The 144,179-nt window shown below is 42.3% G+C and overlaps 4 protein-coding genes, 2 long non-coding RNA genes and 2 other non-coding genes across 8 annotated transcripts; 5 read left to right on the top strand and 3 right to left on the bottom strand.

The window, feature by feature from the left end:
- Window positions 1–19,460: 19,460 nt before the first annotated feature.
- LOC106570122 (uncharacterized) lies at window positions 19,461–74,753 on the top strand. Its single transcript, XR_001320617.3, has 3 exons — window positions 19,461–19,937; window positions 31,085–31,142; window positions 73,128–74,753. It is a non-coding gene; the product is annotated as an uncharacterized LOC106570122 (long non-coding RNA).
- A 22,132-nt stretch (window positions 74,754–96,885) lies between these two features.
- Window positions 96,886–99,550, top strand: LOC123726736 (uncharacterized). The gene is made up of 2 exons (XM_045694601.2): window positions 96,886–97,069; window positions 97,914–99,550. The coding sequence occupies exon 2, from the start codon at window positions 97,997–97,999 to the stop codon at window positions 98,951–98,953; it is 957 nt and encodes a 318-aa protein (XP_045550557.1). The 5' UTR covers window positions 96,886–97,069; window positions 97,914–97,996; the 3' UTR covers window positions 98,954–99,550.
- A 319-nt stretch (window positions 99,551–99,869) lies between these two features.
- trnaa-cgc (transfer RNA alanine (anticodon CGC)) lies at window positions 99,870–99,945 on the bottom strand. The gene has a single exon. It is a non-coding gene; the product is annotated as a tRNA-Ala (tRNA).
- Window positions 99,946–106,901: 6,956 nt separating this feature from the next.
- LOC106570124 (uncharacterized) lies at window positions 106,902–109,628 on the top strand. Its single transcript, XM_014142155.3, has 2 exons — window positions 106,902–107,191; window positions 108,004–109,628. Exon 2 carries the CDS (start codon window positions 108,087–108,089, stop codon window positions 109,062–109,064), a length of 978 nt encoding a protein of 325 aa, XP_013997630.1. The 5' UTR covers window positions 106,902–107,191; window positions 108,004–108,086; the 3' UTR covers window positions 109,065–109,628.
- Window positions 109,629–109,954: 326 nt separating this feature from the next.
- trnaa-cgc (transfer RNA alanine (anticodon CGC)) lies at window positions 109,955–110,030 on the bottom strand. Its single transcript has one exon. It is a non-coding gene; the product is annotated as a tRNA-Ala (tRNA).
- Window positions 110,031–110,256: 226 nt separating this feature from the next.
- Window positions 110,257–113,127, top strand: LOC106570123 (uncharacterized). Its single transcript, XM_014142154.3, has 2 exons — window positions 110,257–110,463; window positions 111,306–113,127. Exon 2 carries the CDS (start codon window positions 111,389–111,391, stop codon window positions 112,469–112,471), a length of 1,083 nt encoding a protein of 360 aa, XP_013997629.2. The 5' UTR covers window positions 110,257–110,463; window positions 111,306–111,388; the 3' UTR covers window positions 112,472–113,127.
- A 1,430-nt stretch (window positions 113,128–114,557) lies between these two features.
- On the top strand, window positions 114,558–117,033 carry LOC106570127 (uncharacterized). The gene is made up of 4 exons (XR_014380400.1): window positions 114,558–114,707; window positions 116,180–116,244; window positions 116,440–116,589; window positions 116,703–117,033. It is a non-coding gene; the product is annotated as an uncharacterized LOC106570127 (long non-coding RNA).
- Window positions 117,034–131,778: 14,745 nt separating this feature from the next.
- Window positions 131,779–141,127, bottom strand: LOC106570128 (uncharacterized). Its single transcript, XM_014142162.3, has 6 exons — window positions 140,901–141,127; window positions 140,485–140,548; window positions 140,078–140,231; window positions 136,271–136,558; window positions 135,806–135,962; window positions 131,779–132,411 (listed from the first exon to the last, which is right to left on the bottom strand). Exons 2-6 carry the CDS (start codon window positions 140,525–140,527, stop codon window positions 132,241–132,243), a joined length of 813 nt encoding a protein of 270 aa, XP_013997637.1. The 5' UTR covers window positions 140,528–140,548; window positions 140,901–141,127; the 3' UTR covers window positions 131,779–132,240.
- Between the last annotated feature and the right edge of the window lie 3,052 nt (window positions 141,128–144,179).

Raw genomic sequence — 144,179 nt, 5'->3', positions numbered from 1 at the left:
ACACTGGAAAACCACTGTCCAGCTGATGCTCAGAGAAAGGGAACAACTGGTCTTGAAGAATGAAGGTCTCTACAGGAAGAATGGCATCATGAGAGAACCCTCCTACCAGCTGGTTCTACCAAGCAGTTACAGGAGAGCAGCACTTGAAGGTCTCCACGATGCTGTTGGACACATGGGTGTCGACCGAACCATGGACTTTGTTCACACACAGTTCTATTAGCCGCCTATGGCCATGGATGTAAATGAGAAGATCCGGACCTTTGAGAGGTGTACCCAAAGGAGAGTGTGAGCAGAACGGAATGCTCCTCTGGTAAGCATCAAAACAAGCCTGCCTTTGGAACTAGTCTGTATAGACTACCTTTCATTGGAGCCTGATAGAAGAGGGACTAAAACCATCCTAGTCATCATGGTCCACTTTACCAAATATGCAGTAGCAATTCCCACCACAGACCAGAAGGCAAAGATGGTAGCAAAAGTCATGTAGAACCACTTCATCCATTATGGATTTCCAGAACGTTTGCATAGCGGCCAAGGTCATGACCTTGAGTCCACCCAATCAAAGAAATGTGCTCACTGCTTGGTATCAAAAAGACAAGGACAACTCCATATCATCCATGCAGGAATCCCGTGGAGAGATTCAATCGGACCCTTCTTGAGATGTTTGGAACCCTTGAAGAGGAAGACAAGGTGAGGTGGAGGGATTTTGTGCAGCCCTTGGTTAATGCATATAATTGCACAAGAAATGACACGAAATGACACGACTCTCCATATCAATTTATGTTTGGGAAACAACCATGCCTGCAATTGATCTGACTTTTGGGTTGAACCCTGAAGGATGCAGCAAAGTGTCTCACTCAGAGTATGTCAAGAAGCTCAGAGAAAGCATTCAAGAGAGCTATAAGCTTGCTATTGAGCGTAGTGCAAAGATTGATCAACATAACAAACAATGTTAGAGAATCTGTTTTGCAGACCGGAGACGGCGTTCCGGTAAGGAACATTGGGATCCCGGGGAAGTATAAAATTGCAGACTGTTAGAGTGAGACTATTCACACTGTTGTGAAACAGATCAAGGACTCCCCTGTCTACGTTGTGGTACTAGAGCACTCAGAAGGGCCTGAACGGGTGTTTCATCTAGACCTACTCCTACCTTGTTGCTTCTTGTCATCAAGTGACGAGGAGCAACATTAGCGCAGGCCACCAAGGAAGCCTATTACGTTCTCCCCTCGGGTGTAGCTCGTCTGAGGAGGAGACGTAAATGCTTGGGCCTAAACACACCAGGTAATACAGATGAAAAGGGAAGAAATGTGGGGTGCAATGAGCGATAAATAAATCAGACCACAACCAGAACTCAATTTTAACCCTCAGGGGATGTTTAGTGAATTAGTTAAATAAACAATATAACACACCCATAAATAATTAATAAGAAACAAAACAACCACAACAAGGGAAGGTAAGAGAAGGGAATTGTTTGGGTTCGGGGTCCAAGTAATGAAAATAAACAAAAGGTCCCTCCTCTTCTACACACCTAATCCTTCCTAACACATTCTAAACCCTAACCCACTGTCCTACCTGGTTCCAAGAAAAATACAAGGGTGACACCCGCCCGGCTAACCTAGTGTATAAAACAATGGGTTATCTACGTGAGAATGTACACCCATGGGCAGATCTACCTTTTCCCTTCTCCAGGACCTAGGTAGGGTGGAGCGCCTCAGGAGGACAGGCTGAAACACAAGGAAATTAACACAAATAATCAAACAAAAAACAAGTGTCCTCTCTCTCTCTCCCCCCTCCTCTCTTCTCTTCTCACACGGCAAAACAGATATCCTCTCTGTAATCAGCTACAGCCACGCCCACCATCGTTAGCCGCAGCTCGGTACACCTGTAATGCCCAAGACAAACACACTAGCAGGGGAAAAATGGGGAACAAGAAAAACGTAACACGTAACACGCCCCCCCCCAAAAAGAGTAAACCCCTGGGTTTATGATAAAACCCTTACATACATATATATATTTTTTTACAACAGCGAAGTTATCAATGCCTGGGGCTATTAGTATTTTTTTTTTTTTTACTAGGCACGGGACAAAGCATCCGCAACGATGTTTTCCGAACCCTTTATGTGCTGAATTTGTAAATTATAACCCTGTATAACCAACGCCCAACGCATAAGACGTTGGTTGTGGTTATACATGCGGCTCAAGAAAGTTAAAGGGTTGTGGTCTGTGTATACCACAACAGGCAACACACTGGAACCAACATAAACTTCAAAAAATTGTAGGGCAAATAACAGCGCCAGGGTCTCCTGTTCGATAGTGGAATACCTTGACTGACAGCTGTTGAATTTTCGAGAGAAGTAGCAAACTGGGTGATCTAGACCATCGTGTTCCTGTAATAGTACAGCACCTGCACCCACTGAACTGGCATCCACCTCCAACTTAAATGGTTTCTGGAAATCAGGGGCAGAAAGAACAGGAGAAGTACACAATAGTGCTTTTACAGAGTCAAAAGCAGATTGACACTCAGCGGTCCACTCAAAGGATACTGAAGGACTGAGTAACCTAGTCAGTGGGGCTACAACTGTTGAGAAATTCCTACAAAATGTACGATAATAACCCGTCATGCCTAAAAATCTGCGTAATTCTCGGCGAGTGGCAGGGGCAGGAAACCGGGTGATAGCATCCACCTTAGCTGCTACGGTACGCACCTGACCCCGACCTACCTCTTTACCCAAATATGTAACAGTTGCCTTTCCAAACTCACATTTGGCTAAGTTAAGGGTCAAAGAAGCGTTGGCCAAGCGTGCAAACACAGCCCTCAATGTGCTCAGGTGATCAAGCCAGGTAGTCGAATGAACAACCAGGTCATCCAGATATGCAGTACAATCAGGAACATCAGCCAACACAATATTTACCAAACGTTGAAACGTGGCTGGAGCATTCCTCATTCCAAAAGCCATCACTGTGTACTGACAGAAACTGTCAGGAGTTACAAAAGCAGACACCTCAGAGGCACGAAGGGTTAAAGGCACCTGCCAATAACCTTTTAACAAGTCAAGCTTAGTAACATACGCAGCCGATCCAATGGTGTCTATACAGTCATCCATGCGAGGTAAAGGGAATGAGTCAGGTATAGTAACATTATTCACTTTCCTGTAGTCAGTGCAAAATCTTTGAGTCCCGTCAGGCTTTGGAATCAGCAGACAGGGGGAACTCCAAGGACTGCCACTGGGGATTGCCATCTCATTTTCCAGTAAATAAGTTACCTCTTTCTTCATCACTCCTCTCTTGATTGAATTCACACGATAAGGGTGCTGTTTGATTGGAGCAGCATCACCTACATTTATATCATGTTTCAACACATTGGTACGACTGGGAACATCCTGAAAGAGACTTGGAAAATCAGTGATTAGTAACTCAATATCAGATCTCTGCTGATCATTCAAATGCAACAAATGGGTTGGGAGAGACGCCACCATCTCAGAATTACACAAACGAGCACACTGCTCAGGAGTATTCCGCATCACCAAACCGTCCTCATCATTTAGGCTGACTCCTGGGTGAGTAACCAGGCTCACAGAAGCAACAGAGGATACAACAGGTTTTTCACTGGTAATGGGAGACTCGGTACCACCTCTAACAAGATAGGCTTTAATCATGTTAATGTGACATACCCTAAATGGTCGTCTACGGTCTGGCGTTTTGATAACATAATCAGTATCACTGAGTTTTCGGTCCACTACATATGGGCCAGAGAAACTGGAAGAGAGACACGAGCCGGGTACCGGCAACAACACCAAGACTTGGTCACCTGGTTGAAAAGAACGAAACACAGATTTAACATCAAAATGACGTTTCATTTTCTTTTGTGTGGAAGACAGATTTTCTCTGGCTACAGCACAGGCGTCATGCAACCGCTCCCGGACTTGACTAACATAGTCTAGTACATTAGTAGAGGACCCAACTGAATCATCAGCCATAAGTTGTTCTTTCAGTACCTTGAGAGGCCCTCTCACGGTATGACCAAAGATTAGCTCAGCTGGGCTAAACCCAAGAGACTCCTGTACGGTCTCCCGAATAGCAAACAGCACGTAGGGCACCCCCTCATCCCAATCTTTTCCTGTGTCCATACAGTATTTACGCAACATAGCTTTTAGCGTCTGATGCCAACGTTCCAGCGCGCCCTGACTCTCCGGGTGATAAGCGCTAGACATCTGATGGGACACTGACAAGGACTTCAACACACTTCCAAACAATTTTGATGTAAAATTTGTGCCTTGATCTGTCTGTACAATTTTTGGAAATCCAAAGGTAGAGAAATACTTAATCAGCGCCTTCACAATTGCCTTACTTGTGATTTTACGCATAGGAATCGCCTCTGGGTACCTTGTAGCAGTGCACATTATTGTTAACAAGAATTGATTACCCGACTTAGTCCTGGGTAAGGGACCAACACAATCAATGATTACCTTCTCAAACGGCTCTCCCATGACCGGAATAGGGCAGAGAGGAGCCTGGGAAATTACCTGGTTAGGCTTCCCCACCACCTGGCAAGTACTACATGTACGGCAATAGCGAGCCACATCCCGTTTCATTCCCGGCCAGAAGAAATGACGGAGGAGTCGGTCGTAGGTTTTAGTCACCCCTAGATGACCAGACCAGGGAATATCATGAGCTAGGGACAACACCTTTGTCTGAAACGGGGCAGGAACTACAATCTGGCTAACGGAACTCCAATCATTTTCTAGGTCAGCACGGGGAGTCCATTTTCTCATCAGAAGCCCCTTCTCAAGGAAATACGTGACACCTTTCCTGTTTTTGTCACTCAAAGGTAACATGGAGGAAAAACATTTGGCCAAGCCCACATCCTCTATCTGGGCAGCTATTAGCTCCTCCCGAGTAACTGGCAACCTTAAACAGTCCACCGAGGAAGCCATTGTCTTGTCTTTATTTCCATCATCATGATCAGAACTCACTGGGAACACAGGAGTAGAACACTGAATATCTTCCCCATTCAACATAGGTGCAAGCACAGAGTCAGCTAAGTCTACCATGGTACCTAAGCAACGTGACTGCGCCCGCGTAATGGCACACGCTGGAAATGCGTCGGGAAACGTAGTTCCCAAAACATCAGCACTTAACTGAGCATCAGGCTTGTCTAGTACTTCTAACACAGGCACAACTTTGCCTCCTGCTAGATCGTTACCCATGATTAGGTCAACCCCATGTACGGGAAGCTCGGACTGTACACCGATTCTGAAATATCCACTCACTAGATCAGAAGTCAAATGGACAGTATGTAACGGAACAGGCACACAACCCATTTCGATCCCCCTCAATAATACACTAGAGCCACAATAAGACTCTTCTGACCAAGGCAGAACACTCGAGAGAATTACAGACTGAGCCGCACCAGTATCTCTCAATATCAAAACTGGCTTTTGGTCTCCAGAATCATCTGTCAGGGAAACAAAGCCTTTAAATATGAACGGGTCGTACGTTTGATCAGGACGACTTAGTACAACTTCAGGACTCTCCTTTACAGAGCTCTTATTGGTTACTTTAATCAAACCCACACTTTTATGGAGTTTAGGGGTTGAAGCTGGTGACTTGTGTTTTAGAGACATACATTCTGAAATTACATGTCCTACTTTATGACAGTAAAAACATGCGCGTTCCTCCTTTTGATTCAGCCGTGTACTTCCTGAGTAACGGGGTGAATAGTAGACAGAAGAGGATACAACCGGTCTAGTCTCACTACGGTGTGTGGGAAACACCGTTTTATGTGTTAACACAAATTCATCTGCAAGCACCGCGGCGTCAGATAACTTTAACACTTTCTGTTCCTTAATGTATACAACCAACCGCTCTGGGAGGCTGTTTTTAAATTCTTCCAATAACATTAATTCACGAAGACCTTCAAAGTCATTGATTTTACTCGCTGAGCACCATTTGTCAAAGAGAGACTCCTTCTCTCTAGCGAATTCAACAAAAGTTTTTATAGAGGATTTGGAGTGCTTTCTAAACTTTTGTCTATAAGCCTCTGGCACAAGCTCATACCCACGGAGCACAGTAGCCTTAACTATGTCATAATTAAGACTATCAGCGAGAGAAAGAGTACCCAATACCTCCTGCGCTTTACCGGACAATTTACATTGGAGTAAAAGCGGCCACACGTCCCTAGGCCAATTCAAAGCCACTGCTATGCGTTCGAATGCACAAAAGTAAGAGTCAACCTCAGACTCACGGAATTGTGGAACTAAAGCAATATGCCGGCTAATGTCAAAGGTAGAGGCAGATCCTGGGGTGGAAAACACACTATTGGAAACGGCAGGGACAGCGGCCAGCCTCGCCATCTCCACCCCTAATTCCAATTTGCGCATTTCGAAGTCCATCTGCCTTATTTTAAGGTCCTTTTCTGCTTCCAACTCCAGTCGGCGCATCTCCAACTTGAGATGTAGCTCATCCTTTCGGATTTGTGCTCGCTCTTCTGCCTCCATCTGCAAATGTACAGCCGTAGGCACAGGAGAAAGAGGGTCAAATCGAGGCAAGGTGTCCGGGGATTTATACTCGACCTCATCGTCGGGCCTAGTCGGGGTACCCAGAGCATCCACCACCTCTCCAACCGTAGGCCGAGGCAAAACCAACACCTGCTTTTCCATCAGTGCCGCTAATACCAATGCCTTTACCTCCGCCTTAACAAAACCCCTAGGCACGGAGATATCGAAATGGTCTGCCAAAGTCTCTAAATCCACTCTCCTACAATTCTCAAAACCCTCCCACGTTGGGTTATCCAGAAAAAACTTCAGGTTAAAGTTGGCCATATTCTAAATCCACCACCTAACTACTACACAGCACTAAACACTACACCAAACACAACAACCACCCAATCCACCTTTACTACCCTAGTGTGCAGGCACAAGCTGGATCAAAAATATCCCGGATGAGCCCCCATATTACGTTCTCCCCTCGGGTGTAGCTCGTCTGAGGAGGAGACGTAAATGCTTGGGCCTAAACACACCAGGTAATACAGATGAAAAGGGAAGAAATGTGGGGTGCAATGAGCGATAAATAAATCAGACCACAACCAGAACTCAATTTTAACCCTCAGGGGATGTTTAGTGAATTAGTTAAATAAACAATATAACACACCCATAAATAATTAATAAGAAACAAAACAACCACAACAAGGGAAGGTAAGAGAAGGGAATTGTTTGGGTTCGGGGTCCAAGTAATGAAAATAAACAAAAGGTCCCTCCTCTTCTACACACCTAATCCTTCCTAACACATTCTAAACCCTAACCCACTGTCCTACCTGGTTCCAAGAAAAATACAAGGGTGACACCCGCCCGGCTAACCTAGTGTATAAAACAATGGGTTATCTACGTGAGAATGTACACCCATGGGCAGATCTACCTTTTCCCTTCTCCAGGACCTAGGTAGGGTGGAGCGCCTCAGGAGGACAGGCTGAAACACAAGGAAATTAACACAAATAATCAAACAAAAAACAAGTGTCCTCTCTCTCTCTCCCCCTCCTCTCTTCTCTTCTCACACGGCAAAACAGATATCCTCTCTGTAATCAGCTACAGCCATGCCCACCATCGTTAGCCGCAGCTCGGTACACCTGTAATGCCCAAGACAAACACACTAGCAGGGGAAAAATGGGGAACAAGAAAAACGTAACACGTAACAAAGCCAGACACCTCAAAGCAAACTCCAGCTGCTGAAGTGGATAATAATACTGACCAGGCACAGATTCCAAAAGGTGATTATGAGGTTGAGTATTAATTTCCTCAGTCTGGGTTCTTGGACAACACAGTAGTCATTGAAATTGAGGATGGTAGGACTTACAAAGCTGAATAACAGGAATCCAGATCAGAGGAAAGGTCTCCAGGACTAGAGGAACAAGTGGAAGAGGAAGTCCAATCAGAAGAAGAGAGTGAGGAAACAGAATCTAGTCAGGAAGTGTCTACACTTAACCCCAAAGCCCAAACGTTCCATCCTCAAGAGGCACAAATGGATGGAAACTTGGAAGGGAATGAAGTACAATACTTACCTGTGGATCATAGTGTAGAAGTTGTAACAGAGAATAACCGAGATGAAACTATGGACATAAGCCAAAGTGAACAATCTGTGGAGGAAACCGAAAAGGATCCGGAACCTGAAGGAAAGGAAGAACAGGAGAATGAAGAGAGGCTTAGAGTTTCAGAAGGTGGTGAATCAGTCCAGGATTAGGAGATGGAATTGAGGAGATCCTCCATAATGAGAATAGCCCCTAGAAACTGACTTACGCAAAATTAGGAAATCCCCTAGTCTTAGTCATGCAGTCAATCTTAAGTGGTTTGGACCAAGCATTCTCCCAAGCCCTTGATTTTTACACTACTCCTTATATGAGTCAGCTCAGAGCTATGTCATTAGAGACCGTTTAAGGTATAGTCTTATCACGTGCAAGGACGTGCATGCTGATTCAGGAGAGGATGTATCCCTGTTAATTTTATCACTGTCAGAGAAGGGTTAATTGTTGCCTTGTATGTTTTACCTATTCCCAGTAGAGGGAGTTAATAGTGTTTTGCAATAGAGAACTGCATCAGAACTTTCTAGGGTGGAATGAAGGTGATTTTAGAAAAGCAGCTCAGGGAGAGAAAGTGAAGTTCGAAACAATCTAATTAATGAGCTAATGTTAGCTACATAGCGTTAAACAGAGTTCAGTTACTTATTGCTGTTTCTACAGTAGATGCCACAAATGATTACATTTTGGGTTGTTTATCCTGATTCTCTGGTTGTTTGAGAGTGTTCAGTGATCAGACCCACAGCGAGCCAATGAACGCTGCACTTGACGCATTTATGAAACTACTTAATCCAGTTACTAATAAGCACGCACCCATTAAGAAAACGACTGTAAAAACTGTTAAATCTGTTAAATCCCCTTGGATTGATGAGTCATTTAATAATTGTATGGTTGAGAGGGATGAGACAAAAGGTATGGCAATTAAGTCTGGCAGCCCAACTGATTGGCAAATGTACTGCAAATTAAGAAATCCTGTGACTAAATAAAAATAAAAATAAACTGTTCTATGAAACAAAGATAAATTATATAAAGAATGATAGTACCTTAAATGAAATGTTGGGGAAAAAAGCAAACTCGGCTCCTTCATTCATTGAATCAGATGCTCATTCATCACAAAGCCCACTGATACTGCAAACTACTTTAATGACTTTTCATTGGCAAGATAAGCAAACTTAGGGATGACATGCCAGCAACAAACGCTGACACTAAACATCCAAGTATATCAGACCAAATTATGAAAGACAATAATTGTACTTTTGAATTCCGTAAAGTCAGTGTGGAAGAGGTGAAAAATTATTGTTGTCTAGCAAACAATGACAAGCCACCAGGGTCTGACAATTTAGATGGAAAATTACTGAGGATAATAGCAGACGATATTGCCACTAGAGAGCGTGTGCCATCAGGTCTGGAGGGAAGCTAAAGTCATTCCGCTACCCAAGAATAGTAAAGCCCCCTTTACTGACCAATCAGCCTGTTACCAACCATAAGTAAACTTCTGGAAAAAATGGTGTTTGACCAGATACAGTGCTATTTTGCTGTAAACAAATTGACAACAGAATTTCAGCATGCTTATATGGAAGGACACTCAACAAGCACAGGACTTATACAAATGACTGATGATTAGCTGAGAGAAATTGATGAAAAAATGATTGTGTGGGCTGTCTTGTTAGACTTAAGTGCAGCTTTGACATTATTGATCATAGTCTGCTGTTGGAAAAACGTATGTGTTATGGCTTTACACCCCCTGCTATAATGTGGATAAAGATTTACTTGTTTAACCGAACACAGAGGGTGTTCTTTAATGGAAGCCTACCAAATATAATCCAGTTAGAATCAGGAATTCCCCAGGGTAGCTGTTTAGGCCCCTTGCTTTCTTCAATTTTTACTAATGACATGCCACTGACTTTGAGTAAAGCCAGAGTTTCTATGTATGCGGATAACTCAACACTATACACGTCAGCTACTACAGCGACTGAAATGACTGCAACACTCAACAAAGAGCCGCAGATAGTTTCAGAGTGGGTGGCAAGGAATAAGTTAGCCCTAAATATTTATAAAACTAAAAGCATTGTATTTGGAACAAAACACTCCCTAAACCCTAAACCTCAACTAAATCTTGTAATAAATAATGTGGAAATTGAGTAAGTTGAGATGACGAAACTGCTTGGAGTAACACTAGATTGTAAAGTGTCATGGTCAAAACATATTGATGCAGTAGTAGATACGATGGGGAGAAGTCTGTCTATAATAAAGGGATGCTCTGCCTTCTTAACAACACTGTCAACAAGGCAGGTCCTACAGGCCCTAGTTTTGTCATACCTGGACTACTGTTCAGTCGTGTGGTCAGGTGCCACAAAAAAGGACTTAGGAAAATTGCAATTGGCTCAGAACAGGGCAGCATGGCGGGCCCTTGGATATACACAGAGAGATAATATTAATAATATGCATGCCAATCTCTCCTGGCTCAAAGTGGAGGAGAGATTGACTTCCGTATGTGTTATTTCATAGTTGTGATGTCTTCACTATTATTCTACAATGTAGAAAATAGTAAAAATATAGAAACATCCTGGAATGAGTAGGTGTGTCCAGACTTTTGGCAGGTACTTGCTTAATTAATTTGATTAATATTATGGTGTTTCTATTCCATGAAAAACGCAAAACCCTCTGGGTAAATTCAGACCATTTCGCACTCGCACACACTGGACGTTCGGGCCGTGGCAGTAAAGCACCCAAGCAAACTTTGGCTAGCTTGCTAGCTACTTCCAGACACAAATGAGACCACTGAACATTTTACTCGCCCTAGTAGAGCTGGTTAGGCAGTTTTCGTGTTAACCAGAGCGTTGGTGACTGTAACTCTGCTGCGGGAAACAATTTAATTACACTTTTTTTTGTCGATGTTTACTGACACCGGCCATATTCAGCGGGTGTCGAGCGCTCGTAAATTCATTATTCTGCGCTCTGGGACACTCAGACGAGAGTATTCTGAAATCGGAGTAGATAGCCAGAGCGAATTTACGAAAGCACCCGAATGTCCATTGAGAACGCACACCGACTATACCATTTAGCAAAGCTAAGAATGACGGGAATAAGTCAATAAACGTTGGGTAGTTAGCCTATAGTTAATACACTGTCAAGTTTGATGTATAACTACTAACGTTAGGTAGATAGCTAACATACCGGCACATACTGCTGTAATGATATGCTATGTGGTTCGTAAGGACAGCGTAGCTAACAAATTGTCAGCCAACATTACGTTTAAGGTAATTTATTTGAAAAGTCATTACTTTATTACATTGACTAGCAAGCTACCGCGAGGACACGCTCTATCGACTCTGCGGCTTGAGCATGCTTTTGGTGCACTGTCGATAGCGCGCTGGACTTCGGGATAGAAGGTTGAGTGTTCGAAACCTGCTCCCTGCTTGTTTCATTTGAAGTCGTGCACAATTATCAGTTTCTTATTTGGTTTAAATTGCCCATTCATTATCAGTTAGAGACAGTAGTGCATAGGAACCCAAAAGCATAATCAGTGCTCTAACTCCCCCTTGGCCGTTAAGGTAAATCTGGTCTGTTATAGGACGTTTTTTTTCACACCTAGCTCGGCTATTAGACTATTCTTTAGTAGGTTGAATAGTCTATTTTTCAGCTATTAGCCCAACTTGCAACAAATGGATGTCTTTTTGTCGAGAGAAAAACGTTTTTATTGTCAAGTCAAAAGTAATTGTTCTGAAAGCAAAAACGAGGCTTTAAAGTAAAAGAAAAAATGTTTTGCAATCAAATATTTTGTAAGAGAGCGCAAAAGAGAACAAAAAATGTATTTGAAAACAAAACTTCAGTTTAATTTCGCTTTCAACCACCCTCCATGTTGGCCATTTTTTGAGTGTCAGTTTGGCTACAACCAATACTGTTCAGCCTTCCTTTCCGACACAAAGGAAGTCATTGCGTACACCCACGAAGAAAGACTGTGTGATGATGGGCGTTCTTCCGTCCAACTTTTACATAGCTAGTAGTTAGCTCCTACGATTCAGTGTTGGTTCATAACATTGACCTATATTACATACATACATACATACATACATACATACATACAGTAGAGTGATAAATAATGCAATTATTATTCTCAAGCTAACCAAAAGCATTTAGCTACGAACGACTGTTCTCGCCATTTTCAGTTGAATTGATCTAACTTTCTTTCATGGCAATTCGTAAGCAGGCCATGTCGTATTTGTTTCATAGTCGATATATAATCATATTTCATGACAGTGTAATGGTTAGCCTTGTTTACAGAAGGATGAAAGAACACAATATGTCTGTCAGGAAATGCTATTCTGATATGTCAGATGAAGAGTTAGACCAGAAAGTCAGCGCCATTAACCTCACTAGCGTCCCACCTGGCCAACATCCAGTGAAATTGCAGAGCGCTAAATTCAAAAACAGAAATACTCATTATAAAAATTCATGAAACATACAAGTGTAATACATGGGTTTAAAGATAAACTTCTTGTTAATCCAACCACGGTGTTAGATTTCAAAAAGGCTTTACGGTGAAAGCATACCATGCGATTATCTGAGAACAGCGCCCAGCAGACAAATCATTACAAACAGTTAGCAGCCAAGAAGAGGATCAGTCCGAAATAGCGATAAAATTGATCACTTACCTTTGATGATCTTTATATGGTTGCACTCCGAAGACTCCATGTTACACAATAAATGTTCGCTTTGTTCGATAATGTCCCTCTTTATGTCCAAAAACCTCCGTTTTGTTGGTGCGTTTTGTTCAGCAATCCATTGGAACAAAGCGCAGTCACAACAGACAGACGAAAAATCAAAAAAGTACAATAAAAATTCGTAGAAACATGTCAAATGATGTTTAAAATCCATCCTCAGGTTGTTTTTGTCATAATCAATAATATTTCAACCGGACAAAAGCTTCGTCAATAGAAAAGGAGAAACAAGAAAAGCGCCCTCCCGATCGCGCGCTGGACTCATGTCTGAAAATGTCCACTGTCCACTCATTGAAAGTGCTGTATCTCCCTCATTTTTCAGGGTAAAAGCCTGAAACAATGCCTAAAGACTGGCCACATGTAGAAGAAGCCATAGAGATCATGAACTGGGTCCTAAGTCTTTGTATGGTGGATAGGCTTTCAATGGAAAAACAGCCTTTCAAAATAATAGTACTTCCTGGATGGATTTTCCTCAGGTTTTCGCCTGCCATATCAGTTCTGTTATCCTCACAGACATTATTTTAAGAGTTTTGAAACTTTAGAGTGTTTTCTATCCAAATCTACCAATTATATGCATATCATAGCTTCTGGGCCTGAGTAGCAGGCAGTTTACTATGGGCACGCTTTTCATCCAAAGTTGCGAATGACGCCCCTTACCCTAGTGAAGTGTTAAGGCAAGGATGCCCCATGCGGGATTCAGAATGGTCAAAGGAAGTCTCAGGGCAACGGGTCATCGTGTACAATGGAGAAGAGTTAGGGAGTCTTTGCAGCGTGTAGATGGTGCAAGTATCATTGCCAGAATGATCCAGCTTCATTGCATTGCTCGGCAAAAATACTCTGTTCCTGCACCCCTGTCTCTCGTCCACATGGATACAAATCATAAATTGATAAAGTACTAAGATGTATAATGTCTCCATCAAATCTAAGAAGTTATTTTAACTTTTTTAATTGTTATTCCTAGACACATTTTCAATGATGTATGAAATTGGAGTAGTTCTTCATCAACTGGGTATACATAAATAATAAAGCAGGTTAATAGGTTAAACATTTCACTTTTATTTCCAATGCTTTTTTTCAAGATACAACAGGTAAGTATATTATTTTCTATACAAACGGCATGTTTCCCATCACCTAATGAACAACCACAATACCAGTCTGGTGTTAGGCTTTCTGTGCTGTATTGACATATCCTGAAAATGACATCTGCTTTAGATTGAACGGTCATATCTCAGTTATTGTTTTCATATCTACAAAAAATAAGCTATTGTCTTTACTTTCAGAGTGCGGGCTGATCAAGGGGTCAAAAATGTAGATATTGCCAGATGTTCACTGTCCGAGCAACAGGCTGTGGAAGCTATATTGCTGGCAAAAGTGTCCATAACCAGAGGTAATTTTTTAATTTTTAATTTCACCTTTATTTAACCTCCCTGGGCAAACCTATTCAACAGCCAGTGGAATCGCGTGGCGCGAAATACAAATACCTCATAAATGCTATAACTTCCATTTTTCAAACATATGACTATTTTACACCATTTTGAAGACAAGACTCTCGTTAATCTAACCACATTGTCCGATTTCAAAAAGGCTTTACAGCGAAAGCAAAACATTAGATTATGTCAGGAGAGTACCCTGCCAAAAATAATCACACAGCCATTTTCAAAGCAAGCATATATGTCACAAAAACCAAAACCACAGCTAAATGCAGCACTAACCTTTGATGATCTTCATCAGATGACACTCCTAGGACATTATGTTATACAATACATGCATGTTTTGTTCAATCAAGTTCATATTTATATCAAAAACCAGCTTTTTACATTAGCATGTGACGTTCAGAACTAGCATACCCACCGCAAACTTCCAGTGAATTTACTAAATGACTCACGATTAACGTTCACAGAATACATAACAATTATTTTAACAATTATAGATACAGAACTCCTTTATGCAATTGCGGTGTCAGATTTTAAAATAGCTTTACAGCGAAAACACATTTTGCAATATTCTGAGTAGATAGCCCGGCCATCACGGCTAGCTAATTTGACACCCACCATGTTTGGCCCTCACCAAACTCAGATTTACTATAAGAAAATGTCACGAACTTCTTCATCATCAGATGATATAGCGAAATCGCCGTCTGAAAAGGTGGACCAATATGCAGCAGAGTTGGTGTTCATTTTCTTAATTTATTAATGAACGTTGAACACGAAAAAACAAGAAAACAATAAGCACGACAAATGACAGTTTTGCAGGCTATACATACGCAGTGCAAAAACAATCTCCCACAAATACAAGACAAACACACCCAACTAATATAGGACTTCCAATCAAAGGCAACACTAAACAGCTGCCTTCAATTGGAAGTCCACCCCAATTAACTCAACATAGAAACACACTCACTAGACTACACATAGAAATACATAAACATAGACCATAACTCAAAACCCGGAAATAATAAATCAAACACCCTTTTCCCAAAACACCACCCTGAACCACATAAAACAAATACCCTCTGCCACGTCCTGACCAAACTACAATACCAATTAACCCTTATACTGGCCAGGACGTGACAGAAAAATTGGATTACCTTTGCTGTTCTTCGTCAGAATGCACTCCCAGGACTTATACTTCAACAACAAATGTTGTTTTGGTTCCAAATAATCCATAGTTATATTGAAATAGCTCCGTTTTGTTCGTGCGTTCAGGTCACAATCCGAAGGGTGACGCGCGAGCGCATTTCGTGACAAAAAAATGCAAAATATTCCATTACCGTACTTCGAAGCATGTCAAACGCTGTTTAAAATCAATTTTTATGCGATTTTTCTCGTAAAGTAGCGATAATATTCCAACCAGACAACGTTGTATTCATTCAAAGACTGAAAGAAAAACATGGAGTCCTCTCGTGGACGCGCATCTCCAGTGTCATTGTTCCCTGCCTGACCACTCACAAAAACTCCTGCTGTTTTTCGCCCAGAGACTGCAGAGACGTCATTCCACTTTCTGGTGCCTTCTGAGAGCCAATGGAAGCCTTAGAAAATGTCACGTTACAGCAGAGATGCTGTATTTTTTATAGAGATGCCACAGAAGGAGAGCAAATTGTCAGACAGGGCACTTCCTGTATGGAATCTTCTCAGGTTTTGGCCTGCCATATGAGGTCTGTTATACACACAGACACCATTCAAACAGTTTTAGAAACTTTAGAGTGTTTTCTATCCAAATCTACTAATTATATGCATATTCTCATTTCTGGGCAAGAGTAGTAACCACTTTAAATCGGGTACGTTTTTTATCCGGCCGTGCAAATACTGCCCCCTAGCCCCAACAGGTTTTAACCAGGTAGGCTAGTTGAGAACAAGTTCTCATTTACAACTGCGACCTGGCCAAGATAAAGCAAAGCAGTGCGACACAAACAACAACACAGAGTTACACATGGAATAAACAAACATACAGTCAATAACACAATAGAAAAAAAGTCTATATACAGTGTGTGCAAATGAGGTAAGATAAGGGAGGTAAGGCACTGTTCTGTGTTCTTTTTCCCTCTTCCTCTGCCTGTCTTGTTGTACATGGAACCTGTCTCACATGCACAGTTTGGAGGAAGAAGGATACATTGACCTGTCGAATTCTATCCACTTCTTCTGTGTGGGATATGTGTTCCTATCTCGTCTGCAGGCAGATCTGCAGCATTTCACAGAGAGTTGGAATAATCACCCTTTAGGTACAGAGGCGAACCTGACACCTCACCAGCTGTGGCATATCGGAATGCTCCAAACACCTGTGCACATTTTTGTTTTTGCCTTAGCACTACACAGTTGATTCAAATGATCAAGTCATCAACAAGCTTCAAGTGGTATTCATGTCTAATAATATTGTCATGTTTGCTTTTCAGCATAAAGTACTCTTTGGCCTCTTAGTGTGGACACTAGGTGAGACCACACACACACAATAACAGTCTCTCCTTCACTTCATCCCTCTCCATCTTTTCATTTTCTTGTTTTTATTTAATTTACGGAAAGCCAGGGGCACACTCCAACACTCAGACATAATTTACAAACAAAGCATGTGTGTTTAGTGAGTCTGCCAGATCAGAGGCAGTGGGGATGACCAGGGATGTTCTCTGTTTAGTGAGTCCTCCAGATCAGAGGCAGTAGGGATGACCAAGGATGTTCTCTGTTTAGTGAGTCCGCCAGATCAGAGGCAGTAGGGATGACCAGGGATGTTCTGTTGATAAGTGCACTAATTGGACTATTTTCCTGTCCTTGTCATGCCCTGTGGGTGTGGGGTGGGCATTCTATGTGATGTATTTCTTTGTTTTGGTCGAGTATGGTTCCTAATCAGAGGCAGCTGTCTATCGTTGTCTCTGATTGGGAATCATACTTAGCTTTTCCCACCTGTGTTTGTGGGTAGTTGTTTTCTGTTTAGTGATTCTGTACCTGACGGAACTGGCTTTTCGTTTTTTTTGTTTCTTTTGTTCGTGTGTTTCATAGTAAATAAAATATGAACACTTAGCACGCTGCGCTTTGGTCCACTCCTTCAACTACAGGCGACAGCCATTACAGTCCTGCTAAACATTCAAAATGTAACGAGAACTTTTGGGTGTCAAAGAAAATGTATGGAGTAAAATGTTCAATATTTTCTTAAGGAATGTAGTGAAGTAAAAGTAAAAGTAGTCAAAATATAAATAGTAAAGTAATATAAAGATACCCCCAAAAAACAACTTATGTAGTACCCTAAAGTATTGTTACTTAAGTACTTTACACCACTGGGGCTCGAAAAGCTGTGCAGTCCATTGAGGTATAAACAGTGCAGTCAGGTCCTGGTGAAATGTGCAGTGGTGAGCATATAGAAAAGATGCTGGAGTGGGTGTATTCTCAATAATTCGATGTAGGCCTAGCCAGCAACTGGGCTTGTAGCCTACCTGGCAACCTTGTGACCATGTGTTCCGAAGCGATATTGCAAGAAATAGCAATGAGCACAATTTAAATGCATGCATTTGCTAAATAGCAATGAGCACAATTTAAATGCATGCATTTGCTTCATCAGGGGATGAGGAATGGATGTGAGAGATAGTAGGCCAACTAGGCTATACCAGCAGAGGGCATACTTGTTCATTTTATGTCCACATGTTTCTTTCCCCAGTGACCATTCCTCTACATGAAGTGTGGTGCAGTGGCCTCAGGGAGAAGATAGCCTACACCTACAGTAGATGGAGGATCAGCTAGTTTACCAACCACCTACAAAGGTACCCTACATAAACAAACTGACCTTAGATCAATGCTTTCAGGCAACTTAGCTGGTGCAGTGACATTTTACATCACTAGATTAGAGATGGGGTTGCATCCAAAATGGCACCCTATTCCCCATATATGATATAGTGTACTACTATTGACCAAAGCTATAGTTAAAAGTAGTGCACTATAGGAATAGGGTGCCATTTGGGATGCAGATAGGGAGTGAAAGGACTTGTGGTGCCAGATACCGCTCAGACGCTATGTGCCCACAAACATAAACATGAAATGGAAAAGCCTCATGTTTTGTCAGTATGGCATAAACTGGTTTGGATTTTCTAGGTCATAGAAATGGTTTTGCAATAGGACAATGCACATTGTTAGATGGGTAGCACATCATGAAGTGCTACTAACTTAGCAATAGTATGGTAACAAGTTATTCATAATACATGATTTTTTCCCAGATACCCCTTAATTTCATTGTAATTATATTAGTGTTTCAGAGTAGTACACAATGCATGGTAAATATAACGCAGGAAAATTGCCCAAAGATAAAAGTCATTGTCACTGTCTGTGCTGTTAAGGGAACTCTTGAATGTGTGTTCATAGTGTTCAGTTATTGCAGCTTTTCATGAAAAAGTCTTGAGGTCCCTGAAGTTTGCTGCTGTGGTTTTTTATGTTTTGATGTTTTCCTCCATCATAATAGGATCATGTTTCTTCTTTATTTGCCATTGCCTCAGACTTACGAGTGTACCAAACATGAAATAGCATTTGAAGACCGAAAGCATTAAGTAACAAATATGATAAGTCACACACACACACACACACACACACACACACACACACACACACACACACACACACACACACACACACACACACACACACACACACACACACACAGCCACCCTCAGCTCTGAATCAGACCTTCTAAGCATCTTCCCTTCCCCCTCTCTACATCTCTCTCCCCTTTTTGGTCCCCTTCCCCCTCACCCTCTCCTTTTCCCTCCCTCCCTCTCACTCGCTCGCTTTTAGCCTGCAAGCACTATTTCAATCCTCTGTCTAGGAGAGAGCGAGACAGGCAGAGACAGAGAGAGCAAGCGCGAGCAAGAGAAAGAGGGAAAGGGGAGGGTATGGCAGGATTTAGGGTTCAAGTGCATGTGTAGAAAATGGCCTGAATAAAACAGAGAGAGAGCAGAAAGTAAGCAAGGAAAAAGGGAGGGAAAAAGAGGCAGGACACAAAGCTGAAAGAAAATGTATTAACCCAGGAATGAGGGTAAAAATGCAAGTCCAAAAATCGAACACTGGGAGAGTGAGAAAGAAAATATTCCAGCAGCCCTCTCCCCTTCCCTCTCTCCCCACCGACACACTCCTCTTCCTCTATCCCTCCCTCCTGGATATTTAATGAACCCCCAGTCGTGCTAGCTTTCCCTTCTCTCCTCCCACCTCTTTACACATAGGCACACACATGCACACACATACCCGGGCTGACTCCTTCCCTCACGCTATCCACTTTCGCCTGAGACCGCAGCAAACCCGGTGCTTTGTTTTTTTGGTTTCTTCTTTTTTATTTGCTTGCTTTGGGTTTTCCCCTCATGTACAGAGAGACTAGACCCACTTCACCCTTACTCTGCAGAGAGAGCTCCCCTGAAAACATAGGCCCTGGATTGTCCATGCATCAGACTGCATGCTACTAATTGATTTGTGCATTTACACCTCCCTGTTATTTTTGCTCTTTCTAAAAAATGTTTTGCTCGCTAACTTTAATTTTGTATTCAGTCCACTTCGACAAATTTTTTCACATACCCATTCTGGAAGACGGGACGAAGAAAAGAAGAGAACGCTTGCGGAATGCACAGATGAAAGGGGACAGCAGAAAAAAAGAGTGAGAAAATGGAGAGCATGTTCTGTGGGAGAGCAAGAGAGGTAGGAGAGAGAATACCGGCATTACCAAGAAACATTTTAGGGCGAGAACAGAAGGGGGAGAGAAGAAGGGAGGGATGTCTGGATAGGACTCTTCAAAATTGCAGGAAAAGGAGGAAAAAAGAGAAAAAGAAAAAGAGACAGAACTGGATTTATCTCCTAAACCTGTGCTGGTACTTTCTGTTCACTTTTATATTTATGCGCTCTCACTTTTCCAAATGTTTTATAATTCTTTCAATCTCCCTCTCGCCTCTGTGTGTCTGTTCGTATCCTTTTCCTCTTCATACACTCATCCTTTATTACTTTCTTTCTCTCAGATTCTCCTTTCTCCCGCCCTCCTCACGCCTTGCTCTATTTTTCAACTTTTTGCTTGAAAAATGTGTTACCTAGGATCCTAATCCTCCATCCTATCCCCTCTCTCACACTCCCTCTCTCCCTCTCTCTCTTACTCTCCCCCCTCTGCTGTTCTGTTACGTGGGTTCATATCTCATATGCTATCCTCGGTGCCTCTCCATGTAGGATTACCCTTGGTCACATTTAGATTAGGATTTTGGAGGGGGCTGCATTCAGAGCATCCAGTTCTGAGGGCCCAGTCACTCTTATGTGACTCCCTGTGCATGCGTGGGGTTGGGCCAATCACGTTTCATGTTATATATCAATGTGTGTATTGAAAGGATGTGTGTTATAATTCAACTTCAAGGGAGACATGAAGGGCATGGCTGGTGAGAACCAGGTAGTATTATTTTAGTATTACAATATAGGGCGATGGTATTGGAAGTTAGAAGTATAGGGTCGCCATTTCTCTCTTTTCGTTATACGCTCATCTTTTTCCCCTTTCCTGTCCCATCTTCCATCCGTTCATCCGGGTACCCCTTGATCTGTCCGTCCTCCTGTAACTAAAGACAATGTCCACAAATCAACATGTGGTCTGATGTCATCAATAGATCTGAGTAAATTAACTGCTGGTTCCGAAACACTGAAAGTGATAGAAATGTTTTTTTAAAGTTTGTTCGATTATCTTTCCTGCATTTTTGGGATGACTTGTTTGATGTGGGGATATTTACTGGTAAAGAGAGAGGCTTTGTATGTGCAGTACTTGACTTGGACTGAAATACAGTGCATTCGGAAAGTATTCAGACCCCATCCCTTTTTCCATATTTTGTTACGTTACAGCCTTATTCTAAAATTGATTTAAAAAAAAAATCGCATCAATCTACACTCAATACTCCATCAAATCCCCGAGCTGACAAGGTAAAAATCTGTCGTTCTGCCCCTGAACAAGGCAGTTAACCCACTGTTCCTAGGCCGTCATTGAAAATAAGAATTTGTCCTTAACTGACTTGCCTAGTTAAATAGAGGTAAAATAAAATATGGCGCTCTGTCAGAGTGACCTCCCTGACCAAAGGCCCTTCTCCCACTATTGCTCAGTTTGGCCTGGCGGCCAGCTCCAAACTTCTTCCATTTAAGAATGATGGGGACCATCAATGCTGCAAAAAATGTTGGTACCCTTCCCCAGATCTGTGACTCGACACAATACTGTCTCGGAGCTCTACGGACAATTCCTTCGACCTCATGGCTTGATTCTGTATCTCAATCCATGCGTTTGTGCATGGTGTGCATCTATGGCTGAGATTGTGCTACGGTATCTATAGTTGCGAAAGGTGTACATACATATTTGCAGGTGCCCCTGTGTGTGTGTGTGTGTGTGTGTGTGTGTGTGTGTGTGTGTGTGTGTGTGTGTGTGTGTGTGTGTGTGTGTGTGTGTGTGTGTGTGTGTGTGTGTGTGTGTGTGTGTGTGTGTGTGTGTGTGTGTGTGTGTGTGGTGCTATCTATCTGTTGTGTTCGATTGCGAGTATGCCTGTACGTAGGGCTGTGGCGGTCATGAAATTTTGTCAGCCGGTGATTGTCAAACAAATAACTGCTGGTCTCACGGTAATTTACCATTAATGAACATAAACACGTTTATCATCTCCTGCTTTCCACGCATAGCCTTCAAGCAGGTCTAACATGTAGGTCTAATAAATCAATTTAATATGGCCTACACCATCACAATAAACCCATTATTTATTTTAGACAGGTCTAAAGAAACATGATATGAAGAAAATGTAGTCTATTTCAGAAGAACAGAATAGCATACTGTGATGTTCAGTCCTGATCTGGCTATGTCATATGGCTGTGGGCTACACTAGTAAATTTAGCATACAAGATTTGCTTAGAATTCCGTGGCATTATTTGATATTTTATTGTACGAATAATACAATTGAACATAGCTGAATAAAATAGAAATACATTTTTTTCCAAACGATTTCCGAGGGCTATTCTGTGTTGAGCAGTTAACAATGAAACAGCTCCTCCTATTTACTTAATTTAGAGATATTTATGCAACTTTAGTTGTGATACAAACGTTGGGCTATATGTTTCGATTTTTTATACTTTCTAAGGGTGCGTGATTCACTCTAATGATGATTTGAAAACAGTTGCATGAAATGCATGAGCTCTGCTTTGTTTCTTGTGCAGGCTGCACACACTTCATCAGTCTCTCATTCACAATTTGACAAGCACTTAATAATATTCTCACCAGGCCACAAATTTCCTAGTTGCATCCCCCTTGTGTGGCCATAATTCCCCCTAAAAAATCTATTGCCTTTTGCAACCAAAGTGGCCATTGTGTCCTTGGGCTGAATATAATAATCATAATTCCCTTCTCCCAGCAACCATGCTCCGAATCACCTCTCACTCACATGGCTCTCAGAAATCTCGATGCTTATTTGCCAATGCCTTCACGTGATCGGGTCCTTCTCACAGCCATCTAAACTGGAAAACCTAACCTCTATCAAAATAAAAAGATGGCGGAGCCGCAAAAGTTATTCTGTGCAAAGGTGTTTATTTACAAAGTGATTCTGGAACAAAACAACAGTACTGCCATCAAACGTATACCTTATGGGACAACTAAAAACAATGCTGCCATATCCACAGCTCAATCCAAAATGCCCCTCAATGAACTGAAAGAGAGGCTCCTTTTGTAGGGGTAGCCCCTCCCCTCAGAACAATTAACACTAATTAATTAAGCAATTACCTATTCAAACCTTCATTTTCCATTTTACTAAACATACTAAAGTATATACATTGCAACACGTTTTTTTATGAAACAATATCACAATATAACATTTACAAAATTACATCACTACTGACAGTGTCTTTCAATATGCCCATTTACATTAATGAGCCATTCGGGACAGGCACTACAAAGTCAGCCCAATTCCCTTAGCTCGGGTCCTTATCCAGCATACCCGGAAGCTACAGAGATGGAGAGAGAGGAACAGAACAAACAAACAACGAGCTCATCTATAACGTCTAAGTATAATAAATATTGCTTATATTAAATATGATCACTTGTCTGTTTATTTCTTTATACCATAATCGGTTACTGACGTAAGTATGAAATGTATGTACTAAGATAGAGAAGTTAACTTGTGTGTCGACCCACATTGTTAACTTATCGGATAATGGAGCAGGGAGGAGTGATGAATGTGTGCGTGCGTTAAAGTACCAAATTCTGCCCACAGCCAGTGACGGACTTCTACGTCACAGCGCGCGTCCCTCTTATGGAATTCCGAGGCTCATATTGAAGATGTTAGAAATGTCCACATTTACTTTTCGTCAGCCAACAAGATGAGTAGGCCTAACAAACAGAAAACACACTAGCCTATGTCAATCTACTACACCTTATAGTACAAAAGTTGGCCTATTCTATTGGTCAACTTGTCCTTCTGTGCGAGAAATAAATATTCCAAACATACTCTGGGACAGTTGTGGGATACAATTGATCCCAAATTAATACAACCACTCGCATCAAAAACACGTTTAAAAGCAATGAGGCTGATGCAACAGATCAGAACGTTTAGCTTAAAATGTTGATAAACTATTAGGCTATTTCTTCACATTATATGCACAGCAATGCACACACGGCAGTAGGCTATAAGCCAAATGTTCCCAAATGCAATCAATTAGCGGGAAAACACTGTTCTCAAAAGTGACCACAAATGCGATTGTGCATAAAGGTGCATTTTTATGGTGAAAATGATCTGCCCCAAACTTGAAACCCACTCACCACCTATGTATGCCAGTTAGGCTCTACACCATTTGGAAAGAAGATTAATGGGCTTAATTTTAAAAGTTATTTGGCCACCTTATCAAAAAATATAGGCTAGGCTACATGAGGTGCACGACTACGATTTGAAAAAGTCGCAAAAAAAGGGGTGTGCTGTTTATGCCTTTCTGCACACACTGGACATCATTCACAAGTGATAGGCTAATATTGTCACCCATCTGACTGTTCTTAATTGAATCTTGTCTTTACATATAGCCTACTAAATAATATAATGTGTGTGAAATTAGTTTTGATTTAGAATGTACCATTAACATGCACCTGTCTCGGAACATGGGCAGGGGAAAAATTACACGTGTCATCTACGCACTTCAATTGTGAATGAAGGACGATTTCCCATGATTCATTTTCATGCAAGCCAAGTATGCTGTACTCCTGTTGTAAAGCGAAGCAATGTGCTTAATATTTGGAAAGTTGAAAAATAAATATAGGCCTAGCCTATAGAAAGCTGACGGGATCCTCTTCTTTTTAATAGAGGCCCTGTCACGTCCTGACCATAGAAGCTTTTATTTTCTGTGGTAGAGTAGGTCAGGGCGTGACGGGGTTTTGTCTAGTTTACATTTTATATGTTATGTTCTAGTTTCTGTTTTTTTTTGGGGGGGGGGATGATCTCCAATTAGAGGTCATCGTTGTCTCTAATTGGAGATCATATTTAAGTAAATGTTTTTTTCCCACTTGGATTTGTGGGAGATTATTTTGAGTTAGTGTATGTTGCACCTCTTCGTCACGGTTTGTTGTTTTGTTTATTCGTTTGTTTGTATGTCTTGCATTGTTTCACAGTTATAATAAAATGTGGAACGATACACACGCTGCGCCTTGGTCTCCTTCATCATACGACAAACGTGACAGGCCCTCAAAACTTTGTTTTCTCAAGCATAGCCTATAGAAATGTTGCGCAACATGAGCACATGGGCTCTCATGGAATGTTTGATTTGATTTTCAATTACATTTTCATTGATGTCAGAGTGATTAGAGGGACAATAGAGTGCTGAGTACCAGGCAGTTAGCAAGTTTGGTTGGTTACTAATGACCATCAGCAGCATCAGAGCTTGGAGAAGCCTAGTTACCTGACTAAACGGTCACGTGGAATTTGACTGTGGTCATGACTCCAGACCGCTGGTGTGGCGGTAATACGGTCACTGTAACAGCCCTACCTGTTTGTTAGGTCACTGGAAATAAGCTCTCAAACGCTTTTGGATTGAATTGAGCTGAATGCTGGACTATATTCCTGACACTTTACGGTAGACCCTGTTTTCAAACATTGTTGCACAGTACTGTGTCATGAGCTGTGTGTATGGATTGATCTTATTACGGCAGTTTGAGAGTTTCTTTACCAATTTGACTGGCTTTGTTATTTTTGTTAAATAGTAATCAGCCGCTATGCGTCAAGGACACCTGTGCACCCTTTGTATACTCTGCCATTACTTTATCTTTGTTATAGACTCAGTAGTGTCTAGAACTGTAAGTTCTCATTTATGTTCATTATGGATTTTGAGTGGTATTTTTATACAAACTGCTTGAGGGATATCATGTAGTAAATGAGTAAGTCCCTCACCAATTATTTTGCTGCATAGCAATAAATGTGTACTGTATAGGCCTACATAAGTACTTGAATCTGATCGACACGTGTTTCAGAATATCAGCCTTGTAGTTACGAGTTATATGTGCACAAGAGGTACCAGTATGACATCAATACGTGGCCTATTTTCTGTGCATGTTTTGTGCATAGTTATGGGATGAATTCACATGTAATGATTTTATTAATTTGCATTTGTTCAATAGTCTGTGTCCCTTTGTTTAGTGGCGTCACAGCCCTGACCCCACCATGACCTCCTATGCTTTTCAAAGAAAGAGGGGGAAAAACTCTAACAGTGGCTCAGCCGGATAGCGGTGCGGGCGCTCGTGATCAGTGGTAGTGAACTATATGGGTCTGCCCCTGGCATGGACTCAATGGCCCCAGCCTAGCACCTATAGTACAGTACATACCTGTGCTTGAAGTGGAAGAGACAGGTTGTAAATGACAGAAATAGTATATGCCTCAGAGAGAGGTTGACATCACATCTAAATACCACAGAGTACATTATTGTCATAATGTGTTTTCAAGCTAATATTTAGTTGTACCAGATGCCAAATTGAATGTACTAGATTTAGGACTCCCGAGTGGCGCAGCGGTCTAAGGCACTGCATCTCAGTGCTAGAGGCGTCACTACAGACACAAGTTCGATCATGGGCTGTACCACAACCGGCAGTGATCGGGAGTCCCGTCGGGCGGCACACAATTAGCCCAGCGTCGTCCGGGTTAGGGGACGGTTTGGCCGGGGTAGGCCGTCATTGTAAAATAAGAATTTGTTCTGAACTGACTTGCCGAGGTCATTAAAATCTACCCCATTTAAACATTTGGAAATCACACATCATCACATTATGCTGATATGGAAAATTTGAACAAATATAGTACAATGAATGAATATGCCCCAGCAGCTCATGTGATATTCCCAACATGTTGTGGGAATACATACACGCCCATAGCTCTGCTTTTTCTAGGCTTAGTCTCAAATGGAACCCTATTATAGTGCACTACTTTTGACCAGAGTTATATGGGGGCTCTGGTCAAAAGTAGTGCACTATATAGGGAATAAGTTTACCATCGATGTGTAACATTGTTTTAGCATCCAAAAGTTCCTCTCTACAGGTTCCATTCTTCTGTCTGTGAGTCTGTTGTGTTGCTCATTCATAAAACATGATATTCAACCGCATACATTAACTGGATCAATGCAGACCTCAGGACTTTGCAGGCAGGCTGTGTGTGTGGATGGGGTTGAATCATTGAGATATATAGGGGTTGAATGTTAATTTTCACCCACAGAAATCTGTTGATATATCATACACTGGTCATTGATGATATATACTGTACATACCACAAGTCATCGATTACAGACAACATCCCACCTGAGCTAAAGGGTAGAGCTGCCGCTTTCAAGGAGTGGGACTAACCCGGAAGCTTACAAGAAATCCCGCTATGCCCTCCGATGAACCATCAAACAGGCAAAGCGTCAATACAGGACTAAGATTGAATCGTACTAAGATTGAATCAGCTCCGACGCTCGTCGGATGTGGCAGGGCTTGCAAACTATTACAGACTACAAAGGGAAGCACAGCCGCAAACTGCCCAGTGACACGAGCCAACCAGACGAGCTAAATTACTTCTATGCTCGCTTCGAGGCAAGTAACACTGAAACATGCATGAGAGCATCAACTGTTCCGGAGGACTGTGTGAGCACGCTCTCCGTAGCCAATGTAAGACTTTTTAAACAGGTCAAGATTCACAAGGCCGCCAGACGGATTACCAGGACGTTTACTCCGAGCATGCACTGACCAACTGGCAAGTGTCTTCACTGACATTTTCAAGCTGTCCCTGACTGAGTCTGTAAAACCAACATAATTGAAGGAGACCACCATAGTCCCTGTGCCCAAGAACACTAAGGTACCCTGCCTAAATGACTACTGACCCGTAGCACTCACGTCTGTAGCCATGAAGTGCTTTGAAAGGCTGGTCATGGCTCACATCAACACCATCATCCCAGAAACCCTAGACCCACTCAAATTTGCATACAACCCCAACAGATCCACAGATGATGCAACCTCTATTGCACTCAACACTGCTCTTTCCCAACTGGACAAAATTTCAACACCATCTTCAAGTTTGCCGATGACACAATAGTGGTTGGCCTGATCGCCGACAACAATGAGACAGCCTATAGGGAGGAGGTCAGAGACCTGACCATGTGGTGCCAGGACAAAAACCTCTCCCTCAACGTGATCAAGACAAAGGAGATGATTGTGGACTACATGAAAAGGAGGACCGAGGTGTAGCAGGTTGAGAGCTTCAAGTTCCTTGGTGTCCACATCACCGACAAACTATCATGGTCTAAACACACTAAGACAGTCGTGAAGAGGCCACGACAAAACCTATTCCCCCTCAGGAGACTGAAAAGATTCATCATGGGTCCTCAGATCCTCAAAAGGTTCTACAGCTGCACCATCAAGAGCATCCTGACTGGTTGCATCACTGCCTGATATGGCAACTGCTTGGCCTCTGACCGCAAGGCACTACAGAGGGTAGTGCGTACGGCCCAGTACATCACTGGGGTCAATCTTCCTGCCATCCAGGACCTCTATACGAGGCGGTGTCAGAGGAAGGCCCTGAAAATTGTCAAAGACTCCAGCCACCCTAGTCATAGACTGTTCTCTCTGCTACTGCACGGCAAGCGGTACCACAGTGCGAAGTCTATGTCCAAAAGGCTTCTTAACAGCTTCTACCCCCAAGCCATAGGACTCCTGAACAGCTAATCAAATGGCTAGCCAGACCCCTCTTTTACGCTGCTGCCACTCTCTGTTTATTATCTATGCATAGTCACTTTAACCTACATGTACATATTACTTCAATTACCTCGACTAACCGGTGCCCCCGCACATTGACTCTGTACCGGTACCCCCTGTATATAGCCTCGTTATTGTTATTTTTAGTGATGCACCGATATGACATTTTTGGCCGTTACCGACGTCCGAAATTTTCCTTGCCAAAAAACTGATACCGATAACCGATATTAAAAAGTCGGTTATCGAAATGCCTTTTAAGCATTCTAGTACAGTTAAATTGTTAACACACAGACCGGTCTTAGGCACTACATCTCAGTGCAAGAGGCGTCACTACAGTCCCTGGTTCGAATCCAGGCTGTATCACATCTGGCCGTGATTGGGAGTCCCGTAGGGCGGCGCACAATTGGCCCAGCGTTGTCCGGGTTTGGCCGGGGTAGGCTGTCATTGTAAATAAGAATTTGTTCTTAGCTGACTTGCCTAGTTAAATAAAGGTTACAAGCACACACACCGCACTGACCAAAAAGTTATGTTGTTGGCATTTACATATGTCCCCATTACCAGTAAAACATAATCACAACCTATTTCTTTCACTTACTTGCTGTGCTGTTTCGTTGTTCATTTGTTCAGTCGTTTCATTCTCATCCAGGATTTCTATGGAACGCTGTTTAGGTCTTTGCGTGTCAAAAAATATACTATTTAACACTATTTGACGTGTCAAATAACACTATTTGATGTGTCAAATAAGCTTGTTGACCAATCAGGACCTGAATATGACTGCACGTCACATAATAATTTAACGGGTTTATACATTTTTTCGTAGTTATAACACATTGATTACACTATCACTCGTATTTCATACGTCACAGCGATTCATGGATACGTATGCTATGATGCTGATAAAGTTGTCTCGCGCACCTACAGTGCTGGTCATTAAAAAAAGCTAGCTAGGTCATAGATGCAAACAATTTTCTTCCCCAAAAACATAGCAAAATGACAATCTGTTTCAGTAGCTATAGTTAGCTCGCAAACTATATAGCTAGGTGTCATCATCTAAAATAACCTTAATTTATAAGACAGTTCTTATTTGATTACTGGTGGTCGGACCCATCTATGTGAAGCTAGCCACAATAAGGATTAGCCACAATAGTGGACTTTGCGGTTAGCCTTCAAAATAAAAATGGCATAATTCTACTATTTGTATTCATTTGCATTACTATCATTGACATACTGTTATTTTGAAGGCAAACTGCAAATTCCACTATTGTGCCTAATCTTTATTGTGGCTAGCTTCACAACACATAACCTGGGGCGATCGAGCCTCACTAGCCAGATGAAGCTAGCTGGCTGCTTATAACTTTAGCTTTGGGCGACAGGGTTAAGTAGCTGGCTGGCTATTTATTTTCATGAACTGAAGTTCAATTTCAATAGGCGACCAACAAGTGGCAACCAAGCTAATACTTACTCACAAGGATTCCTAAATCATTGCTAAGAATAATGAAAATGACTGCAGGTTCTACTGGTCATTGTTTTCTGGCTGGTTGTATTGGTGCTGGCTAGATACCAAGCTAAAGCTAGCTACCCCAGAAGTTGTGGTCTAACAAATGATGCTTTATTACCAACGCGATATTGTAAACACATCGTTCGTGGCCGGTGTTTGCAGAATTTTTTTGTACAGCTCTGACAGTGCTACTGTATATTTTTTGACATGCAAAGACCCAAACGGCGTTCCATAGTATGTATGTCGTGAAGCTAATAGCAGTGACACTATTATTGTATAACTCCGGTAGGGCAACATTTGAAAAATAGCGCACTTTGTAGTGTGTACCAGTGCTCGATCAGTCGGCGAAAGCCAACATCACCCACGACAGAGAACGGTTGATTGTCAAGGGTAATGAATTCCATTATCTTGGCTTTAATGGATTAAGCCTTTGAGTTGTCTCGCTGTTGTTACTCTTTCAAATGACTGCTCAAATTGTTGAGTGCTCGATCCACACAGCAGACATTGTGGGCTAGTTTAGGAATGCTGTGTTGCACGTATAGTGCCAAATTTTACGTGGCGTCATTACGTCATGTACCTACGTCATATAGGTTTTGCACATCGGGGCGTTAAATTAGACATCGGCTGACACTGATGTTGGAATTTTTAGCTAATATCGGCGGATTCCGATATGTTCACAGATATATTGTGCATCCCTAGTTATTTTACTGCTGCAGTTTAATTATTTGTTACTTTATTTTCTATTTTTTACTTAACACTTTTTTTTCTCAACTTTTTAAAGCATTAAAGCATTGTTGGTTAAGGGCTTGTAAGTAAGCATTTCACTAAGGTTGTATTTGGCACATGTGACAAATAACATTTGATTTGATTTGAAGTGGACATGCATATATAACATAGACATATTTGGAAACAGACAGGTGGATGTACTGTTAAAACAACAGGCAGCCTTACAGACAAGCAAAGACAAATATAGAGAAGACAGAGGCTACCTTTCTTCAGGTGTAGAAGCATACATCATTCGAACGGGACGTTTTCAATATAACAAAAGACATTACAAAAAATGGTGAACCTTAACTTATAGTCAGGATGTTTGTTTCTCTTTTTCAGACCTGACCTACGCATCCAACATAGCCACTCCCATTCCATATAGCCCAAGACCTGAAAGGTAAGGAGATATTTTAATTTTCACTGAAAATTAACCAACACAAATCATCCATCATACTTCACTTACCCTTCAGGGAAGTCATGTGAATGTGAATAGAAGTGCCCTATCGGTCAGGTTTTTCCTCAAACATCCAGCAGTGAGGAGGATCACTAGGTCAGCCATTTTGAGCTCTGAACTGATCGACCCATTGATTTACCATCAGAACAATTGAATTAAGGTTGTTCTCCCACAAAAGCTTAATAGCAAAATAATATGATCTACAGTGATAGGTATTTCATGTCACATTTGAGCTTTGTACAAGGGGGGTTGCATGTTTGGTCTTTGACACAATGTATCTCTTACTGAGTTACAAGTGGTGAGGTTGCCAGTTGGTCATGTCCTGGCATTGTAAGTAGTGAATTGCTAGGGAATCAGGGAGAAGCAGAGGGGTATAAAGAAGAGCTTGTGGCTTTGAGAAGCTTCACATTACATTTTTGTCTTTGTGTTGATGTAACCCCCCCATCCCCAACAGGAGAATAAGAGCTACATTCTGCCTCAGCGACACAATAGAGTCCTTCATATCCAGATGTTGTCACAATGTGTTTTTGTAGCGCCATACAGTGCCTTCGGAAAGTATTCAGACCCCTTAACTTTGTCCACATTTTAATACGTTACAGCCTTATTCTAAAATTGATTAAATAAATAAATATCCTCAGCAATCTACACACAATACCCCATAATGACAAAGTGAAAACAGGGTTTTAGAAAATCTTCCTAATTAAAAAAATAAATATAAAATAATACCTTATTTCCATAAGTATTCAGACCCTTTGCTATGAGACACGAAATTAAACTCTGGTGCATCCTGTTTCCATTGGTCATCCTTAAGATGTTTCTATAACTTGATTTGAGTCCACCTGTGATAAATTAAATTGATTTGATATTATTTGAGGCACACACCTGTTTATATAAGGTCCCGGTGTTGTCAGAGCAAAAACCAAGCCATGAGGTCGAAAGAATTGCCCGAAGAGCTCCGAGACAGGATTGTGTCGAGGCACAGATCTGGGGAGGGGTATCAAAAAATGTCTGCAGCATTGATGGTCCCCAAGAACAAAGTGGGCTCCATCATTCTTAAATGGAAGAAGTTTAGAACCACCAAGACTCTTCCTAGAGCTGGCTGCCCGGCCAAACTAAGCAATCGAGGGAGAAGGGCCTTGGTCAGTAAGTGACCAAGAACCCGATGGTTCAGAGCTCCAGAGTTCCTCTGTGGAGATAGTAGACCATTCCAGAAGGACAACCATCTCTCCAGTAGTCCACCAATCAGGCCTTTATGGTAGAGTGGCCAGACAGAAGCCAATCCTCAGTAAAAGACACATGACAGCCCGCTTGGAATTAGCCAAAAGCACCTAAAGGACTCTCTGACCATGGGAAACAAGATTCTCTGGTCTGATGAAACCAAGATTGAACTCTTTGGGCTGAATGCCAAACGTCATGTCTGGAGGAAACCTGGCAGCATGGTGGTGGCAGAATCAACTTTCATTAGATTCTACTGCACTGTACTGTTGGAGCTAGGAACACAAGCATTTCGCTACATCCACAATAACATCTGCTAAATATGTGTATGTGACCAATACAATTTGATTTGATGTTCTACAGCAGCAAGGACTGGGAGACTAGTCAGGATAAAGGGAAAGATGAACGGAGCAAAGTACAGAGAGATCCTTGATGAAAACATGCTCCAGTGTGCTCAGAAGATTCACCTTCCAACAGGACAACAACCCTAAGCACACAGCCAAGACAACACAGGAGTGGCTTTGGGACAAGTCTCTGAATGTCCTAGAGTGGCCCAGCCAGAGCTCGGACTTGAACCCGATCGAAGATCTCTGGAGAGACCTGAAAATAGCTGTGCAGCGACGCTCCTCATCCAACCTGACAGAGCTTGAGAGGATCTTCAGAGAGGAATGGGAGAAACTTCCCAAATACAGGTGTGCCAAGCTTGTAGCGTCATACCCAAGATGATTCGAGGCTGTAATCGCTGCCAAAGTGGCTTCAACAAAGTACTGAGTAAAGGGTCTGAATACTTATGTAAATGCAATACTACAAGTTTTTTTTTGTAATACGTTTGGTAAAAATTCTAAAAACCTGTTTTTGCTTTGTCATTATCGGGTATTATGTGTAGGTTGATGAGGGAAAAAATATATTTAATCCATTTTAGAATAAGGCTGTAACAAAATGTGAAAAAAGTCAAAGGGTCTGAATACTTTCCGAATGCACTGTATCAACCTCTCACTCATTCTTCCTGCTTCGCTGTCTTACTTTCTGCTGAGAGAGAGAGAGAGAGAGAGAGAGAGAGAGAGAGAGTGGCCAGCCTCTGGACAGACTGACAGATCTTTGAAGTTCTATCACTGCCTAACACCGAACCCAAACTGTCTGCGTGCGTGCACTATCGTGTATACATTTATTTTGTCCCCCCACACCAAACGCGATCACGACACGCAGGTTCAAATATCAAAACAAACTCTGAACCAATTTGGGGACAGGTCGAAAAGCATTAAACATTTAGCTAGCTAGCTTGCAAGTGCAATTTGTTCTATTTAGCTAGCTTGCTGTTGCTAGCTAATTTGTCCTGGGATATAAACATTGAGTTGTTATTTTACCTGAAATTCACAAGGTCCTCTACTCCGCCAATTAATCCACACATAAAACGGTCAACTGAATCGTTTCTAGTCATCTCTCCTCCTTCCAGGCTTTTTCTTCTCTGGACTTTATATTGCGATTGGCAACTTTCGTCTTTCAGTCACCCACATGGGTATAACTAATGAGGAGATGGCACGTGGGTACCTGCTTCTATAAACCAATGAGAAGATTGGAGAGGAAGGATTTGCAGCGCGATCTGCATCACGAATAGAACTGATTAATATTTTAGCGCCTGGCAACGCAGACGCTCGTTGACGCAATAATTGAATAATATAGATTTCTACATTTATTTTGCAGCGCACGCGATGCGAGCGGTGTAGTCATTGTATAAGGTATGTGTCTCTCTCTCTCTCTCTCTCACACACACACACACACACACACACACACACACACACACACACACACACACACACACACACACACACACACACACACAACGATACTTGTGTGGACTTTTTATCCTAAACCTAAACCTAACCCTTACCTTAAACCCTATATCTAACCCTAAACCTTAAACCTAACGTCTAAGACTAAAATAGCCCTTTTAGAAGTAAGGACCAGCAATCAAGGATATCTCATTTTTGTGGGGACTCCACACACAAACACACATACACACACACAGTCAGCCAGCCAAGTATCCCTTTCACCGGTCTAACAGAGAGAAATTGCCAAAGGTGGAAATTATAGTGTTGGCTCAAGGAGGTCGAATTAAGCAGTCCTGATGGTTACAGGACTGTTGAGCTCTTTGCTACGGACAGGTTTGTGTCAGTGGATGCGTCCCAAATGGCACCATAATCCCTATTTAATTCTTAGTGCAAATTTAGACAAATTAAAAAGACCTAGCTAGCTAAAAGACAACGTCAACCAGTTCCTTTAAAAATTGCCAAGTTCTTAGTGCATGGAAAGGGGTCTGGGAATATGGCTTAATATAAACAGTGTAGTTATTCCCTCCGCAAGGCAATCAAACAAGCGAAATGCCGGTACAGGGACAAGGTGGAGTCGTAATTCAACAGCTCAGACACGACACGTATGTGGGTCTATAGGAAATCACGGAATACAAAAACAGCCACGTCACGGATACCAACGTCACGCTTCCGGAAACTAAACACATTCTTTGCCAGCTTTGAGGATAATACAGTGCCACCGTCACGGCTCGCTAACAAAGACTGCATCCCCCCTCTCCTTCTTAGTGGCTGACGTGAGTAAAACATTTAAACTTGCTAACCATTGCAAGGCTGCTGGCCCAGATGGCATCCCCATCCTCAGAGCATGCACAGACCAGCTGGCTGGTGTGTTTACGGACATATTTAATCGCTCCCTATCCCAGTCTGTTGTCCCATATTCTTAAAGATGGCTACCATTGTTTCTGTACCCAAGAAGGCAAAGATAACTGAACTAAATGACTACTGCCCTGTAGCACTCACTTCTTTCATCATGAAGTGCTTTTAGAGGCTAGTCAAGGATCATATCACCGCCACCTTACCGGCCACCCTAGACCCACCTGTTTGCGTACTGCCCCAAGAGGTACACAGATGACGCAATCACCATCACACTGCACACTGCCCTATCCCATCTGGGCAAAAATAATACCTATGTAAGAATGCTGTTCATTGACTACTGCTCAGCATTCAACACCATAGTGCCCTCCAAGCTCATCATCAAGCTGGAGGCCCTGGGTCTCAACCCCTCCCTGTATAACTGGGTCCTGGACTTTGATGGGTCGCCCCCAGGTAGTGAAGGTAGGAAACATAATCTCCACTTCGCTGAACACTGGGGCCCCACAAGGGTGTGTGCTCAGCCCTCTCTTGTAGTCCCTGTTCACCCACTACTGTGTGGCCACGCACGCCTACAACTCAATCAAGTTTTCAGACGAAACAACAGCAGTGGGCTTGATTACCAACAGCGACGAGACAGCCTACAGGGAGGAGGTGAGGGCACTCGGAGTATGGTGTCAGGAAAACAACCTCTCACTCAATGTCAACAAAACAAAGGAGATGATTGTGCACTTCAGGAAACCGCAGAGGGAGCACCCCCTATCCACATCGAAGGGGCAGCAGTGGAGAAGGTGGAAAGGTTTAAGTTCCTAGGCGTACACATCACAGACAAACTGAAATGGTCCACCCACACAGACAGTGTGGTGAAGAATATGTACATATTCAAACCTCAGGAGGCTGAAGAAATTTGGCCTGTCACCCAAAACCCAGACAAACTTTTACAGATGCACAATTGAGAGCATCCTGTTGGGCTGTATCACAGCCTGGTACGGCAACTGCACAGCCCTCAACCGCAAGGCTGGTGCGGGGTGGTGCGGTCTGCACAACGCATCACCGGGCGGCAAACTTCCTGCCCTCCATGACACCTACAGCACCCGATGTCACAGGAAGCCCAAAAAGATAATCAAGGATAACAACCACCCGAGCCACTACCTGTTCACACCACTATCATTCAGAAGGCGAGGTCAGTACAGGTGCATCAAAGCTGGGACCGAGAGATTGTGAAACAGCTTCTATCTCAAGGCCATTAGACTGCTAAACAGCAATCACTAACTCAGAGAGGCTGCTGCCTTTATTGAGACTCAATCACTGGACACTTTAATAAATGGATCACTAGTCACTTTAAACAATGCCGCTTTAAATAATGCCACTTGAATAATGTTTACATATCTTACATTACTCATACCACATGTATATACTGTATTTTATACCATCTACTGCACCTTACATATGCTGCTCGGCCATAGCTCATCCATATACTTATATGTACATATTCTCATTCACCCCTTTAGATTTGTGTGTATTAGGTAGTTGTTGGGGAATTGTTAGATTACTTGTTAGATATTACTGCACTGTTGGAACTAGAAGCACAAGCATTTCGCTACACTCACATTAACAGCTGCTAACCATGTGTATGTGACCAATAAAATATGATTTGAATTGAGATAAATTAAAAAGACCTAGCTAGCTAAAATACAAAGTCAATCAGTTCCTTTAACAATTGCAGTTCATTTTCTGAAATCATGTTTAGACCTGGTCAAAAGTTCTATTTTTGGCTGGGGTCAGGCCAGCGCTATTGTAAAATGAATGCTCGTTGGCGATTTCGACCGCCGCTCTGTTATTTTCTAATACTTGTGCCAGGATTGGTAATTTACTTGTATTACATGAGCTCGCTTGCGCTAAGATGGGAGGGGTGGCACAATATCTGGTGTGTCCTTAAAAACGTGTGCCAAAGTTCCAATTTCAGGCAGCGCTGGTGGGGATATTTAAGACCAACCAAAAGCTGATCTTATTGGTAACGCGGTTAGTTATGGCATTGATTTTGACAGCGGAAGTGCAGCCTATCCAACCGTGATGCACAAAGTGGATTCGAAATTCAGCTGCTCAGACAGGAGACATATGTGGCAGGGACTCCAGATAATCACAGATTACAAATGGAAAACCAACCACATCGCGGACACCAACATCTTGCTCCCGGACAAGCTAAACACCTTTTTCGCCCACTTTGATGATTACATAGTACCACCAACGCCGGCTGCTCCCGAGGACTGTGGGCTCTCCTTCTCCGTCACTGAAGTGAGTAAGACATTTAAGCGTGTTAACCCTCGCAGGGCTGCCGGCACAGATGGCATCCCTAGCCTCATCTTCAGAGCATGCGCAGACCTGCTGGCTCGAGTATTTAGGGACATATTCAATCTTTCCCTTTCCCAGTCTGCTGTCCCCACTTACTTCAAGATGTCCACCATTATTCCTGTACCCAAGAAAGCAAAGGTAACTGAACTAAATGACTAAATGACTTCTGTCATCATGAAGTGCTTTGAGAGGCTAGTGACATTTACATTTACGTCATTTAGCAGTTAAGGATCATATCACCTCCACCTTGCCTGACACCCTAGACCTACTGTAATTTGCATACTGCCTCAATATATCCATAGACGATGCAATCGCCATCACACTGCACACTGCCCTATCCCATCTGGACAAGAGGAGTACCTATTTAAGAATGCTGTTCACTGACTACAGCTCAGCCTTCAACATCATAGTACCCTCCAAGCTCATCAATAAGCTTGGGGCCCTGGGTCTGAACCCCACCCTGTCCAACTTGGTCCTGGACTTCCTCACGGGCCTCCTCCAGGTAGGAAACAACAACTCCACTACTCTGATCCTCAACACAAGGGCCCCAAGGGGTTAATTGGGGACTACAGGAGACAGCAGAGGGAGCACGCCCAATCCATATCAACAGGGCCACAGTGGAAAAGGTGAAAAGCTTCAAGTTCCTTGGCGTACACATCACTGGCAATCTGAAATGGTCCACTCACACAGACAGCGTGGTGAAGAAGGCGCAACAGCGCATCTTCAACCTCAGGAGGCTGAAGAATTTTGGCTTGGCCCCTTAGACACTCACAAACTTGTACAAATGCACAATTGAGAGCATCCTGTCGGGCTGTATCACCGCCTGGTATGGAAACTGCACCGCCCGCAACTGCAGGGCTCTCCAGAGTGTGGTGCGGTCTGACCAACGCATAACTGGGTTCCCACTGCCTGCCCTCCAGGACCTACAGCACCCAAAAAGATCATCAAGGACATCAACCACCATGGCCTGTTCACCTCACTATCATCCAGAAGGCGAGGTCAGTACAGGTGCGTCAAAGCTGGGACTAAAGAGACTGGAAAACAGCTTCTATCTCAAGGCCATCAGACTGTTAAATAGCCATCACTAGCCGGCATCCACCCAGGACCCTGCCCTGAACTTAGTCACTGTCACTAGCCGGCTACATCCGGTTTCACAAACCTGCACCTTAGAGGCTGCTGCCCTATGTATATAGACATGGAATCATAATAACTTTATAAATTGAACACTTGTCATTTTAATAATGTTTACGACTGTTTTATTAATTTCATATGTTTATACTGTATTTTAGTCAATGCCATCCTATTCAACTATTGCTATATATATATATTATGCTATCCTACGTATCCTACAGATATACTAAATATTCTATCCACATACAGTACTGTCCATAATGTCTATAACGTCTATACATCCCATCACACTATTTGTATTTGTATTTATTATGGATCCCCATTTGCTGCTGCCAAAGCAGCTGCTACTCTTCCTGGGGTCCAGCAAAATTAAGGCAGTTTATACAATTTTAAAAACATTACAATACATTCACAGATTTCACAATACACTGCGTGCCCTCAGGCTCCTACTCCACCACTACCACATATCTACAGTACTAAATCTATGTGTATGTATAGTGCGTATGTAATCGTGTGTGTGTGTGCCAATGTTTGTGTTGCTTCACAGTCCCCGCTGTTCCATAAGGTGTTTTTTAATCTAATTTTACTGCTTGTGTCAGTTACTTGATGTGGAATAGAGTTCCATGTAGTCATGGGTCTATGTAGTACTGTGTGCCTCCCATAGTCTGTTCTGGACTTGGGGACTGTGAAGAGACCTCTTGTGGCATGTCTTGTGGGGTATGCATGGGTGTCCGAGCTGTGTGCCAGTAGTTTAGACAGACAGCTCGGTGCATTCAACATGTCAATGCCTCTCAATAATAAAAGTAGTGATGAAGACAATCTCTCCTCCACTTTCAGTCAGGAGAGATGGACATACATATTATTAATATTAGCTCTCTGTGTACATCCAAGGACCAGCCGTGCCACCCTGTTCTGAACCAATTGCAAGTCCTTTTTTGTGGTGCGACAAAACTAGGGCCTGTGGGACCTGCCTTGTTGATAGTGTTGTTAAGGCAGAGTATCGCTTTATTATGAACAGACTTCTCCCCATCTTAGCTACTACTGCATGAATATGTTTTGACCATGACAGTTTACAATCTAGGGTTACTCCAAGCAGTTTAGTCACCTCAACTTGCTCAATTTCCACATTATTTATTACAAGATTTAGTTGAGGTTTAGGGTTTAGTGAGTGTTTTGTTCCAAATACAATGCTTTTAGTTTTAGAAATATTTAGGGCTAACTTATTCCTTGCCACCTACTCTGAAACTAACTGCAGCTCTTTGTTGAGTGTTGCAGTCATTTCAGTCGCTGTAGTAGTTAATGTGTATAGTGTTGAGTCATCCGCATACATAGACACTCTGGCTTTATTCAAAGTCAGTGGCGTGTCATTAGTAAAAAATTGAAGAACGCAAGGGGCCTAAACAGCTACCCTGGGGAATTCCTGATTCTAACGGGATTATATTTGAGAGGCTTCCATTAAAGAACAACCTCTGTGTTCTGTTAGACAAGTAACTCTTTATCCACATAATAGCAGGGGGTGTAAAGCCATAACACATACGTTTTTCCAGCAGCAGACTATTATTGATAATGTCAAAAGCTACACTGAAGTCTAACAAGACAGCCCCCACAATAATTTTATCATCAATTTCTCTCAGCCAATCATCAGTCATTTGTGTAAGATGTGGCAAATAGGAGTGGCAATATCGTCTGCTGTTATCCTCAGTAATTTTCTATCCAGATTGTCAGACCCTGGTGGCTTATTGTTGATAGACAACAACAACAAAAAATGCACCTCTTCCACACTGACTTTACATAATTCAGAAGTACAATTCTTGTCTTTCATAATTTGGTTCGATATACTTGGATGTGTAGTGTCAGCGTTTGCTGCTGGCATGTCATACACAGTACCAGTCAAAAGTTTGGACACATCTACTCATTCAAGGGTTTTTCTTTATTTTTACTATTTTCTACATTGTAGAATAATAGTGAAGACATCAACACTATGAAATAGCACATATGTAGTAACCAAAAAGTGTTAAATCTAAAATATGTTTTGATTTGTTTAAGATTCTTCAAAGTAGCCACCTTTTGCCTTGATGACAGCTTTGCACACTCTTGGCATTCTCTCAACCAGCTTCACCTGGAATGCTTTTCCAACAGTCTTGAAGGAGTTTCCACGTATGCTGAGCACTTGTTTGCTGCTTTTCCTTCACTCTGCGGTCCAACTCATCCCAAACCATCTCAATTGGGTTGAGGTCAGGTGATTGTGGAGGTCAGGTCATCTGATGCAGCACTCCATCACTCTCCTTCTTGGTCAAATAGCCCTTACACAGCCTGGAGATGTGTTGGGTCATTGTCCTGTTGAAAAACAAATGATAGTCCCACTAAGTGCAAACCAGATGGCATGGCGTATCACTGCAGAATGCTGTGGTAGCCATGCTGGTTACGTGTGACTTGAATTCAAAATAAATCACAGACTGTGTCACCAGCAAAGCACCCCCACACCATCACACCTCCTCCTCCATGATTAGTTGTGTCCAAACTTTTGACTGGTACTGTATGTTCATACTGCGGACTCTGAATTTGCTCATCCTAATATTTATATATTTCTTAATTCTATTATTTTACTTTTAGATCTTTGTGTATTGTTGTGAATTGTTAGATATTACTGCACTGCTTGAGCTAGGAACACAAGCATTTTGCTACACACGCAATAACATCTGCTAAACATGTGTATGCAACAAATACAATTTCATTTGATTTTAAAAGCTTTGGCGCTTAAGACCGCTTTGAAATAAATCTTAAATCACCAAAGCTACCTTGCAAGATCAAGTTTGGGAGCAGCAAAAATGTAAATTTCTGTACATTATTTTAGCCAGCTCCTGTTATTATTTGGATGTGTGTAAAACACCCTCCATGTAGGCTACATGTCAATATACCCGTCATGGAACGAGAGATGAGCTGATCCTATTTAGAAATATTTGTTATTTTCCTGTAACAATTGCTTGTTCTCCGTTTCATGTGATTAAAAAACAAGCCCTCAGTAAGCTACCCTCACCCTAGGCCTGCTAAACTCAGCAAAAAAATAAAGTCCCTTTTTCAGAAACCTGTCTTTAAAATATAATTTGTTAAAATCCAAATAACTTCACAGATTTTCATTGTGAAGGGTTTAAACACTGTTTCCCATGCTTGTTTAATGAACCATTAATGAACATGCACCTGTGGAACAGTCGTTAAGACACTAACAGCTTACAAACAGTAGGCAATTAAGGTCACAGTTATGAAAACATAGGACACCAAAGAGGCCTTTCTACTGACTCTGAAAAACACCAAAGGGTCCCTGCCCAGGGTCCCTGCTCATCTGCGTGAACGTGCCTTAGGCATGCTGCAAGGAGGCATGAGGACTGCAAATGTGGCCAGGGCAATAATTTGCAATGTCCGTACTGTGAGATGCTTAAGACAGCGCTACAAGGAGACAGGACAGACAGCTGATCGTCCTCGCAGTGGCAGATCACGTGTAACAACACCTGCACAGTATCGGTACATCCTAACATCACACCTGCGGGACAGGTACAGGATGGCAACAACAACTGCCCGAGTTACACCAGGAACGCACAATCCCTCCATCAGTGCTCAGACTGTCCACAATAGGCTGAGAGAGGCTGGACTGAGGGCTTTGTAGGCCTCTTGTAAGGCAGGTCCTCACCAGACATCACCGGCAACAACCCTCCAACATGACAATGCCACCAGCCATACTGCTTGTTCTGTGCGTGATTTTCTGCAAGACAGGAATGTCAGTGTTCTGTTATGGCCAGCAAAGAGCCTGGATCTCAATTCCATTGAGCACGTCTGGGACCTGTGGATCGGAGGTTGAGGGCTAGGGCCATTCCCCCCAGAAATGTCCGGGAACTCGCAGGTGCCTTGGTGGAAGAGTGGGGTAACATCTCACAGCAAGAACTGGCAAATCTGGTGCAGTCCATGAGGAGGAGATGCACTGAAGTACTTAATGCAGCTGGTGGCCACACCAGATACTGACTGTTACCTTTGATTTTGGACCACCCCCCCCCCCCCCCCCCTCCTTTGTTCAGGGACACATTATTCAATTTCTGTTAGTCACATGTCTGTGGAACTTGTTCAGTTTATGTCTCAGTTGTCGAATCTTGTTATGTTCATACAAATATTTACACGTTAAGTTTGCTGAAAATGAACGCAGTTGACATTGAGAGGACGTTTCTTTTTTTGCTGAGTTTATAAGGAAAGCTGTTTCAACAGTAATGCATTGGTTGTGTTTCTTATCATGGCCATTCATTAGCCAAGCAGCATATCCATAAAAGGTTTCTAAATGGTCTACTCTTAAGGCATTTGCTGTCATGCTTTTGCGTTTTTTACAATTCACATATGCAAACTCCATTCAGCTTATATCCATCCCATTTCCAAATTATACCTCGTCTGGTTACCAAACATTCAAATTATTCAGTCCTAAAATGCCATATGAATGGTAGGCCTTGGCTATATCTTTCTTATTGATAATTTACATCACACATAAAATTACTAGGCTCCGGTAAATTGTATTGTATTTGAGAAGTGCGATGCGTAAAGACATGTAGACCTATACTCACTGAAGCCAATTAGATTTTTTTATTGAATATCCGAAACATACAATATACTTGCAGTGAAGCCACTCAACAGCTACACCATACCAGTCACCCAACAGACTCCCATTCAGAGCGACACACAGAAGCATCCTGGGTCAATGCCCTGCTCAAGGGCACATTGACAGATCTCCCACCAGGCCAAAAAACATGAACCCAAACCCTCCATTTGAGACCCCTCCCACAGTCCCCCTCAAGAAGAAAAATAAATATTTAAATTAATCCCATTCCACACCCCCAACCCCCCCCCCCCACCGCACCAACAATCAAGAGAATTTCAACAATGTTGACTGTCAACACTGTTGTTAAACTGTAGTATCAATCCACAATGGACTAGGATGAGAATATTGTGTCCCCAACCGAATTGGAGATGACAACGCAAAGACTGTCAATAACCTAAGGAACTTGAGACAACGGCATGCTGTACTAAGCCATGAAACGTGTTGATTGACCAGTGAGGTGCCAAGCCCTCGTCACACCTCCAATTGATTTGTTTATCAAAACGCAGGCCTTTTGCGCCACCGCCAGCTACTGTGTCCATAATTGTGGTTGTGAAAATAGAAAATAATATTTGACACATCCCCGAACCTATAGCTCTACCGCCAGCACTAAGATTTACCATTGCGTTAGGTTTGTTAAAATAGAGCCGTAATTTTACTACATGGCCAAGAGTATGTGGACACACCTTCAAATTGGTGGATTCTGCTATTTCAGCCACACCCATTGCTAACAGGTGTACAAGATCGAGCACACAGCCATGCAATCTCCATAGACAAACATTGGCAGTAGAATGGCGTGTACTGAAGAGCTCAGTGACTTTCAACGTGCCATCGACATAGGATGCCCCCTTTCCAACAAGTCAGTTCATCAAGTTTCTGCTCTGCTAGAACTGCCCAGTCAACTGTAAGTGCTGTTATTGTGAAGTGGAAACGTCTAGGAGCAACATTGGTTCGGCCGCGAAGTGGTAAACCACACAGAATGGGAGCGCGTAGTGCTTAAAAATCACCTGTCCTCGGCTGCAACACTCACTACCAAGTTCCAAACTGCCTCTGGAAGCAACGTCAGCACAATAATTGTTCGTAGGGAGCTTCATGAAATGGGTTTCCATGTCCGAACTGCCGCTCACAAGCCTAAGATCACTATGTACAATGCCATTTTGGTGGAGGAGGAACAATGGTCTGGGGCTGTTTTTTCATGGTTCGAGCTAGGCCCCTTAGTTCCAGTGAAGGGAAATCTTAACGCTACAGCATACAATGACATTCTAGATGATTCTGTGCTTCCAACTTTGTGGCAACAGTTTGGGTAAGATCCTGCACAGAGCCCTGACCTTAACCCCACTGGGGTTAATTGGAACGCCGACTGCGAGCCAGGCCTAATCGCCCAACATCAGTGCCCGACCTCACTAATGCTCTTGTGGCTGAATGTAAGCAAGTCCCCGCAGAAATGTTCCAACATCTAGTGGAAAGCCTTCCCAGAAGAGTGGAGGCTGTTATAGCAGCAAAGGGGGTTCAACTATCAGGTATGAAGGTAAGACCCAGATGCAGACCACGTTGAATAAACAATAGTTTAATGTTCCAACAGGGGCAGGCAACAGACAGGTCAAGGCAGGCAGGGGTCAGAAAACTAGAGGTGAGGCAACAGTACCAGGCGGCAGGCAGGCTCAGCGTCAGGTAGAGGTCGGTAAATCCAGAGGGGGGGGCAAAGGTACAGGTCGGTAGGCAGGCAGAGTAGTCAGGCAGGCGGGCTCGGAGTCAGGACAGGCAAGGGTCAAAACCAGGAGGGCGAGAAAAGAGCGACTGGGAAAACGCAGGAGCTGAGACACAAACCGCTGGTTGACTTGAACAAACAAGACGAACTGGCAACAGACAAACAGAGAACACAGGTCTAAATACACAGGGAATAATGGGGAAGATGGGCGACACCTGGAGGGGGGTGGAGACAATCACAAAGACAGGTGAAACAGATCAGGGTGTGACACCAACTCCATATGAATGCCCATGATTTTGGAATGAGATGTTTGACAAGCCATGTAGTGTATGTTCGTATTTGGTAGTTAGTAAAACTTGTAACATATCATATGTTGAATCTGTTTAAAAAAGATGCCAAGTTCTATGGGGGAAAAATAAGGATGGAGTTATAGGTGACAAGAATACCATTATATACAGTACCTTTCGCCAAACATACATACCACTAAATGATTACTGGTACAGTTTCAACATGATGTTCCTCTTCTCATTTGGACCCACATAATGCACATCCATAGATATTATCTAGAATGCGCCTTTTTGACACACTTTTTGAACACAAAAATTGACACTTATGTACCTGAACATTCTGCCACCTGCTGAATCTCAGCCCTTAACACCACTACACTACGCTACATTTCTACACAGATTATTCAAAATAAATGGTCAGTTTGAATTGTACGCGGAAGCTTTTCTAATTAAAACGTGTCTCAAGTGCTGAGGAACCTTGAGCGAGATGGAGAGATGGAGAGCAGGTACAATAGCACTCAGTTGCCAGGTGTTTGTTTTCACCACTTCTTTCACATCAAAGAAGTCTCATCTAGTCTAGACTCCTAAATGGCCCTCGAAGCTTTGATCTCGCCACTGAGCGATGAGGCGATGATGAAACCCAAATAATCCTGTTTTCACTTTTGTGATGTGTGAAGACATTGGCTGAAAAATAAAAATATTTGTCATGATAGAACGAAAATCCCAGTCTGAAAAGAAAAGTGATAGTATGAATAGATATATAATGTATATATGTATAGTGTATGATACTTATGATTTACTATATATGCTTATTTATTTTTTTAAGACAGAGATGTGCTTTAGGCTGTGGGGTGACAGGTTGAGGGTCAGAGTTCACTTGGCCCTCAGCTGCAGCATGTCTGCCTCTATCAGACAGCCAGATGTCAATGACTGGGGTTCTGCAGTCAAGGATAGGTGACACGCAGCCATACCCTGCTCCCCCTCCAGACCATGGCTTCACTCCAGATGGCACCATATTCCCTTTATAGTGCACTACTCATATGGCTCTGGTCAAAAGTAGTGCAATATGTAGGGAATAGAGTGCCTTTTGGGACATTGCCTGTCTCTTAATTGCTAGAATGCCACTGGTGCTTGGTCAGTTCGCAAAGTAATGCTTTCATGATGGTAGAACTATAACAACAAGAAAGAGGAGAAACAATAAGGAAGAGAAGAGAAGGAGATGCATATCCAATTCCCTCTCGTATCTCTCAGTCCTGTGATCTCAAGTCTGAGTCACTGCTTTAACAGATTATCAATAACAATGTAGGAAGGTTGAATTAGTCTCCAGTATCTCTCTACTCTCCTCTCTCTAATCTCCTTGACCCTCTTTCTTCACTGTCATTGACTTCTAGTCTAAGCACTCATGTTGTGCTGTAGAGATGACTGGTTTCTACCTAGTGTACAGTTAGCCAGTGCACTAGTACTAACAGGCAATCCCCTGTCCAACCCGCCAACCCACCACCTCCCACTTCTTCATCCCCCTCCTCCCTTTTCTCTCTCTCACCTTCTCCTTCCTTCACTCTCTCTCACTTGGCTTCATATTGATCTGAATTCATTTGTTTCTTATTGATCCGACACTCTACCCTCTGCCGCATTAAACAAACACACACACACACCCACTCACATAGGACATACGTGAACTTCATAAAAGCATACATGTTGTGAAGACAGGTCTGTATTGGAATTGTATTGAAAGGCAATACCACTTTGCGTGCATAAACAGGCACTCTGCGCTATTCCAGTAAATATGTGTATATCTCTCTCTCTGTCACACATGCACACACGTAGGGATGCACACACACACAACCTCGTTTTCTGCAGTCACACTCACAGGTTTTAGAGGTTGAAGACATTGAGGCTTAGAGAGGTCTCTCCTCAACAATCAGACAAGCTAATGACACCGAATGGAGCCTAGATTCCTTATTGATCCAACACTTAAGAGCTGAATTGAAAACAGAGTCAGACCTTGCAAGTAACAGAATTTTTCAGTGTTGCTGTTTTTGAAGGGTCTTTTTAATGGGGCTTTACGTTGTTTAGTGTTGCATTGTCATTGGTGTTTTTAGTTTTTTTCAACATTGGCACCACACACACCATTAATTCATAGAAGGATGTCTAGTATGCATGGAAATGTATGAAGAACACAAGTGAAAACTCACTGAGTATCCAGACAGAATTCACTTTTTAAATTACACTGAACAAAAATATAAACACAACATGCAACTATTTCTAAGATTTTACTGAGTTACAGTTCACCCAGTATAAGGGAATCAATATTCACATGACTGGGAATACAGCTATGCATCTGTTAGTCACAGATATCTTTACAAAAAAGGAGCGTGGATCAGAAAACCAGTCAGTATCTGGTGTGACCACCATTTGCCTCATGTAGTGCGAGTTGATCAGGCTGTTGATTGTGGCCTGTGGAATGTTGTCCCACTCCTCTTCAATGGCTGTTCGAAGTTTCTGGATATTGGCGGGAACTGGAACATGCTGTCGTACACGTCGATCCAGAGCATCCCTAACAGTCTCAATAAAATCAAAATCAAATGGGGGGGGGCAATGCAAATTGTCTGGGTAGCCATTTCATTAGCTGTTTAGGAGTCTTATGGCTTGGGGGTAGAAGCTATTTAGGAGCCTCTTGGACCTAGACTTGGCGCTCCGGCTCGCTTGCTGTGCAGTAGCAGAGAGAACAGTCTATGACTAGGGTGGCTGAAGTCTTCAACAATTTTTAGGGCCTTCCTCTGACACCGCCTGGTATAGAGGTCCTGGATGGCAGGAAGCTTGGCCCCAGTGATGTACTGGGCCGTTCACACTACCCTCTGTAGTGCCTTGTGGTCGGAGGCTGAGCAGTTGCCATACCAGGCAGTGATGCAACCAGTCAGGATGTTCTCGATGGTGCAGCTGTAGAACCTTTTGCCAAATCGTTTCAGTCTCCTGAGAGGGAATAGGTTTTGTCGTGCCCACTTCACGACTGTCTTAGTGTGCTTGGACCATGTTAGTTTGTTGGTGATGTGAATACCAAGAACTTGAAGCTCTCAACCTGCTCCACTGCAGCCCCGTCGATGAGAATGGGAGCATGCTCTGTCCTCTTTTTCCTGTAGTCCACAATCATCTCCTTTGTCTTGATCATGTTGAGGGAGAGGTTGTTGTCCTGTCACCACACGGCCAGGTCTCTGATCTCCTCCCTATAGGCTGTCTCGTTGTTGTCGGTGATCAGGCCTACCACTGTTGTGTCATCAGAAAATCTAATGATGGTGTTGGAGTTGTGCCTGGCCGTGTAGTCATGAGTGAACAGCTGAGCACGCACGCCTGGCCCTTGTGATCAGCGTGGCGGATGTGTTGTTACCTACCCTTACCACCTGGGGGCGGCCCATCAGGAAGTCCAGGATCCAGTTGCAGAGGGAGGTGTTTAGTCCCAGGGTCCTTAGCTTAGTGATGAGCTTTGAGGGCACTATGGTGTTGAACGCTGAGCTGTAGTCAATGAACAGCATTCTCACATAGGTGTTCCTTTTGTCCAGGTGGGAAGGGCAGTGTGGAGTGCAATAGAGATTGCATCATCTGTGGATCTGTTTGGGCGGTATGCAAATTGGAGTGGGTCTAGGGTTTCTGGGATGATGGTGTTGATGTGAGCCATGACCAGCCTTTCAAAGCACTTCATGGCTACAGACATGAGTGCTACGGGTCGGTGGTCATTTAGGCAGTTTACCTTAGTGTTCTTGGGCACAGGGACTATGGTGGTCTGCTTGAAACGTTGGTATTACAGACTCGGACAGGGAGAGGTTGAAAATGTCATTGAAGACACTTGCTAGTTGGTCAGCGCATGCTCACAGCACACGTCCTGGTAATCCGTCTGGCCCTGCGACCTTGTGAATGTTGACCTGTCTAAAGGTCTTACTCACATCGGCTACGGAGAGCGTGATCACACTGTCTTCCGGTACAGCTGACGCTCTCATGCATGTTTCAGTGTTATTTGCCTCAACGCGAGCATTGAAGTAGTTTAGCTCATCTGGGAGGCTCGTGTCACTGGGCAGCTCTCGGCTGTGCTTCCCTTTGTAGTCTGTCATGGTTTGCAAGCCCTGCCACATCCGATGAGCGTCAGAGTCGTAGTACGACTCGATCTTAGTCTTGTATTGATGCTTTGCCTGTTTGATGGTTCATCGGAGGGCATAGGAGGATTTCTTATAAGCTTCCGGGTCCCGCTCCTTGAAAGCAGAAGCTCTGGCCTTTAGCTCAGTGCGGATACTGCCTGTAATCCATGGTTTCTGGTTGGGGTATGTACGTACGGTCACTATGGGGACAACTTAATCGATGCACTTATTGATGAAGCCAATGACAGATGTGGTGTACTCCTCAATGCCATTGGAGGAATCCCGGAACATATTCCAGTCTGTGCTAGCAAAACAGTCCTGTAGCTTAGCATCTGCTTCATCTGACCACTTTTTTATTGATCTGGTCCTTCCTGCTTAAATTTTTGCTTGTAAGCAGGAATCAGTAGGATGGAATTATGGTCAGATTTGCCAAATGGAGGGCGAGGGAGAGCTTTGTATGCGTCTCTGTGTGTGGAGTATAGGTGGTCCAGAGTTCTTTTCCCTTTGGTTGCACATTTAGTAAAACTGATTTATGTTTCCCTGCAATGAAGTCTCCGGCTACTGGGAGCGCCACCTCTGGGTGAGCGTTTTCTTGTTTGCTTATGGCTTTATACAGCTCATTCAATTCTATCTTAGTGCCAGCCTCTGACTGTGGTGGTATCTAAACAGCTACAAAGAAAACCTAAGATGTTACATTTTTTAATGTCCCATTGGTAGTTTAATCTTAAGCATAACTTGTTGATTTTATTGTCCAAAGATTGCACATTTGCTACATAATTGAGGGAAGTGGGGGTTTACTCGATCGCCTTTGACTTATCAGCAGGCAGCCCGCTCCCGAGGGAGCCGTATATCCTCCGCCTCGTGCTCGTCAGAGTCGTGAAAGAAGAAAAAGGATTCTGCTAGACCGTGGTGAGTAATCACAGTCCTGATGTCTAGAAGTTTTTTTTCGGTCATAAGAGATGGTAGCGTCAACATTATGAACAAAATGAGTTTTAAAAAATAAGTTATAAACAAACAAAAAAACACGATCGGTTGGGGGCGCATAAAATGTCTGCCTCCTGCTCCGGCACAATTTTATTTCAAGCGTCAAGTGAGGAGAAAAGCTGGCACCATCCCTACGGTGAAGCATGGTGGTGGCAGCATAATTCTGTGGGGATGTTTTTCAGCGGCAGGGATTGGGAGACTAGTCAGGATCAAGGGAAAGATGAACGGAGCAAAGTACAGAGAGATTATTTGTTACTTTTAGTTTCTATTTTCTATTTTTTACTAAACACCTATTTTTATATATTTAAAGCATTATTGGTTAAGGGCTTGTAAGTAAGCATTTCACTGTAAGGTTGTATTTGGAGCATGTGACAAATACAATTTGACTTGATTTGATTTTGATCATTGATGAAAACCTGCTCCAGAACGCTCAGCACCTCAGACTGTTCATCTTCCAACAGGACAACAACCCTAAGCACACAGCCAAGACAACGTAGGAGTGGCTTTGGGACAAGAATCTGAATGTCTTTGAGTGGCCCATCCAGAGCCTGTACTTGAACCTGATCGAACATCTCTGGAGAGACCTGAAAATAGATGTACAGCGACGCTCCCCATCCAACCTGACAGAGCTTGAGAGGATCTGCAGAGAAGAATTGGAGAAACTCCCCAAATACAGGTGTACCAAGATTGTAGCATCATACCTAAGAAGACTTTGCTGCCAGAGGTGCTTCAACAAAGTACTGAGGAAAAGGTCTAAATACTTATGTAAATGTGATATTTCCATTTTTGTTATTAATACATTTGCCAAAATTTCTACAACCTGTTTTTGCTTGATCATTATGGGGTATTGTGTGTAGATTGATGAGTAAAAAACTAAATGTAATCAATTTTAGAACAACATATATATATATATATATATATATATATATATATATATATATATACTGCTCAAAAAAATAAAGGGAACACTTAAACAACACAATGTAACTCCAAGTCAATCACACTTCTGTGAAATCAAACTGTCCACTGATTGACAATAAATTTCACATGCTGTTGTGCAAATGGAATAGAAAACAGGTGGAAATTATAGGCAATTAGCAAGACACCCCCAATAAAGTAGTGGTTCTGCAGGTGGTGACCACAGACCACTTCTCAGTTCCTATGCTTCCTGGCTGATGTTTTGGTCACTTTTGAATGCTGGCGGTGCTTTCACTCTAGTGGTAGCATGAGACGGAGTCTACAACCCACACAAGTGGCTCATGTAGTGCAGCTCATCCAGGATGGCACATCAATGCGAGCTGTGGCAAGAAGGTTTGCTGTGTTTGTCAGCGTAGTGTCCAGAGCATGGAGGCGCTACCAGGAGACAGGCCAGTACATCAGGAGATGTGGAGGAGGCCGTAGGAGGGCAACAACCCAGCAGCAGGACCGCTACCTCCGCCTTTGTGCAAGGAGGAGTAGGAGGAGCACTGCCAGAGCCCTGCAAAATGTGCATGTGTCTGCTCAAACGGTCAGAAACAGACTCCATGAGGGTGGTATGAGGGCCCGACGTCCACAGGTGGGGGTTGTGCTTACAGCCCAACACTGTGCAGGACGTTTGGCATTTGCCAGAGAACACCAAGATTGGCAAATTCGCCACTGGCGCCCTGTGCTCTTCACAGCTGAAAGCAGGTTCTCACTGAGCACATGTGACAGACGTGACAGAGTCTGGAGACGCCGTGGAGAACGTTCTGCTGCCTGCAACATCCTCCAGCATGACCGGTTTGGCGGTGGGTCAGTCATGGTGTGGGGTGGCATTTCTTTGGGGGGCCGCACAGCCCTCCATGTGCTCGCCAGAGGTAGCCTGACTGCCATTATGTACCGAGATGAGATCCTCAGACCCCTTGTGAGACCATATGCTGGTGCGGTTGGCCCTGGGTTCCTCCTAATGCAAGACAATGCTAGACCTCATGTGGCTGGAGTGTGTCAGCAGTTTCTGCAAGAGGGAGGCATTGATGCTATGGACTGGCCCGCCCGTTCCCCAGACCTGAATCCAATTGAGCACATCTGGGACATCATGTCTCGCTCCATCCACCAACGCCACGTTGCACCACAGACTGTCCAGGAGTTGGCGGATGCTTTAGTCCAGGTCTGGGAGGAGATCCCGCAGGAGACCATCCGCCACCTCATCAGGAGCATGCCCAGGCGTTGTAGGGAGGTCATACAGGCATGTGGAGGCCACACACACTACTGAGCCTCATTTTGACTTGTTTTAAGGACATTACATCAAAGTTGGATCAGCCTGTAGTGTGGTTTTCCACTTTAATTTTGAGTGTGACTCCAAATCCAGACCTCCATGGGTTGATAAATTGGATTTCCATTGATTATTTTTGTGTGATTTTGTTGTCAGCACATTCAACTATGTAAAGAAAAAAGTATTTAATAAGATTATTTCATTCATTCAGATCTAGGATGTGTTATTTTAGTGTTCCCTTTATTTTTTTGAGCAGTGTATATATATATACATACACTGAGTGTACAAAACATTAGAAACACCTGGTCTTTCCATGACATAGAATGACCAGGTGAATCCAGATGAAAGCTTTGATCCCTTATGATCCCGTACACTGTACAAAGAATTTTCTATTGTGTTATTGACTGTACGTTTGTTTATGTGTAACTCTGTTTTGTTGTTTTTGTCGCACTGCTTTGCTCTATCTAGGCCAGGTCGCAGTTGTAAATGAGAACTTGTTCTCAACTGGCCTACCTGGTTAAATAAAGGTGAAATAAAAAAAATATTGATGTCACATTTTAAATCCACTTCAATCAGTGTAGATGAAGGGGAAGAGGTAGGTTAAATACAGATTTTTAAGCCTTGAGATAATTGAGACATAGATTGTGGATGTGTGCCTTTCATAGGGTGAATGGACAAGACAAAACTTTTAAGTGCCTTTGAACAAGGTATGGTAGGTGCCAGGCGCACCGGTTTGAGTGTGTCAAGAACTGCAACGCTGCTGGGTTTTTCATGATCTACAGTTTCCCGTGTGTATCAAGAATGGTCCACCACCCAAAGGACATCCAGCCAACGGCAGACCAGTGGTTGAAAACAGGTAATTGATGAAAGAGGACAAAAGGGGCTGACACGAATTGTGCAGAGCAGCAGACAGGCTACAGTTAGTCAGCTGACATTCCAGTACAACATTGGTGCCCAAAGACCCATAAAAGAATGCACAACTTGTCGTACCTTGACACAAACGGGGTATGGCGGCCGACGACCTTAAAGAGTTGCACTTCTTTCAGCAAAAAACAAGAAACTGTGGTTGCAGTGGGCTAAAGAAAGAAAACACTGGACACTGGAGAACTGGAAAAACATTTCCTGGGCTGATGAATCCCAGTTCCTGCTGTTTCACTCTGATGGGACTAGGGTATGGAGAAAACCATGTGAATACATGTAACCGTCCATGCCGATGGGTATCAACATTGCAGGCTGGTGGTGGTGTGATGGTTGTCATGTCGTTGGCCTGTGGGTAAGGTTTATGGCCCCACCATAAATACCTTTCTCCCTTCCCTCTCTCTCTGACTCTACTGAAGGCTCTTGAATAGCCTTTGTTAAACATGGAGAGTCTGGGAACATCAAACAAGTGGGGGGAAAGGAACCATATTTCGGTAATAGAACCAGTTGAAAATATGCGTTGGTACTTATGAATATGATGTCAGTTTGGTTGTCATCTGAGACATTATGACTGATGACAGGACGACATAAACTGTATCTGGGAAAGTCTACACATTCTAGTTATCAGATTCACATGGAATTGTTGTGCAATTTAAATGTTTGAATATGAAACTATTTGTGAAAAGATTAAATGTAATTTTAGCTTCCAAATGAGAGAATTGGGTTTTCATAAGGTTAGAGCTCTGCTCAATCAGTGGCCCGTCCCTGTGAAGAGACATTGGTTATAAACTATGAAACACACCCTTCTCTCCCTCCACTATATAAGCCCTTGAGGAAAATATAACTTTCTGTTCTGAGTCCGTGAGGCCTGCAGCCTCTGCATTAAAAGGGCAAATAACTTTCTGTTCCGGGTACATTAGAGCGACGGTCCAATGTCAGAAGGATTCAGATAATAACTACAGAACTAAGCCAACCTCAGCATGAGCTTTGGTTGCGAATTGTATGAACTTTGAACTCTTATTCACTACAGAAGTGATACCTCCTAGCCATTGAGTTAGCAGCGGCCACTGTAAACGTGGGCTAGGAAAGGACGAACGACGGATCCAGTCTAACACACAACGACGATACTACAACATATACCATTTACCACCAAATACATTCTTCCGAGGACAGCAAGATCTCTGTTGGGCAACACGGCCAGCATCTACGACCAATCTACCGAAGCGCAGCTCAGAGTAAATATTTATTGCATTTCCCTTTTCCAAATGGCGGTAATTTTAGAATGCATAAGATACTGTATTTACGATAGCAGAGCTTCTCCCTTTGTTCCTCAGTCTTCCCGCTCTTTCATTCAAACTCAACCCCCTTTCCTTTGTGTAACCAGCCGGCTCCGTCCACCAGGGACGTTTTCTGTATGACATAATTTGCATTCTGTGTATATGTAATTCTGTGTGATTAGTTAGGTATTTAGTAAATAAATAATTAAACCCAATTTTGTATTGCTGATTCAACTTGTTAGCCAGGGTTCATGAAGATAACCAAGAATTTACAACTTTTAGATGAGACTGAAATAAGGTGACGATTAATATTGACTGCTATTGATGTAAAATATTACTAGGTCTTCAAGAGTTTTTTCGGAAGATAACAGCTCTATGAACACTCTTTTGTGGTGCCCCGAACTTCTAGTTAATTACATTTACATGATTAGCTCAATCAGGTAATATTAATTACAAAGGATTTTATAGAATAGCATGTCATAGCACTTAATCCGGCATAGCCAAAGACACGACATGGTGTTGGGTGTGTTTTCATGGCACACATTGGGTCCCTTGATAAAAGTGGAGCAACGTTTGAGTGCCACAGGATAGCTGACCATCATTGCCTATCTGGTGCATCCCTTCATGGCAGCAGTGTATCCATCTGCGAATTGATTTTTTTTTACAGGATAATGCCACAAGGCTAAGATTTTCCAGGAATGGTTCCACAAACATGACAGTGAATACAGCTTACTTCAGTGGCCTGCCCAGTCACCAGATCTCAATCCAACTGAGCATCTGTGGGATGAGATGGAACTAGCTATTCGGAGTAGAGATCCAATACCAGCCGACTTGACACAACTGTGGGAAGCATTGGAGATAATAATGGGCCAGTATCCCTGTGGAACGCTTTCGACACCTTGTAGAGTCCATGCCGATGAATTAAGGCTGTTCTGAGGGCAAAAGGGGGTGCAACTCAATATTAGGAAGGTGTTCCTAATGTTTTGTGCACTCAGAGTAGCGCATATGTGAATGTTCTAGCAACTTCAAATCTCATTCCACTCACAAACACTTCAACTAGTAGCTATTTCATACAGATGGTAGACAGTATGAAATACAGTAGAGAAGATCTACTTTACGTAAAACAGGAAATAATGGGCTATATCAACTTTTTCCATGGGCTTCATTAGAATGGGGGAACAAATACATTGACTTGCATAGGCTACACAAACACAAACGTTGCACACACACACGCGTGCACGCACTCTCAGGATTGGCACACTACCCATAGCAACTGACAACGGTGCCCTAGCAACCATTGGGCATCTTGCCAAGCAATTGAGGTTGCCAGGCAATGTCAGCGTTCCCATGGTAACATTTTATTTGCTGCATTTGTAAATAAGGTATGGGGAGAGAAAAAAGGGGGTTTGGGAAGGATAGCTACTACAGCATCTCGTATCATCTTGAGAAAGCTAATAATTTATGGTCTGGGAGTAGCAGATACTTACCCTGGTATTAAATTAAGTTGTTATCTGGCTGAAGAGGGAAAGTTTGTCTGTGGGGTGGTCTGAGCCTTGCTCTTCCATACAGGAAACCAGACCCAAGGTTTGAATGTGACTCCGGAGAGGAGTATAACACACTCCCCAACGTCTAACAGTCACATAACCACACTTTCATAAAAGTTATGAAAATAAAAGGGAAAAGGATTACCACATATCCACACAGTATACATAGTTTATACTCCTACCTGCCTCAGCTCTGGTGATGTAATGCCTGTCACGTTGACTTGCCGTCCAACTTAATCCGGTTTTCCAGTTAGGGGAGGAGACAATGACAATGATAATAGTGGGAGATCGAGGCACACACAGTAGCTTAGCTGTCTGTCACTCAAATCACAGAGGAGACAGTCTTAAGATGTTTCATCTTTGAAGTGTGTCAAAGGTGTATCTGTCACCTGAGCTCATTATTTTTAGCTTTGTATCCAGAGAAAATAATATCAGTAATTGGCAAAGATGTCTGTGAAGATGGTGACAGACAGGCACATTTGATACCAATGCAGCTGTCATATTGATCTAGGGTCTCTCTCCAGTCAGTCTAGTCAGAATCATATCAATGTAAAAGCTTTTGTTTTTGCATTCTTTCCCTGTTAAGTTAAAGTTTATTCTCTTCATTCCTAAAGCTGCATCTAATTTAAGACTTTGTCAATCTTTCAACAACAGAAATAGATGTTAAGCTTATTCTTTCAACAAACAAGCTTTTGTTACTTTTGTTTCTCCTTTTGTTCCTTATATCCTTAATGGATAATTTTTTTTTTAACTACCAGCAGTCAACAATGGGCTAATGTCCTTCTATCTTCAGTGAATATCCAGTGGGACACCTCTGTGTCCCAAATGGTACCCTATTCCCTGCATAGTGCACTACAATGGGTCCTAGTCAAAAGTAGTGCCCTATATACAGTAGGAAATAAGGTGCAATTTGGGACGTAGACACGGCCAGTTATAGAGATGCACTGGGAGGGAGCCACCCACTGTAAAACAGCTGGAAAGTGTGACCATCCACCAGGCAACTGTGCAGTACCGAATTTGTCTTCTGTCGACGGATGTGCTTCCCTCTCTCACCTTAACAAGCCCAACTCTGGAGTTTGCTGTAAAGTCACAGATTCCCAGACAGCTTGATAAGTGCATGTACTGTCACTTCCTGAATACACTGAGGAATTTCTAAATCATTTTTTATATCTAAATATTCTTCATCACTTTTTTTCTTGACAGTGGAGCTCTATGCTCCGAGCCACCGACGCTCTCAGTGATTTTGGGGTCAATCAAGTTGTTTGAATGGTAACCTACAATACCTTTACCTGACCCCAAACCAACTGGGGTTCATAGACTCTGCCATCCAACATGAAGGCTTTCCATCAGGCTTATGTTGGCACACAAACACACACAAACAGACGGGCAGAGAGCTGGCATTGGCACAACCATGCCGCATACACGCGTGATTCGACTGCGAATGAGACAGTGAGAGAGATTGAAAGGGGAGGAGTGGAATCAAGGGGATGAAAAAGGGAGACCTGTATGAAAAGAGAGATTGTCCCTAAAAAAGAAAGAGTTGAATTGATTTCTCAGACAGAAATGGACTAACAAGAGGTACTTAAGCCGGCCAATGAAAGTGAATGAAGGGTAGACATGAGGGTGGGCTTTGAGTGTGGGGTAGAGCGAAGAAGAAAGAAAGCGAGAGAGAAGTGGCAAATGGGGTTTGCAGTTGGATACCATTCAATATGAGTTAAAAAATGTCATGTTTACGATCTGTCATGTCTCCACTGCTCACACTTTTCATAGTAGCATACTGTTTGAAATTCGCACTAAATCTATTGAGGGAAATAATAGTTGGTCTTTCCCACCTGATATACATAACCAGTCAAAAGTTTGGACATACCTACTTTTACTGTTTTCTACATTGTAGAATAATAGTGAAGACATCAAAACTATGAAATAACACATGGATTCATGTAGTAACCAAAAAAGTGTTAAACAAATAAAAAATATATTTTATATTTGAGATTCTTCAAAATAGCCACCCTTTGCCTTGATGACAGCTTTGCACACTCTTGTAAGGCACAGATCTGGGAAAGGGTACCAAAACATTTCTGCAGCATTGAAGGTCCCCAAGAACAGAGTGGCCTCCAGGAGACCAAGAACCCGGTGGTCACTCTGACAGAGCTCCAGAGTTCCTCTGTGGAGATGGGAGAACCTTCCAGAAGGACAACCATCTCTGCAGCACTCCACCAATCAGGCCTTTATGGTGGAGTGGCCAGACAGAAGCTGCTCCTCAGTAAAAGGCACATGACAGCCCGCTTGGAGTTGGCCAAAAGGCACCTAAAGACTCTCAGACCATGAGAAACAAGATTCTCTGGTCTGATGAAACCAGATTGAACTCTTTGGTCTGAATGCCAAGCGTCACATCTGGAGGAAACCTGGCACCATCCCTACTGTAAAGTATTGTGGTGGCAGCATCATGCTCTGGGGATGTTTTTCAGCGGCAGGGACTGGGAGACTAGTCAGGATCAAGGGAAAGATGAATGGAGCAAAGTACAGAGAGATCCTTGATGGAAACCTGCTCCCCATCCAACCTGGCAGAGCTTGAGAGGATCTGCAGAGAAGAATGGGAGAACATTTCCAAAATATAGGTGTGCCAAGCTTGTAGCGTCATACCCAAGAAGACTCAAGGCTGTAATGACTGCCAGAGATGCTTCAACGAAGTACTGAGTAAAGGGTTCGAATACTTATGTAAATGTAATATTTGATATTATTATATATTATATATTATATATATATATATATTGGAAAATGTGGAAAATTCCCGAAAATGATGTCATGGCTTTAGAAGCTTCTGTCGCTTTTTTCTTCTGTCTTTTTCAGTTCTGCCCTCAAATTTTCTATGGGATTGAGGTCAAGGCTTTGTGATGGCCACTCCAATACCTTGACTTTGCTGTCCTTAAGCCATTTTTCCACAACTTTGGAAGTATGCTTGGGGACATTGTCCATTTGGAAGACCCATTTGCAACCAAGCTTTAACTTCCTGACTGATGTCATGAGATATTGCTTCAACATATCCACATCATTTTCTGTCCTCATGATGCCATCTATTTTGTGAAGTGCACCAGTCCCTCCTGCAGCAAAGCACCCCCACAACATGATGCTGCCAGCCCCGTGCTTCATGGTTGGGATGGTGTTCTTTGGCTTGCAAGCCTCCCCCTTTTTCTTCCAAACATAACAATGGTCATTATGGCCAAACAGTTCTATTTTTGTTTCATCAGACCAGAGGACATTCCTCCAAAAAGTACAATCTTTGTCCCCATGTGCAGTTGGAAACCGTAGTCGGGTCTTTTTATGGGGGTTTTGGAGCAGTGGCTTCTTTCTTGCTGAGCGGCCTTTCAGGTTATGTCGATATTGGACTTGTTTTACTGTGGATATAGATACTTTTGTACCTGTTTCCTCCAGCATCTTCTTCACAAGGTCCATTCCTGTTGTTCTGGGATTGATTTTCACTTTTCGCACCAAAGTACGTTCATCTCTAGGAGACAGAACGCGTCTCCGTCCTGAGCGGTATGACGGCTGCGTGGTCCCATGGTGTTTATACTTGCGTTATATTGTTTGTGCGGATGAATGTAGTACCTTCAGGCATTTGGGTTTTGCTCCCAAGGATGAACCAGACTTGTGGAGGTCTACAATTTTTTTTCTGAGGTCTTGGCTGATTTCTTTTGATTTTCCCATGATGTCAAGCAAAGAGGCACTGAGTTTGAAGGTAGGCCTTGAAATGCATCCACAGGTACACCTCCAATTGACTCAAATTAAGTCAATTAGCCTATCAGAAGCTTCTAAAGCCATGACATCATTTTCTGGGAATTTTCCAAGCTGTTTAAAGGCACTGTCAACTTAATGTATGTTAACTTCTGACCCACTGGAATTGTGACACAGGGAATTGTAAGTGAAATAATCTGTCTGTAAACAATTGTTAGAAAAATTACTTGTGTCATGCACAAAGTAGATGTCCTAACCGACTTGAAAAACAAGTTTTAATGACTCTAACCTAAGTCTATGTAAACTTCCGACTTCAACTGTATATATATATATATATATATATATATATACACATTTGCAAAAAATTCTAAACTTGTTTTTGCTTTGTCATGTAGAAACATCTCAAGGATGCTCAATGGAAACAGGATACACCTGAGCTCATTTTCGATTCTAAAAACCTGTTTTCGCTTTGTCATTATGGGGTATTGAGTGTAGATTGCTAAGGAATTGTTGTTTTTATTTAATCCATTTTAGAATAAGACTGTAACCAGGGTTGGGTAGGTTACTTTCTGAATGTAATCAGTAACAGTTACTAGTTACCTATCCAAAATTGTAATCAGTAACGTAACTTTTTGGATTACTTTTGGTACTCCGTAACATAATCTGATTACATTCAGTTACTTTAGATTACTTTCCCCTTAAGAGGCATTAGAAGAAGACAAAAATGTATTTCATCAATTGAACGACATTTATTGCAGGATAAATCAATGTTAAATTTTACTTTATGGGTTGGTTGTGTAGGCTTCTTCTAACCCATCGCTTTCTACTGCATATATTAATGATTAAATTATATATTGGGATCCATAGGCTGGGATCCACACTATGCAGCTGTTGCAAGAGCGCATTTTTCACTGGCTGTCCACTGTTTTCAAAAACAATAATTTATAGGCAGCTTAAACTTCTTGAATTCAACCATTATTGGGTTCAAATACACATTTGGATTGCTGAACAGCCATCCACAATCCGTTCGGCGCATATAGCTAAATGAAAGAGCAGCAGTGTGATTCACATCATCGCCGTAGACTACACCACTGCTCTCATCTTTACCTCCAAGCGTTTATTCAAGTTGGATAATCTTTGGATGCCGACAGCAGTCGCACTATTGGAAGACATAGCTTGGACTGTAGCCTACAAAAGCCTATTCCTGCTCTTTTCCCACGATCCATCTAACACATTTGGTGTGTCATCATAGTGGTCTCTGACTTGTGATCAGACTCACTCAGGTGGAACAAACTTAAACTTGCGCCTTTTTTAATGCTGATTTGAATGTCATTGAGAAAACAGAGAAGTGTCAAAGGTTTTTTTTCTGCAAACATGCTTTTTGAATTTAAAAGTAATCCTCAAAGTAATCATCTAGTTTTTCAAAAGTATCTGTAATCTGATTACAATATTATTCTGGTAACGAAACGGATTACAGTTACTGTCTTTTTGTAATCCTTTACATGTAACCCAACCCTGGCTGTAACGTAACAAAATGCGGGAAAAATACTTTACGAAGGCACTGTATGTTGTGCAGTGAGATAGATTGATTAATGGCGCTCATAAATGTCATCAATATTGAGGTGTAGTTCTGTATCTGTAACCCATGATTACACATATTTTAGGAATAAAAAGAGAACCCGGATAAATACAGGATCTACCATCAGGGCAAGTGCTGCATCATTGAAAGGATTGAGAAAAGGGAATATAATATATTCGTACATATTAGTATAGTATATATTATGTATATATATATAGTATATATATTATGTACTCCCTGTTTTAGGTGCTCCCGTGTGATTATTTAGAAGTGATTATTAAGACATAATTTCCACTGATACAATAATTCTTCATGTTGTGGTGATTGAAAGTGTGCTAAAAGTAGGTACTGTGTCTACCATAATCATTTCCGAATCATATAACATAATTTCCAAATCACTACACACTATATTGGATGTTCTTTCATCACACTCTTATTTCCATCAATTTATATTCTAGTGAATACAGACCTTTTTGCCTGAGTAAAGTGATGATTAACAATTCACAAAGAGCGACAATACTTACATTCCAATGTACTTTTTGTGGCTGAGGAAAGAGAAAGTGAGAGAAAAATGATGAGACTGAACCCAGTCTTTCTAGGCTGCTTCAGAATAATGAAGTTTTCTCAGTATTCAAGGGAAAGATTTCGGATCCACCACATTATTGTTTATGTAGGTCAGACAGACTGCAGGTGGAGTGCCTGGCTGTGAGACAGTGAAGGGTTGCATACCAAATGAGACCCTATTCCCTAAAGGGCCATAAATAGTGCCAGATCTGGTCAAAAGTAGTGCGCTATAAAGGCAATAAAGTGCCATTTGGTACTCAGCCATGGTATTACCATGAGTGAGTGAGGGAGAGAGGATATCTTGAAAGTTCAATCATTTACCACAAGAGGGAGACAATACCACAGAAATGCATTGGGTGGATACATTGCTTAACCCAAACGCACTGTTGATCACTTTGAGTCTGTAAATTCTATCATGCTACCCTGCACAATGTTAGCATTTAACAAACCTGTTTAGAAAATACAAAAATAAACATTTTATTCTGGCTGACTTTTTTAAACAAGTATTGAATTGGATTTTAAATCAGGTGAAAGACATACTGTATTCAGTGGTGTAAAGTACTGAATTAAAATACACTGCTCAAAAAAATAAAGGGAACACTTAAACAACACAATGTAACTCCAAGTCAATCACACTTCTGTGAAATCAAACTGTCCACTTAGGAAGCAACATTTGTCACATGCTGTTGTGCAAATGGAATAGACAACAGGTGGAAATTATATGCAATTAGCAAGACACCCCCAATAAAGGAGTGGTTCTGCAGGTGGGGACCACAGACCACTTCTCAGTTCCTATGCTTCCTGGCTGATGTTTTGGTCACTTTTGAATGCTGGCGGTGCTTTCACTCTAGTGGTAGCATGAGACGGAGTCTACAACCCACACAAGTGGCTCAGGTAGTGCAGCTCATCCAGGATGGCACATCAATGCGAGCTGTGGCAAGAAGGTTTGCTGTGTCTGTCAGCGTAGTGTCCAGAGCATGGAGGCGCTCCCAGGAGACAGGCCAGTACATCAGGAGACGTGGAGGAGGCCGTAGGAGGGCAACAACCCAGCAGCAGGACCGCTACCTCCGCCTTTGTGCAAGGAGGAGCAGGAGAAGCACTGCCAGAGCCCTGCAAAATGACCTCCAGCAGGCCACAAATGTGCATGTGTCTGCTGAAACGGTCAGAAACAGACTCCATGAGGGTGGTATGAGGGCCCGACGTCCACAGGTGGGGGTTGTGCTTACAGCCCAACACCGTGCAGGACGTTTGGCATTTGCCAGAGAACACCAAGATTGGCAAATTCGCCACTGGCGCCCTGTGCTCTTCACAGATGAAAGCAGGTTCACACTGAGCACATGTGACAGACGTGACAGAGTCTGGAGACGCCGTGGAGAATGTTCTGCTGCCTGCAACATCCTCCAGCATGACCGGTTTGGCGGTGGGTCAGTCATGGTGTGGGGTGGCATTTCTTTGGGGGGCCGCACAGCCCTCCATGTGCTCACCAGAGGTAGCCTGACTGCCATTAGGTACCGAGATGAGATCCTCAGACCCCTTGTGAGACCATATGCTGGTGCGGTTGGCCCTGGGTTCCTCCTAATGCAAGACAATGCTAGACCTCATGTGGCTGGAGTTTGTCAGCAGTTCCTGCAAGAGGAAGGCATTGATGCTATGGACTGGCCCGCCCATTCCCCAGACCTGAATCCAATTGAGCACATCTGGGACATCATGTCTCGCTCCATCCACCAATGCCACATTGAACCACAGACTGTCCAGGAGTTGGCGGATGCTTTAGTCCAGGTCTGGGAGGAGATCCCTCAGGAGACCATCCGTCACCTCATCAGGAGCATGCCCAGGCGTTGTAGGGAGGTCATACAGGCACGTGGAGGCCACACACCCTACTGAGCCTCATTTTGACTTGTTTTAAGGACATTACATCAAAGTTGGATCAGCCTGTAGTGTGGTTTTCCACTTTAATTTTGAGTGTGACTCCAAATCCAGACCTCCATGGGTTGATAAATTGGATTTCCATTGATTATTTTTGTGTGATTTTGTTGTCAGCACATTCAACTATGTAAAGAAAAAAGTATTTAATAAGATTATTTCTTTCATTCAGATCTAGGATGTGTTGTTTAAGTGTTCCCTTTATTTTTTTGAGCAGTATACTTTAAAGTACTACTTAAGTTGTTTTTTTGGGGGTATCTGTACTTTACTATTTATATTTTTGACAACTTCTACTTTTACTACATTCCTAAAGAATATAATGTACTTTTTACTCCATACATTTTCCCTTACACCCAAAAATACTTGTTACATTTTGACAGGAAAATGGTCCAATTCACGCACTTATCAAGAGAACGTCCCTGTTCATCCCTACTGCCTCTGATCTGGCGGATTCGCTACACACAAATGCTTTGTTTGTAAATTAATGTTAGTGTTGTAGTGAGCCCCTGGCTATCTGTAAACAAAAATATATATATATATAAGAAATTATGCTGTCTGGTTTGCATAATATAAGGAATTTGAAATGATTAATACTTTTACTTTTGATACTTAAGTACATTTTAGCAATTTCATTTACTTTTTATACTTAAGTATATTTAAAACTTGCTGGGTGACTTTTACTTGAGTCATTTTCTATTAAGGTATCTACTTTTACTCAAGGATGATTTTTTTTGTAGTTTTTCCACCACTGAATGTATTTAGAGTGAAAATACTCAAAGAAAGGGACATGGTCAGAGAAACAGATAGGCCATTAAAGACAGACGAGCAATCATTCTGTCAGGAGACTCCAGCGATTTACCCTGCTCTAAGAGTGCTCTGCAGTGTGAGGTAGTTGGTTGTATGGTTTCGCATAATAAACAGTCCGGAGATAACTGTACAACCTTCTAGCTTTCCCTGCGGTGTCACCAATACATCAGTCAAAGATGGACCCCTTCTCCCAACTCCCTTGTGGTAAGTATGAACAGTTGACTAAAGACCCCATGACAGTTCTTAGACAGAGTGGGGCATTTAGATAGTGTCAGGTCTACGCTATAATTCTCTATTGCTCTAAGGGGGGGGGGGGGGGGGGGTTATGGTCATACCAAGGATTATTTAGCTATTTGATTTTCAAATATTATGACCCCTTTAGGTATCCCAAAAATATATACAAATATATATTTAATGTAATATTGGCCTTACCACTATTAGCCTATAGAAACGCATTGAATAACAGATTCATACATGGAAAAAGTTTGTTTTGAAGTATATGTCCTATATCTGAGAGATATAAAACTTTATATACATTTAACCCCTTTTTTTGGTCACTAAACTACTTCCATATACACTGAGTGTATAAAACATTGTGAAAACCTGCTCTTTCCATGACAGACTGACCATGTGAATCCAGGGTGAAAGCTATGATCCCTTATTGATGTTACTTGTTAAGTACACTTCAATCAGTTTAGAAGGGGAAGAGACAAGTTAAAGAAGGATTTTTAAGCCTTTATACAATTAAGACATTGATTGTGTATGTGTGTCATTCAGAGGGTGAATGGGCGAGACAAAATAGTGCCTTTGAACGGGGTATGGTATTAGGTGCCAGGCGTGCCGGTTTGTGTCAAGAACTGCAATGCTGCTGGGTTTTTCACGCTCAACAGTTTCCCATGTGTATCAAAATGGTCCACCGCCCAAAGGACATTTTGCCAACTTGACTCAACTGTGGGAAGCATTGGAGTCAACATGGGCCAGCATCCGTGTTCGTGAGAGTCTCACCTTTCCATAAAGGGGTCATACTAGTGTGTAGCCCAAACTAATCGGATGCTACAGACAGACGTTAGCAGATCAGCGGTACCGACTTCAGACTAGTCCCGCGACGCTTGTGGGGGTTGTAGATCAAAGTGGAGAACATCATCCTGTTTGTGAGAGGGTTTTCTTTGTCCTTGAGCTTTTCTTGTCTATTAATGTACTGTATTATGTCATATTTCATGTTTTGTGTACCCCAGGAAGAGTGGCTGCTGCTTTCGCAACAGCTAATGGGGATCCTAATAAAATGTCCCCCAAAAAATACCAAATACCAAACCATTCGGACGCTACTGACATTTTCACGAAAAGACCGATTTTCGGGATGTCTCATGGTCTGACAAGCACTGTTGTAGCTCTGCCACCTTTCACCGCAGATGCGGAAGGCCGACATCGGCGGATTCGGTTGTTTGAGACGCAGCCCACGCAGCTCATATTCCTAGAGATATACAGTATTTCAGATATCTCTAGCTTAAACAGACAGATTTTTATGGGGATTTGTGTATTATGCTAATTAAATATGCAGTGGTGGCACGGACATTGTTCTGTCAATTTATAATGAATAACGTGTAATATCACTGAGTAAGTAATGGGAAATAGGACTATGTTCCAAATGTCAGCCTATCCCTAAATAGTGCACTACTTTTGAACAGTGCCCATAGCGACGCAACCTAGGTGTGTTTGAATAAGGGCCATCAGAGTTCACTCAAAGAGACAGGAACTACAATGTAATTAAGGCACATTATTTAGACTTTGGAAATTAGATTAGAATTTAATCCCAACATGACCATTTTTTAATAAACAAATATCCTACTGTAACCACAATGTCAATTAGATTGAAATAGACATTTAAAACATTTAATTTTTTGGGCCTTCCTCCTGCACCGCCTGGTATAGAGGTCCTGAATGTCGGGAAGCTTGGCCCCAGTGATGTACTGGGCCGTACACACTACCCTCTGTAGTGCCTTGCGGTCAGAGGCCGAGCAGTTGCCATACCAGGCGGTGATGCAACCAGTCAGGATGTTCTCGATGGTGCAGCTGTAGAACATTTTGAGGATCCGAGGACCCATGCCAAATCTTTTCAGTCTCCTGAGGGGGAATAGACGTTGCCGTGCCCACTTCATGACTGTCTTGGTGTGTTTGGACCATGATAATTTGTTTGTGGTGTGAACACCAAGGAACTTGAAACTCTCAACCTGCTCCACTACAGCCCCGTCGATGAGAATGTGGGCGTTCTCGGCCGTCCTTTTCCTGTTGTCCACTATCATCTCCTTTCTCTTGATCACGTTGAGCGAGAGGTTGTTGTCCTGGCACCACACTGCTAGGTCTCTGACCTTCTCCCTATAGGCTGTCTCATCGTTGTCGGTGATCAGGCCTAGCACTGTTGTGTCATCTGCAAACTTAATGTTGGTGTTAGAGTTGTGCTAGGCCATGCAGTCAGGGGGTGAACAGGGAGTGCCGGTATTGTAGGATACAATCTCCGTCCTGATGCTTTGCCTGTTTGATGGTTCGTCTGAGGGCATAGGGGGATTTCTTATAAACGTCCAGATTAGAGTCCCGCTCCTTGAAGCGGCATCTCTACTCTTTAGCTCAGTGCAGAATGTTGCCTGTAATCCATGGCTTCTGGTTGGTGTATACATGTATGGTCACTGTGGGGACCACGTCATTGATGCACTTATTGATGAAGCCGGTGACTGATGTGGTATACTCAATGCCATCAGATGAGTCCCAGAACATATTCCAGTCTGTGCTAGCAAAACAGTCCTGGAGGTCAGCATCTGCGTCATCTGACCACTTCCGTATTGAGCAAGTCACTGGTGCTTCCTGCATGTAAGCAGGAATCAGGAGGATAGAATTATGGTCAGATTTGCCAAATGGAGGGTGAGAGAGAGCTTTGTACATGTCTCTGTGTGGAGTAAAAGTGGTCTAGAGTTTTTTCCCTCTGGTTGCACATGTAACGTGCTGGTAGAAATGAGGTAAAATGGATTTGTTTCCCTGCATTAAATTCCCCGGCCACTAGGAGCGCCGCCTCTGGATGAGTATTTTCTTGTTTGCTTAATACAGCTCGTTGAGTGCAGTGTTAGTGCCAGCATCGGTTTGTGGTGGTAAATAAACAGCTACGAAAAATATAGATCAACTCTCTTGGTAAATAGTGTGGTCAGCTTATCATGAGATATTCTACCTCAGGCAAGCAAAACCTCCAATGATTGCACGTTGGCCAATAGGACGGATGGTAGAGGCGGGGTTACCCACTCGCCGACAAATTCTAACAAGGCACTCAGCCTGGTGTCTGGAGTAAATCCTTTGCGTCTGACTTGTTAATAAGGAGTTCCTACATTTGAATGTAAAAGTGAATTTTAACAGACAAACAATACTACATTTTATCTCTGGGACCCTCAGGATGACAAATCAGAGCAAGATTACAGAATGTAAGTACATTAATTACCTTCAGAGGTGAATGTATCAAACCAGTTGCTGTGATAAAAGTTATTGCTGTGCACTCTCCTCAAACAATAGCATGGTATTCTTTCACTGTAATAGCTTCTGTAAATTGGACAGAATTTAAGCTTTCTGCCTATATAAGACATGTCTATGTCCTGGAAAGTTGGCTGTTACTTACAATGTCATTCTAGTCACATTAGAAACTGTCCCGGTTTAAGTTTAAGTTTATTTTATTTTTACAGGGACAGTGCACATACCAGGCGGTGGGACACCGATCCAGAAGCTCTTTTCGGTCATAAGAGAAAGTGGCAGAAACATTATGTACAAAATAAGTTAAACAAACATTGTGAAAAAATATACAAAATAGCACAATTGGTTAGGAGCCCGTAAAACGGCAGCCATCTCCTCTGGCGCCATTATCTCCTCCCTGACCAAGGCCTTTCTCCACTGATTGCTCAGTTTGGCCAGGCGGCCAGCTCTAGGAAGAGTCTCGGTGGTTCCAAACTTCTTCCATTATAAATGGTGGAGGTCACGGTGTTCTTGGTAAGGCAGGGTTTACACTTACAAACACACACCACCAGTTTACGTGAAGGGTTAACACAGTTTATTCTTTATCAGCTACTGGCAGTGTTCCTGATATACACAACTCAAACAATCAAAGTAAATACATCTTCACCAGTGGAAGGTCCTTTGGGGTTCACTCCGTGTTGAATTCTTCAATTAGGTTATTCGGTAAACCTCCTTCTCCACCGTATGCGCAGTCTCTCCAATAGCCGCCGCCGCCTCCTCCTCCTTCACCTGCCGGGGTTAAAGGAAAGACAAAGAAAGCAAACCCAGGGCGTGGTTAAGTAGAGGCCTTGAGTGGTTTCACCTCTTTGCAGTTTAGTCTCTAATTACAACTGGAGACAGGTGTGACTGTTCTGCTGCATTCTGGAAGTTTCCCCTGAGCTGTCCCTGGTCCTGCCTCTGGGGAATACTTGTCATTGCTGTCCGTGGTCCTGGCAGCCAGAAAACACACAGGCACATACCATCCATCCACCACACAACCCCTGAAACCGCTACAGACTCTAATATTTACATTACATTTTAGTCATTTAGCAGACGCTCTTATCCAGAGCAACTTACAGTAGTGAATGCATACATTTCATAAAAAAAAAATTCTTATTTTTTCCCCCGTACTGGTCCCCCGTGGGAATCGAACCCACAACCCTAGCGTTGCAAACACCATGCTCTACCAACTGAGCCACACGGGACACAAATATTCGATGTGTTTAATGAGAGTTGCATTTTTTTTATTGAATTAAGAGATTGTTGTGGTTGTAATGTTTTTTCTTCGTTAGAGTGCTAATTTTGTGCTGTTGTATTTGAAAGTTAGACCCTGGTCTCAATTGGTTTCCCCTAACTAAATAAAAGTTACATTTAAAAAAGGCACACAGACTGGATTATATGGCCACTGCCTTTGAATAAAATGGACTGTGAGCATTGTTATACTGTCATCTCTTAAATCTGCCATCTTCACAAGAGTCTGCTGTTCTGTGTGGTTGCAGGAAGTGTGACAATATGTACAGTCATTAGTATCAAAATGTCCAAAAGCATGGGATCTCGTGTGTGAACTCCCCCACCGTACCGCCTCCCCCTCTCTCCTCCTCCTCTCCTTACATCCCCCCTCCACTCCCCTTAGTCCCCCCAGTGTGTCTGGCTAGTGGCTCAGACAGTCAGTATCCGCATTGCGCAGCAGGGCTCCAGTAAGGAGGGGAAAAGAGCATATATCAGCAATCTGTGCCTGCCGCTGCTCTTTCCTTTACGCTGACAAAGAAAGACTGCCTTGGTCTCTCCTCCAATAGAAGAAAAATACCCAGCATGGCACTGGTGCCAACTATTGTCTGCTATTTTGGAATGGTATGTCTGCCATTCATGGGCTTGTGGGGGCATTTTATTATTTTCGACTTTCCGACATTCCTTTCTTCCGTCAGCCATTCTTGATATGATAACCAATTGTCTCACATGGAATTATCTTGAATGTGTTACATTAACATACAACTTGTGTTGGTTAAAAGTGCTACTCAAGTGTAGTGCAGAACAAGTGAATAACGTAACATGAAAATAATTTCACAGTGAACCTGTTCATGTGTGCAGTTAAGATATAAATGTGCCTCTGCCGAATAGAAATGATCTATGAAGAGATGGCAGATGTATGCATATTATAGTTGGGATTCTAACTATAAAATATTTATATTAAGAGATATTTATAAGAGGTAGATTCTTAGGGACATATTTGCTGCAGAGGTACTGAGTGTTGTTCAGATGTAGAGATGATGATAGATGTACAGTACCAGTCATACGTTTGGATACACCTACTCAGGGTTTTTCTTTATTTTTACATTTTCTACATTTTAGAATAAAGACATCAAAACTATGAAATAACACATATGGAATCATGTAGTAACCAAAAAAGTGTTAAACAAATCAAAATATATTTTATATTTGAGATTGAAGTGTAATGTGCGCATGTGCAATAACTCAATTTGCCTTGCACTCCTTTTAATAAACAGAGCAATTTTTTTTACAACTTTTGCAAAGGGTAAAGTCTACAAAACTTAGTCCACTCTGTTCTTAACAGATTCTAGCTTTGGGAGCAGAAAACTGTATTGAGATCAAATGTTCAATTGATGAGAACATTTGCAGAATGTCGGCCAAAATCTCGTTCCATGGGCTTTTTCTCACTGGTAGTGAGTGGAAACGCCAACCGGATGCTTCACATTTATACATCCAGTGAAATGTGTGTCTCATTGCTCTATCTGTGCTACACTTGTCTGTTCAGTAGTGGGGCAAGACTCTGTCAAGACGACGTACGGCAAAATGAAATACGTCTGGATGTAAACAGGGCATTAGTGTCTATCTGCTCCCGCCGATGCCTCCGTCCTCCACTCTCCCTCCCTCCAGCTCTCACACACATTTGCTCTCTTTCCCAAATGCACGAGCAGAGCAGCGTGCACACACACCACACGTGTGTGCGTGCACACATGTACAGACACACATGCGCACACACTTAGACTTCAAGATGGGCGAGACGAGACGTCACGCCTGAAAAAAGGGTGAGAGTATAAGCAAGAAAGAGAGACAGAAAGAGAGGGGGGGAGTAGGAAGAGGAAATAGATGGAGATGAGGGGAAATGGAGTGAGAGACAGAGATGGGGAGGCTGGGACAGTGGTGAGAAAGCAGGCGACAGAGAAAGAGAGGGACTGTAGGCTTGCATATGTGTGTTTGTGTGTGTTGTTTGTGTGTGTGGGATGTATGTAGGTGACACAGATTTATCAAGGGAGTGCGTCAGAGATGGAGGCGCCGGCTGGTGTTTGTGGTATTGTGTTGGGAAATTATGGCTGTAGGTGCAGCTGTAATGGAATCAATGCGATTGTCTTCGTGTACCTGTCTCACACCCTGGCTGCTTGGACTTTAATCGCCCAGAGAATTAGGGATCTGACTTAGCACAGGGAGACAGCCACAAAAAGAGGCAGGGACAAAGCTTGGGAAATGAATAGAAGAAGGAGAGAGACAAATAAGAAAGAGAAATCTGGGGGAGTAGAGCGGGCACCTTTTTAATTTTACTGTCTAGGCTACAGCCCTGAAAAGGAAGACAGTGAAGATGGAGCAGGTTTAGGGTTTATTGTGCTTTATTTCCTTTACCGATTGAATAATTCAATTTTTTTCTCAGGGTAATGGATCAATAACTAATCAAGTGTGTGTGTGTGTGCAACTGTGCATGTTTGCGTGTGTGTGTGTGGCTCGCTCTTGTGTATGTATGTACAGTATGTGCACATAGTCATGTGTGTGTTCATGTAAGCAACACACGTAAGTACCAGCTAGAGCCAAAATGGTGAGTGGACATAATCGAGCGAACCGGCAAACAAAAAGAGAGAAGCTATCTGACCTCTTCGGCTAGCAGCCGTTATTCTCTTTACATTTTTTATTTTTGATATTTTTTTTTTTCACTATTTCTTTTTGATTTTCTTTTTCTTCACAATATATTTTTGTTATACTCCCCCTCTCTCTGGTTTTCTCCATCCACCTTCCTCTTGTGCTCTCATGCTTTGGCAAGAAAGGAGGAGCTCGTAAAACTGGGACAGGGGAAACCAGAGGGGAAAAGAGGAAAGAGGGGTCTAATTTCACAGACAGCGCAGTACATGCTCCATGCACCTTTGTTGTGTTGGGTTTATTTGTATTCCTTTGCACATGTATGTATTTCGTTTTATGAGCTCTGAGATTTGTTCTTGCTGCTTGTGAAGGCCATCTTCACCATCTGTCATTAGCATGCATGCTGCAAACTTAGCACATTGATTTTTTTTAAACATTTCTAGCTACAGCTGGCTTTTGATGTGCGCCATACAAGTACACACAGTATGTATGTCATGGCGGTGTAGCCCATACACTTAGATTTTGTTTTACTGAGTTCAATGAGGACAGTCACACATTGAGTGGAGCCTGGTGACTGTATGTTCATCAGATGCTCCTCAAACACTAATTGTCTGGTTAGTTTAAACAATTAGCCTGCCAGTCTCTTTCAACAGTAACTGTTTGTCTGTCTGTCTGTCTACCACTAGGGGGTGACGTTAGGTATATAGACCTTGGATGGACAGGAATGTAAGGCATATACAAAATCTCAATGTCCCGTATCCTATGTCCCTGAATGATTCAAATGAAAACACAAGAATAGTACTGTGTATCAATACCTCCCAATTATTTCTTACCCTGTCTTCTTTTCCTCTTTCAGGTAATATCTCCAGCAAGTTTGGAGTTTAAGAGATGAGCCATTATGAGGTGGAGCCGTCCACCAACCCAACAACACACTCAACACAATTGTATGGTGTCCAAACTAGTGTCAGATTGACTCTTACTTTCAGGGGACATCATAAGTAAGTTTCCCATGAACTTTTGTTCGCCATTTTGTAACAAAAGCCTTTATACACCTCCCACCATCATTCAACCAATGCCTCTGATTGTGACGTGATAATATTATATATACTCTATTATCTTTGTTGTGTTGTATTTTAATCCTCAAATAGATTCACTTGAGTCTATTTAGAGACATATCTAAGGGTGTTTCGTTGTCCCTGAGACCCTTAACCTGTGACTACTTTAAAGGTCACAGGTGAGGACCTTGGGAACAAGGCTGCATGCATGTTCATCAGAATTTGGGTGAATAAAAATAAAACTATTAGAAGAGGAGTTGAATGATATAATCGGGATCAAGAAGATGTCATCAGATGAACAACCAAGAAAGCATGGAACCACCAAAAGCATCAGTTACCCTACCAGAATTGTAACATGTTCCATTGCATGTGAAATGACTTGATAACCTGTGTCCAATGCAATTGTAATGTATTTAGAAACTAAAAAGGCACTCCAAACAACCTTTAAGGTGTTTGTGAAAGCAAAGACCAGTGGAATCCATTTTTAATGTGTTAAAATTTGACTTGTGTTACAAGAAAATGTGTTATTGTGAAATGATAGTATATCAAACAAGTTTTTAGTGTTTACATTTCTAGTAGGTTACCCTCACAAAATTGTCTTTAATAGAATAATCATATGTGTATTGTTAGCAAATAATATCGCTAAAGTTCAATGTACTAGATAGAGGAAAGACCAATTTTATTGGAAAATATGGATAAGGAAGGTATCATGTTCATGAATGACATTGTAAATCAGGACGGTAAAATTATGTCACACAAGCAACAAACAAAGGTGTATGGAGTATAACCAACTCATCACAGCTCTACGACAAAAATGAAAGAGACAATTACTCAAAAGAGAAAGGAATTCATTGTTTTTTCTGCCTCCAATGAAAAACCAGGCATGGCTTAAAATGAATAGTATAAATCGTAAAATGTATCAGTTTCATTTAAGGTCAAGAGGTTTGACAACTATTCGGCATAAAATTCAAGATAGTTGGGAACAGATTTTTGATGTCCCAACTGTCACGTCCTGACCAGTAATAGGGGTTATTTGTTATTGTAGTTTAGTCAGGACGTGGCAGAGGGTATTTGTTTTATGTGGTTCGGGGTGGTGGTTTGTTTAGTAGGGTATTTGATTTATGTATTCCGGGGGTTTTTGGGCACTGTTCTATGTTAGAGTATTTCTATGTTCTGTCTAGTCTTTTGTATTTCTATGTTTTGTTAATTGGGGTTGGACTCTCAATTGGAGGCAGGTGTTTTCTAGTTGCCTCTGATTGAGAGTCCTATATATATGTATGTGTTTGTTGAGTGCTTGGTGGGAGATTGTTTTGTGTATAGCCTTGTGCCTTACCAGCCTGTGAATAGTCGTTGTGGTTTCTTTGTGTACGTGTTTATTTTGGTTCTCCTTCTTGTTCGATTATAATAAAGAAGATGAGTGCACATTTCCCCGCTGCATTTTGGTCTAAATCCGACGACAACCGTTATACCAATACCATGGGATCAGGTTTATGAACTGATATACAAAACAACAATTGACGCATTAATCCGTTCTTTTCAATGTAACCATTATATAAAATTCTCACCACGGGGCCTCCTGAGTGGCGCAGCGGTCTAAGGTACTGCAGTGCTTGAGGCATCACTACAGATCCGGGTAAGATCCCGGGCTGTGTCGCAGCCGTCGGTGACCGGGAGACCCATGAGGTGACGCACATTTGGCCCAGTCTTGTCCGGGTTAGGGGAGGGTTTGGCCGGCCGGGATGTCCTTGTCCCATCGTGCTCTAGTGACTCCTGTGGCGGGCCGGGCGCATGCACGCTGACGTGGTCATCAGTTGTACAGTGTTTCCTATGACGCATTGGTGCGCGTGGCTTCCGGGTTCGGCGAGCAGTGTGTCAAGAAGCAGTGCGGCTTGGCCCTCGACCTTCGCTTTTCCCGATTCCGTTCAGGAGTTGCAGCGATGGGACAAGTCTGTAACTACCAATTGGATATCATGAAATTGGGGAGAAAAACTATTTTTTAAAACATTCTCCCCACTAAAATAATGCTCAATATATGCCACATATATTGAGCATTATTTTAGCGGGGAGAATGTTTTTAAAAATAGTTTTTCTCCCCAATTTCATGATATTGAACAGTCAGCTCTGTGCGGACTCTACCAAGAGGTAACAGAATCAATAGATAATCTCTTTTGGCATTGTCCTTCGGTGACTCACTTTTGGAGTCAGGTCCAGGAGTTGTTGTTTATGTGGTAATGCCAGAGAAGCCAGTGTTTGGATTATATACTGGCATGGGTGTTGTTAGGCCTGAGTTGAAGTCGAACAAACTGTGCCAATATATCCTCCAAACACTGGCTTCGAGGGCATTATCACTTCATACAACGGCTTACCAACATATTCAAATAATGATGGACATATTTTCTTTAAAAACTTTCAGTCTTTTTGTTCTGTATCTATGGACACGACCCAGTCGTTTGTTCTAAATGTTCCATTGACATACTGGCTGGCAACGTTCTGCTTGCTAGCTAGCCAACTACGGTTAACTTACAGTCACATCAAAAAGTGCAGCCAGAATAACAGCGAAGTAGCCACATTTGTATTTGTTTAAGCTGTTTTCTAGTGACATTAATTTGGATACATCCATAACAATGAGCTAATGAGGTGCGATTTTGCCTGGCATAGAAAATTTGCTCACTCATCAAGACACTGTTGTTCAGAGGTGCTAGCCAACAACACAGCTAACATAATCACTTCAAACTGAAACTGGAAAGACTGAAAACTAGCTTCATTTTGTTTGACCTTTTTTCAATTGACATTTCTTTGTATATATCCATAAAAATGATGCCAGCTGATTCATGATTTCGACTGGCTGAGATACGCTGCCTGCTTGTCTATCTCATCTTGTCTCCGGACACATTCATTACTATGGGACAGCTGGAGATCGAATTTGAATATTGAAACAATGTTGCAAATGTCCGAGAGACAGACAGCAAGGTTTATACAAATCTCCGCTGTAGAAAACTAAATGTTAGTCTAAAAGAAATGTGAGATCATGTCTAGATTATTTTTATAGTAGAGATCAAGTTTATACATTTCTTGGCTGGGCTGATGAGACAGTGGATTGCGCAGTCAGATGGAATAGGTATTTTAAGGTCATAGATTTAGCCGGTGGTAACTTGTGGAATAAACACCAGCTGGAATGTGGTTTTAACCAATCAGCATTCAGGATTAGGCCCACCCGTTCTATAATAAATCATAAAGTCTGTCTTCAGATGGACCTGCAAACCGTATTGTTAGGAGATTTGAAAAACAACAATCAATCAATGGGAAATATGATTATACTCTTAGGTAAAAGTATTTATTTTTAGGGCAATCTCGATAGAAATGCTACAAATAGAGAGGTTCAAGACCCTTGTAAGACATCACAGTAAAATAGAAGGATGTATTGCAAAAGGAAATAGTAAAATGGTAGTGTACTGGGAAAGATGGGTTAGTCTATGGACATCTGAGGGTTGGAATTAAGATTGGAGCGATTGGTTGATTGGCCATATAAATATATACAGTACCAGTCAAAAGTTTGGAAGCACCTACTCATTCCAGGGTTTTTCTTTATTTGTACTATTTTCTACATTGTAGAATAATAGTGAGGACATCAAAACTATGATATAACACATATGGAATCATGTAGTAACCAAAAACGTGTTAAACAAATCAAAATAGATTTTAGATTTTAGATTCTTCAATGTAGCCACCCTTTGCCTTGATGACAGCTTTTCACACTCTTGGCATTCTTTCAACCAACTATTTGGTAAAAGACCAAGTCCATATTATGGCAAGAACAGCTTAAATAAGTTAGGAGAAATGACAGTCCATCATTACTTTAGGTTATAAAGGTCATTTAATCCAGAAAAGTTCTATGATGAAACTATCTCTCATGTGGACCGCCACAGGAAAGTAAGACCCAGAGTTACCTCTGTTGCAGAGGATAAATTCGTTAGAGTTAACTGCACCTCAGATTGCAGCCCAAATAAATGCTTCACAGAGTTCAGGCAACAGACACATCTCAACATCAACTGTTCAGAGGAGACTGCATGAATAAGGACTTCATGGTCGAATTGCTGCAAAGAAACCACTACTTAAGGACACCAATAAAAATAAGAGACCTGCTTGGGCCAAGAAACACGAGCAATGGACATTAGACCAGTGTAAATCTGTCCTTTGGTCTGATGAGTCCAAATTTGAGATTTTTGGTTCCAACCACAGTGTCGCAGACTAGGTGAACGGATGATCTCCGTATGTTTGGTTCCCACCGTGAAGCATAGAGGAGAAGGTGTGATGATGTGGGGGTGCTTTGTTGGTGACACTGTCTATTATGCTTTATTTAGAATTCAAGGCACACTTAAACATGATACCGGTGTCCTGTAAATCATTTGTAGAGATGATATTTTTCAGCCTCTTTGGAAGGCTCCCTAAATTATTTTATTTGTATTACTACGTCTGTCAATCATATCAAATGTATAATTTAGGTATTCTGCTCAAATAATAGATAGACTTTGATTCTATCTGCTAATTTCAGAGCTGATCTACCCATTTAAAAAATATTGTCTTTAATAAATTATGCATGAACCATAAGCACAGTGTCAGACTTACATTTACATGTTTGTAATTTAGCAGACGCTCTTATGCAGACCAACTTACAGTCAGTGCATTCATCTTCAGATAGCTAGGTGGAACAACCACATATCACAGGCATATAAAGTACATTTTTCCTCAATAACGTAGTAGTAGAGTAAGAGATAGAAGGGGAGGTGCTGGTTATTGGCCGGCTTTGTGCTCTGACCACTAATATGGTCCAATAAGAAGAACGCTAAGGGTCATGGCCAACGTTCCCTCTTGCAGCTCATCTCCCCGGACTGCCACGCACAACAAATACAGTATCAGCCCATGGAGAGAAGCATGAAGTTGAAGTTCACTCAACTTTCTAAAGTGTTCCCTGTTAGGTAACACCAATGTTTCCCTTTACTGTGGCAATTGTGATCGAATCAACGCAATATTAGCCACTTTCAATGCAACATACCGAAACAAAACGAACTATGTAAAACGAATTATCCAATAAATGTTGTTGTAGGCAGAACGCATAGGAGAAGGATTATATTGCATTGATACGCCCATACTCTACACACAGACCAGCGCGGCGTAACCAATCAGAGCTGCAGTAGGCCTATATGCAAATAGGCCATTGCCATTTATGGATCTGTGCCATTTACTTTGGACTGTTAACGGCATGAGCGGTTGTGAGTAGATGCGCTTCTTTTGAGATCAGAGCGAGAGAACATTTTGTTAATATTCTTTGTTAGTTAGTAAGTTATTAGCCCAGTTATAGATCATGTGTAGTCAGTAATAGGGGACTGACTGCTTCCTACAAGAGCACAAAACGTGTACATTTCTAGACATATTTGAAAAGTGAGTCAGGTAAATAGCTTGTTTTTGTTCTTAAAGGGGCAGTGTTGTATTTTGAGACAGGCTTGAATAAACTAAGTAGCCAATAAGCTGAGGGTAGCATAATTGGTTTGATTCTCTGTAATAAAGGCATGGGAATAATAATGCATTTTATTTTGTAAAGTGGTTTCTTGCATCAAACAACACAACAACATTTTCAGTCACCTTGTCTGAAGGAGAAATGAATAAACAGGTTAATGTCAAGCCCTGCAAGTCTCATGGAATGTAGACCTACATTGACTGCTACTGTAGGCTGAATGATAGAACAGCTATTTCCATATTAAAATGTTATGGCATGCATTTTTTTCTATTGTTTTTGATGGTAGGCAACTCTGGTTATGTTCAAATAGCCACAGTAAATCAAATCAAATTGTATTTGTCACATGCGCCGAGTACAAAAGATGTAGACCTTACAGTGAACTGCTTACTTACAAGCCCTAACCAACAATGCAGTTTTAAAAAATACATAAAATAAATAAGAATAAGAAATAAAAGTAACAAATAATTAAAGAGCAGCAGTAAAATAGCGAGGCTATACACAGGGGGTACTGGTACAGAGTCAATGTGTGGAGGCACTGGTGTTGAGGTAATTGAGGTAATATGTACATGTAGGTAGAGTTATTTAAGTGACTATGCATAGATAATAACAGAGAGTAGTGGGGGGCGGGCAATGTAAGTAGTCTGGGTAGCCATTTGATTAGATGTTCAGGAGTCTTATGGCTTGTGGGTATAAGCTGTTAAGAAGCCTCTTGGACCTAGACTTGGCACTCCGGTACCGCTAGCCATGCGGTAGCAGAGAGAACAGTCAATGACTAGGGTGGCTGGAGTCTTTGACAATTTTTAGGGTCTTTCTCTGACACCGCCTAGTATTGAGGTCCTGGATGGCAGGAAGCTTGACACTGGGCCATACGCACTACCCTCTGTAGTGCCTTGCGGTCGGAGGCCAAGCAGTTGCCATACCAGGCAGTGATGCAACCAGTCAGGATGCTCTTGATGGTGCAGCTGTAGAACCTTTTGAAGATCTGAGGACCCATGCCAAATCTTTTCAGTCTCCTGAGGGGGATTAGGTTTTGTCGTGGCCTCTTTACGACTGCTTTGGTGTGCTTGGACCATGTTTGTTTTTTGGTGATGTAGTCCACAATCATCTCCTTTGTCTTAATCACGTTGAGGGAGACGTTGTTGTCCTGGCACCACACAGCCAAGTCTCTGTCCTCCTCCCCATAGTCTGTCTCATCATTGTTGGTACAGGAGTACAGGAGGCGACTGAGCACCCACCCCTGAGGGGCCCCCGTGATGAGGATCTGCGTGACAGATGTGTTGTTAACTACCCTTACCACCTGGGGGAGGCCCGTCAGGTGCTTCCCTTTGCAGTCTGTAATAGTTTGCAGGCCCTGCCACATCCGACGAGCGTCAGAGCCGGTGTAGTACGATTCAATCTTAGTCCTGTATTGACGCTTTGCCTGTTTAACCTCTCTAGGGTATGTGGGACGAAATCGTCCCACCTACTCAACAGCCAGTGGAATCCCGTGGCGCAATATTCAAATACCTTAGAAATGCTATTACTTCAATTTCTCAAACATATGACTATTTTACACCATTTTAAAGACAAGACTCTCGTTCATCTAACCACACTGTCCGATTTCAAAAAGGCTTTACAACGAAAGCAAAACATTGGATTATGTCAGCAGAGTACCCAGCCAGAAATAATCAGACACCCATTTTTCAAGCTAGCATATAATGTCACATAAACCCAAACCACAGCTAAATGCAGCACTAACCTTTGATGATCTTCATCAGATGACACTCCTAGGACATTATGTTATACAATACATGCATGTTTTGTTCAATCAAGTTCATATTTATATCAAAAACCAGCTTTTTACATTAGCATGTGACGTTCAGAACTAGCATACCCACCGCAAACTTCCGGTGAATTTACTAAATTACTCACGATAAACGTTCACAAAAAACATAACAATTATTTTAAGAATTATAGATACAGAACTCCTTTATGCAATCGCTATGTCCGATTTTAAAATAGCTTTTCGGCAAAAGCACATTTTGCAATATTCTGAGTAGATAGCTCGCCATCACGGGCTAGCTAATTTGACACCCACCAAGTCTGGCCCTCACCAAACTCAGATTTACTATAAGAAAAATTGGATTACCTTTGCTGTTCTTCGTCAGAATGCACTCCCAGGACTTCTACTTCAATAACAAATGTTGGTTTGGTTCAAAATAATCCATAGTTATGTTCAAATATCCTCTGTTTTATTCGTGCGTTCAAGACACTATCCGAAGGGTGACGAAGGGTGACGCGCCGGACGCGTTTCGTGACAAAAAAATTCTAAATATTCCATTATCGTACTTTGAAGCATGTCAACCGCTGTTTAAAATCAATCTTTATGCGATTTTTCTCTGAAAAAAGCAATAATATTCCGACCGGGAAACCCTGTTTTCGTTCAAAGACGAAAAAATAAAAACATGGTGTCGGCTCGTGCACGCGCCCCCAGTCCCATTGTCCTCTGATCGACCACTATCCAAATCCGCTACTGTTTTTCAGCCATGGCCTGGAAAGGCATCATTCAACGTTTTGCCGCCTTCTGAGAGCCTATGGGAGCCGTAGGAAGTGTCACGTTACAGCAGAGATCCTCAGTTTTCAATAAAGAGAGTGTAGAAGGCCAAGAAATGGTCAGAGAGGGCACTTCCTGTAAGGAATCTTCTTAGGTTTTTGCCTGCCATATGAGTTCTGTTATACTCACAGACACCATTCAAACAGTTTTAGAAACTTTAGGGTGTTTTCTATCCAAATCAAACAATTATATGCATATTCTAGTTTCTGGGCAGTAGTAATAACCAGATTAAATCGGGTACGTTTTTTATCCGGCCGTGCAAATACTGCCCCCTACCCTAGAGAGGTTAATGGTTCATCGGAGGGCATAGCGGGATTTCTTATAAGCTTCCGGGATACAGTCCGCTCCTTGAAAGAGGCAGCTCTACCCTTTAGCTCAGTGCGGATGTTGCCTGTAATCCATGACTTCTGGTTGGGGTATGTACGTACAGTCACTGTGGGGATGACATCACTGATGCACTTATAGATGAAGCCAGTGATTTGATTTGGTTTACTCCTCAATGCCATTGGAAGAATCCCGTAACATATTCCAGTCTGTGCTAGCAAAACAGTCCTTTAGCTTAGCATCTGCTTCATCTGACCACTTTTTTATTGACCAAGTCACTGGTGCTTCCTGCTTTAATTTTTCTTGTAAGCAGGAATCAGGAGGATAGAGTTATGGTCAGATTTGCCAAATGGAGGGTGAGAGAGAGCTTTGTATGCGTCTCTGTGTGTGGAGTAAAGGTGGTCTAGAGTTTTTTTTCCCTCTGGATGCACATTTAACATGCCGGTGGAAATTTGGTATGACAGATTTAAGTTTCCCTGCATTAAAGTCTCCGGCCACTAGGAGCGCCGCATCTGGATGAGCGTTTTCCTGTTTGCTTATGGCGGTATACAGCTCATTGAGTGCAGTCTTAGTGCCAGCATCGGTCTGTGGTGATGTGTAGACAGCTATGAAAAATACAGATGAAAACTATCTAGGTAGATAGTGTGGTCTACAGCTTATCATGAGATACTCTACCTCAGGCGAGCAAAACCTTGAGACTTCCTTAGATATCGTGCACCAGCTGTTGTTTACAAATATACATAGACCGCCACCCCTTGTCTTACCAGAGGCTGCTGTTCTATCCTGCCGATACAGTGTAAAACCCGCCAGCTGTATGTTGTTCATGTCGTCGTTCAGCCACGACTTGTTGAAACATAAGATGTTACAGTTTTGAATGTCCCATTGGTAGGTTATTCTTGCTCGTAGGCCATCGATTTTATTTTCCAAAGATTGCACGTTGGCCAATAGAACGGATGGCAGTGGGGGTTTACTCCCTCTCCTATGAATTCTCAGAAGGCAGCCTGACCTCCGCCCCTCTTTTCTCCGTTTTCTCTTCACGCAAGTGAGGGGGATTTGGGCCTGTTCCCGAGAAAGCAGTATATCCTTCATGTTGGACTCGTTAAAGGAAAAAGAGTAATCGCTGTTCTGATGTCCAGAAGTTATTTTCGGTCATAAGAGAAGGTAGCATCAACATTATGTACAAAATAAGTTAAAAAATAAGTTACAAACAACGCAAAAAAACGAACAAAATAACACAGTTGGTTAGGAGCACGTAAAACTTTAACCATCCTCTTGGCCACTTTTAAAACTGTAACTTAAAGTGGGTATAGCCTGTTGCACTGAATTTTTACAACGTTCAAGTTTGCGCTCTGCAGACCTGAAATTTGCTCAGTGATGACATTTTTTTGAGGGAACATTGGTCATGACCCCCATATATACTGTGTGTTTTACCTGAGACTTTCAAGATTTCTGCCCAGCTGCTGAATGCATACATGACAATAAAAGTCCTTTCAGAGACAGATAGAACTTTTATAGTAATCTTGTGTTGCAAATCAATAAAAACAGAACACTTGGATGGGTTGCTATAAACATGTTTCATTTCAATAAAGTAACATAAAATGTGATTAAATTGGTTGTTCCAATTATTTTACTGGTAATGGGAACTGTAATATTCACTGTCAATTATGTATATCAACAACGTGCATGATATACATTATGCATATATTTTACTGACGGGGACCTATGTACGTACCTGTTGTGCAATAACTGAATAGATATACAGTCAGTTCAAAAATGATTGGCACCCTTGATAAAGATGAGCAAAAAAGACTGTATATAAATAATACTGTCACGGTTGTCGTAGGGTAAAGACCAAGACGCAGCGGGAAAATATATACTCATATTCTTTTTATTTGGTGAAGAAGGAAAACACAATAAACGTATACAAACCACAAACGAACTGGACAGTCTTGTCAGGCACACAGCTAAACCAGCACAATCTCCGACAAACTAACAGGTGAAAACAGGCGACCTAAGTATGACTCTCAATCAGCAACAACGATGTACATCTGTTCCTGATTGAGAGCCACACCAGGCCAACACAGAAATACAACACTAGACCAGCCCCCTAGAAATACAATACAAGAACATACCCAACAACCCGGAACACCTAAATCAAACACCCCATCTTACATAGATACATATCTAATAAACCCCGAACCACTTAAATCAAATACCCTTTCTACATAGATACACCACTAAACCCAGAAACACTCTACACAAAATAACCCTCTATATAAACACATAACCAAAAACATGTACAACAAATACCCTCTGCCACGTCCTGACCAAACTACAATAACAAATAGGCCCTTTACTGGTCAGGACGTGACAAATACAAATACTGAGCTATATGGTGAAATATGATGGTGGATCTTTGATGTTATGGGGTTATTTTGCTTCCACACGTCCCGGGGCCCTTGTTAAGATCAACGGCATCATGAACTTTACCCAGTACCAGGACATTTTAGCAAAAAACCTGGTTGCCTCTGCGAGGAGGCTCAAACTGGGCCGCAAGTAGATCTTCCAGCAAGACAATAACTCCAAGCACACATCATTATCCACAAATAAATTGTTAATTGTCCACAAAATCTATATTTTGAAATGGCCATCTCAGTCTCCGGACTGAACCCCATTGAAAACATGTAGTTTGAATTAAAGAGGGCAGTCCATAAGAGCAGACAAAGGATATCAAGAATATGGAAAGATTCTGTATGGAGGAATGGTCTAAGATCCCTCCCAATGTGTTCTCCAATCTCATAAAACACTTTAGAAAAAGGCTCGGTGCTGTTATCCTTGCAAGGTGAGGTATTGAAAACAGGGGTGCCAATCATTTGGATAAACAACGTCTTTCTCTGAGTAATAAAATAAAATAATTTCCCCTTTTCTTTGAACATACAATATAGCTCAGGATTTGTATTATATATTTTATACAGTCTTTTTTGCTCATCTCTATCAAGGGTGCCAATAACTTTAGACCTGACTGTAGGTATCAAAATAATTTACTGAAAACAAAAATATGTGACATGAAAAGGAAGCTCTTGTACAATAAATTGTACTAATATATTGTATAAAAATAAATTAAAATTACTCTTATTTTCACTAACCCATAAACAAATGAATTCTAGAAGCAAGCTTTTGAAAACAGCTTTTGACATTTTTTATTAAAGCTGAATATTTCAATCACCTTACATTATCCAACCCTGGCTGGCAGCTTGGTTGTTTCCCTGGCCCTCTGGTAGTGGTTGTGCATCCTGGGACAGTTGATATTGATTGTGCCATTTGCTGGGGACACAGACCGAGACACATTAGCACCCAGCTCGCCCCTGCTGCTGAAAAACTTTATTAACTGCCTACACCGGCAGATCTGTCTCGTAACCATGGCAAAGAATGCAGGGAGGTGGTGGGGGTATTAGTGGGAAGCGGGTTCAACATACAGTCTCTCTGGGGTTGTCTCTTATCAAATCAAAATCAAATCAAGCTTTAATTGTCACATGCGCCAAATACAACCTTACAGTAAAATGCTTACTTACAAGCCCTTAACCAACAATGCAGTTCAAGAAAGAGTTAAGAAAATATTTAGCAAATAAATTAAGTAAAAAATAATAAAAAGTAACACAATAAAATAACAATAACGAGGCTATATACAGGGGGTACTGGTTGGTATTGGGTTAATGTGCAGGGGTACAGGTTATTCGAGGTCATTTGTACGTGTAGGTAAAGCATAGATAACAAACAGTGAGTAGCAGCAGTGTCAATGTAAATAGTCCGGGTGGCCCCAGTGATGTACTGGGCCATACGCACTACCCTCTGTAGTGCCTTACGGTCAGATGCCAAGCAATTGCCATACCAGGCGGTGATGCAACCGGTCAGGATGCTCTCGATGGTGCATCTGTAGAACTTTTTAAGGAGCTGGGTACACTCTCCTGAGGGGGAAAAGGTCTTTTAGTGCCCTCTTGGACCATGATAGTTTGTTGGTGATGTGGACACCAAGGAACTTGAAACTATCGACCTGCTCCACTACAGCCCCGTCAATGTTAATGGGGGCCTGTTTGGCCCTCCTTTTCCTGTAGTCCACGATCAGCTCCATTGTCTTGCTCACATGGAGGGAGAGGTTGTTGTCCTGGCACCACACTAAACAGCCAGTCCTGCTTCTCTCCCTACCCCACACAGAGGCACGTACAGGGTTACGCGCATGTACACACACACACACACACACACACACACACACACAATTTGCCTATCTTTTTCTTATTCAGGCTGCTTCCATCACTCACCCATTACCTAATACCTCTTCTTTCCCTTAATCTCCTTCCCTCCTCATTCGCCCTCTCTCTCCCTCCATCTATCAGTCTTTTTCCTGTCTTTCTATTCCGGCCAAAGAAAGGTGTAGGGTATCAAGTCGTGCAAAAATCAAGCCTTCTAAAAAGTTTAACAATAGCAGTGTCTGGTATACTGTATATTTTCATTGTTTCTAAAGTTATAGACCTGTGCCATTACTTTATCCAGTTGCTGTAAAAGTTCTCAACCATACTGTAGGTCCCTAATGAGCCACCTGCAATTCCCAACAAGTGGGCTAATCCAATTGGTGTGAGCCGTAGGGTGTTTGCTGTTCGCGGCCCAGTCCCTCCGTTCGCTACATTGGTGTCAGAAGTGGTATGGTGGACATGAACATGAGCCTTCCCATTCCGAGGGGGCAGTGTAGCAATCCTTGCTACAATTCCCAAGTGGGTTACCCTATTGGTGCAATGTATACCTTTTATACCAGCGATATATATATATACACTGCTCAAAAAAATAAAGGGAACACTAAAATAACACATCCTAGATCTGAATGAATGAAGTAATCTTATTAAATACTTTTTTCTTTACATAGTTGAATGTGCTGACAACAAAATCACACAAAAATAATCAATGGAAATCCAATTTATCAACCCATTGTCATGACGTTGGCCTCTTTTGGTACAGGGAGGACAGTTGACCCCCTCCCTTTTGCACCACCACCCAACCTACCTTCCCCCCAACCCAGGCCCTGTGTGAAAGGGTTGTAAAAACTCTAAAATTCCAGGAGAGTCTGTGGCCACATGGCCCATAGAGAGACACAGGAAATTCTTCCAACTCACAGAATTGGGGAGCCAAGCGACATTTGTGTTCTGGAGAAGGTATGGAAGATTGGTGAAGAATCCAGCTACGAACTGATCCGCTTGGTACAATTTTGTAATACTCAGAAGAGACAATATAGCCATATTACCATAAAACTGTTTATATAATAGCCTCAGCTTGAGACTTGCATCATAATGGTTGTATAGAATGTATTAATAAGGATAAAGCTTTTGTAATACATTGAGATGCTATGTACTGATGTAATGTGATAGAATTGTATTTCTGTAACCAAGTCTAACTCAGTCATAGGCACGCCCCCAGGGACACATACAGGACCAGGCGTCATTTGACAAGCCTGTTCTATGGGCACTATAAAACACACCCTGATTTACATTTCTTTAGACCAGGCCTCCACTCCATGGCCAATAGGTTTTACCATCCAATTCCTCTACTGAAAGTGAACTATACCACGTGGTTAACTTTTAGACTATTGATACCGACAGAATAAGAACAAGTCTTTGATATTAATTCATAGTCTGCAGCTAAGTAAATTATATCATCGAACGCGAAGACCAACGAAACATCCATTCTATGACGACATTAATGAATGTCGCTCTGAAAGATCCATTCTAACCGAGAGAGAGAGAGAGAGAGAGAGAGAGAGAGAGAGAGAGAGAGAGAGAACGAGGACAAAACTCCCCAACAGAACCGAACTCTCCAACAAGAATCAGAACGACACACTGAGCGTAAATATATATTGATTGCAATTGTTCCCGAATGAGTGAGCCTTCAATTGTCAATTGTTAATATTAATGAACTCTGTAGGTGTGCATTCTCAGCTGACCGTTTATGACCCATTGTCTAACAGACCTCTCATGCCTGTTAGCCATTAGCGCACATTACTATACCAATCCTTTGTGACGATAATTACTGTTTGTATGTTTTCTGTTAAAACCTCTCTGGGCTAGGCGGGACGAATTCGTCCCACCTACGTAACAGCCACTTGCAGCCTGTGGCGCGATTTTCAAAACATTAAAAATCCTATTACTTCAATTTCTCAAACATATGACTATTTTACAGCTATTTAAAGACAAGACTCTCGTTAATCTAACCACACTGTCCGATTTCAAAAAGGCTTTACAACGAAAGCAAAACATTAGATTATGTCAGCAGAGTACCAAGCCAGAAATAATCAGACACCCATTTTTCAAGCCAGCATATAATGTCACCAAAACCCAGAAGACAGCTAAATGCAGCACTCACCTTTGATGATCTTCATCAGATGACAACCCTAGGACATTATGTTATACAATACATGCATGTTTTGTTCAATCAAGTTCATATTTATATCAAAAACCAGCTTTTTACATTAGCATGTGACGTTCAGAACTAGCATACCCCCCGCAAACTTCCGGGGAATTCGCTAACATTTTACTAAATTACTCACGATAAACGTTCACAAAAAGCATAACAATTATTTTAAGAATTATAGATACAGACCTCCTCTATGCACTCGATATGTCCGATTTTAAAATAGCTTTTTGGTGAAAGCACATTTTGCAATATTCTAAGTACATAGCCCAGGCATCACGGGCTCGCTATTTAGACACCCGGCAAGTTTAGCACTCACCATAATCATATTTACTATTATAAAAGTTTGATTACCTTTTGTTGTCTTCGTCAGAATGCACACCCAGGACTGCTACTTCAATAACAAATGTTGGTTTGGTCCAAAATAATCCATCGTTATATCCGAATAGCGGCGTTTTGTTCGTGCGTTCCAGACACTATCCGAAATAGTAAAGAAGTGTCGCGCGCATGGCGCAATTCGTGACAATAAAATTCTAAATATTCCATTACCGTACTTCGAAGCATGTCAACCGCTGTTTAAAATCAATTTTTACGCCATTTTTCTCGTAGAAAAGCGATAATATTCCGACAGGGAATCTCCTTTTCGGCAAACAGAGGAAAAAATCCCAAAGGCGGGGGCGGTCGGGTCACGCGCATAAGCCCAGAGTCCCTTGATCGGCCACTTGAGAAAGGCGATAATGTGTTTCAGCCTGGGGCTGGAATGACGACATTCTGTTTTTTCCCGGGCTCTGAGCGCCTATGGACGACGTGGGAAGTGTCACGTTAGAGCAGAGATCCTTAGTAAATGATAGAGATGGAAAAGAAGTTCAAGAAATGGTCAGACAGGCCACTTCCTGTAAAGGAATCTCTCAGGTTTTGACCTGCCATTTGAGTTCTGTTATACTCACAGACACCATTCAAACAGTTTTAGAAAATTTAGGGTGTTTTCTATCCATATGTAATAAGTATATGCATATTCTAGTTACTGGGTAGGAGTGGTAACCAGATTAAATCGGTATGTTTTTTATCCAGCCGTGTCAATACTGCCCCCTAGCCCTAACAGGTTAATTACTTAGTGTAGTAAATTAATGATTTTAAGACAATTGATGTATGGATGATTTTAGTAAAGACTGGGTTCGTGCAGATACAACAATTTACGACGTTTGGAATGAGACTGGACTCGAGGTAAAATACACCATTTAAACCAGAAGATAATCGGCCTATACTATAATAGAATAGAATATTATAGTACAGGAAAGTTATATTAGGAAAATTATAGCTTTGTAATCTGAATATTCTCCTTGGTGCCCCGATCTCCTAGTTAATTACAATTAAACGATTAATCAGTTTAATCGCGTGATAATAATTACAGGGAGCTAATTGATAAACATGTCTTCAGTTTAATGGTACCCCAAAGACACGACACCATGGAGGTCTGGATTTGGAGTCACACTCAAAATTATAGTGGAAAACCACACTACAGGCTGATCCAACTTTGATGTAATGTCCTAAAAACAAGTCAAAATGAGGCTCAGTCGTGTGTGGCCTCCACGTGCCTGTATGACCTCCCTACAACGCCTGGGCATGCTCCTGATGAGGTGGCGGATGGTCTCCTGAGGGATCTCCTCCCAGACCGGGACTAAAGCATCCGCCAACTCCTGGACAGTCTGTGGTGCAACGTGGCGTTGGTGGATGGAGCGAGACATGATGTCCCAGATGTGCTCAATTGGATTCAGGTCTGGGGAACGGGCGGGCCAGTCCATAGCATCAATGCCTTCCTCTTGCAGGAACTGCTGACACACTCCAGCCACATGAGGTCTAGCATTGTCTTGCATTAGGAGGAACCCAGGGCCAACCGCACCAGCATATGGTCTCACAAGGGGTCTGAGGATCTCATCTCGGTACCTAATGGCAGTCAGGCTAACTCTGGCGAGCACATGGAGGGCTGTGCGGCCCCCCAAAGAAATGCCACCCCACACCATGACTGACCCACCGCCAAACCGGTCATGCTGGAGGATGTTGCAGGCAGCAGAACGTTCTCCACGGCGTCTCCAGACCGTCACATCTGTCACATTTGCTCTGTGTGAACCTGCTTTCATCTCTGAAGATCACAGGGCGCCAGTGGCGAATTTGCCAATCTTGGTGTTCTCTGGCAAATGCAAAACGTCCTGCACGGTGTTGGGCTGTAAGCACAACCCCCACCTGTGGACGTCGGGCCCTCATACCACCCTCATGGAGTCTGTTTCTGACCGTTTGAGCAGACACATGCACATTTGTGGCCTGCTGGAGGTCATTTTGCAGGGCTCTGGCAGTGCTCCTCCTGCTCCTCCTTGCACAAAGGTGGAGGTAGCGGTCCTGCTGCTGGGTTGTTGCCCTCCTACGGCCTCCTCCACGTCTCCATATATACTGGCCTGTCTCCTGGTAGTGCCTCCATGCTCTGGACACTACGCTGACAGACACAGCAAACCTTCTAGCCACAGCTCGCATTGATGTGCCATCCTGGATGAGCTGCACTACCTGAGCCACTTGTGTTGGTTGTAGACTCCGTCTCATGCTACCACTAGAGTGAAAGCACCGCCAGCATTCAAAAGTGACCAAAACATCAGCCAGGAAGCATAGGAACTGAGAAGTGGTCTGTGGTTACTACCTGCAGAACCACTCCTTTATTGGGGGTGTCATGCTAATTGCCTATAATTTCCACCTGTTGTCTATTCCATTTGCACAACAGCATGTGAAATTTATTGTCAATCAGTGTTGCTTCCTAAGTGGACAGTTTGATTTCACAGAAGTGTGATTGACTTGGAGTTGCATTGTGTTGTTTAAGTGTTCCCTTTATTTTTTTGAGCAGTGTATATATATATATATATTCTTTTTTTTATTGCAGAAAAACCAGTATGCATACAAGAAGTGTACAAACAGACATATGCTAGGGGGTACAACAAATTACAGATTATTCAAAGACCTTAAAAGATGCACACATATTGATTGTTTTAACTTCTCCAGGATTGGTGAGTCCCCTGTGGGACGGTTGAGCTAACGTTGGCTAATGCAATTAGCATGAGGTTGTAAGTAACAAGAAGATTTCCCAAGCATATCTGCCAAATTCTTGTTACTCTAACTGCACTGTCCAATTTACAGTAGCTATTCCAGTGAAATAATACCATGCTAGAGTGCACAGTTTTGAACATGAAAAGTTCTGAATAAACAAATGAGGCACATTTGGGCAGTCTTGATACAAAAGTTTTAACAGAAATGCAATGGTTCATTGGATCAGTCTGAAACTTTGCACATACACTGCTGCCATCTTGCGGCCAAAATCTAAATTGCACCTGGGCTGCAATAATATAGTCGTGGCCAAATGTTTAGAGAATGACACAAATATACATTTTCACAAAGTCTGCTGCCTCATTTCGTATGATGGCAATTTGCATATACTCCAGAATGTTATGAAGAGTGATCAGATGAATTGCAATTAATTGCAAAGTCCCTCTTTGCCATGCAAATGAACTGAATCCCAACAAAAACATTTCCACTGCATTTTAGCCCTGCCACAAAAGGACCAGCTGACATCATGTCAGTGATTCTCTCATTAACACAGTGGTGAGTGTTGACGAGGACAAGGCTGGAGATCACTCTGTCATGCTGATTGAGTTTGAATAAGAGACTGGAAGCTTCAAAAGGAGGGTGGTGCTTGGAATCATTGTTCTTCCTCTGTCAACCATGGTTACCTGCAAGGAAACGTGCCGTCATCATTGCTTTGCACAAAAAGGGTTTCACAGGCAAGGATATTGCTGCCAGTAAGATTGCACCTAAATCAACCATTTATCGGATCATCAAGAACTTCAAGGAGAGCGGTTCAATTGTTGTGAAGAAGGCTTCAGGGCGCCCAAGAAAGTCCAGCAAGCGCCAGGACCGTCTCCTAAAGTTGATTCAGCTGCGGGATCGGGGCACCACCAGTACAGAGGTTGCTCAGGAATGGCAGCAGGCAGGTGTGAGTGCATCTGCACGCACAGTGAGACAAAGACTTTTGGAGGATGGCCTGGTGTCAAGAAGGGCAGCAAGAAGCCACTTCTCTCCAGGAAAAACATCAGGGATATACTGATATTCTGCAAAATGTACAGGGATTGGACTGCTGAGGACTGGGGTAAAGTAATTTTCTCTGATGAATCCCCTTTCCGATTGTTTGGGGCATTCCGGAAAAAAGCTTGTCCGGAGAAGACAAGGTGAGCGCTACCATCAGTCCTGTGTCATGCCAATGTAACAGTTTAGGTTCCGTCCCTCTCTTCGCCCCAACCTGGGCTCGAACCAGGGACCCTTGCACACATCAACAACTGACACCCCACGAAGCATCGTTACCCATCGCGCCACAAAAGCCACGGCCCTTGCAACGCAAGGGGAACCCTACTTCAAGTCTCAGAGCGAGTGACGTCACTGATTGAAACGCTATTAGCGCGCACCACCGCTAACTACTAGCCATTTCACATCGGTTACACTCACCGCCCTTTTGACCTCCTCCTTTTTCGCAGCAACCAATGATCCGGGTCAACAGCATCAATGTAACAGTCTAGGTTCCGTCCCTCTCTTCGCCCCAACCCGGGCTCAAACCAGGGACCCTTGCACACATCAACAACTGACACCCACGAAGCATCGTTACCCATCGCGCCACAAAAGCCACGGCCCTTGCAACGCAAGGGGAAACCCTACTTCAAGTCTCAGAGCAAGTGACGTCACTGATTGAAATGCTATTAGCGCGCACCACCGCTAACTAACTAGCCATTTCACATCGGTTACACTCACCCCCCCTTAGCGACACAATCAACTCCGACATGCCCCTAGCTGATGTTTATTCTACGTTGCCAATGGAAGGGGAGACTCCATTTGATTACTGGATCAGACTGAACAGGGCCATAGAGGTGGCAGAGGACTGTTTGAAGAGGCAGAACAAAGGAGCTAGACAATCCATCACGTGTTCTGACTGTCATGTTCATCAAGCACTGTCCGAACCCAGAGCTGTCATTGATATTCATGTGCATACCATTGCATGAGTGGACGGTTGCGGAGGTCCATGGCAGGATGGAGGAGTACCAGAGGAAGTGCAAGGCTCCACGTCCCTTGCGGCTGGCCCCACTAGTCACCACACTGACGCAGGAAGTAAGTAGGCCAGTGTTGGCTGTTGCAAACTGTCCGGACCCCTTGCAGCAGCCCACAACTGACTCATCCGAGGCATTGGATTGGGTGATTGGCATGCTTGAACGGGTCTTGGAGCAGTGGCCACAGCAACCTGTAGGCGGCTATGATAACCGTTTCCAGGGGAGGCCCAGGAGAAGGGAGAACCCGTCTTTGCAATGCAAAGTGTGTGGTGATGCGAATCACAGCACAATGGATCATTGTTATTCTAACCACCTATGCTTCCTCTGTTATGCAGCTGGGCACACACGTCAAGAATGCCCTCGCACTTCATCGGTAACTCCCGTCGCTCCATCAAACAGCAACACGACACAGCGGCAGGAAAACTAGCTGGCCCGCACGGGATGGGGGGAAGTGCTGGTCCTTGTGAGGTGCCCCGATCAGTTAGTGGTGTAGAATTAGAGTCAGTATATTCAAGTGTTTGTGATGAAGTCAAGTCGAACGAAAAAGTCATTATGCAAAATACACAGAGAGTGCTCCACAACGATGAACTCTTCTATACTAGTGTGTTACTGGGGGATGTTATAGAGGTGAGCGCTATGATTGACAGCGGTTCTATGGCATGCACATTGAGCGCAACAGTGGTGCCACGCCTTGAGAAAGCAGGTGTGCTCAAGAGTGGCTCCCTCAGTCCAACTGAAGTGGTGTTGGTTGGCTGCGGGGGGTTGAAGACCAAGCCTGTAGGTGTGTGTGAATTGAATCTGTCTGTTTATGGCAGCAGTGTCTCTGTCCCTGTTCTAGTAGTGGATGGCCAACGTGATGAGCTTATCCTAGGCAACAACATGATTAAACACCTCATCAGGGAGCTGAAGACGACTGGTGACTTCTGGGAGAAGATGTCATCATCTGAACACAATGGAGATGACAAACTGTTCCGTCTGCTGGCTAATGTAGAGAGATGGAAAGGGTCCGAAGTGCCAGAAAGAGTGGGCACAGTAAGGCTGAAGCGGGCGGTCACATTGGAGCCTATGCAGGAACATTTAGTCTGGGGCCGGCTGTGTACGCCTCAAAATGTATCCGCGGGCAGTGCTGTCGTTATTGAGCCTACGAGGGCACGCTCAAGACCAAAAAACATTCTAGTGTGGAGAACAGTAGCGACATTGTGGAGCGATGGCTGGGTCCCTGTCAAAGTTATCAATCCCTCACCAAAGCCAGTAACAGTGAGACGGAATGCCAACATAGCGGACGTTTTTCCTTGCATGGCATTAGAGGACTTTGACACTGACTATATGGATGGGCCCACTGTCAAACCGGTCCCCCTGGTGCAGCAAATGGATGACAATCCAGACTTTGACAATGGTAGTGGAGATAGCTTGACCGTTGACAGTACCGTCAAACCGCACAGAGTGACAAGTGAGGTGTTGCACGAGTTAGGGCTAGGTGACATTGACATTGAGTCCACTCAGTTGTCGCAACAATGTAAGGCCAGGCTAGTTCAGCTTATAGCCCGCTACGAGTCTATCTTCTCCCGGCACAAACTAGATTGCGGGAAGGCTACGGGATATGTCCATCGCATCAATGTAACAGTGTAGGTTCCGTCCCTCTCTTCGCCCCAACCTGGGCTCAAACCAGGGACCCTTGCACACATCAACAACTGACACCCCACGAAGCATCGTTACCCATCGCGCCACAAAAGCCGCGGCCCTTGCAACGCAAGGGGAAACCCTACTTCAAGTCTCAGAGCGAGTGACGTCACTGATTTAAATGCTATTAGCTCGCACCACCGCTAACTACTAGCCATTTCACATCGGTTACACCAACAGTAAAGCATCCTGAGACAATTCATGTGGGGGGTTGCTTCTCAGCCAAGGGAGTGGGCTCACTCACAATTTTGCCTTATAACACAGCCATGAATAAAGAATGGTACCAACACATCCTCTGAGAGCAACTTCTCCCAACCATCCAGGAACAGTTTGGTGACGAACAATTCCTTTTCCAGCATGATGGAGCACCTTGCCATAAGGCAAAAGTGCTAACTAAGTGGCTCGGGGAACAAAACATCGATATTTTGGGTCCATGGCCAGGAAACTCCCCAGACCTTAATCCCATTGAGAACTTGTGGTCAATCCTGAAGAAGCGGGTGGACAAACAAAAACCCACAAATTCTGACATACTCCAAGCATTGATTATGCAACAATGGGCTGCCATCAGTCAGGATGTGGCCCAGAAGTTAATTGACAGCATGCCAGGGCGGATTGCAGAGGTCTTGAAAAAGAAGGGTCAACACTGCAAATATTGACTCTTTGCATCAACTTCATGTAATTGTCAATCGCTCTGGATAAGAGCGTCTGCTAAATGACTAAAATGTAAATGTAAATGTCAATAAAAGCCTTTGACACTTATTGAAATGCTTGTAATTATACTTCAGTATTCCATAGTAACATCTGACAAAAATAATGTATATAGAGACACTGAAGCAGCAAACTTCGTGGAAATTCATATTTGTGTCATTCTCAAAACTTTTGGCCAAGACTGTACATTATGGCATTTCAAAGATGATGGTACAAAACGGTTTGATTTTTCCTTTGTATTATCTTTTACCAGATCTAATGTGTTATATTCTCCTACGTTCCTTTTTAATTTCCACAAACTTCAAAGTGTTTCCTTTCAAATGGTACCAAGAAAATGCATATCCTTGCTTCAGGGCCTGAGCTACAGGTAGTTATATTTGGGTATGTCATTTTAGGCGAAAATTGGAAAAAAAGGGTCCAATCCAAGAGGTGAACAGCTTTCTTATTAGAATAATGTAGAATGGTCCTAATGTACTGCTCGAATTCCTTATAGAAAACACAGAAGAGTGTTTTTTCACCAGTGAATTTACATGAATGAATATGACATTTTTCCATTAGCACAATTAGATTTGAGGTAAAATAGTTTTTCTGTATCCTTTTTATAGTTAAGGAAACCGAGCATCACATTCTCCCCTAAAAAAACAGAAGTCATCAAGAATATGAACAATTATAAAACTATGAATATTTTTCCATAATTTCTTTACATGTAGACAATGCCAAAATAAATGCAAAACTGTTTCTGGATGCTCAACACAAAAAGTACAGTTAATGTCTTTTTGAGTTTCTTCAGGTAGTGATTTGCAGGGTAATACTTATGGACCATTCTGAAAGAGACCTCTTTGACCTTGTTAACAAGCAGGCATTTGTGTGATAATAACCAGACTTTTTCCCAACAGATATTATTGACAAATGTGTTTCAGTAAGTTGTGACATAAGGAATGGATACAATATCCCGTTGAAATAAAGCACGTATAGATCTGTTGTTCTAAGGGAGCAAGGAGAAACACAGTTTTCCTATTGGAGAGTCAACTGGTAGGTCAAGAAAATGAGGTCTGGTTACAACTCTAAACGACATGAGAGTTCCAGATGGAATAGCATAAAAGACTATGGCGAACTCTCTAGGTGTAGCACTAACCACAAGTGTCATCAGTGTCCTGTGAAGGAAGAGGACAACAGATTTTTTATTTCAAGGAACGGAACTAAAAGAAGTGGTCTTAGTAGTAGGGCTTTACAAATCAGCCCACACAACTTCCGTTTGAAATTTACATCGCTAGCTAGCAACAAGGAACAACAAGGAACTTTCATGAGATTAAACGATATCTAACCAAGGATTTTATCAAGGTGAGGCGTATGCTGCGCAGTGTGGTATTTTCATTAAACTAGCTTCGCTAGCAAGCTAACGGCGTGAGCTAGCTAGCTAGCTTGCTATCCATGGCTGTCGCAAGCGTTCGTGCTACTGCTTGATAGCTTTTATTTTATTTAACCATTATTTAACTAGCTAGCTAGTTAGGTGGCTTTGTCACGATAACTATCTAGGTAGCTACCTAGCGAAATAGCTGGCGATTATACGCAGTTAGCAAATTAGCTAGTTTATTTTCAGGTCCATTTAGTTAACTAGTTACTTCTCGAACAGGGTTTCCCAAACTCGGACCTGGGCCCTCCCTCCCCCTGTGTGCACGTTTTTGTTTTTGCGCAAGCACTACCCATTTGATTCATATATCCAATTCATCATCAAACTTTGATTATTTTAATCAGCTATGTAGTGCTTAGGGAAAAAACAAAACGTGCACCCAGGGGTGGGTAGGACAGAGTGTGGGAAACCCTGTCCTAAAAGATTAATATTATGTTTCTTCGAACAGCTGGTAAAGTTAGCTAACTACTACTAACCAAAACAATCACCGATTCAGGATACTAGCTAGCTAGTTTTCAGAATCGCTTCAATGCAGCAACCTTAATTAGGGATGTCATGGAGACGTTCATATCACATTTTGTTAGTATTGTGCACCTTACCATATACATAAATGAAAAATCAGTAAACATAAAATCTGTGTTTAGGCTGTGCATGTTGCAATACATGTTAGCTACACTTTCTCGCGCCCATGTAGGTCACTTTTATGAAGCAATGAAGGGGTGCACAAAGAACATTTGTTTGTTTTGTAACTTTCTCGAGATGTGTGTTTTACAGTGGGAAGCCCTAAGTAGTTCACTAGTCCTCCAAGAAAGTGAGCTGGAAGGAAAGAACGAAGGAGCCAGGTTGCAAGAAAACAGATGAAAGAAGGGGCAACAATGTCTGAAGAAGGGGCAACAATGTCTGAAGAAGGGGCAACAGTGTCGGAAAAAGGACAGATAATTGCCTCTGATACTGGTAGTGATGAGGAGTTAGGTGAAGCCTTGTCTAATGGCAACCCCATACCACCTAAGAGGGGAAAGGGAAGGCCCAAAGGATCAGGCTCTAAGACACCCAAGATACTGAGGGTACTAGACAAGCGGCCACGGGGCAGGCCATGTAAACTGGTTGACCCTAATGCTGTTTCAGCAGAGCCAACTGCACCTCTGAAGCATGGCCGGCCCCAAAATGTTAAACAAACAAAAAAAATTGGTAGACCGAGGAAGAACCCGCTATCAACCGAGGAGGAAGAAGAGAGAAAGAAACTGAAAAGCCAACCTAAGGGATCAAGAGTGTGGAAGCCTCTCGGAAGGCCGCGCATCCACCCCTACATGGATCCCCCAGCCACCTCTGCTGAGCCACGGGCAAGAGGCCGTCCACGCAAGGCAACAATGGGTAGAGGTGCCCACTTACGGAAGAACCCACCTCCAACCTCTAAAGTTTCCAAGCCACCCGTTATAGATGGTTCCCCGCAAAAGAGGGGCTGCCCCTTAGGCTCCGTACAAGCAAACAAAGCCAAGAGAGCAGCAGAGAAGGATAGGTCCAATAGTGCACCCCCAGCCAAACAGGGGTGCACTGTTTCTCCAATAGTAAAGCTTTACCGCTGCACCAATGGTAAAGCAAATGTGTTAGATGAAGCTGCCTTCCAAGCCCAGAGGCGAAGAGGCAGGAGAACGTCTGTGACAGTTGATTATACAACTTGTGATTCAGAGAAGGAGGAAAATGAAGATGCAGAGAGAAATGAGGACGAAGACTTGTCTCCAGTTGAAGAGGAAATAAAATCACACAGTGGTCGTCACAAAGCTAGCAAACCTAGTTATGGTGGCGGCAGCTCATAAAGAAGGTGGGGGTTGTTTCTAAGAGGCGGGGCAGGAAGCCTGGCTCAACCAAAAAGGTTTCTAAAGTAAAAGGAACCTAGGTGGAGCAGACTGAACAAGACAACATACCTTGTTGCCGGGAAACACAAAATATCAGTAGCATCTTGTAGGATGAATGGACATGTTTTTAACATTTTACTAGTGGGATAGCTCTTACCCAACTCTTTAGTTTTCTCAATTAACCTACGTGTCTATTTGCTCTTGCTATTATTTTTTATGCTTTGTGGAAACCATGTCATTTTTTTCCTTCCCCTTCATAGCTTGAATGATGTGAAGACAATTTCATTGACAGTTGTTAATATATTGGTCTGTGCAGACTTATCCCATTTGGATGCTGTTTCTAATTCCATGCTCATCCTTTAGGTCATGATATTCTCATTGAGCTTTTACCGAGATGTTTCTTCATCTCCATCCAAAATGTTACAATGTGGGAAAGATCAGGAATGTATGAATCAATTGTCTATTTACTCATATAGGTAAATAAGAAGCTAAAATGGGTTAAATCAGTGTTTTGTTTCTTGTAATAAATAAATAAATAACATACTTTTAAGACAACAATTATCTCTCCTGAGGGTCTGCAATGTCTTGTAATGTCTTGTAATTTTATTTCCCTTAATTGCCAAAGCTTTGAATGTAACAACTTCTTCCCAGCTATCTTTGTTTCGATACAGATTTTGTTAGTGTCACTGTCATGGCACCCTCTTCCCTATAAAGTGCACTGCTTTGACCAGAGCCTACGGACCCTGGTCAAAAGTAGAGCACTATTACATTTTAGTCATTTAGCAGACGCTCTTATCCAGAGCGACTTACAGTAGTGAATGCATACATTTCATACATTATTTTTTTCTTTTCATACCTTTTTTTTTTCTTTTCGTACTGGTCCCACGTGGGAATCGAACCCACAACCCTGGCATTGCGAACACCATGCTCTACCAACTGAGCCACACGGGACCACTATAAAGGGAATAAGGTGTATTAAATAACTTTGTGTGTGAACAGTTAGTTCTCTGTTTGCCCTGCGAGGTGTTACAGTGAATCCGTATATACTAAGATTGCATTTACCATTTATTCGCTTGACTAATTCAATTGAATAAAAAAGCAGAGAATATATTCAGTGACTTAGTGTTAAATTCTGTTCTGATACCAGATTTGATTGACGCAACCTAACAATTGGTGACCCCGACGTGATCTGGTAGAAGGACTTCGCTGGAACTTGTCCGGCCGATTGGCCATTGCTGTCGTCGGATGGTTTGCCTCACAAATCCTGACCGGTCAACTAAAAAGGTAAGCAGACACCTATTGTGAATAACTAAAGTTCTGCACATTGGCGTTATCCAAATTTATTTGTGAGACACCTGTTTGATGTAAGTTACCAAATTATATAATTGATAACGTTTGAAATAATTAACAATAATAGTAAGATAACAAGAAGTGTGAATTATGGTGGATGCAATTTTGAAACCGATCGGTTGTTGATGATATAACAAGTGAATGTAATGTACTAGGTACAGAGTACCAAGTGTGTGTGTGTGTGTGTTTGGTTAGTCGGCGTACATAACCGGTATGAGTGTGAGTGGATGTAGGTGTAACAGCGATTGAAATGTACTAGGTATTCAATACCAAGTTTGAGTGTGGTTACCAAGTCTGGGACTGGTTACAAGACTGAATGAAGATTGGGAGGTCAACCCAATCATATGAATGAAGTACATTAGATATTAAGTCGGCGTACTAGTATCAAGTGTGAATGATCTACGGATAAAGGTACAGGTCCGGTAAGGCTGTGTTACACTGAGGAAACCACTGAATGACTGAAGTACATTGGGTATTAAGTCGGCGTACTAATACCAAGTTTGAGTGACCTGCGGGTAAATAAGAGGTCGGGGACGGTCGACCTGAGTTATATCATTTAGCGCTGGGGAAATAAAGAATGTTAGAAACGTCCGGTAGGGACGCAAATTAACATTGATAGATAGGTTGTTATGAACGTAAATTAAATATGACCAACCAGGAGACCGAGAGGGTGCTGAAAGCATTGAAGTCAGCACTAGAAACTAATGGGGGTAAAGACGGGAAGGAGTGGAAGAGAAGGGGGGGAAAATTATATAAGGGATGGATAAAAGAAGGTAGTATTAATGCACCCAACGGACTCCCAGTCGACGGGGAGCCCGGTAAAATATTGGAAACGCTAAAACGAAAAACAGACAAAACCTATTCCGAGTGGAAGCAGGAGGGGGAACCGCGTACAGGCACATTTAAAGAAACGATGGAGAAGGCTAAATTAAAAGAGCGCATAGGGTTGGCTATGCTGGAGAAACTAAAGAAGATATGTGGTGAAAAGCGCCCCGGAGATCAACACAGTCCCTCAACCGATAGGCATCACAGGAAGCTAAATTGGAGAGCTAATAGTGTTCCTTCTGTACACCTAGGAGCCACAATATCTTTTAAAGGGGCTGGCACACGTGGAATTTTAAAAGTTTTATTTTCTGAGTTTTAATGAAGTTCTGGGAACCTGGGATATAACATGTGGATAATGTTTGCCGGTTTTCCTTTCATTTGTTTGAGGGTTTTCCTTTAATTTGTCTAATAAAGTAAGAAACACATTTTTGAAAGGGTGGTATGACTTTTGACCTCTATCAGGGCTCCCCCTTGTGGTCTGATCAGCCTCATGGGAGGGCCATTTGGATAGTGAATTTAAGGTAATTTGTAATACTAATTTGAAGGGAATCTGTATTACTGATAATTATGATGGAGTTAAAGTTCTTAGACACAATTGATAATTTGAACCAATGAGAAGACTAAAAGGGCAAAGCCTTAGACTAAGGGTAGGCTTCCTTAAGTCTATTTTCCTAGAACAAGAAGGGTACAATAATTTTCCTTTGTGGAGTAGTTCAGATTAGTCATTTTGATCTGATAATGTTATTTGAATTTCTTTTGACCAGTAGTAGTATTTTTTATACATTATCTAGGTAAGTATTTTCCCTTAGGTAGTCAGCTGTGGTTGTATTCAGTGGAAGAGATTTAACACAACAAGGCTGTGGAATTGATATAATAGTATTATTATATTTTGTTGTTGAATAAGTTTAATAATGGTAGACTTATGTCAAGTATTAGGATATATTCTAAGCCAACGGGACAGGAATATATGACATCTGTAGGTGATCCAGGATCATTGAGGGTATCGAGATAAATTTAAGTAGCTATGGAATAATCTTGATATTAAGACATGTTGATTTTTCTGAAATCCAGAAGTGCAACCAGGGAGACAGTGAGACATTTAGTGAATATTTGGAAACAACCCATTATTGGTACATGGCCTGAGCCATGTATCAATAAAGGGGGAAGGATGGTAGAGCAGTTAGGAAAGAGTGGTGGCCTAGAGGATATTTACTTTAAAAAAAATATCCAGTCCAACATTTGGAAATGGACCTTATTGAACTACTCCGAAGAGAGGGGAAGAAGGGTTGTTTAACAATAATAGATAAGTATAGCAAATGGGTAGAAGCGTTCCCAACTTACTTGGTGGACATGATTATGGTAGCTAGAATATTAGGTCAAGATATTATCCCTAGAGTTGGTTTACTAGGATCTATCTCTTTAAATGATGGATGACATTTTAGCTAATCAGGTTGAACAAATAGAATGCCGGAGTTAGAGATACCAGAACAGGTAGACATAGAAGTTGAAAAAATACTAGCAGAACACATGAGAAGACTGTTTGTTAACCAAACCCGTATGTCCAAGATTTTGTGTCCAACAGGTGAATTACAGGAGAAGGTGATTCACTCAATCCAACCAGGAGACTGGGTGTGGATCCAGTCCCTGAGGAGAAAAGACTGGAAGCAGCCCCATTGGGAAGGCCCATACCAGGTTCTGTTAAACCACTGCCTTTGCCATTAGAAAAACTGAGAGAGTCACTTGGGTCCATGTTATCCACTGCAAGAAGGTATGTACACAACAGAGCACTGCTGATCACACACAGAGTTAGGAGAAGAACCGATACCAACAGGGTCCGGGGGTTACCTCCTTAACGAAGATTCCCTATCCCGACCGTGCATCAATGTGTGTGCTCCTAGAGGTGTGAGTATAGGGCAGTGCCTAGCAGATCGACTAAGGGCAGGAGAGGGTTGGCGGTTTTTGGGAAGAGTAGAGACTCTGAGCTGCATCATAGTCTAATCTTTCTGATACATTCAGATCCACCACCTTCCGGTACTAATCATACGACACTGTTGTCATTTATAAGAATGAAAAGATAAACTATACCATACACTGATGAGTGACGTACAGAATAAGGAATCAAAAAAGATCAAGATGTACAATTTAAGGTAAACATTAAACAATTTCCTGGGGAAGCAGACAACTGTACAGGAATTGGGGTTGGCCAGATTGAAGTACTCAGCCAACCCACCTCGGTTCACCTTAACTCCTGATGAGTACCAGTGTTATAGATACAAGAATGGCACCGAGAACTTAGATGATTTTAATGGCTGAAAGGTGATCGTTAATGTGACTGACTTAGGTTTAGAAGTACAGGAGAAAATTCTGAACCTCACAGCACCTATAACTAACTGATGAAGGGTGGGCTAGTAACAGCAAAGGACACATACGACAGAAATTACCACAAAGGGTGGTTAGGAACTTGCGCCCTGGGGTTATAGGTCCAACCAGTTCAAGTTAGTCATCAGAGGCCAGTTATAGGAGGCTAAAGTAGGCACAGGAGGAGTTTTGACCAGGATGGGAGTAGCTTTGTCTAGATGGATGCTATTGGCATCCTCAGGGAAGTTCCAGATGAATACAAAGCTATGAATCAAATATGTGAAGGCTTTAACACTACATTATTTTGGTGGTTGACAATAAATAAAAATGTGGATTGGATTAATGACATCTTTTATAATCAACAGAGATTCATGAATGAAACCGGGGATGCGGTAAAGAGGTTCTCTGACCAATTATCCGCCACCTCCCTCATGACCTGGTAAAATAGACTGACTCTCGATATGTTATTGGCAAAAGAGGGCGGTGTGGGTAGAATGATTAGGTTCATTGCTGCACGTACATTCCTGATAACACAGCTCATGTTTGGGAAATGGAAAAGTGTTGTAAGAACTGTATTATGGGCTGCTTTCACCTGTATGAGTGTGTTGATATTGTGTGATTGATGAGTATATGCCAAGTATGAAAGGTTTAATCACCAGAACTCTAGAGAGATCGATGACGCAGCAGATGGTGAGAAACGGACCGAGTCCAAGTTCAGACCAGTGGGACGACAAATACCTACCGCCGAGCCTGGTGGAGGATTCATTCAATTAGGAGGAGCCCATGGTAGATGAGACCATCTTTAGAGTTTAGGAAGACTGTTTCTTTAAGTAAAGGTCATAACAAAAATCCTGATCCGAAGTGTTATGATTGGAGATAGGCTTAGAACAGTCATCGATAAATATGTGTTGACAGTATATGCAATTGTTTTCTTTGATGTCCCGAATTAGTTTGATTTTGTGTGAAATTTATGAATCCAATAAAAATAGATGTGTTATAGTGTGTGTGAAATATTTAGCCTATCGGGTGGATTGTAATGGAAATTATATGATTAAAGGTTTGACTAAATGATTTCACTCAGAAACCATATAACCCGTTGAAATGTATTTGAAATTATAAAGGCTATAATAATGGGTTAAAAACTATATTCCAATACTGTGTGTGAGTAAGACACTGTTACCACTTCAAAATGAGCAGGGCGACCTTGGGAAAGGAACAGGGGAAGATGCCTCCCTAAGTCAGGGAGAGTAACAACGGCCTGGGAACGGCTAGTGGGCAGGAGATTAGAAGACAGGTGGCAAGGTTGATAAGGAATGTATGTGTACTGTGGAAAAATACAGCCGCCTAAAGCTGGGTGGAGTTCTTTACTGATGTGTGTGTGTGTGTTAATATAAAAGGATATATTATAACCAACAGAGATTTGTTAACTATACTCGCACTGCACTGACAGGTATGGCTGAGCAACTAGAGGCTACCACTAGAACTGCTAAACAGAATAGACTGGCGCTGGATATGATTTTGGCTAATAATGGCGGGGTGTGTAAAATGTTTGGTGAACAATGCTGTATGTTTATCCCTAACAATACCAGTCCTGACGGGAGCATTTCAAAAGCCCTAGTTGGTTTAGATAAACTATCTGGTGAAATGAAGAGCATGTTGGTTGGGTGAGTGGTTTGGTAAGTATGCTGCACTGGTGGTTACTGGATTTCTGACCCTAATTGTGTTTTTAATTCTGATGTGCTCTGCTGCCTGTATCATGCCTTGTCTGAGAAAGTCTGTTACAGATGTCGTGCATGCTGCTGGTATGATGCCTTTGCTGGAGGCTCAAGAAGGAGATGCAGACACTGAGTCTAACTTTCGGAGGAAAATGGGGTTGGCTACGGATGACCCTTGGTTTGCTATTGGTGAGGTGGTGGAGTGACACCCTAGTGGGTGTCAAAAGGGGGAATCAAAATTCCCTGTTTGTGCTTTTCTGCTTTACAAATCAGTTTTAAATATTGTGAATGTTTGTCTTTCCTAATGTGAGGGTTTGAAGTTCCTGGGTGGCTGGTAGCCAACCTAGTAAAAGTTGGGTGTAGCTGGAAGGACTGAAGGGTTTCTATTATCGTTATTCCTATTAATAAAAGTGTGATTCTTTTTGTTTGTATTGTATTTTAGTGAGTGACACCCTAGTGGGTGTCAAAAGGGGGAATCCTAAATTCTTCTTACTGGGTAATGTTCACACCCAGCAGATGTGAAAAGGGGGATTGTTGGGATATATTTTATTTAACTAGATGTGGTGCATAGCTTGTGAATACATTAATGTTAAACATAACAGGTTTGTATTGTATTAACATAGATTGAGCAACATATAATAGACGTGACTAACTGGAGGGTTGCTGTGCAGCAGGGGTGTAGGCTGAGTTAGACTTGTGACACACACACACACACACACACACACACTGCCTGGTTTTGAAACTGCTCAAGGACATGTGTACGTGAGGAACTGATAGAGTGGAGAATAACTAGCATAAAAACAGGCACTGTCCTTGGGGTTTGTTGGGTCGCGTCAATTCAAATCTGGTATCAGAACAAAATTGTTAGCACAGAGTAACTTCTGATTTCTTTGTACTTTAATTAATGCAAACACTTGAGTGGTAAGTATGTTGTTCGTATATACTGTAACACTACGCAGGGCAAAACAGAGAAGAGAGCGACACATCCTTTGTTCTCCCTTATATACTCTGACAGAGATAGTTCCTGCTCATTGCTGGCCTGTGAGGGAGAATGAGCATGGTTTAAACTTACTCATCCTATCGGCGTGCAGGTTGGTCCCAACCTCGTGACGCACTTCCTGTTGCCGGGTGTAGTTATTGTCTTTTGCAGTTGACTTATCTTGTGACTGCACAATGCATATTTCCCTTAAAACCCCGACACCCCCCGCATATACATTTCACCCATATTCTGTTATTTGCCGTTATCTTTTAACAAGCTCTTCCAAAACCCTGATTTACAGCATCTGCATTCTTTCCACATGACCCACCATCCCATGAGCCACTTCCTCTCACACAGCAGTATGCTCTTATCATATAGAGTATAAACTTAATATTATAGCATAACTTCTTTGTTATATTATATAGGTTATGCAAACAAATAGTTGGTTAAACCCTAACAGGTTGCTGATTTTTGGGTGAAAAACACGAAGATAAGCTGGAAGACAACTTCACCTGGCAACAGTGACCGCCAAGAGGCTGGGACCAGCCTGTGCGCCTGCGATAGGCTGAGCAAGTCTAAACGACGCTCAGCCTCTTCTCTGACAGGCCCGCTCTGAGCGGGAACTCTGTCAGAGTATTTTTTTTTAAACTGTGTGTGAACAGTTAGTTCTCTGTTTGCCCTGCGAGGTGTTACAGTGAACCCGTATATACGACGATTGCATTTACCATTTATTCGCTTGACTAATTAAATTGAATAAAAAAGCTGAGAATACATTCAGTGACTTAGTGTTAAATTCTGTTCTGATACCAGATTTAATTGACGCAACCTAACAGAACGGAACTAAAAAAAGTGGTCTTAGTAGTAGGGGTTTACAAAACAGCCCCCACAAATTCCGTTTGAAATTTACATCGCTAGCTAACAACAAGGAACTTTCATGAGATTAAACGATATCTAACCAAGGATTTTATCAAGGTGAGGCGTATTCTGCAGTGTGGTATTTTCATTAACTTGCTAGCGAAGCTTGCTATCCATGGCTGTCGCAAGCGTTAGTGCTACTGTTTGCTAGCTTTTATTTAATTTAACCTTTATTTAACTAGCTAGCTAGTTAGGTGGCTTTGTCACGATAACTAGCTGGGTAGCTACCTAGCGAAATAGCTGGCGATGCTACGTAGTTAGCAAATTATCTAGTTTATTTTCAAGTCCATTTAGTTAACTAGTTACTTGTCGAACAGGGTTTCCCAAACTCGGACCTGGGCCCTCCCTCCCCCTGTGTGCACGTTTTTGTTTTTGCGCAAGCACTACCCATTTGATTCATATATCCAATTCATCATCAAACTTTGATTATTTCCATCAGCTATGTAGTGCTTAGGAAAAAAACAAAACGTCCACCCAGGGGTGGGTAGGACAGAGTGTGGGAAACTCTGTCCTAAAAGATTAATATTATGTTTCTTCGAACAGCTGGTAAAGTTAGCTAACTACTACTAACCAAAACAATCACTGATTCAGGATACTAGCTGGCTAGTTTTCAGAATCGCTTCAATGCAGTAACCTTAATTAGGGATGTCATGGAGACGTTCATATCAGATTTTGTTAGTATTGTGCACCTTAGCATATACATAAATGAAAAATCAGTAAACATAAAATCTGTGTTTAGGCTGTGCATGTTGCAATACATGTTAGCTACACTTTCTCGTGCCCATGTAGGTCAGTTTTATGAAGCAATGAAGGGGTGCACAAAGAACATTTGTTTGTTTTGTAACTTTCTCGAGATGTGTGTTTTACAGTGGGAAGCCCTAAGTAGTTCACTAGTCCTCCAAGAAAGTGAGCTGGAAGGAAAGAACGAAGGAGCCAGGTAGCAAGAAAACAGATGATGGAAGGGGCAACAATGTCTGAAGAAAGGGCAACAGTGTCGGAAGAAGAGGCAACAGTGTCGGAAAAAGGACAGATAATTGCCTCTGATACTGGTAGTGATGAGGAGTTAGGTGAAGCCTTGTCTAATGGCAACCCCATACCACCTAAGAGGGGAAAGGGAAGGCCCAAAGGATCAGGCTCTAAGACACCCAAGATACTGAGGGTACTAGACAAGCGGCCACGGGGCAGGCCATGTAAAGTGGTTGACCCTAATGCTGTTTCAGCAGAGCCAACTGCACCTCTGAAGCATGGCCGGCCCCAAAATGTTAAACAAACAAAAAAAATGGGTAGGCCGAGAAAGAACCCGCTATCAACCGAGGAGGAAGAAGAGAGAAAGAAACTGAAAAGCCAACCTAAGGGATCAAGAGTGTGGAAGCCTCTCGGAAGGCCGCGCATCCACCCCTACATGGATCCCCCAGCCACCTCTGCTGAGCCACGGGCAAGAGGCCGTCCACGCAAGGCAACAATGGGTAGAGGTGCCCACTTACGGAAGAACCCACCTCCAACCTCTAAAGTTTCCAAGCCACCCGTTATAGATGGTTCCCCGCAAAAGAGGGGCCGCCCCTTAGGCTCCGTACAAGCAAACAAAGCCAAGAGAGCAGCAGAGAAGGATAGGTCCAATAGTGCACCCCCAGCCAAACAGGGGTGCACTGTTTCTCCAATAGTAAAGCTTTACCGCTGCACCAATGGTAAAGCAAATGTGTTAGATGAAGCTGCCTTCCAAGCCCAGAGGCGAAGAGGCAGGAGAACGTCTGTGAAAGTTGATTATACAACTTGTGAATCAGAGAAGGAGGAAAATGAAGATGCAGAGAGAAATGAGGACGAAGACTTGTCTCCAGTTGAAGAGGAAATAAAACCACACAGTGGTCGTCACAAGGCTAGCAAACCTGGTAAGGTGGCGGCAGCTCATAAAGAAGGTGGGGGTTGTTTCTAAGAGGCGGGGCAGGAAGCCTGGCTCAACCAAAAAGGTTTCTAAAGTAAAAGGAACCTAGGTGGAGCAGACTGAACAAGACAACATACCTTGTTGCCGGGAAACACAAAATATCAGTAGCATCTTGTAGGATGAATGGACATGTTTTTAACATTTTATTAATGGGATAGCTCTTACCCAACTCTTTAGTTTTCTCAATTAACCTACGTGTCTATTTGCTCTTGCTATTATTTTTGATGCTTTGTGGAAACCATGTCATTTTTTCCCCCTCCCCTTCATAGCTTGAATGATGTGAAGACAATTTCATTGACAGTTGTTAATATATTGGTCTGTGCAGACTTTTCCCATTTGGATACGGTTTCTAATTCCATGCGCATCCTTTTGGTCATGATATTCTCATTGAGCTTTTACCGAGATGTTCCTTCATCTCCATCCAAAATGTTACAATGTGGGAAAGATCATGAATGTATGAATCAATTGTCTATTTACTCATATAGGTAAATAAGAAGCTAAAATGGGTTAAATCAGTGTTTTGTTTCTTGTAATAAATAAATAACATACTTTTAATTGTTGTCTTATCTCTCCTGAGGGTCTGCAATTTTCAAAATGCTAATGTCTTGTAATTTTATTTCTCTTAATTGCCAAAGCTTTGAATGTAACAACTTCTTCCCAGCCATCTTTGTTTCGATACAGATTTTGTTAGTGTCACTGTCATGGCACCCACTTCCCTATAAAGTGCACTACTTTGACCAGAGACTACAGACCCTGGTCAAAAGTAGAGCACTATTACATTTTAGTCATTTAGCAGACCCTCGTATCCAGAGCGACTTACAGTAGTGAATGCATACATTTCATACATTTGTTTTTATTTTCATACATTTTTCTTTTCGTACTGGTCCCACGTGGGAATCGAACCCACTACCCTGGCATTGCGAACACCATGCTCTACCAACTGAGCCACACGGGACCACTATAAAGGGAATAAGGTGCCAGAGAAAAGTTATTTTTTAATACTCTGACAGATAGTTCCCGCTCAGAGCGGGCCTGTCAGAGTATTAAAAAATAACTTTGTGTGTGAACAGTTCATTCTCTGTTTGCCCTGCGAGGTGTTACAGTGAACCCGTATATACGAAGATTGAATTTACCATTTATTCGCTTGCCTAATTAAATTGAATAAAAAAGATGAGAATACATTCAGTAACTTAGTGTTAAATTCTGTTCTGATACCAGATTTGATTGACGCAACCTAACAGAACGGAACTAAAAAAAGTGGTCTTAGTAGTAGGGGTTTACAAATCAGCCCCCACAAATTCTGTTTGAAATTTACATCGCTAGCTAGCAACAAGGAACAACAAGGAACTTTCATGAGATTAAACGATATCTAACCAAGGATTTTATCAAGGTGAGGCGTATTCTGCGCAGTGTGGTATTTTCATTAAACTAGCTTCGCTAGCAAGCTAACGGCGTGAGCTAGCTAGCTAGCTTGCTATCCATGGCTGTCGCAAGCGTTCGTGCAACTGCTTGATAGCTTTTATTTTATTTCACCTTTATTTAACTAGCTAGCTAGTTAGGTGGCTTTGTCACTATAACTAGCTAGGTAGCTACCTAGCGAAATAGCTGGCGATGCTACGTAGTTAGCAAATTAGCTAGTTTATTTTCAAGTCCATTTAGTTAACTAGTTACTTGTCGAACAGGGTTTCCCAAACTCGGACCTGGGCAATCCCTCCCCCTGTGTGCACGTTTTTGTATTTGCGCAAGCACTACCCATTTGATTCATATATCCAATTCATCATCAAACTTTGATTATTTCAATCAGCTATGTAGTGCTTAGGAAAAAAACAAAACGTGCACCCAGGGGTGGGTAGGACCGAGTGTGGGAAACCCTGTCCTAAAAGATTAATATTATGTTTCTTCGAACAGCTGGTAAAGTTAGCTAACTACTACTAACCAAAACAATCACTGATTCAGGATACCAGCTAGCTAGATTTCAGAATCGCTTTAATGCAGCAACCTTAATTAGGGATGTCATGGAGACGTTCATATCAGATTTTGTTAGTATTGTGCACCTTACCATATACATAAATGGAAAAATCAGTAAACATAAAATCTGTGTTTAGGCTGTGCATGTTGCAATACATGTTAGCTACACTTTCTCGTGCCAATGTAGGTCAGTTTTATGAAGCAATGAAGGGGTGCACAAAGAACATTTTGTTTTGTAACTTTCTCGAGATGTGTGTTTTACAGTGGGAAGCCGTAAGTAGTTCACTAGTCCTCCAAGAAAGTGAGCTGGAAGGAAAGAACGAAGGAGCCAGGTTGCAAGAAAACAGATGAAAGAAGGGGCAACAATGTCTGAAGAAGGGGCAACAGTGTCTGAAGAAGGGGAAACAGTGTCTGAAGAAGGGGCAACAGTGTCGGATAAAGGGGCAACAGTGTCGGAAAAAGGACAGATAATTGCCTCTGATACTGGTAGTGATGAGGAGTTAGGTGAAGCCTTGTCTAATGGCAACCCCATACCACCTAAGAGGGGAAAGGGAAGGCCCAAAGGATCAGGCTCTAAGACACCCAAGATACTGAGGGTACTAGACAAGCGGCCACGGGGCAGGCCATGTAAACTGGTTGACCCTAATGCTGTTTCAGCAGAGCCAACTGCACCTCTGAAGCATGGCCGGCCCCAAAATGTTAAACAAACAAAAAAAATGGGTAGGCCGAGGAAGAACCCGCTACCAACCGAGGAGGAAGAAGAGAGAAAGAAACTGAAAAGCCAACCTAAGGGATCAAGAGTGTGGAAGCCTCTCGGAACTGCACCTCTGAAGCATGGCCGGCCCCAAAATGTTAAACCCAAAAAAAAAATGGGTAGGCCGAAGAAGAACCCGCTATCAACCGAGGAGGAAGAAGAGAGAAAGAAACTGAAAAGCCAACCTAAGGGATCAAGAGTGTGGAAGCCTCTCGGAAGGCCGCGCATCCACCCCTACATGGATCCCCCAGCCACCTCTGCTGAGCCACGGGCAAGAGGCCGTCCACGCAAGGCAACAATGGGGAGAGGTGCCCACTTACGGAAGAACCCACCTCCAACCTCTAAAGTTTCCAAGCCACCCGTTATAGATGGTTCCCCGCAAAAGAGGGGCCGCCCCTTAGGCTCCGTACAAGCAAACAAAGCCAAGAGAGCAGCAGAGAAGCATAGGTCCAATAGTGCACCCCCAGCCAAACAGGGGTGCACTGTTTCTCCAATAGTAAAGCTTTACCGCTGCACCAATGGTAAAGCAAATGTGTTAGATGAAGCTGCCTTCCAAGCCCAGAGGCGAAGAGGCAGGAGAACATCTGTGAAAGTTGATTATACAACTTGTGATTCAGAGAAGGAGGAAAATGAAGATGCAGAGAGAGATGAGGACGAAGACTTGTGTCCAATTTGAAGAGGAAATAAAACCACACAGTGGTTGTCACAAGGCTAGCAAACCTGGTAAGGTGGCGGCAGCTCATAAAGAAGGTGGGGGTTGTTTCTAAGAGGCGGAGGCAGGAAGCCTGGCTCAACCAAAAAGGTTTCTAAAGTAAAAGGAACCTAGGTGGAGCAGACTGAACAAGACAACATACCTTGTTGCCGGGAAACACAAAATATCAGTAGCATCTTGTAGGATGAATGGACATGTTTTTAACATTTTACTAGTGGGATAGCTCTTACCCAACTCTTTAGTTTTCTCAATTAACCTACGTGTCTATTTGCTCTTGCTATTATTTTTGATGCTTTGTGGAAACCATGTCATTTTTTTTTCTTCCCCTTCATAGCTTGAATGATGTGAAGACAATTTCATTGACAGTTGTTAATATATTGGTCTGTGCAGACTTATCCCATTTGGATACGGTTTCTAATTCCATGCGCATCCTTTTGGTCATGATATTCTCATTGAGCTTTTACCGAGATGTTCCTTCATCTCCATCCAAAATGTTACAATGTGGGAAAGATCATGAATGTATGAATCAATTGTCTATTTACTCATATAGGTAAATAAGAAGCTAAAATGGGTTAAATCAGTGTTTTGTTTCTTGTAATAAATAAATAACATACTTTTAATTGTTGTCTTATCTCTCCTGAGGGTCTGCAATTTTCAAAATGCTAATGTCTTGTAATTTTATTTCTCTTAATTGCCAAAGCTTTGAATGTAACAACTTCTTCCCAGCTATCTTTGTTTCGATACAGATTTTGTTAGTGTCACTGTCATGGCACCCTCTTCCCTATAAAGTGCACTACTTTGACCAGAGCCTACGGACCCTGGTCAAAAGTAGAGCACTATTACATTTTAGTCATTTAGCAGACGCTGTTATCCAGAGCGACTTACAGTAGTGAATGCATACATTTCATACATTTTTTTTCTTCTTTTCGTACTGGTCCCCCGTGGGAATCAAACCCACAACCCTGGCGTTGCAAACCATGCTCTACCACCATCCTCTACCAACTGAGCCACATGTGACCACTATAAAGGGAATAAGGTGCCATTTGGGACGGTGCCATTAAACATAGTTGCACTTTATTTCACTTGATTCATTGCATACTTCACCTTGTGGAGTCAAGACGGTAACTGTAAACTTCCAATCCAATCATCACTAAGATATCTCCCAGAAGATGTATAGTTATTGTCTACTGTGAGGGTTTTTTGTTAGCTAGTATCATCCTTGTAATTCACTAAACATCAATACTCATAGTTATTTTTAAGACTTATCTGTTAGCTATCAACTATTTTTACATGTTTTTTATTACCTGGCTTTCACCTGAAGTGGATGGCTTGGTTTCACAGACTGGGCGAAGTTGTATGTAAATGTTGTTCAAGATTGCATGTATGTTAAACATGTCTTCTAGCCTGCTATTAATTTCTTTAATGAATTGTGTGCATGACAATATCAGTTCATACTGCATTGCAACTTTGCAATTTCTGTCATATAAAAATCGTAATTGAGGTACACAGCAAAATCTATAATTTGTATGATTTCACGTTCCTGTAACAAGTTTCTTTCAGTTTCATGTTTTCAACTTGGTCTGCTCTTATCCTATGCTGTTTCGATTAATTCAATGTTCTTATCTTGTAATGTTTTTGACAATGCAGTTGCACTATACAGATAAAAACATACATATTGTAAAACATAGTGCATCTATCTCTGTAATTAGAAATAGGTCTGTGAAGCCACCTAACATTAATTTGAGGGTAATGTGAGTTTGAGTTTTGTTCCAGAGAAAATATTTGGAAAGTTTGCTGTAATAAAGTGAAATGTCAATATTTGTTTTATTTGTTGATGTTTTTTTAATCTCAATAAAAACCCAAATAGGATTTATTTCAGCTTTATTTTGTAGGATTGTGGAGCTTAATTGTTTGAAAAGCAGAATGTGGTGAATAAAAGCCTGATTTAATAGAAACATATCTTCGTGGCGGTCAGGTATAAAAAGTTTGGTGGAACGTTTACTCCATTTATTGGACCCACTCGGTGCTTATCTCGCGCATGGTTAGATACCAACTTCCGGTTCGCAGATGGTTCTCAGAGGGAAAGAAAATCGAATGGAATGACTTTCAAAATGGGCGTCTTTGACGTTGTTTCCAAAATGTATCTCGATTTCGTAATTTTGCAGATCAGAGACTTCACGAGTTCACGTTCTAGCTAATGGTACGTGCATGCATATGAAACGGGGGGGGGGGGGGGGGGGGGGGAGTGTATGGTGATGGTAGCCCTGCGTTAGCTACAGTTCGTAGGCTGCACGTTACACTAGTAGCTAGACAAGAGGTTATGATTATGTGCCGAGTGACACGTGCTTTGCTTGACATTTAAACTACATCAATTAAAATGATAAACCATCTGGTGTGATGGCAGTTTAGTCTTTTTCACCCCCACCCTAGCTAGTTGAATAAACAAACCCTGTTGGCTAGCTATGTTCTCCAGTCCACCGACTAGGCTATGCATCAGATTAATTAGCTACACAATATTGATCTGAAAACAGTGCACTCACAAAATCAATGTGTACAATTATATGGTCCATTTGTTGTGGTCACAAGCATGCATGTGTTTCATGGACTGTACCAATTAGGATGGTGCAGGGTGGATTTGGTTTATGGTAAATCTCACTGTTTGCTGCATTATACTTAGCCTAGCCCAAAAGACCGGCAGATGGCGATATTGAGTCGTTTCATCTTACCTTCCAAAGGGAATCTATGCAGCCTACTATACACATCAGTAGTGAAAAAACCGACTGCTGCAACCTGGTTATCTGAATGTGATACTAGTATTATGGCTAGCATCCGGGACTAGTATTAGCCACTGTAGCATGGTAGTAGAAAATTGTGTTTCATAAAGAAAGTACACATTTTCCCAGAATTTTTTATCCCCCCCTTCTCGCCATTAAATTGAATTAAGGAGGAAATGGACCGCTTTGCAGCCTGAATGGAGAATGTTTTATGTACGAACAGGTCCACGGGAAACGAGTGTATAGCCAGCTGCATAGATTCCCTTTGGACGGTAAGATGAAACAACTCAATATCGCCATCTGCCGGCCTTTGGACTACATTATACTGTACTAATGTTACTAGCTTTAAGCACCAGCTATCAGAGCAGCTCCCAGATCACTGCACCTGTACATAGCCCATCTATAATTTAGCCCAAACTACTACCTCTTCCCCTACTTTATTTATTTATTTGATTTATTTTGCTCCTTTGCACCATATTATTTATATTTTAACTTTGAACTTTCTTCAAATAACAAATCTACCATTCCAGTGTTTTACTTGCTATACTTTATTTACTCTGCCACCATGGCCTTTTTTTGCCTTTACCTCCCTTATCTCACATCATTTGCTCACATTGTATATAGTCTTATTTTTTTTTCTTCTACTGTATCATTGATTGTATGTTGTTTTACTCCATGTGTAACTCTGTGTTTTTGTATGTTGTCGAACTGCTTTGCTTTATCTTGGCCAGGTCGCAATTGTAAATGAGAACTTGTTCTCAACTTGCCTACCTGGTTAAATAAAGGTGAAATAAAAAAATAAAAAAAATACAATATATCAAATGATCTATCAGAAATTCAACAACAAACGTTAGTGTGTTTACACATGTTATATAATGTATTAATTCTTATATTGTAGCCATAGCCAACCAAGGAGCACTTGTCTTTTCCCAGATAACGGAAGGTGTCTGGATATGATCTGCAGTGAGTACATTTCATATTTTTCTAAATTATATATCCTAGAAGGCTATTTGAATCATAATGGTGCCATTGCCAACATACATTTTTTTTGCATACAATAGCACTGATATAAGTGCTACTTATATAAGTGTTGTGCTGTAGATTTCTCTATTTGGAACATAGTGGACAATGTATTTTATGTTTGTTTCTCATATGAAGGTTGCAGATGAACTTCTTGTCCAAGTTCTCCTGAAAGCCTTTGACAACATGGAGAAGAGTTGGGACAGCATAGATGAAGCAGGAGACTACTCAACAGATGAAACTAGAAATTTACCAAGCCGTTCATGTCAGAAAATCACTGAACACAAGGTAGGACATCCTTAAACAACATTACAAAGCAGAAATGTAAATGTTTTATAGACCTTATTCCAACCTCAATAATAATCACTTATTTGTATTCAATTCTCATTTTTTGTCAAAAGGGAGCAGAAGGGAGAGAAGAGATCCTGACTGACAAAACATATAAGAAGAATATGGCAGCATTTAAGGTGAAGGAAGATGACTGTAGTCCTTTTTCGGACATCCACAGTCATTCAAAGATCATGGCTCAAGATCTTCAACGAGGGGCAACAGAAGTCATCCAAGATAAGTGTTCCCCTTTCTTAGAAAGATTATGCCCTGTGGGCCTAACCAATGTTCAGGAAAGTTGTATTTTGGTTTCTGGATTTGATGTAAAAAAGAAGAGAGGTAGAGATTCTGCTGCAGTGGGGATCGGTACTATAGTTTCTTTCTCCCCCTTTTCAAGCAATCTGTCAAAAAATATAAAGGGAACTGTCACACAGTCACCTATAGCCCTTGATTTACAGCAATCTTCTCTATCAGACTCTTCTCTAAGTGACCCCGGACAATATTCAAGAGCGGTAGTGGATGAGAAAGCCTATGCTGACGTATCCCATCAAATGTTACCACTTGCGGAAACCAAAAAAGGAAAAGAGAAAATATCCTTTAATTCACTTTTGCCTGTGATGGAAAAGCAACAAAAGCGAAAAGCTGGTCATCCATATAAGAAAACTCTAGTGAAAATGGCTAAACTTTCAGCAACTGCCCAAGAATGGGATTCAGATGCCACAGAAATATCCAGGGTGACTCGCAATAAGGATAATCTAACACCTTCATGCAAACAAACAGATGAGAAGAAAAGGGATGAAATGTTAGAATTTCCCCCAACTACCTCAAGTGCCACAAGCTTTGGATGCAATTCAACATCTGATTCTTCAAACCACCTTACTATTTCACATTCAGATGACATAATTTCGAAATCTCAAATAACTGGACCAAGCATTTCTATGGAATTTATCCAACCCCCCAGAGTACAGAGAACTTCAAAGACCACACAAAAAGCAGAAGAAGAAGTGCCGGCGCTGAAATTGACCACCGCCACAGAGGGGAAAGATTCTCCTATAGTACAAGCTCTGGCACAAAACACATTGGTGCCGTCTGAAACTGTCTGCTCGTTTGATGATAACACAGAGAATGCATTGAAAGTACAAAAGATACCTGGAAAAAATAAAGCAATAACGTCCAAAGCAGGAAATAGAAGGACTCAGGCGTTCAAAAGAAACAGATTGACTCCGGGCAGCCTCTTGACCACTCAGTCACAGAGTAGCAGTGCTACACCTAAAGAAAATAGTAATTTGGGACTCTCTCAAGATGCAACTCCACTACAATCATCTGACATAAAAATGGAGCCCAAATACTTGTATTTAAAAACAGAGCCCAAATACTTGTCAGACACTGGTGTCTTGGATATCGAGAACAATTTGAAGGAACACCGAAAAAGAGAACCCTCCAAAAACTTTATAGAAGGGAGTGTTAAAAGTCCTGGTGTGATGTCTAGATGCTTTGACTTGTCTATCACTCAAAAAGACCAGGGGGCACCAAGTGACATAAGGAGGGAAATCAAATATAATGTAACTGCTAACACATCAGCTGTAGGAAACCAGGGGGAAATGACTCCAAGAACTCAAGATCTCTCAGGACTGAAGAGTATTGAGGATGTGCTGAAATTGAAGCGGAAAGCTGGTCGACCATTCAAGAAAAAGACATTGTTTAAAATGGCTAAACTGCTAGCGATAGCACAGGAAGGTGGATCTAATGATACAGAGAACTGTGGCATGATTGAAGAGTGTGTTCCAAAATTCCAGCAGGAGGTCCCTGCCTATCACCCCCTCAAGTCAAAAGTAAAGAAGACAGATACAAGAACCTTGGCATCAAATTCACCTACAAGCACCTCAAGAAAATCCAGCAGAACATGTAAAACGACCCCAAAAACTGTTCAGAAGATGCGAATCCTCACACACACGCCCACCCAACCAGTGTTACCAGTTCCATCCTATCTTATTGAACCCATTCTCAAATTGGAGGACACAACTCTTATCTCACCGTTCTCTGTAATTCCTCTATGTAGTGCAGATATTTCCCCTCAACAGGAAAGTCACAGATGTGGAAAACCCCTGAAGAAAAACACACCATTTTACAAAAACATGACCACTGCAGTCCCACATCCCTCAATGTTTGCACTAGATTCCAAGGCCCTTGCTGAGATTGTCTCTACAGGGAATGACAAAGAAACAAAGAAAGACATTGGATCCAAAAGTAAATGCAAACAGGTGCCTAGAACTCGTGGTGTATCAGAATTGCTGTGTACAAATGGAATTCCTCAGGGAGTTATACATACCCAAACTAATAGGGATGAGGTATATTCCAAGACTTCAACACCTACTGTGCCACACTCCCAGAAATCACGGAAACGTGGGGTTCAACATAAAAAGGGTACAGAAAAGGCACTTGTCCCATTATCTGATCAAACTGCCCTTCCTGTTTCAGATTGCCAGTTGCAGGTGCAAAATCACAGTGCATCTCAGGAAACGCCTTTACTGCCATCAAAGATTGAGACAGAATCTGACACTGTATACCCGACACCTAGAACGGTTACAAAGAATATTCCAAAGACGTGTAAGGCAAGAAACAAACATTTACTGAAAGTTGAGAAAGCACAGGTGCCAATTCTGGATCCATCCCTTGTAGTGGAACATATGCGTACTGATGTGCCAGAAGTGGATCAAATGAGACAAGTGGAAGCAGTGATGGAGTCAGTAATTAAAGATGTTGACAAACCACTGGAACATGTGGATCAAAGAAAAAAAATTAAAGAAGAAGCCAGCAATGTTTCTGCATCAACTCTGGATCCTTCACTTGGAATGGAACATATCACTCCTGATGTGCCACAAGTGGATCATACAAGACAAATGGAAGCAGTGACCGAGGATCTACACAAAAAAGAGGTCAGTGATGTTTCTGCATCAGCATACTCAACCTTTCCTTCCTCGGATAACCTGTTTGAACAACATAACCATAGTACATTATCTCAATCGCCTTTGCTGACATTAGAAATAAAGACAGAATCGGGCAGAATCAAGAATGCCCTACCCAAAAAGTCGAAAATATGCATGAAAGAGAAACATACATCAAAAAGCCTATTGAAAAATCATAAGAAAGCATCTATGCCAACTTCAGGTCCTTCATCTGACACAGTGCATGTGCCATCCAAAAGAGTTAAGAAGAATTCCAATACTTGTCAAGAAAGAAAAAGACCTTCACAGAAAGTTGAGAAAGCACAGGTGGATATAAACTACTCTGGAGAGAAACAAAAAAGTCCTGAAATCCCACAAATGGATGAAATGAGACATGTGGAAGCATTTATAGACGCAGTGATTGAGGATCTCCACAAACCACTCAAACCTAAGGATCAACAAAAAAAGTTAAAAGAAGAGACTGATAATGTTGCTCCATTAGAACCAACAACCTTTCCTGCCTTGGATAACCTGTTGGAACAGCATAACCATAGTAAATTACCTCAATCTTATTTTCTGTCATCAAGAAAGACAAAATCAGGCTTGAAACATGCCATACCCAAAACGGCAACAAAAAATAAGTCAAAAGCATGCTTTAAAGGGAAACTCTCTAAAACTGATAAGAAAGCAGCTGTTCTAACTTCAGATCCTTCTATTGGAGGTGAAGATGGATATCTTGAAATGCCTCCCCACCTTAACCAAGCAGAGAAAGGTGGAAAGAGTGATGGAAAAAACAATAATGATGTAGTAAAGCATGAAATATCAGTGACAGATGGCCATTTGGAAACAGCAGCCCACAAACCACATCAGCGTAAAGGGCCAAGAAAGAAGCTAAAAAAAGAGGACTGCAGTGTTTCCAAACCAGAACAAGTAGAATCCACTATCTCAGACAGCCAGCTAAAACAGCATGACCACAATGCATTAGAGCATGTTTCTTTGCTAGCATCAGAGACAAAGACAAAATCAGGAATGGAACATATCATACCTGAAATGGCAACAACAAATAAGTCAAAAACATCCAGGAAAAGAGAACTCCCTTTAAAAGCACCCCCAGGAAACGCTAAAAGGGCAGCTATGCTAACTTCAAATCCTTCTCTTGGGGCAGAAGTTGGATGTCTTGAAATGCCTCCCCACCTTACCCATGCAAAGCAAGGAGGAAAGCGTGATGGGAAAACCAATAAGAATGTAGTTAAACATAAAAAAAAAACAGTGACATCAGTGATGGAAAATCATATGGAAACAGCGCTCAAACGACGTATGGGGTCAAAAAATAATCTGAAAGAAGAGGACAGCAATGTTTCCATATCAGAACAAGCAGCAACTCTTACCTCGGATAAACATCCCAACCAAGTTTCTTTGCTGGCATCAGAGATCAAGTCAGAATCTAACAGTGGATGTGTCACACCCACACAAAAAAAGTATATTTCAAAGGCATGCAAGAAAAGGAAGATAACTCCAACCCCACCAAGTTCAAAACTTTCTCTTGGAATGGAATATGGATATTCTGAAATGGCAACCACTTTCACACATGTGGACCAGGTTCAGAATATTCTTGATACTTATAAAATCTCTAAAGTGAGAAATAAAATGACTGGATCAAGCCGTCCAATATCCAGTCGAAGAAATTCCAGACGGCCCTACACATCTAATTCACATATCACAACTGAGTCGATGCAAGATCAAGTAATTCTATCGGTTGCATCAGATCTCACCAATAACCCTACCAGTCCTGTATCAATAACAGTGTCCTCAGTTGCAGTGCAAGGACAGATTACTGAATTAGTGAGTGCTGACTGTATTGAGAAAAGGTCACATAAAATGAGGACACCTAAGACGATAAAACCTCAGAGACCAAAAGCTACATGTCTTGATAAGAATATCACAGATGACAACATTTCTCTCAAATTCTTATCAGCATTTGTAAAAGAGGAACTCATTGAGGAAGAAAAAAGCCCAGAGAATAGGGGGAAAGAAGACGGCAAAGGGAAGAAAGACAAAATTCTCAAAATAGACAATGTGAATCCACAAAGTAAACACAGCCAATCTCAGGTGAAGGATGGCAATGCATTAACAGATGACAAATTAATTGTACAAGTCCCTATAGATGAAGCAGGGGGCTCTATGTCTATTGCAGTAGACACAATCAGTACTGTGATTCCAAAATGTAAAAAAGGTGGTCGTTTTTCCAAGAGATTGCAAAAAATATCATCTACCACCAACGTTCCCAGTGAACAGCAATGCATTAATATGTCTCCAGAAAAAACATCTCTGTGTGTCAGCAATATATCAGAAATACACAAAAAACGAAAAGTTGACACCAGAAGTACTGATTTTGTTAATGCAGATATAAAAGTCCTAAATCCTAAAGATGATCTTAGTGATAGCTCTGTATTAGTGGACTCGTCCTTACTGGAGAATCAGAGAATGAAGAACAAGGGTAAGAAAAAATCCAAGACAATTACGGAAGAACCGACAGTGGCCATATCAGTTGTAAAAGAGATGGTGGGGCAAGATTTTCAGACCACCATAGCAGTACTGAAAAATAAACAAGGTCGGCCATTCAAGAAAAGAACTTTGAGAATGGCAAAACGGCTGTCATGTGGAGAGCAGAAGTCAAACACTAGCGGGGAACTTTCTTTGAATAAGACACAGAGTTGTAAATCAAAGGGAACTTCTAAGGGAGGGAAAAAGCACAATTTGAACCCAGCGTCATCAACCTTAAGGCACACTAAAGCATTCAAGGCAATGAAGATTGAAGACATTGCTCTTAAACAAGAGCAAGATGACATATGGGAGATCGTTGATGTATCCAGCAACATTTTCTCCTCACAAACTGTGACTATTTCCCCCAGTATTTCAGGGCAAGAATTTGAAACCTCCATATCTTCAGAAACAATGTTCTCTGTTGATGCAGGGGCGATACAAGGAAGCCAGCAAATTGAATCTACCCAATTAACACCCCATCTCACAAAATTACCTCATAAAGTGACTGGCATGAAGAAGAGACGCAGGAGAAATAAAACTGGATGGGCTACAAAAGTGAAATCCAAACGACCACTCTCCAAAGTGAACTCCGGGGATAGGCTTGATGTTTTGATTCAGTCTTCCATTGACAACACTGGTCTCAACTCTAGCCTCTGTAATTCGTTAATGGAAAATTACACATTGGAAAGTGTTGAACAAGAAGAATGTAGAGCACAAGATGTGAAAGCAGTAACAAACGATTACAATGTAGTTAATGTTGAGGAGATCAACTGTGGAGATCTACTCCTAACAGCTCGTGCTAAATTACAGCATTCAAGTGTACTTCAACAAAATGTTAAGACAAGGAAACCAATGTCATGCCACTTCTGTGGTCGCTCATTTCGTCACATATCAGCATACACAATTCACAAGCGCATTCACAAAGGTGAGAAGCCTTACAGGTGCCAGAAGTGCGGCAAGAGCTTTACTCAGCTCTCCAAACTCAACTCGCACTCAAACATCCACAAACAACATGGACTCATGCAATGCCCATGTTGCGTCACTCAGTCTCCAAACAAAGATGACTTGATTGATCATTTAAAGATCCACATGAAGGGCACCAAGAGGTTCAGTTTGATTAATAAAACGAGAAGAGCCAGAGAAATTCAGATTCAACCTTACGCTGATTACATAGATTCCCCAGTCTCTCTTAATGGCAGGAAATCCCTTAGATGCTCCACTTGTTTCAAATATTTTTTCAGTAAGGCCACATTGAAGATGCACCTGCAAACACACAGTGGAGTGAGGCGTTTCACCTGCAAAGTCTGTGGCAAGATGTTTAGCAAGTTCTTAAGTTTCAGTGCACATGAAAAAACACACTGGCCTGTTAAACCGTATGCTTGCTCTGTGTGTGGAAAAGGCTTTGTTCTGCTTAGAGAGCTCAAAACCCACTCTCATATGCACTCAGGAGAGATGCCTTTCTTCTGTAACCACTGTGGACAGGCCTTTAGCAACTTCTCATCCTTGCGCACACATCAAGTCTCCAAAGTGTGTTTTGAGGCTAGATATGAAGGAGATGGAAACAAGGTTGACATTGAGGGGTTCCTGGTGGAGCAAAGGACTGATGGGCAGATTAATACCCCGATGTACTTTAAATGTCAGATTTGCAAACAACTTAATCGTCACTGGTGTCAGTACATTCTTCATCTACAAACGCACACTAATAACAAGCCAAACCTTTGCGAGGTCTGTGGACAACGGTATGATCAGGTCACTGAATTATGTGTTCATTGTAAAGTTTGTTGCAAATCAAGTGGAGAGGAGAGGGCATGCATTTCGTCCTTGTCACAGGTCTGGTATGAACCCCAATCTCTGCAGAATCAGACGCCTGAGCCTGAAATGTATTCTCTGTACAATGATAATCAGGAGATGTTATCTACGGATGACCAGCATCCCCAATGTAAGGAGCCTGAGTCTCTGCCACCTCCGGAAACTATGGAGGAGTATTCCTCAGATGTGCTTCCACAAAACCCCAAACCTGCTTGCCAGACCCCAGACCCCAGACCCCAACCTTCTCCCTCAAACTCCATGTGTGCAAGTCCTGCTCTATCTTCCCCTTCTGTAATGAGCTGTAATTCCGTACGTGTGGTTCAACAGCCTGCAGGTGTTCGCTCTTGTTTACAGACCTATGCCCCTTGTGACAGGTATTCATGTGGACAATGTGGAAAATCCTTTAACCAGTGGAACAAGCTCTGGTTGCATCAGGGACTACACCGAGAAAAACACTGTCGCTTTTCATGCACTCAGTGCAATTTAGAGTTTCGCTTCTTTGGCTCCTATAGGGAGCACATGCAGGAACATGCAGCACAGAGACCATATGCTTGTCCATTATGTCCCAAAACCTATGTCATTGAAGAAGACTTAAATACCCATCTGTGTGAAAATCACCAGCCGCGTGAAAGCCTGAAATGTGACACGTGTGGAAAGGAGTTCACCGGTTTCAGAAACTTGGAGAAACATCGTCTTTTACACAGAGGTGCTAGCTCGCACTACTGTCTCCCTTGCATGCTCCCATTTCCTAGTAACCAAGCCTTACAGAATCACTTGAAGGCTCACGAAGCCCGCCCTGTTATCCCTCTCCCTGAAGGGCCATTGGAACCACTTCTATTTCTATATCGCTGTGGAAAATGTAATGCCAGATTTACAACCACAGACTTGCTCCAAGCCCATCAGGTTTGCCATCTTATTGGGGGGAAGAAAGCATATAGCAGCGGTTCAGCTAATTATGTTTCTGCATCCCTTACCTCCAAGCTTTCAAACAAGCCAAGACACAGAGTCACGCTGCTATCCCCTCAGACAATACCAATTCCTCTGTCAAAGAAAAGGAACATGTATAGGTATCCTAACCCTGATCGTCTGTATGTCGTCCCTAAAATATCCTCACAGCCATCAGTAATTATTTCAGACACAGAAGAAGAGCCTCAAGAGATTCTAAACATTAGCTTATCTTCAGTCTACGACTCACCCTGTAACAATGTGTCCCTTGAACATGAAGGGCAAATCAGCCCTAGCAATGATTGTGAGGCAAGCAACTCCGATTTACCTCAGCCCTCATACCCCTTATGTGTTCTTATTGATGAACCTACTCAATGTACACCAAAGCCCCAAACAGACACCACACACATGCCGACACGTGAACCACCCTCACCCTGTCCCCTGGATAAAGGTCCTCAGAATGAACCACCCCAGATACGAGACAAGTCTAAGGGTGATCATGATGCTTTCTTTAGAGCCTCAACAGTTGTGATTCCAAGGGGCAAAAAGTGGGGGTGTGATGCCTTTGAGTGTGCTGATTGTTGGGTAACATTTAGCGACGTCTCAGAGCTACATGAGCATTACATACATCATGCCAGGGGGGTGAAGTGAAAGTCAAAAGATATTTTCACAATTCCACTATTGTATATAATTGTTTTTGATGGTATTGGTCATTTACATCTGAAGAGTATGATGTCTGTTTCTGAGTTAACCATAGTTGTCTTAATAGCTATAGCAATGGTTAAAGGAATAATCCACGCAAAACGCCTAATTACTATGATTTACATTTGTTAAATTTAGCATTTTGTCGTTATAAGGGAGGAAGCAACATATGAAAATTGTTGAAGAAATCTGTTGGAGCTCTCTCTGGACAGGATTGCTGGCTAGCTACAAAACATAGCTACACATGATAATATCAAAGTCAATATCAGCATGTGAAGTAGCTAGTTAGCTGTAAAATCCCTGAAACACACTGCGCTATCAATTTTAGGACTTACAATCTCACCATGTTCAACCTGGTGGAGATTGTGTCTTGCTCAAAACAGTGCTATGGCAACGCAATGACCCTGCCTACACTGCGAAGGTCGCTTTGCGTGATGGTAGTTAAAGGACATTGATCTGACGGTGCACTTTGAGTTTGAATGAAATATATACTTTGTCATGACGATATAGACTGATGGATGTGTTCTAGACTAGTATGTCAATGTCATCTATTGTCTGATTTGGCAATCTGGAGTGCAGGTAATTGTTTTAAAAGCGTTAGGCAATAACAAACTAGCATATTTCATATCTCCAAAGACAAAAACTTTATCGTGATGACGCGTCACAACACGATTTCGGACCAGAAGTTAAATCATGCCATGGTGAAAATAATCATTGAACAGACTATCACCAAGTGGAGAGGTGTTTCATTCCTTCAGTGGATTATTTGTTTAACGTTGACATGAACTTTTTTTTTCTTAAAAAAAAGACTTATATTTATATTATTTGAATATATCCGGGGAATATGTTTTTCTCCCCCCTCCCCCAAAATTGTACAGTACTACAAAAATGTGCCTTTTGAATAGATTACGAACTTGTCATACTTTGAAACAGTTACTCCAATCTGTCCTGTTTTATTTGTTCACTTTTTGGAAGAGCATTTGGAAAGTACTCCTTTCAGACCCCTTGACTTTTTCCACATTTTGTTACATTACAGCCTTATTCTAAAATGGATTCTATTGTTTTTTTCCCTCAACAATCTACAAACAAAACACCATAATGACAAAGTAAAAGCAGGTTTTTAGAAATTTGAGCAAAGAAAATAAATGTCACATTTACATAAGTATTCAGACCATTTTCAGTGTTTTGTTGAAGCACCTTTGGCAGCAATTACAGCCTTGAGTCTTCTTGGGTATCACGCTACAAGCTTGGCACACCTGTATTTGGGGAGTTTCTCCCATTCTTCTCTAAAGATCCACTCAAGCTCTGTCAGGTTGGATGGGGAGTGTCGCTGCACAGCTATTTTCAGGTCTCTCCAGAGAAGTCCGATAGGGTTCAAGTCCGGGCTCTGGTTGGGCCCCTCAAGTACATTGAGACTTGTCCCGAAGCTGCCCCTGCATTGTCTTGGCTGTGTGCTTAAGGTTGTTGTCCTGTTGGAAGGTGAACCTTCGCCCGATCTGAGGTCCTGAGCGCTCTGGAGCAGGTTTTCATCAAGGATCTCTCTTTTGCTACCCTTCCCCAGATCTGTGCCTCGACATAATCCTGTCTCGGAGCTCTACGGACAATTCCTTCGACCTCATGGCTTGGTTTTTGTTCTGACATGCACTGTCAGCTGTGGGACCTTATATAGACAGGTGTGTGCAAATCATATCCAATCAATTGCATTTACCACAAGTGGACTCCAAGTTGTGGAAACATCTCAAGGAGGATCAATGGAAACAGCTCAATTTCAAGGCTCATAGCAAAGGATTTGAATACTTATGTAAATAAGGTATTTATGTTTTTTATAAATTTGCAAACATTTCTAAACCTGTTTTTGCTTTGTCATTATCGGGTATTGTGTAGATTGACAAGGGGAAAAAAACGATTCCTTTTAGAATAAGGCTGTAACGTAACAACGTCGAAAATGTCAAGGGGTCTGAATACTTTCACAATGCACTGTACATGTTTTTTTTATGTTTAACGTTGTAGATATTGTAACACACTCTAAGGGTGTATTCACATATAGTCCTCTCTAAAATAACCGATATCAGTCCTCTTTAAAGTGAACTGGAGGGTAACAAAATGTAGTTATCTTTCTAGTTACACTTTGAATGAGGACTCAACTCTTTTACCAGTTTACTTCACCTATTTTGTGGACTGAGTCCTCTTTTTTTGCATTCTCATTGCTATGTTTAGAAAAGAACCAACATCTTTTTCCAACATTCACTCAATGCAGGACAAGCCATTCAATCATAATGTGTTATGGGACAACAAAATAATCCATAAAAACGCATGTCAAAAATGTTATAAAATGATTTGCATTTTAATGAGGGAAATAAGTATTTGACCCCTCTGCAAAACATGACTTGGTGGCAAAACCCTTGTTGGCAATCACAGAGGTCAGACGTTTCTTGTAGTTGGCCACCAGGTTTGCACACATCTCAGGAGGGATTTTGTCCCACTCCTCTTTGCAGATCTTCTCCAAGTCATTAAGGTTTTGAGGCTGATGTTTGGCAACTCAAACCTTCAGCTCCCTCCACAGATTTTCTATGGGATTAAGGTCTGGAGACTGGCTAGGCCACTCCAGGACCTTAATGTGCTTCTTCTTGAGCCACTCCTTTGTTGCCTTGGCTGTGTGTTTTGGGTCATTGTCATGCTGGAATACCCATCCACGACCCATTTTCAATGCCCTAGCTGAGGGAAGGAGGTTCTCACCCAAGATTTGACGGTACATGGCCCCGTCCATCGTCCCTTTGATGCGATGAAGTTGTCCTGTCCCCTTAGCAGAAAAACACCCCCAAAGCATAATGTTTCCACCTCCATGTTTGACCGTGGAGATGGTGTTCTTGGGGTCAAAGGCAGCATTTCTCCTCCTCCAAACACAACGAGTTGAGTTGATGTCAAAGAGCTCCATTTTGGTCTCATCTGACCACAACACTTTCACCAGTTGTCCTCTGAGTCATTCAGATGTTCATTGGCAGACTTCATATGGGCATGTATATGTATTCTTGACCAGGGGGACCTTGCGGGCGCTGCAGGATTTCAGTCCTTCACGGCGTAGTGTGTTACCAATTGTTTTCTTGGTGACTATGGTCCCAGCTGCCTTGAGATCATTGAGAAGATCCTCCCGTGTAGTTCTGGGCTGATTCCTCACCGTCCTCATGATCATTGCAACTCCACGAGGTGAGATCTTGCATGGAGCCCCAGGCCGAGGGAGATTGACAGTTTATTCCATTTGCGAATAATCGCACCAAATGTTGTCACCTTCTCACCAAGCTGCTTGGCGATGGTCTTGTAGCCCATTCCAGCCTTGTGTAGGTCTACAATCTTGTCCCTGACATCCTTGGAGAGCTCTTTGGTCTTGGCCATGGTGGAGAGTTTGGAATCTGATTGATTGATTGCTTCTGTGGACAAGTGTCTTTTTTACAGGTAACAAGCTGCGCTTAGGAGCACTCCCTTTAAGAGTGTGCTCCTAATCTCAGCTCGTTACCTGTATAAGAGACACCTGGGAGCCAGAAACCTTTCTGATTGAGAGGGGGTCAAATACTTATTTCCCTCATTAAGATGCAAATCAATTTATAACATTTTTGACATGCGTTTTTCTGGATATTTTTGTTGTTATTCTGTCTCTCACTGTTCAAATAAACCTACCATTAAAATTATAGACTGATCCTCTCTTTGTCAGTGGGCAAACGTACAAAATCAGCAGGGGATCAAATACTTTTTTCCCCCCACTGTACATACTTACATTTTGGAAGTTAATAGATTGCTTTTATGAGACATAGTAACTGTAATCAGAAGATACTATTAACTTGTAAATATTATTGGTAACAGAACAAATAGCAATTGAGTAACTGCAGATTAAATAATGCTGTAATTGAAAATTGTACACCCAATGTAGGCTAGTGCCCCTTTAAGAGCTAGAATAGATTTTATAGGTTGTGATTCTCACCAAATATGTTGTCTTCTCACACTATTCAAACCCCACGATCAATAAACAGCTTATAAAACTCTCTTAGCATATAGAGCACATATTGCAAACAAATAATCTGAACTAAAAACTCCACACATTTTGGAATTTCTGTGCATCCTTGACAATTGCTAGTCAATATCCAAAAACAGCTCATATTTTTGTTTTCTTCCATCTCTCTAGTGGCACTAATGTAAGGGTTTATGGCAGGGGAAACGGTGTTGCTGTAGTCTAGTGTGTTGTGTGGGAATAGTTACAAGCGAACCTGGGGAGCTTTGTGTTTACATTGTCCTAAAAAAGGGAACCGGACCACAGAATTCAAGCAAACCCAACTCAGACCACCTCTCGAGATGGTCTCTGTTCGGTTTGCTTCGAGGGCTCTTTTGAGGGGTTTGAGTTTCTTTGGAGTGTTAACAATGTACAATAAATTAAGCGAACTGCACAGAGTTAACAAATGTGAAAACACCCTAAGTTGTGTCCTTTGGGGTAACGGTTAGATCTGCTTTCCAATCAGTCAATTGTTTGGTAAATGGTGATTACTTACCATTTTTGATTTCTGGAAATGTGAAGTGTGGTTTGTAACACTATTGTAATTAGTCATTTTCAAATGTCAAAGATGTCACTGGACATTCAGTAAACATTACTCATTGAAACTTTAAGCACTGTGTATGTACAGCAAAGCTATTGTCAACACAAAGATGTGATGGAAAGGATTTGTTATATTGATTCTGTACTGATCATTTTCATTCTTTAGATGTCTCATTATCAATGCAAAACTTTTTTACAAGTTTTTATTTACAGTTGTCTTTCAATAAAAGTATCTTGACTTTGACTTTTGTGTTGTTTCCGCTGAAGTTTCTCCACAGTAACTGCGTTTCCATCCACAGTTTTTATGCAAGTAAAGCCATGCCGTATAAAAAATAATGAAGACGGGTGATTGAAACATGACGTGTCGGTACAGACAATTTGTTTGTTCAACATGGTGGGATCTTTTTTTTCGGTACAATTCATTATCCCACAATTGCAGTGGAAACTCATTTTATGGGCAAATATTTATATAATAAACCATCATGTCAAATTAAACTTGGGAGTCACATGATGACATGCTACGTTGTACTACCAGTGCGATGTAGAAAAGCATTAGAGTTTGTAAGCAGATTTAAATAACTGATGAACTTCATGGAGGTCAAGTGATGGACGGTGATGAACTTGATGCACATTTCAAATAAATAGCAAGTGGTTTATTTACACTGAACACAAATATAAACACATGTAGAGTGTTGGTCCCATGTTTCATGAGCTGAAATAAAAGATCCCCGAAATGATCCATACTCACAAAAAGCTTATTTCTGTCAAATTTTGTGCACAAATTTGTTTATATCCCTTTAAGTGAGCATTTCTCCTTTGCCAAGATAATCCATCCACCTGACAAGTGTTGCATATCAAGGAGCTGATTAAACAGTATGGTCATTACACAGGTGCACCTTTTGCTGGGGACAATAAAAGGCCAGTTTTGTCACAACACAAGGCCACAGATGTCTCATGTTTTGAGCATGCGTGAAATTGGCATGCTGACTTTGCTGAATATTTCTGTCTGTAATAAAGCCTTTTGTGGGGAAAACCCATTCTGATTGGCTGGGCCTGGCTTCCCAGTGGGTGCCAAGTGGGAGAGCCTATGCCCTCCCATGCATGGATGAACCACTGCCCAGTCATGTGAAATCCATAGATTAGGGCCTAATGAATTTATTTAAATTGACTGATTTCCTTATATGAGCTGTAACTCAGTAAAATCTTTGAAATTGTTGCATGTTGCATTTATATTTTTGTTCCCAAATACCGGTGCGCCAAGCTTGTAGCGTCATACCCAAGAAGACTTGAGGCTGTAATCATTGGCAAAGGTGCTTCACCAAAGTACTGAGTAAAGGGTCTGAATACAAATGATGTGATCCTTCCTTAACCCATAGGAAGTCCCACCCAGTTCACTACTTCAAGATGGTGAAAGTCCTCAATGGCGCTGCCCATGCTAAAACGGGCTTTTGGGCCCCGAGTCCTTCATATCTGTAATTGAAACCCCTTTGGTGGGAAAATGTGCATGTTTTTTAATGCAGATTTGAGAATATTCACATAAATCTGTTGCCAATTGGATGGAAACCAAACTTATGATGATTATCATGTCATATCTATGATCATAAAATAATAATAACAATTCACAGATTAGTATAGATGTTTTTATCGGATTGACAGACTTTCACCACAGTCACCAATGTATGTTTTTTTATTATTACTTACTTACTCACTCACAAAGCCCTTTATACAATTCCCCTACCACAACTGTTCTGTGCCGCTAATATACATTTTGATGTTAAGCAGTAATGGCTAGAGTGTGCATCTCTGTAAACTTTATCAGCTAGGCCTTGAAAGGGTGCCTTTTGTAGTGGTGGATGACAATGAGTGAGAGAGGATATTAACACAAGTAGATTTGTTTGGTTGATCTTGGGGATCTGTTACAAGTCTGAAAAGCTCTGTGCTCAGCCAAATATGCATTATGTCTTGTTTACGAATAGAGTGACAAACGAAATGGTTTCTTTCCCTTTTTTAACTTGGGTGAAATATGTGACATAGAACATAGTGAGTGAACTAGACCACCACCCTAAGCCTGCATGGTGGTATGTTGATTTACATGGTCTCCATGATGGCCTTAGCCTGATCACGGATTATGAGGCCGTAGGGGTTGAACCAGGTGCGCAGTTCCTCCGTCTTGCCCTCGAGGGTGCTGCGGAGGTTCTCGGTGGTCTTCTCCAGCTGCTCGCGGACCTCCTCAGCCCGGGACTCAAGCTTGTCCTTCACCTGATATAATAAATGCCATTTAGGTGCAGCTAGTTGTAATATACTGCTCAAAGAAATAAAGGGAACACTTAAACAACACAATGTAACTCCAAGTCAATCACACATCTGTGAAATCAAACTGTCCACTTAGGAAGCAACACTGATTGACAATAAATTTCACATACTGTTGTGCAAATGGAATAGAAAACAGGTGGAAATTATAGGCAATTAGCAAGACACCCCCAGTAAAGGAGTGGTTCTGCAGGTGGTAACCCCAGACCACTTCTCAGTTCCTATGCTTCCTGGCTGATGTTTTGGTCACTTTTGAATGCTGGCGGTGCTTTCACTCTAGTGGTAGCATGAGACGGAGTCTACAACCCACGCAAGTGGCTCAGGTAGTGCAGCTCATCCAGGATGGCACATCAATGCGAGCTGTGGCAAGAAGGTTTGCTGTGTCTGTCAGCGTAGTGTCCAGAGCATGGAGGCGCTACCAGGAGACAGGCCAGTACATCAGGAGACGTGGAGGAGGCCGTAGGAGGGCAACAACCCAGCAGCAGGACCGCTACCGCCGCCTTTGTGCAAGGAGGAGCAGGAGGAGCACTGCCAGAACCCTGCAAAATGACCTCCAGCAGGCCACAAATGTGCATGTGTCTGCTCAAACGGTCAGAAACAGACTCCATGAGGGTGGTATGAGGGCCCGACGTCCACAGGTGGGGGTTGTGCTTACAGCCCAACACCGTGCAGGGCGTTTGGCATTTGCCAGAGAACACCAAGATTGGCAAATTCGCCACTGGTGCCCTGTGCTCTTCACTGATGAAAGCAGGTTCACACTGAGCACATGTGACAGACGTGACAGAGTCTGGAGACGCCGTGGAGAACGTTCTGCTGCCTGCAACATCCCCCAGCATGACCGGTTTGGCGGTGGGTTAGTCATGGTGTGGGGTGGCATTTCTTTGGGGGGCCGCACAGCCCTCCATGTGCTCGCCAGAGGTAGCCTGACTGCCATTAGGTACCGAGATGAGATCCTCAGACCCCTTGTGAGACCATATGCTGGTGCGGTTGGCCCTGGGTTCCTCCTAATGCAAGACAATGCTAGACCTCATGTGGCTGGAGTGTGTCAGCAGTTCCTGCAAGAGGAAGGCATTGATGCTATGGACTGGCCCGCCCGTTCCCCAGACCTGAATCCAATTGAGCACATCTGGGACATCATGTCTCGCTCCATCCACCAACGCCACGTTCCACCACAGACTGTCCAGGAGTTGGCGGATGCTTTAGTCCAGGTCTGGGAGGAGATCCCTCAGGAGACCATCCGCCACCTCATCAGGAGCATGCCCAGGCGTTGTAGGGAGGTCATACAGGCACGTGGAGGCCACACACACTACTGAGCCTCATTTTGACTTGTTTTAAGGACATTACATCAAAGTTGGATCAGCCTGTAGTGTGGTTTTCCACTTTAATTTTGAGTGTGACTCCAAATCCAGACCTCCATGGGTTGATAAATTGGATTTCCATTGATTATTTTTGTGTGATTTTGTTGTCAGCACATTCAACTATGTAAAGAAAAAAGTATTTAATAAGATTTTCATTCAGATCTAGGAAGTGTTATTTTAGTGTTCCCTTTATTTTTTTGAGCAGTGTGTAATACAGTGGCAAGAAAAAGTATGTGAACCCTTTGGAATTACCTGGATTTCTGCAGAAATTGGTCATAACATTTGATCTGATCATCTTAGTCACAACAATAGACAGCTTAAACTAATAACACACAAACAATTATACATTTTTATGTCTTTATTCAACACACCGTGTAAACATTCAGTGTAGGGTGGAATAAGTATGTGAACCCTTGGATTTAATAACTGGTTGACCCTCCTTTGGCAGCAATAACCTCCACCAAACGTTTTCTGTAGTTGTGGATCAGACCTGCACAACAGTAAGGAGGAATTTTTGGACCCTTCATCTTTAAACTGTTTCAGTTCAGCAATATTCTTAGGATGTCTGGTGTGAACTGCTCTATTGAGGTCATGCCACAGCATCTCAATCGGGTTGAGGTCAGGACTCCAGAAGGCGACTCCAGAAGGCGTATTTTCTTCTGTTGAAGCCATTCTGTTGTTGATTTACTTCTGTGTTTTGGGTCGTTGTCCTGTTGCATCACCCAACTTCTGTTGAGCTTCAATTGGTGGACAGAAAGCCTTATATTCTCCTGCAAATTGTCTTGCTAAACTTGGGAATACATTTTTCCATCGATGATAGCAAGCTGTCCAGGCCTTTAGGCAGAAAAGCAGCCCCAAATTGTGATGCTCCCTCCACCATACTTTACAGCTGGGATGAGGTTTTGATGTTGGTGTGCTGTGACTTTTTTTCTCCACACATAGTGTTGTGTGTTCCTTCCAAACAACTCAACTTTAGTTTAATCTGTCCACAGAATATTTTGCCAGAGGCGCTGTGGAACATCCAGGTGCTCTTTTGCAAACTTCAGACGTGCAGTGATGTTTTTTTTGGACAGCAGTGGCTTCTCCCGTGGTGTCCTCCCATGAACACCATTATTGTTTACTGTTTTACGTATCGTAGACTCATCAACAGAGATGTTAGCATGTTCCAGAGATTTCTGTACGTTTTTAGCAGACACTCTAGTATTCTTCTTAACCTTATTGAGCATTCTGCACTGTGCTCTAGCAGTCATCTTTGCAGGACGTCCACTCCTAGGGAGAGTAGCAACAGCGCTGAACTTTCTCCATTTATAGACAATTTGTCTTACCATGGACTGATGAACATCAAGGCTTTTAGAGATACTTTTGTAACCCTTTCCAGTCAACAATTCTTAATCTTAGGTCTTCTGAGATCTCTTTTGTTCAAGGCATGGTTCACATCAGGCAATGCTTCTTGTGAATAGCAAACACAAATTTTGTGAGTATTTTTTATAGGGCAAGGCAGCTCTAACCAACATCTCCAATCTCGTCTCATTGATTTGACTCCAGGTTAGCTGACTCCTGACACCAACTAGCTTTTGGAAAAGTCATTAGCCTAGGGGTTCACATACTTTTTCCAACCTACACTGTGAATGTTTAAATTATGTATTCAATATAGACAAGAAAAATACAATAATTATGTATTCAATATAGACAAGAAAAATACAAAAATGTGTGTGTTATTGTTGTGACTAAGGTGTTGTTATTGTTGTGACTAAGGTGAAGATCAGATCAAATTTTATGACAAATTTATGCAGAAATCCAGGTAATTCCAAAGGGTTCACATACTTCTTCTTGCCACTGTATATTCCATGTAGCAGACACTTTTATCCAAAGCGCTTGCAATCATGCATACATTTATTTGTATGGGTAGCCCCAGCGGGAATCAAACCCACGATTATTGGCAATGCAAGCACCTTGCTCCACTTACTGAGCCAGACAGTGCTCACCTTTTCAGCCTGGGTCGTCAGCAGTTTGCTGAGGGTAGCCATCTTATCCTCAGCGCGCTCACGGATCTGGACGTAGTAAGGCTCAAAGCGATCCACCACGGATTTCACACCAGAGGTGGTTCGAGAATGCAGCTCCTCGAAATAGGTGGTCACTTTGCTAAAAAAAGAGTGGAGAGGAAGGAGATGTCAAAGACAGGTACTGTACAAAGTAAGGTAAAGCATTCCATTTCATTAGAACTTGTTTGCAGTTAAATGACTCCCTCTATGTGCATGACTACTTATGTGACAGACAAATAGTATTGAACGTTTTTTAAATCGGTGAACAATACATGATGAATTATGACATAACAGCCAACATTTAGACACAATAAGACAATGCTTTAAATCTAAAGACTTCAATCTAAAGACTTCAATACTTTAATTTATCTAGTCTGGCAAACGGCTCCTGCCTTCTCTCTGTCACACCTGCAGATCTCCTGGGTGTCTTTGCTCAGGCGCTTGTTCAGCTTGCGGCTATAGGTGTTGACCCTGTGACTGACGTCATTGGCATTCTGCTCCAACATGGTCTGGAGTTCCAGGGTGTACACTGTGGTACGGTCTTTAGCTTCAGCCATGTGAGCCTGCAACTTGTTAACGAGGAGCTGCACTTCCTTGCCCAGACGTTCAGCGGTGTCCTTAGCGAGAGGTCCCAGTTTGGTCTTCATATCATCACTGTACATATTCAGCTCAGACATGGTGTCTGTGATCAGGGTACTGGGAGGGAAAACAGACAGGTTTATTAAGACATAGATCATATTAAATTACTATTACTATTTCATTTGTAATGTAACAATGTAAACACCTGCTCTTCCCATGACATACTGACCAGGTGAATCTAACTCAACTCAATATTAGGAAGGTGTTCTTAATGTTTTGTACACTCAGTGGACATTTATCAAATACATCAGAATAGGTGAGTGTTATTCTTTGGACTGGGTGAAAATATACATTTTTAAATGTTTTTTTTATTTTTATTTCAACAGGGAAGACATATTGAGATGTACGTCTCTTTTACAAATGCGCCCTGTATATAGAACCTAAATATACACATGATACCCAAACAATAGAGTACATTCTGAAAGTATTTCACTTTTTCCACATTTTGTTACGTTACAGCCTTATTCTAAGATTGATGAAATTAAATGTTTTCCTCATAAATCTACACACTATACCCCAAAGCAAAAACAGGTTTCTCAAAATTTGAGAAAATGGTGTAAAAATATAAAACCAAGAACCTGATGGTCACTCTGAAAGAGCTCTAGAGTTCCTCTGTGGAGATGGGAGAACCTTCCAGAAGGACAACCATCTCTGCAGTACTCCACCAATCAGGCCTTTATGGTAGTGGCCAGACGGAAGCCACTCCTCAGTAAAAGGCACATGACAGCCTGCTTGGAGTTTGCCAAAAGGCATCTAAAGACTCAGACCATGAGAAACAAGATGCTCTGGTCTGATGAAACCAAGACTAAACTTTGGCCTGAATGCCAAGCATCACTTCTGGAGGAAACCTAGCACCATCCCTACGGTGAAGCATGGTTGTGGCAGCATCATCATGCTGTGGGGATGTTTTTCAGCAGCAGGGACTGGGAGACTAGTCAGAATCGAGGGGAAAGATGAACGGAGCAAAGTACAGAGAGATCCTTGATGAAAACCTGCTCCAGAGCGCTCAGGACCTCAAACTTGGGCGAAGGTTCACCTTCCAACAGGACAACGACCCTAAGCACACAGCCAAGACAACGCAGGAGTGGCTTTGGGACGAGTTTCTGAATGTCCTTGAGTGGCCCAGCCAGAGCCTGGATTTGAACCCGATCGAACATCTCAGGAGAGACCTGAGAATAGCTGTGCAGCAACGCTCCCCAGGCTGAGAGGATCTGCAGAGAAGAATGGGAGAAACTCCCCAAATACAGCTTGTAGCATCATACCCAAGAAGATTCGATGCTGCAATCGCTGCCAAATGTGCTTCAACAAAGCACTGAGTAATGGGTCTGAATACTTATGTAAATGTTACATTGTAATCCATTTAGAATTAGGCTGTAACGTAACAAAATGTGTAAAAAGTCAAGGGGTCTCAATACTTTCTGAATGCACTGTATATGTATACACATTAAAATACAAAAACACAGTAATGGGAAGAACAAATAAAACATTGCAAATCACCCAGAAAAACAGATACATTCCTCCACAAGTAAGTCCCTAATCAATACTTGAAATTGCACGAACGGCACCAGAACATCAAGATGAAATGTATTTAGAATTTTGTTCTAGCAATACGGAGCATTAAATCTAAAAGCAGATTCACCTAGCTCGGTGGAGACCCTAGGAACCTCAAGAGTTAACCAATCCTGTGAACGGGTCAGACAACTCAGGTGACTATACTTCAATAGCAAAGTTATATAAGACAGAAGTTTATGAATTAGGGCCTTGTAAACAAAAAGGGAGTAATGTAGAGATCTATGGGTCTTTAGCGAAGTCCAGCCAACTTTTTGATACAGGATGCAGTGATGAGTATCAAAACTGTCACCTGTAACAAAACAAAGGGCACTACGGTAGACGGCATCCAAAGCTTTAAAAGTAGTAGCAGCTGATAATATCACCTTAATCAAGAACAGATAAAAAGGTTGACTGAATAATCTGCTTCCTACTGCTTAGAGCAAGGCACGATCTGTTTCTGTAGAAAAAGACAACTCTAAATCTTAACTCATCTATATGTTTTTTAAACGTCAAATCCATATCAATCCAAATGCCTAAGTATTGATATGTGGGAACACGTTCGATTTGAGAACCATCTAATGAGTTAACATGTAGTTCATCGGAAACATTCTTACCAAAGTCTGAAAACAACATGTATTTAGTTTTGTCTGTAATAAGCACAAGTTTTAAATCAGTAAGGGATTCCTGCATAGTTATAAAATCTGACTTTAGTTTTGACACAGCCAAATCAACAGTCGGGGCAATAGCATACATAATAGTATCATCTGCATATAGATGAAGTTTAACATTTTTAACAGATTGGCCAATGGTGTTTGTATAAATAGTGGAGAACAGGTCCCAAAATCGCCTCCTGTGGTACACCTTCATGTACAAGAAATTCAGACTTAACCCCATCAATCACGATGGTCTGAGTTCTGTCACTAAGATAACCATGAACAGGTGTCAGTGCTCAGGCCTATCGAGGACAACTTATTCAATAATCATGATGAACAGTATCAAAACCGTTCAACCGGTCCAAAAACAAAGCAGCACATTTCATTTTGTGTCTAAAGATCATTAACAACTAAATTGGTTGCTGTAATAGTGCTATGCTCAGGCCTAAACCCTGATTGATTTACATTCAAAATACATTTCTCAGATAAAAAAAGAGCAAAGTTCTACATTTCCCAAGGATTCAAGAATCATAGCTAGACAAGGAACACTACTATCCCCGCCCAGCACAAGAGCTGATGTCCATACTTTTGTAATATTTCCTGATAATGTTAAATAGAAAATGTGTGTTATTGAGCCAACAATAATGGGCGCTGCACACTTAAGCAGACCGGGATCCAATTTGTCAGCCCCTGTGGATTTCTTGTTGTCTATTGCTAGCAAAGCATCCAGGACTTATTTTTCTGTAAATAGGCTAAAAGAAAAGCTTTGACTATCATTTCTCAGATCATTCAGCAAGTTTCCTCTATCAGCATCATTGTGAATAGGCTTTGAAATAACTTATAAGAGCCTCTTGAAATAAAATGGTGATAAAATGTATCCTTTTTTTCCTGTAATAAGGCCAGTTTCTGATTTAAATTTGTTGTTGCAGAGGAGGAAGTAGAACTCTTCAGGGATTGACAGTTTTCCTGAATTTAGCCAGGTTCCCATTAAAATCCGAAAGAGCGGTTACATAATCATTTAGCCTTTCTGAGAAATGTAGCCTTTCTGATTTGACTTACACAATGATTCCTCAGTTGCTTAAAAGCTTGCCAGTCCGGGCCTAAGCCTGTGTGCCTGACCTTGACCCAAGCATCATCTCTTTTATGAATGACTTATGATAATTCCGGAGTGTACCAGGCATTCGATCTACCTTTAACCCTTAATTTTTTGAAGGGAGCATGATTATCCACAATAGTATTGAAGACATCTGCAAAAAGGCTTGAAGCTAAATGCACATCAGGGAGATATTTCACCATATTTTTTTATGTTTTTGCCAGGATTAATGGCCAACTGTAGGAAAGTAAAGGTAGATTCGCACAGAAATAAACTCACTCCAGTTCACTGCTGAGCTGGGAGGCCCTGATGTTCTTCACCTTCTCATCAGCCTTAGAGTTCAGATCTGTTATGTAGTCCTTAAACTGGTCAATTGTCTTCTCCCAGGGAGTTTGGGGCTCATCCTGCATGGGTAGCACCCATGCATGGCAGCCTATAGTTAAGAGAATGGAGCAATCGATTGATTTAAACCAGTTGGTATTTGTATTGCCCCTGTCAATTATCCTGTTGGGTAATGTTTCAGAAAACAAATGTTTTTCCAGAGCTGATGAAACCCCAATGATTATCTTAGGTAGTATGCATCCCAAATGGCACCCTATTCCGTATTTAGTGCACTACTTTTGACCAGGGTGTATAGGGAATAGGGTGGTATTTGGGACACAAACTCAGTAGAAGTAAAAGGTCACCTGAGAGGACGGCTAGAGCCAGGATTACTGCAACAACCTTCATGGTGATCTGCTGACAATACACCTGTGAACACAATGGAGAATATCTGTTTATACAACAGTAATATACCACTCTGATTCAATGATTTTATAACAATATTATATACAGGATAACTGATTTGTATTCTATACAGGATCACTGATTTATGACAATGATATACAGGACTTTATAAATGCCCTTATTTATGCGCTGGAACTTTCTCAGTTTACAAAAACAAACTGAGCACTACTTACACAACATGGAGTTAATGAATATTAGTAGTATTCACACTTTTTTTGTTTACTGAGGTACGAATAGTATAATTTTCTATATCTTGAAAGTAAAACAACAATGATCAGGTGATTAAAACATAATATATATTAAGTAAATAACTGACCTTAGAGACCCTCTGTGGTGATGTTACCGTAAGTAAACACTGACAGACGCTCACTGAGTATTTATACAACTTTGATTGCTCTGATGCGATCCCATAAATGCAAGGTGAATGGCCAACCTGTGTCCGAAGTTCCCAACACAAAGTGCGTTGTCATTTTTTATTGCTGGATTATAATTTTGTTCCACGTTGCACGATCAAGCTGTTATCACTATCAAACACTCTCAAAAGAACAGACATGATACATACAGGTGATTCACAGCTTAATACGGTCCAGTAAAAGCATCCAATAAAGCCCCTAATACGCTGAGACTTAAAGATGAAACCAAATCCCTTGGTGGGCCTTATCTTTTCAGATCAAGGTAAGGAGACGAGAAAGGAAAGCCAATTGTCAGTATTCATAGTGTTAGGCAATTGGAAAGTGTCCTATCAATGTACTATTCCAAAGGTTTATGTTTAATGACAAGAATGGCAGAGAGCATGCCTGATATCAGCCAGCTTAGATCACACTGATATGATGTAATATTGTTTAGCGGCCTTTGGCCAGCAAGTCGTATGCTGTCATGGTTTATATTGGTCTCCAATACATTGGTCAATGTTTCTTGATTCTGTCTATAACCTGGAATACTTTTGACCTTTGAAGTCATTGTCAGTGTTTCAGACACTAGCACATGGATAGAGTGAGAAGTTATTAGTGAGTCACTAGTGAGTGAGAAGTTATTGCAGTGTTATTACCACTACCATTATTCCCACGCTCTCCTCAATTTACATCAACCATTCTGCCATCAGATTTGCCACCAATGCTCCTTATAGGACACGTCACTGCACTCTATACTCTTCTGTAAACTGGTCATCTCTGTATACACGTCGCAAGACCCACTGGTTGATGCTTATTTATAAAACCCTCTTAGGCCTCACTCCCCCCATCTGAGATATCTACTACAGCCCTCATCCTCCACATACAACACCCGTTCTGCCAGTCACATTCTGTTAAAGGTCCCCAAAGCACACACATCCCTGGGTCTCTCGTCTTTTCAGTTCGCTGCAGCTAGCGACTGGAACGAGTTGCAACAAACACTCAAACTGGACAGTTTTATCTCAATCTCTTCATTCAAAGACTCAATCATGGACACTCTTACTGACAGCTGTGGCTGCTTTGTGTGATGTGTTGTTCTCTCTACCTTCCTGCCCTTTGTGCTGTTGTCTGTGCCCAATAACGTTTGTACCATGTTTTGTGCTGCTACCATGTTGTGCTGGTACCATGTTGTCATGTTGTGTTGCTACCATGCTGTGTTGTCATGTGCTGCTGCCATGCTATGTTGTTGTCTTAGGTCTCTCTTTATGTAGTGTTGTGTTGTCTCTCTTGTCATGATGTGTGTTTTGTCCTATATTTAAATTGTATTTATTTTTAATCCCAGCCCCCGTCCCCGCAAGAGGCCTTTTTCCTTTTCGTAGGCCGTCATTGTAAATAAGAATTTGTTCTTAACTGACTTGCTGTCACAACATCCACAGAAGGTGGCGCCTCTCCTCGGTCGAGCGGCGCTCGGCGGTCGTCGTCGCAGGCCTACTAGCTGCCACCGATCTGTGTTTCAGTGTCTATTAGTTATGTCTGTTTTTTGTTTGCACCTGTTTTGTGTTTGTCATTAGTGGGGGGGTATTTAGTCTGTCTGTGTTTAGCTAGGATTTGTGCGGGATTGTTCGTTGTTACGTGTGGTGTTACTTAAATTATATAGGCATTAGGGTTGCCGGGCTGCGTCCCGTCTGCCTTTTGAGCGGAGCTTCTTTTTGTCATTTTTCCTGACTGTTATGCTCCCAGCCGTATGTGAAAATTACCCGTGGATTTATTAAATTAAGATTGTTCCAACGGACCTCAGTCTCCTGCGCTTGACTCACTCCTTAAACTGTTCATTCCGCTCGTGACAGAATCCCGCACCACTTATGGAGTCAGCAGGGACAGGAACATTGTCAATGGAGGAACAAGTCGGCCAACATGCCAGCCTCCTCCAGCGACTGGGCACGGCCATGGACCAGGTGCTGACCCGATTGGAGAGCTGGGAGCGAGTCGCTCCATCACCCCCACCAGGACCAATTCATCACCCTGCGCCCCTACCAAATCCAACCGAACCCAGTACAAGCGGGATACGGATAATGGCTCCCACGGAGTTTGATGGGACGGCCGCTGGGTGCAAGGGGTTTTTGCTCCAGTTGGACCTGTACCTGGCGACCGTCCGGCCCTCTCCCTCCGATGAAGAGAGGGTGAGCGTCCTCGTCTCGTGCCTCACGGGTAGAGCCCTGGAATGGGCCAACGCCGTCTGGGAGGGCCCAGACTCAGCAAAGGACAACTACCCAGAGTTCGCTCGCCGCTTCCGGGCGGTATTCGATCATCCCCCGGAGGGCAAGGCGGCGGGCGAGCGATTATTTCATCTGAGGCAGGAGACGAGGAGCGCTCAGGACTTTGCGCTGGAGTTCCGGACTCTAGCCGCCGGATCGGGGTGGAATGAGCGGGCCCTGATTGACCACTACAGGTGTAGTCTACGTGAGGACGTCCGCCGGGAACTGGCTTGCCGGGACCATACCATCACTCTGGACCAGTTGATTGATTTGTCCATCAGGCTGGACAACCTGCTAACTGCCCGGGGACGTTCCGATCGGGGCCTATTCATTCCACCTCCCATCCCTCCTGCTCCAACGCCCATGGAGCTTGGAGGGACCGCTGCTAGGAGGACCGGAGGGGGGGGCCTCTCCTGCACCCACTGTGCCCGTAGATGGACACACTGCGGACCGGTGCTGGAGAGGTTCTCCCGGGAACTCAGATGGCAGGCAGAGCACTCCATCGACCCCCCAGGTGAGTCAGCACCAGCCTCACCCAGACCCCCCTGTCGACCACATGTATGTCTCTGTTTTCTTCCCTGGTTTTTCCCCTCACTCCCAGTATAAGGCACTAGTCGATTCAGGCGCAGCTGGGAGTTTCATGGACCGAAGTGTTGCTGATAAGTTAGGGATCCCCCTGGTTAAACTGGACAAACCCTTCCCTGTGCACGCGTTAGATAGTCGACCACTAGGGTCTGGCCAAGTGAGGGAGGAAACAGTGCCACTGGTCATGGTAACGCAGGGGGGTCATGAGGAACGTATCAGCCTGTTCCTTATTGATTCCCAGGCGTTTCCGGTGGTGCTGGGACTTCCCTGGCTAGCCTCTCACAATCCTCTGATTTCATGGGGGCAGAGGGCTCTTAAGGGGTGGTCGAGGGAGTGCTCAGGTAGGTGTATAGGAGTTTCCATCGG

The sequence above is a fragment of the Salmo salar genome, chromosome 14 (genome assembly GCF_965601325.2).
Source record: "Salmo salar chromosome 14, fSalSal1, whole genome shotgun sequence".
NCBI classification, from domain to species: domain Eukaryota; kingdom Metazoa; phylum Chordata; class Actinopteri; order Salmoniformes; family Salmonidae; genus Salmo; species Salmo salar.
This window is presented reverse-complemented; position numbering and strand designations above follow the sequence as displayed.

Coding starts and splice junctions, on each gene's coding strand:
- LOC123726736 (XM_045694601.2), top strand. CDS start 97,997: ATGAAAGAAGGGGCAACAATGTCTGAAGAAGGGGCAACAATGTCTGAA.
- LOC106570123 (XM_014142154.3), top strand. CDS start 111,389: ATGAAAGAAGGGGCAACAATGTCTGAAGAAGGGGCAACAGTGTCTGAA.
- LOC106570124 (XM_014142155.3), top strand. CDS start 108,087: ATGATGGAAGGGGCAACAATGTCTGAAGAAAGGGCAACAGTGTCGGAA.
- LOC106570128 (XM_014142162.3), bottom strand. CDS start 140,527: ATGAAGGTTGTTGCAGTAATCCTGGCTCTAGCCGTCCTCTCAG. Junction 135,963..136,270: donor GACACCCAGGAGATCTGCAG/GTGTGACAGAGA, acceptor CTCTTTTTTTAG/CAAAGTGACCACCTATTTCG. Junction 132,412..135,805: donor TGACGACCCAGGCTGAAAAG/GTGAGCACTGTC, acceptor TTATTATATCAG/GTGAAGGACAAGCTTGAGTC.